The sequence below is a fragment of the Rana temporaria genome, chromosome 7 (assembly GCF_905171775.1).
Source record: "Rana temporaria chromosome 7, aRanTem1.1, whole genome shotgun sequence".
Lineage (NCBI taxonomy): Eukaryota > Metazoa > Chordata > Amphibia > Anura > Ranidae > Rana > Rana temporaria.
In genome coordinates, this window is record NC_053495.1 from 161,445,991 (window position 1) to 161,590,169 (window position 144,179).

Genomic DNA, 144,179 nt, shown 5'->3' on the forward strand with positions numbered 1-144,179 from the left:
GGACAATGACCCCAAACACACCTCCAGGCTGTGTAAGGGCTATTTGATCATGAAGGAGAGTGATGGGGTGCTGCGCCAGGTGACTACCTCTTGAAGCTCATCAAGAGAATGCCAAGCAGTAATCAAAGCAAAAGGTGGCTACTTTGAAGAACCTAGAATATGAAATATATTTTCAGTTGTTTCACACTTTTTTGTTATGTATAATTCCACATGTGTTCATTCATAGTTTTGAAGCCTTCAGTGTGAATCTACAATTTTCATAGTCATGAAAATAAAGAAAACTCTTTGAATGAGAAGGTGTGTCCAAACTTTTGGTCTGTACTGTGTGTGTGTGTGTGTGTATATACACATACACACACACACACACACACACACACACACACATATAATATATATATATATATATATACAGGGCTTTTTTTCAGGTGGAACTTGGGGGAACCCAGTTCCACCACCTTTGGCTCAGACCCTTTGGTGCCTGCTCACCACAATCACTTGTAAACACAGAAGTCTGAATTCTGTGTTTACAAGTGACAGCTCTGCACTCTGTGTGTAACCCCCCTGAACTCTGCACTCTGTATGTAATGAAATCCTGGTATTTAATGCCCCTTTAAGACCATTTAACTGTTTGTGAAATCTAAACGGGGTTGTGGTTGAGTTCCTGCACCTATTTTCTGAGAAAAAAAGCTCTGTGTGTGTGTGTGTGTGTATATGTATATGTGTGTGTGTGTGTGTGTGTATATATATATATATATATATATATATATATATATATATATATATTACACACACACACACACATATTTATATTCATTTTTAACCCACTGGTGCTGATATTTGGAAGAAATAAGCCTTCTTCCTCTTATCACACCAGCTTCTCTCCCAGATTCTCCACCTCTGAGCTGGTGATCCTGGAAGGGAGATATTTCAGGTGAAGAGCTGTGAAATCTTCAGATCTCGGTTTATTAAACTGGCCGTTTGACAAAACAGCCATGTGCTGTGATGAGAAGTGGAGAACATGTTCTCTGCTCCTTATCTCTGTTTATTAAACCGGCAATGCTCTGTGATGATCCGTGATCATCATGATCTCCGCTTATCACGGTTTATTAAACGTACACCTTAGAGTGAAATTTTTTCCTGTTCTTCTTTGCAAAATAGCTCAGTCTCTGTCAGATTGGAAGGCGAACCTCCGCCCCAGTCTCAAGTGTTTCAGCTAAGATTGCCCTGTATTTGGCTCCATCCATCTTCCGATCGACTCTGATCAGCTTCCCTGTCCCTGCTGAAGAAAAACATCTCCACAACATGATTCTGCCACCACCATGTGGGGATGCTTTGTTCAGGGTGATGTGCAGTGTTTAGTTTTCCACCTCACATAGTGTTTTGCTTTTAGGCTAAAAAGTTCAATTTTGGTCTCCTCCGAACAGAGCACCTTCTTCCACACATTTGCACAGGGCTTCTCGCAAACTGAAAATGGGACCTCTTATGGCTTTCTTTCAACAATGTACTCGATTAATAGTTGTCCTGTGGACAGATTCTCCCACCTGAGCTGTGGATCTCTGCAGCTCCTCCAGAGTTGCCATGGGCCTCTGGGCTGCTCCTCTGATTAATGCTCTCCTTACCCCACCTGTCAGTTTAGGTGGACAGCCATTCTTGGACCCGTGGTCCTTGCTATACTTACCTTCATGGGTGATGAGCTGTCAGTGCCCATGCAGCTGGTGTAGCTTGTCTGGAAATTTGGAATCCCTGCTCTTCTCCCTATTCTTTCTGTAGGGCTTCCCGGTACAAATCAAAGCAATTCTCTGTGCCAGCACTTACAATCAAAATTGCTCTAATCCATCCTGGAAGTTCTGCAGAAAGAATGGGGTGAAGAGTGCAGATTTTTTTTCATGGAAAGGAGAACTAACACTTTAAACGCTACATAAAGAATTGCATCTATTTACAACTACAGCATAAGAACACACGTAATACTGTACTGTATGTTTTTAAGTTTGATTTTTATAACTACAAAAAACAATACATACTACAATACAAATGGTTGGAAGAATAAGGAAAGTTGTAATAAGTGTTTGCAATGTGAACTTAAAATGTACTATATTTGCACTAAATGTGCCTCGGTTTATGAAGAAGACATGGATGTCATCCTACATATGGAAATTCTTTCCGGAACTTGAAGATGGAGCACCATTATGCTGTATATGGATACTTTGCATAGTTGGAATACGGCAGTTGCAGTGTGCACCAGCAGCTGCAGGAATTCATATACTGGACTTTTTGTTTACAAAGGCTGATGGGAAAATTCCAAACTTCTCGTGACATTCTCCTTCCCACCACTCTTCAGACACTGCAAGAGAAAGACAATACATTTTGTTTTTCTTGTGCCAATCTAACGTTCTATTGTTTTTAGTGTTGTAAATGGTTAGCTTTAATATTCACGAAGACAATAAAAAACACAAGTGGGAGCAGTGTGTAGTAACCCATGGCAACTAGCCAGTTTGCTATAGTTGGCATGATGGAAAAACTATTGCTATAGCTTACTGTGATTTGGCCTTTTGTCTTGGTATGTACCCTTATTCTTTCAGCTGCTCTGGGATTGTCTTCAAAGGCTAGATGCAGAAAGCCAAGGATGGTGGATAAATTGACTTTCCCTGGTATCTGCAACAAAAGCTGTCATAGGATGCCTATCGATGGCATGTTTTAAATTCCATCTTTTGTGCTTCTTAGGTCAGATGTTGTGCATAAAAATAATTACCGCGCTTAATCCTAAACACAAAATAATGGAATAAGCTACTACACAAGAATGTGACTAAAATTCTAAAGTGACTGGAAATAAAGGCGTGGCGCTAAATGAGAAAAAAAAATTGTGAAATGTCTATCACTAAGTGATGTATACCCAACAGGGTATAAAGTGAAAAAAAATTTATTGTTAAAGCGGGAGTTCACCCAAAAAACAATTTTTAACATTAGATTGAGGCTCATTTTGTGAAGGGGAATCGGGTGTTTTTTTTTTTTTTTTTTTTAAATCGAAGCAGTACTTACCGTTTTAGAGAGAGATCTTCTCCGCCGCTTCCGGGTATGGTCTTCGGGACTGGGCGTTCCTATTTGATTGACAGGCTTCCGACGGTCGCATACATCGCGGCACGAATAGCTGAAAGAAGCCGAACGTCGGTGCGGCTCTATACGGCGCCTGCGCACCGACGTTCGTCTACTTTCGGAAAATCGTGACGCGCTGTATGCGACCGTCGGAAGCCTGTCAATCAAATAAAAACGCCCAGTCCCGCAGACCATACCCGGAAGCGACGGAGAAGATCGATCTCTAAAACGGTAAGTACTGCTTCAATTTAAAAAAATACACCCGATTTCCCTTCACAAAATGATCTAATGTTAAAAATTGTGTTTTTGGGTGAACCTCCGCTTTAAAGTAATAAGTCCACAAAAACAATACATGTGAAAATGTCCATCACAATGAAGTGAAGACTAATGGTGAAGACTAATGGTGAAGATAACGTGTAGATCATCATATGGAAATTCCTTTCAGGTAGGTATAATAAGACTAAATACCCATACTGGAACCAGTGGATCCGACTGTCAAAGACAACGGATCAATCGAGCATGAATAATCCCATCGGCAAGTGGACTCGGCTTGTCTGAAGAATCTGGATGGATATCGGCCACGAACATAACCCATGGACCCAGCAGTCTACGGTTCGGGATCCCTATATAAATGGTATCCTGGACATGTAGAGGAGACCGAACTCCAAGGGATCTGCGCTGTTTTCAGATGGTATTAGGCAGATTCCAATGGGTGAACCCCTTGGGGGTGAATGGAAAGTACAATGGAGAAGCTCAAAAAAACGTAATCCACCAGAACATGGCAGGGAAAAAAACGATGCTCCAATGGTGCAGGTCAAAAATGTGGGTTTTAATTAACCACTTAAACCCCGGACCATATTGCTGCCCAAAGACCAGAGCACTTTTTGCGATTCGGGACTGCGTCGCTTTAACTGACAATTGCGCGGTCGTGCGATGTGGCTCCCAAACAAAATTGGCGTCCATTTTTTCCCCCACAAATAGAGCTTTCTTTTGGTGGTATTTGATCACCTCTGCGGTTTTTATTTTTTGCGCTATAAACAAAAATAGAGCGACAATTTTGAAAAAAATGAATATTTTTTTCCTCAGTTTAGGACGATACGTATTCTTCTACATATTTTTCGTAAAAAAAATCGCAATAAGCGTTTATTGATTGGTTTGCGCAAAAGTTATAGAGTTTACAAAATAGGGGTTATTTTTATGTCATTTTTATTAATATATATTTTTTTACTAGTAATGGCGGCGATCAGCGATTTTTTTTCGGTACTGCGACATTATGGCGGACACTTTGGACACCTTTGACACATTTTTGGGACCATTGGCATTTTTATAGCGATCAGTGCTATAAAAATGCATTGGATTACTATAAAAATGCCACTGGCAGTGAAGGGGTTAACACTAGGGGGCGGGGAAGGGGTTAAGTATGTTCCCTGGGTGTGTTCTTACTGTGGGGGGGGGGTGGCCTCACTAGGGGAAACACTGATCTTCTGTTCATACATTGTATGAACAGAAGATCAGCATTTCTCTCCCTGACAGGACCGGGAGCTGTGTGTTTACACACATAGCTCCCGTTCCCCGCTCTGTAACTAGCAATCGCGGGTGCCGGGCGGCGATCGCGCCCGCCGGGCACCTGCATGGGAGTCACGGACGAGCGGGGGCGCGCGCGCACGCGCCCCTAGTGGCCACTAAAAGCCGACGTATAGCTACGGGCTCTCGCCCAGGAGAGCCAACCTGCCGCCGTAGAATGACGATGGCTGGTCGGCAACTAGTTAATAAAAACCGACAAACATTAAAAGTGATCACAATTCAAAGATAAAAGCAATATGGGGAGTAGTGTACCAGGGCTGACGCGTTTCGTCCAACTGGGGCATTATGTTCATAGCTGATTATCCTCAAGATTCTTCAGACAAGCTGAGTCTACTTGCCGATGGAATTATTCATACTCGATTGATCCGTTATCTTTGACGGTAGGCCGGTTCCGGTAAGCGTAGTTAGTCTTATTATACCTACCTAAAAGGAATTTCCATGTGATGATCTACACGGCTATATGTTATCTTATATGTTAAAGTAATAAGTCCACAAAAACAATACATGTGAAAATGTCCATCACAATGAAGAGTAACCTCCATGGACATTTTCACATGTATTGTTTTTGTGGACTTATTACTTTAAAACTAATATTTTTTTCACTTTATACCCTGTTGGGTATACATCACTTAGTGATAGAGACATTTCACTATCATTTTTTTTCTCATTTAGGGCCACACCTTTAGGTCAGATGTTGTAGCCTGAACTTCTGGTCAAACTGCTCACTCCTGAACCATTCTCTAGCAATTCCCTGTGGTCACACTGTTGCATGTATGTGCAAAGTCCAGGAATCAATATAGGGAAAGGGATATCACCGCTCCAGGTAGGTCAAACAACAGCAAACCTCTCCTCCAGTTTAGAAGCCACAGATGCTGGCAATGCATATAGCAATGAGATAGTTAAAAAGTTCTGGACAGCCGCACTCCAAAAATTGCCTTTCAGCTATGATTAAGCACTGTTTGATAGTCCGAAACGTGTCAGTTCTTCTGTCCATTCTGCTGTGGCATGTATTTTTGATCCCATTTTTTGAATAAAAGACAAATTTTGGAGTGCGGCTGTCCAGAACGTCTTCCTATCTCGCACTGTTGCATGTGCCAGAATATGGGAACAGATCTGATTGTACGAAAGTGAGATGAGACTGTACTGGTAGCCGTGCATAATGGTGCCATTCAGTAATTCTGTAGTAACAGGCAGGAAATGTTGTTGAATTTTCTTTGTCAAGTACTTGCTTCAAAATGCCAATGGTCTTGAGGAGCAAGAGACTGAAAGGAGGTCTGATTCTTCCACGATGCATTGAAAGAGTATGTTTACCTTTGGAACATGTCCATGTTCCATGGCAGCGAGCAGGGGATCTTCTCCCTTCACCTGCTGTCAAAATTGTGAAACTGCGCAGCCATGCAGGCCACCGACCACATGGCCGCATCATTCATTCACAAGATCCTGTGAATGAATGCCTACAATATTGTCCGCCATTGCGGCTGATGGCTTGTACTTCTCAATGAACTGTGAGAGCGCTGGGGAGCATCCTCGTAGTTAATGTATCTTTCTCTCACGTAACTACCTGTCCTCATGATGTAGGGGCAGACCAATATCCTGAGAGTCTGCAGGAGCCTGAGATTGCACCCGCAATCTCCTGATCACAGGTGCAATGCTCTGAAGGCTCCTTAAAAAAAAAAAAAAAATTGCACATTCCCCGAAATAAATTTGCACGATAGCACCAACGGCACCAACAGGGAAATCCCTCCTGCTGAGACATTGTATTCTCTGGGGAAAGACAGTGATTATTGTGAAGTGGCTATAGTAGCTGCTAGCGATAATAGCAAGCAAAGTACATCAGACTGATTATACCCAAGTTGATCGATCAACTTGGTACATTCAGCCTGCCCATACGTAGTTTGAATCTAAGCCAGTTCCTGCTGTCTATGGCCAGCTTAACACTAGATTATTTTTGTTACCAACCAGGTTATAGACCATGTAGGGGTTCTCTAGTGTCAGAGAAATCAAGTATATAGCTGTCTATGGATTGTGTGGACCCTTGTAAATATCACTCACCTTTATTCAATACTTTTATCACATCTCCTTTTTTAAACGGTAAATCTTCTGCTTGGGAGGCCTCATAATCGAAGAGGGCTGTTACAGTCATTCCTGTCTTATCTTCTGACTGAACGGGATTTTCTGCATTCTCCATTGTTACCAGAGGCTCTTCTGCCTAGGTGTCAAACACAATCATTTCATCTACAGAAACTTGTCAGCAAGATGCACGCTCCAAACATTTAATTTTTACTCGCATACTTCTGTCCCAACAAATTATTCCTGTGTTTCAACCCAATATGTAGTAGAATTGGACAAAAAAATGAAATATACATAATGGCACAATTTAACCACTTCAGCCCTGGAAGGTTTTACCCCCTTCATGACCAGGCCATTTTTTGAGATACAGGACTGTGTTACTTTAACCACTTGAGACCCGCGCTATTGGCAAAAGACGTCAACAGCGCGGCTCTCAGGTGCCAACTGGACGTCTTTGGACGTCATTTAAAGTGCATTCCCCACGCGCGCCTCTGGGGGGCGCGCAGCGGGTAAACACTGTCCCGGCGCATAGCTGGGAAGCCGATGCGTGTACCTGGCGGCCGCCATGTCCGCCGGGTACACGCGACCGTTGGGAACACAGCAGGGACGTGGAGCTCTGTGTGTAAACACAGAGCTCCACGTGCTGGGAGAGGAGAGCGATCTGTGTCCCTTGTACATAGGGACACAGCATCGGTCACCTCCCCCAGTCACCCCCCTCCCCCCACACAGTTAGAACACACCCAGGATACACATTTAACCCCTTCCTCACCCCCTAGTGTTAACCCATTCACTGCCAGTCACATTTATACAGTAATTAGTGCATTTTTATAGCACTGATCGCTGTATAAATGTGAATGGTCCCAAATTTGTGTCAAAAGTGTCCGATACGTCCGTCGCAATATCACAGTCCCAATAAAAATCGCAGATCGCCGCCATTACTAGTAAAAAAATAAATTAAAAAAAATCATAATTCTGTCCCCTATTTTGTAGGCGCTATAACTTTTGCGCAAACCAGTCGCTTATTGCGACTTTTTTTTTTTACAAAAATACGTCGAAAAATACGTATCGGCCTTAACTGAGAAAAAAAATAGTTTTTTTTTTAAAAATTGGGATATTTATTATAGCAACAAGTAAAAAATATATATATATTTTTTTAAATTGTCGCTCTTTTTTTGTTTATAGCGCAAAAAATAAAAACCGCAGAGGTGATCAAATACCACCAAAATAAAGCTCTATTTGTGGGGGAAAAAGGATGTCAATTTTGTTTGGGAGCCACGTCGCACGACCGCGCAAATGTCAGTTAAAGCGACGCATTGCCGAAAGCTGAAATTTTCGCCTGGGAACGAAGGGGGTTTATGTGCCCAGTAAGCAAGTGGTTAACGGACAACTGCGCAGTCATGCTACACTGTGGTGGTATTTGATCACCTCTGCGGTTTTTATTTCTTGCGCTATAAACAAAAAAGTGACACCGTTTACTTTCTGCTATAATAAATATATAATAAAACAATTGTAAAAATCGAATTTATTCATCCATTTTAGACCAAATTTTTGCTACATATTTTTGGTAAAAAAATAAATCCCAGTGAGTGTATATTGTTTGGTTTGTGTAAAAGTTATAGCATCTACAAAATATGGGATATTTTTATGGGAATGGCAGCAATCTGCAATTTTTAGCGGGACTGTGACATTGTGGTGGACAAATCGGACACCTAACTGACACTTTTTTGGGAACCAGTGATACTAATGCAGTGATCAGGGCTAAAAATATGCTCTGTTACTGTACTAATGATACTGGCAGAAAAGGGGTTAACACCAGAGCGCGATCAAAGGGTTAAGTATGTCCCTAGGGGGTGCTTACTAACTCTCTGTGGGGATTACTCTGACTGGGAGAACACGGAGATCCATGTTCCTGTCAGAATGGCGATCTGCCTCTCTGGGGAGCGATCTCGGGTGGCAGACATCATGTGCACCGTCCCCACCGATTGGCTCCCCCTCTGGCCAATCAGTGCCATTTCAATCAGCGCGCACCCAGAGGCTACTGCACGAAGCAACGCACAGGTACATTGTTTCGCACAGCTGTGCCGCCTTGCCACAGTAAAGGTGCGGAAGGTGGCGTGGAAGCAGTCAAAGCCAGCCATGTATTGAAATTCTGCAGGGACTTGCTGAGATTCGATTCATGTATGGGAAGGCTGATTGTACCCAAATCGATACATTGATCTGCTGTCGCCACTAGCGGTAATTATGTTCAGCCAACTGGGAAGACTCCCTGCTGGCAGAACTCATGGTCTCTGTGGGAGGCATTGTACACTTTCCCCATCAACACAGTCAATGTTGACGGGGGAATTGAGCGATTTTCTAAATCGAGTCATCTATGGGCTGCCTGCTGCGATACGATTTTGCCACAATTTTCAGTACAATTACGTAGTGCAACTTTGATTCGACTTTACTGTGTTTTTGCATATTCTAAGTTAGTCGCAATGTAAATCGCTCTAAGGTAGCACAGGAACCTTTTCCAAAATAGCACCATACTGAGTCGCATTGATGAGAATGGACACCATTAATTGTATTGTAATTTCCCTCGCCATTCGATTCTGTGTTACCATCAAAAATTGTACTAGCGTGAACCATCACTTACGCCTGTATCTGGAACTTTGGGTAAGTGGAGGTTCACCCGGAAATGTAAATTTTTAACCTTAGATTGATGCTCATTTTGCCAAGGGGAATCGGGTAGTTTTTTTAAAAACGAAGCAGTACTTACCGTTTTAGAGAGCGATCTTCTCCGCCGCTTCCGGGTATGGGCTGCGGGACTGGGCGTTCCTATTTGATTGACAGTCTTCCGACGGTCGCATCTATCGCGTCACGATTTACCGAAAGTAGCCGAACGTCGGTGCGCAGGCGCCATATAGAGCCGCACCGATGTTCGGCTTCTTAGGGCTATTTGTGACGCGATGTATGCGACCGTCAGAAGCCTGTCAGAAGAATGTCAATCAAATGGGAACGCCCACTCCCGAAGACCATACCTGGAAGCGGTGGAGAAGATCGCTCTCTAAAACGGTAAGTACTGCTTAGTTTTTTTAAAAAACTACCCGATTCCCCTTGACAAAATGAGCATGAATCTAATGTTAAAAAAAAATTTTTTAGGGTGAACTCCCGCTTTAAGTAGAATATAGTACAGCGGAACCTTGGATTACGAGCATAATCCGTTCCAGGAGACTGCTCTTAATCCAAAGCACTTGCATATCAAAGCGAGTTTCCCCATAGAAGTGAATGGAAACTAAAATGATTTTTCCGCATTGACTTCTATGGCATGCAATACCGCATGTGGCCAGAGGTGGGGGGGGGGGGGCATCGGAGAGCCTCTGAAATGCTCGGGGACAGCTCTGCTGAACTGGGGAACGGAGTATTTCTGAATATTTTCAATCGGCTCCGGCGCCCCCGCACCTCAGGCCAAATGCGGTACTGCACACCACTGTGGCTTGAATCAAAAAGGTGTTTGTATTGAGAAATGCTCATTAACCGCTTTACTCTGAGGTTTCACTGTACTGTACATATTGTAATTTTAAAAATAAAATGTGCCAGTAAGAAATGTTTTTATGTTCTTGGTCTTTTCTTGCAGAACAGGAAATATAAATACCCAATCCTGCTACTTAATTTACTAGTAAATTAAAGTGAAATTCAAGGCTATAACTAACTAAGCTAAAAAAAAACAGTCCCACCCTTATACTAACTACACGGTATAAGGAAGATCCACATATTTACCAATTCTCAGGATGTTCCAGTCCAATCGTGTGATCAACTCCCACTGGGCGGCTTCAGGGGAGAGGAGGGACAGCCAGCAACAGATGCCCTATAGCATATTCCGGGCCACATCATCATCATCATCATTATTGTTGCCCTTAAATGGACTTGACTAGTTGTCCAGAGCACCCTAACCCTCCTTAAAGCAGCTGTCAGAGTCCCTCCACCATCAGAAGTTGAGTCCCCCATGCTCCCATACATTACAGTGTACCCCCCTATCTTGTGCTGCTGACAGGAAGAAGTTGGGGGTGGAGCTGGAAAGCAGAAAGTGCAGGGTCTGGAGGAGGGCTGGAGTCTGCTAAATACTGAGACCAGGGAAGGCGGAGATGAGGGAGTGCTGTGGCTGCACAGAGAAGTGCAGGATCTGTAGGAGTTCTGTCGTCCTCTCTGCTGCGACAGAATAGAGATGGAGGGGGTGCTGCAGCTGCAGGAGATGGGCAAGGGCCTGGTGGTCTGAATTCGGCCCACGGGCCTTGAAATTTACAGATGTGCCCTATAGCAAGCCTATGAGTGACGACACCGCCCAGGCATTCCTCCATCGTCTGCGATCTCTCCTTTTCCCTGAAGCCAGCGGCTAGGGAGATCACGTAACAAGAGCGCCCTGCGAATAGGTAAAGTATATGCATCTTCTGTTTACAGGGTAGTTAGCATAGCTGTTAGAAGGGGGGTTGGAGCAGCTCTTGAAGTCAACATGACCAAAAACACTTGTAATATTCCAGAAAGAAGCTCATGTACTTTTTTGGGCGACAGGCGTTTTGCTGCAGACGACAGAACGCTCAGATGTAAACAGGGGCCATTGAAATTAATAGGATTTGGCTCGTTGAGCATTTTAGGGCTACAAACTTCAAGCAGAAAATTGCTCGGGCGTGAACCTAAATCCTAGGTGTAGCAAATGACCACTAAACAAATGTCTCTCTTGGGAGCAGGCTACACGAATAGTATATAGTGAAAATAGTGAAATTCCGTGCCAAACAATCAAAATAAAATATCAATAATTAAATTAGAAAAAGCTGCTCCTCTTAAACAATACTGATTGCAATAGTTGAAGAAATAGGTAGAGGGAGCGCTAGACCACAAAGAATAGAAACAATCTATCGCCTATAATCGTGATCATAAATAGATATATAACAGTAATAAAGTCAACTAATACAGAATTAATAAATTGACAAATGTCTCTTGTGTCATAGGTAAACCCAATGACATGAAAGTCCCAATATTGTGCATAAGTAGGTATTAAAATCTTCTTATTTGCTGTGATCTTGCTTAAGTGAATAAAGTGCCACCACCACACTTGAATCTTCTTTACACCCAAAATGTGCTGAAGAAAATGGATGCGCTTACCAGAACGAGTTGACTACTTTAATGAAAAAGATAGTCACACAAGCTTGAGGAGGATTGTGCCTGCACACATGTTGACAGGAAAAAGATGTTTAATCTCGTCTCCAGGCGTTCCAACAAGGATATGTGAAAAAACCAGGAGAATCCAATAGCGTAATATTGCTTTTATTAAAACACTAATAAAACAAAGAAAAGCCAAATGGCCTCTTACTGTAAAGGTGCCTACCCGGCACTGGGGCTGCAGACGTTTCACCGCCAATCTGCGGTATGAATTTCGGTCATCGGGGATAGCCGCCACCGCCGTAGCGTCACCACGAGTTCCCAGCTGCTAGCTCCACAGGCCTGGAGGCGGTACCTGGTCACGTGACGTGCTCTTCGTCCTGTGGAGCTAGCAGCCGGGAACTCGTGGTGACGCTACGACGGTGGCGGCTATCCCCGACGACCGAAATTCATACCGCAGATTGGCGGTGGAACGTCTGCAGGCCCAGTGCCGGGTAGGCACTTTTACAGTAAGAGGCAATTTGGCTTTCCTTTGTTTTATTAGTGTTTTAATAAAAGCAATATTACGCTATTGGATTCTCCTGTTTTTTTCACATATCCTTGTTGGAACGCCTGGAGACGAGATTAACCACTTGCCGTCCGCCAATGACAAATTGACGTCGGCAAAGTGGTTGTAGAATCCTGACTGGACGTCATATGACGTCCTCAGGATTCTGAGCCGCTGCGCGCCCCCGGAGGCGCGCATCGCGGCGATCGTTGTTGCGGGGTGTCAGTCTGACACCCCGCAACACCGATCTTGGTAAAGAGTCTCTCACCGAGACTCTTTACCACGTGATCAGCCGTGTCCAACCACGGCTGATCACGATGTAAACAGGAAGAGCCGTTGACGGCTCTTCCTCACTCGCGTCTGACAGACGCGGGTAGAGGAGAGCCGATCGGCGGCTCTCCTGACAGGGGGGTTCGCGCTGATTGCAAATGGGCACTGACTGGCAACATAGGTGCCGCCCCACAGTGTCCATCAGTGCCACCCCACAGTGTCCATCAGTGCCACCCCACAGTTCATCAGTGCCACCCCACAGTGCCCATCCATGCCCAGTGCCCACCTATCAGTGCCCATCTGTGCCACCCATAAGTATCCATCAGTGCCACCCATAAGTGCCACCCATGAGTGCCCATCTGTGCCGCCTATGAGTGCCCATCAGTGCCGCCCATGAGTGCCCATCAGTGCCGCCTATGTGTGCCCATCAGTGCCGCATACCAGCGCCGCCAATCAGTGCCACCTTATCTGTGCCCGTCAGTACTACCTCATCGATGTCCATCAGTGCCATCTCATCAGTGCTGCCATATCAGTGCCCGTAATTGAAAGAGAAAACTTACTTATTTACAAAAAAATTAACAGAAAAAAATAAAAACGTAATTTTTTTTAAAAAATTTTCAGTCTTTTTTTAGTTGTTGCGCAAACAAAAAAAATTGCAGAGGTGATCAAATACCACCAAAAGAAAGCTCTATTTGTGGGGAAAAAAGGACGCCAATTTTGTTTGGGTACAGTGTAGCATGACCGCGCAATTGCCATTCAAAGTGCGACAGTGCTGAAAGCTGAAAATTGGCTTGGGCGGGAAGGTGCGTAAGTGCCCTGTATGGAAGTGGTTAAACATCTTTTTCCTGTCAACATGTGTGCAGGCACAATCCTGCTCAAGCTTGTGTGACTATCTTTTTCATTAAAGCGCATCCATTTTCTTCAGCACATTTTGGGTGTAAAGAAGATTCAAGTGTGGTGGTGGCACTTTATTTTTCACTTAAGCAAGATCACAGCAAATAAGAAGATTTTAATACCTACTTATGCACAATATTGGGACTTTCATGTCATTGGGTTTACCTATGACACAAGAGACATTTGTCAATTTATTAATTCTGTATTACTTTACTTTTTTACTGTTATATATCTATTTATGATCACGATTATAGGCGATAGATTGTTTCTATTCTTTGTGGTCTAGCGCTCCCTCTACCTATTTCTTCAACGATTAGTATATAGTAGTGATCATTCTCGCATCCTTCCTAATGTGCAAATGGTCGCCGCAGGATGCTACTACTGCATGTTACCCATGTACCCAACTCCACAAGTCATCCTTACATGTACATCTGTGCACTTGAGTTTTAGGCAATTGTCTGTGCTCAGCTTCCATGCTCTTTCCACATTATCTGTAGTTAGTGGTACGTCCGTTTCTCCATCTCTGAAACTAAACAGATGACAGCTTGGTTTACTAATCCTTTGCATCACAAATTACACATGAGTGGCTTTGGTGGAAGAAGTCGGTCATTAATTAAAGGATGTGCTTGGTAGTAAAATGAAAGACCAGCCATAATATGCAGCACAAGGCAAAAAGGTATTCTTCATTCTTGCTGCACAGCATAGAGAGTTATAGCATTTAGCTATCTGTACTGTCCAGCATGGAACCGGGTTATGTCTACCATACCACCCAGCATTTCAAATCTTAGGCTTTGTCAACATGACGGAATCTCTGCATATTACAGAAACCCAACTCTCCGTTTCTAAGCCCTGCTACTTTCAGGAGCTGACGCTCTGAACCCTCTTGTGATTATGGGAACTATGGGCCAGATTCAGGTACATTAGCGCCGGTGTAACGTAAGCTGTTTACGTTACACCGCCGCAAGTTTTCAGTTTTAGTGCCCGATCCACAAAGCACTTACCTGGAAACTTGCGGCGGTGTATCGTAAATACGTCCGGCGCAAGGCGGTCCAAATCGAATGGGCAGCTAACATTTAAATTAGGCGCGCTCCCGCGCCGGACCTACTGCGCATGCTCCGTTTCTTAACTTCCGCCGTGCTTTGCGCGAAGTGACGTAATTTTTTCGAACGGCGACGCGCGTAGTGTACTTCCGTATTCCCGGACGTGAAAAACGAAAACGACGTGAAATTTCAAATTTCGACGCGGGAACGACGGCCATACTTTAGACAGCAATATGATTGCTGACTAAAGTTAAGGCACCCAAAACGACGACTAACTTTGCGACGGGAAACTAGACTAGCTGCGACGTAGCGAACGCGAAAAACCGGCGTGGATCGCCGTAACTCCTAATTTGCATACCCGACTCTGGTTTACGACGCGAACTTCCCCCAGCGGCGGCCGTGGTACTGCATCCTAAGATCCGACAGTGTAAAACAATTACACCTGTTGGATCTTAGGGATATCTATGCGTAACTGATTCTATGAATCAGTCGCATAGATACTCTGAGAGATACGACGGAGTATCTGAGATACTCCGTCGTATCTCCTTTGTGAATCTGGGCCTATGCAACTACTATATCCTCCTCTATGTTTGTTGGAAAATTACACCGGTCTTGTAGGGTGTACAGTATTCTATAATAATGTGTTTGCCTTGTGCGCTTGTACCCTTACATCTACGACAATGTATAGAGCAGGGGTGCCCAACCTTTTGAAGAGCGAGGGCCACTTAAGCGGCTTGGCAACCAGTCGCGGGCCGCAATGAGTGGAGCGGGTGGATGACAAGCCCATGTCCACACTGCATATGCAAAGCAAACATGGACACAGCCCACTCTACTCTATGGACCATCCCATCTGCTCAGACGGGAAGGGGTCAGATACATCTGCCTCTCCGTAGAGGCAAATGGAGGGTCCGATTGGGTTGGACTGATCGTGTGGTCCCTTTCAGACTGTGGCCCCTTTCACACTGATGCTCTGTGGTTTACCCACACTGCGGTTGTAGCCCAGTGCACCTGTGGCTTTCATGCAGGTTAGCTGCACTTTGCCATAGACTTTTAGTATATCCTGCAGGTGAAGTGCACTTTCTGAAAGTGCACCAAATGTGCAGCTAATAACAGAAGTCTTTGGCACAGTGCAGGTAACCCACAGATATGTATAATACCCTGTTTCCCCAAAAATAAGACCTACCCTGAAAATAAGACCTAGTGCTATTTTCCAGGCAGGCTGCAATATATGCCCAACCCCGAAAATAAGCCCTAGTTAAAAATGCTTGTAAAATCCTATAATCCACTGTATTACAGTAGTTTATAATGTACAATGTGTGTGTTTCTGTAATATAATTGCGGGGAAGAGAGCTGCGGTGGGTAACGGAAGTGCAGAGCGGCGCTATAACAAATGTATTTGGCACAATTATATTACAGAAACGCACACATTGTACATTATATAATACTGTAATAGAGTGGATTATAGGATTGTACAAGCATTTTAACTCAGTTCACACTGGGGATTCCTGACAGGCAGGGAGAGAAAGGGGGAGAGAAGAAAGCACATTACATGGTAAGACCTACCCTGAAAATAAGCCCTACTGTGTCTTTTGTTGACATAATTAATATAAGACCCGGGCTTATTTTCGGGGAAACACGGTATATATATATATATATATATATATATATATATATATATATATATATATACACACACACACACACACACATTTACATTGTGATTTTAGTACTATACTTGCCTTCAATAACCGTCTTCCATTTTAGTATCACCGGCTGTTGCTGTCCCAGGCAGAGTGCATTTAGTATCACTCCACCTGTGGCAGGAGCCGGCGCTATACAGGAAGCAACAGCTTACTGTATGTGGCTCTGCTCCCCCCGCAGCCACTTGCTTCCTCTATCGGCAGCTTCATTCATAACACTGATGCTCTGGGATAGATAGTCAGCAACCCACGATCTGGGCTTGCCGACCCGCCATCCCAAAACAGGAGGTCGCGGGCCACATCAGAGGGCTCTGCGGGCCACATGTGGGCCACTGGTTGGGCACCCCTGGTATAGAGGGATGAGTATAGGATAAATGTGCCATCTCCCTCACGTGATACCACTTCAGAATAAAGGAGCAGTGAAAAAGCAAAATGCTTCTCAACCAATTTCTTATTTTTTTTATTTATTCATGACTCGCAAGTAAAACTTTCCAATAACTGAAGTCCAGTGATACTTTTGTTGGCTGGGTTCTTTTGAATGACTTATTGCAACTGTGATGAGGTCATGTCAGTAATATTTATGTTCGTATTAAAATGTTTGATGTCTGTCTTATAATGGACCTAAATCTGTTTTTATATATATATATATATATATATATATACAGTATCTCACAAAAGTGAGTACACCCCTCACATTTTTGTAAATATTTTATTATATCTTTTAATGTGACAACACTGAAGAAATTACACTTTGCTACAATGTAAAGTAGTGAGTGTACAGCTTGTATAACAGTGTAAATTTGCTGTCCCTCAAAATTACTCAACACACAGCCATTAATTTCTAAACCGCTGGCAACAAAAATGAGTACACCCCTAAGTGAAAATGTCCAAATTGGGGTCAAAGTGTCAATATTTTGTGTGGTCACCATTATTTTCCAGCACTGCCTTAAAGGGGTTGTAAAGGTAAAAAAAAAAAAAAAAAAATCCTAAATAGCTTTCTTTACCTTAGTGCAGTCCTCCTTCACTTACCTCATTCTTCGATTTTCTTTTAAATTTTCTTTTAAATGTCCTAATTTCTTCTGAGAAATCCTCACTTCCTGTTCTTCTGTCTGTAACTCCACACAGTAATAAAAGACTTTCTCCCTGGTGTGGAGTGTCGTGCTTGCCCCCTCCCTTGAGGGGGGAGGGGGCGAGCAGGAGAGTCAGGATGCTCTCTACGTTGCAGATAGAGAAAGGAGCTGTGTGTTAGTGGGCGTCCTGACTTTCCTGCTCGCCCCCTCAAGGGAGCGTGACACTCTAGCCTTGCATTACTGTGTGGAGTTACAGACAGAAGAACAGGAAGTGAGGATTTCTCAGAAGAAATAAGGACATTTAAAAGAAAAAAACAAGGATGAGGTAAGTGAAGGAGGACTGCACTAAGGTAAAGGAAGCTATTTAGGGGAATAAAATTGTACCTTTACAACCCCTTTAACCTTCTTGGGCATGGAGTTCACAAGAGCTTCACAGGTTGCCACTGGAGTCCTCTTCCACTCCTCCATGATGACATCACAGAGCTGGTGGATGTTGGAGACCTTGCGCTCCTCCACCTTCCAGACCATGACACTCCCACCACCATACTTGACTGTAGGCACACTTGTCTTTGTACTCCTCACCTGGTTGCCGCCACACACGCTTGACACCATCTGAAGCAAATAAGTTTATCTTGGTCTTATTAGACCACAGGACACGGTTCCAGTAATTCATGTCCTTAGTCTGCTTGTCTTCAGCAAACTGTTTGCAGGCTTACTTGTGCATCATCTTTCGAAGAGGCTTCCTTCTGGGATGACAGTAATGCAGTCCAATTTGATGCAGTGTGCAGCGTATGGTCTGAGCACTGACAGGCTGACCCCCCACCACCACCCCTTCAACCTCTGCAGCAATGCTGACAGCCCTCATACGTCTATTAAAGAAAACCTCTGGATATGACGCTGAGCACGTGCACTCAACTACTTTGGTCGACCATGGCGAGGCCTGTTCTGAGTGGAACCTGTCCTGTTAAACCGCTGTATGGTCTTGGCCACCGTGCTGCAGCTCAGTTTCAGAATCTTGGCAATCTTCTTATAGCCTAGGCGATCTTTATGCAGTAGAGCAACAATTCTTTTTTTTTTAGAACCTCAGAGTTCTTTGCCATGAGGTGGGATGTTGAACTTCCAGTGACCAGTATAAGAGAGTGAGAGCAATAACACCAAATTTAACACACCCGCTCCCCATTCACACCTGAGACCTTGTAACACTAACAAATCACATGACACCGGGGAGGGGAAAATGGCTAATTGGACTCAATGTGGACTTTTTCACTTAGGGGTGTACTCACTTTTGTTGCCAGCAGTTTAGACATTAATGGCTGTGTGAGTTATTTTGAGGGGACAGCAAATTTACATTGTTATACAAGCTGTACACTCCGTACTTTACATTGTAGCAAAGTGTCATTTCTTCAGTGTTGTCACATGAAAAGATATAATAAAATATTTTACAAAAATGTGAGGGGTGTACTCACTTTTATCTGATACTGTATATAATAATCTTCAGTTGGATCTTTTTACTATTCTGTAATAAGAACTTACCTGAGTATGATGGCACAAGGCGTCAACTTCAGTTTACTGCTGATGAGAATCAACAGATCTCCATAGGAAAGCTTGTGAGATACCTGTATGGCTACTGTGTACTTGTAATACACTTTGACAAGATATGATGGTGGTGTTGCAGCTTTTTCCTATAGACAAAAGCGTAAAGTTAGTTGAGAATCTGCAAAGACTTAGCCTAAGTTTAATCAAATAAATAAAAATAAGAACAATGGAAATGACTTGCCTGCAGTGATATGTGTCCCTTGTGGTGGTGCGTGTTCATTTAGCAAAAATCGTTCTCCCTTTCTGGGCCCCTTCCCACCTGCCGCCAAAATCTTCTGGTGTGTTGGGGGTTAATAGAACAAAGAAGTTGTCACAGACAATAATTAAGAGAGCCTGACTATGCTCGCCCTGTTCCACCCAGCTCCTCCATTCATAGAAGCTGTAGTACATGAATGGAGGACAGGAAGATGATTGAAAGGTCCTCCCCCTCCTTTCAAGATGACATTTTATTCATAGATGATGTCATAATGGCTTCTATGAATAGAGGACCTGGGTGGAAAGGGAAGGCAAAGTCAGGCACTCTTGGTAAGTGCCTGTGACAGCTTCCTTCGTTCTAATAACCCCAACCCCTGTAATCTTTGGGGGGGGGGAGATTTCTGCTTAATGAGGATACCAAACACTTATAATCTTGTTGTTACTGAAAATAACAATTATGCCTCATGCACACTGGACGTTAACCACTTAAGCCCCGGACCATTTTGTTGCTAAATGCCAGGCCAGGTTTTGCGATTCGGCACTGCGTCGCTTTAACAGACAATTGCGCGGTCGTGCGATGTGGCTCCCAAACAAAATTGGCATCCTTTTTTCCCCACAAATAGAGCTTTCTTTTGGTGGTATTTGATCACCTCTGCGGTTTTTATTTTTTGCGCTATAAACAAAAATAGAGCGACAATTTTAAAAAAAATGCAATATTTTTTACTTTTTGCTATAATAAATATCCCCCAAAAACATATATAAAAAAAAAAAATTTCCTCAGTTTAGGCCGATATGTATTCTTCTACCTATTTTTGGTCAAAAAAATCGCAATAAGCATTTATCGATTGGTTTGCGCAAAATGTATAGCGTTTACAAAATATGGGATAGTTTCATTGCATTTTTATTATTTTTTTTTTTACTACTAATGGCGGCTATCAGCGATTTTTTTCGTGACTGCGACATTATGGCGGACACTTCGGACAATTTTGACACATTTTTGGGACCATTGTCATTTTCACAGCAAAAAATGCATTTAAATTGCATTGTTTATTGTGAAAATGACAGTTGCAGTTTGGGAGTTAACCACAGGGGGCACTGTAGGAGTTAGGGTTCACCTAGTGTGTGTTTACAACTGTAGGGGGGTGTGGCTGTAGGTCTGACGTCATCGATAGAGTCTCCCTATAAAAGGGATGACTCGATCGATGCGCCGCCACAGTGAAGCACGGGGAAGCCGTGTTTACATACGGCTCTCCCCGTTCTTCAGCTCCGGGGAACGATCGCGACGGAGCGGCTATAAACGAATAGCCGCGCCGTCGTCCCGGATCGCTCCCCGCGGGAATCCGACCGCCGCATGTAGCGGGGGGGTCCCGATCGGACCCCCTACCCGCGGAAAGGCAGGGACGTACATGTACGCCCATATGCCTGTACGTGCCATTCTGTGGACGTACATATACATGCGGCGGTCGGCAAGTGGTTAATATAACGTTATAAAAACGCCAGTAGCTTTGCAGTGAGTTAATCAACTTTTTTTCAATAGTGTTTTTGAATTTTTTTATTTATTTATAAAAATGCTTATTGAGAGCGCAGTCATTACCCAAGGGCCTCGATGCGCTTTCTTTTTAAGAAAAATGAATAAATAAATACATTTCAAAATGCTGGTGAGTGACGTTTTTGAGCGTTTATCGGCGTTAGAGCGTTTTTACAGCTGAAAACGTCTCTCAGAACCCACTAGTGTTTTTTTTTGTTTTTTTTTTACTGCTCAAGAACGCCACTGGTGATAACAGCCTATGGGCTAGATTCACACAGCCCGCCCTAACTTTGCGGCGGCGTAGTGTATCGTGTTTACACTACGCCGCCATAAGTTAGCGAGGCAAGTACATGATTCACAAAGTACTTGCCTGCTAAGTTACGGCGGCGTAGCCTAAAGCGAGCGGGCGTAAGGGCGCCTAATTCAAAATAGGCTGAGGGGGCGTGTTCTATGTTAATTTGTGTTGACCTGACGTGATTGACGTTTTTTTGGAACGGCGCATGCGCCGTCCGCCTACATATCCCAGTGTGCATTGCGGCAAAGTACGCCGCACGGGCCTATGGTTTCGACGTGGACGTAAATGACGTAAATCCCTATTCACTGACGACTTACGCAAACGACGTAAAATTTCGAATTTCGACGCGGGAACGACGGCCATACTTTAACATTACTATTCCAACTATTTGATGGAATAACTTTAGGCCTGATAATGCGTTACGTAAACGGCGTATCTGTACTGCGTCGGCCGGGCGTACGTTCGTGAATAGGCGTATCTAGTGATTTACATATTCTACGCCGACCGCAATGGAAGTGCCACCTAGCAGCCAGCCTAAATATTGCACCCTAAGATAGGACGGCGCAAGCCGTCGTATCTTAGATAGGTTTAAGTGAATCTCTGTTTGAGAATACACTTAAACTTAGGTCGGCACAGATTCCGAGTTAGGTCGGCGTATCTACTGATACGCCGGCCTAACTCTTACTGAATCTAGCTATATGTGTGCATGGACACCTAGGATAACATGATGGAGAGTTTATTGACTGTAGAAAAAACATCTACTGCCAAAAAACAGCTGCTGTAAAAATGTCCAAAAACGTCCCATGTGCATGAGGCCTTAAGGTCACTATATTGTTTACCAGGTTGACAAGTTACCCTTTGAATTACATTTACCACAAAAAACTACCCTGTTAATATTTAAGACTCTTCTAATTACCATTATCAGATGCTCCTTGTATTTGTTTATGGCCAAATTGCATTCTTTATCACCATTAAATAAGTAATGAATGTACAGTGGAACCGCAGATTACGAGCATAATCCGTTCCAGGAGAATGCTCGTAATCCAAAGTACTCGCATATCAAAGCGAATTTCCCCATAGAAGTCAATGAAAACAAAAATAATTTGTTCCGCATTGACTTCAATGGCATGCAATACCGCATATGGACAGAGTTGGGGGGGGCGCCAGAGAGCCTCGGGAACACCCACAAAGGCCCGAGGACAGCTCGGCTGAACTCGGAAAGGCTCAGGAACGGAGTATTTCCAAGGTTTTCCGATCAGCTCCGGCGCCCCCCCCCCCCCCCCACCTCAGGCCAAAACCGGTACTGCACACCACTTTGGCTTGAATATGGCTCATTTTGCTAGACAACACTCGCAAAACGAGTCAAGATTTTTCAAAATACAGTGCTCATATTGCGAAACATTTATTAACCGTGTTACTCGCAATACGAGGTTCCACTGTTCCCTTTGAAATATTTATCATAAACATTTAACTCTCTCAATGAATCTTTAAGACCCCCGTGTCTAATTAGACAACCTGTATTTTACAACCCTTGAAGATTTGTAAATAACCCCCTTTGAAATAGAATTAGGAGACAGTCTGTATATTATTTAGTACTGGTTCTGAAGATCTCTCTTTTAATGGACTTGTCCTTTGTCTATGCATGTACATTCAGGAACATATATATATATATATATATATATATATGTGTGTGTGTGTGTGTGTGTGTGTGTGTGTGTGTGTGTGTGTGTGTGTGTATATATATATATATATATATATATATATATATATATAATCTAGGGTTGTCCCGATACCACTTTTTTAAGACCGAGTACAAGTACCGATACTTTTTTCAAGTACTCGCCGATACCAAATACCGATACTTTTTTTTTTTTATGTCATGTGTCAGTATTTCTTTTTTTTTTTTACAATGCTTTCTGGGGGGGGGGGGGGTGGATGTGTCAGTGTCAGTGTCTTTGGTGAGATATCAGGGGTCATAACAGACCCCTGACATCTCACCTTTGAGGGACTAAGGACACAGATTCCCCAGTCCCTTTCTCAGCTGCACTGGAAATGAATGGACAGGAGACAGAAGCTCCATTCATAAACTGAATCATCGTAAACACAGTTTACGATGCTCAGTCATATGAATGGACAGAGTTAGTGATCACTGACTCTGTTCATTCGGGAAAGGTAGGAGCCAGGTTTTGCGGCTACTACTGCCACTCCCCATCCTGACAGAGGGGGCGGAGGAGGACACGGAGGGGGGACACGGAGCATGGAGGGGGAGAGCAGAAGGGAGAACAGCAGTGGCACGGAGGGGGAGAGCAGAATGGCAGCGGCACAGAGGGGGGACACAGGAGCATGGAGGGAGAGAGCAGAACGGCAGCGGCATGGAGGGGGGACACAGGAGCATGGAGGGAGAGAGCAGAGCGGCAGAGGCACGGAGGGGGGACACGGAGCATGGAGGGAGAGAGCAGAGCGGCAGCGGCACGGAGGGGGGACAGGGAGCATGGAGGGAGAGAGCAGAACGGCAGCGGCATGGAGGGGGGACACAGGAGCATGGAGGGAGAGAGCAGAGCGGCAGAGGCACGGAGGGGGGACACGGAGCATGGAGGGAGAGAGCAGAGCGGCAGCGGCACGGAGGGGGGACAGGGAGCATGGAGGGAGAGAGCAGAACGGCAGCGGCACGGAGGGAGGATAGGGAGCATGGAGGGAGAGAGCAGAACGGCAGCGGCACAGAGGGGGGACACAGGAGCATGGAGGGAGAGAGCAGAACGGATGGGGGAACTGGAGGAGGATACAGGGAAAGTCAGGTATCGGTAAAGTATCGGAGCATTTTCCCCGAGTACAAGTACTCAGGGAAATGCTTGGTATCGGTACCGATACTAGTATCGGTATTGGGACAGCCCTAATATAATCTATCGCATACAATATACATATCCTACAATAATGGCAAGAAATTACAGTACCATGACTACATGTTTATATTGATTGTCAAAGAAGCTAGTCCGCCTGTCTATAATAAAAGGTCCATAGCAATCAACCAGACCTTGTCATGATCTCATACAATAGAAAATATAACTTGATTGATAAGAAACCATTTCTGTCCCTAAATATACAACTATATGGTATATTCCTTTTGAGTTTGTTACCAAAAGTTTAGTTTGTGGTTTTAAAACCGAATTAACCTCTTATGAACTTACAGCTGAGGATGAGTTCTCTCTGGCGTTAGATGGGGCTTGTTTATCTGGAAAGAAAGACATGGTCGTCAGCCGCAAACCTTGAGTATACAAATTAGGACTCGCACTATTCCATTGATTCATTACTTTTTATAAGCCTCCAGTTCCTGGTAAAATACTCTTTTTTTTTTCTCTGCCTTGGGCAATCCGTAGCTCTCCTCGCACAGTAAAAATTGGAGCTAATCCAAGAGTACCAGCCTGGTAATACATGTACAACTGTGCAACACTTGAGGTGAGCCAAATGAGCGTGTACCACCAGACTAGTGCAACAGTTCAGTTTTGCAACTAGAACATACACAAACTCTCCTTGTGCAAGGGGTTACAAAAATATACTACATATGGAAATTAGGATTATCTAAAAAAAAAGAAATAATTTGGATATAGACCTAAATTGTTTTCTAAAATGTTGCTAGATTCTATACACGATTTTATATATATAATTTCTCATATGTCATATAATAGTATGTAGTACTTGTTTTTGACCACAAGATGGAGCTGTTATGTTTTGTTGGTCTAGAATTCGAGCACATATGTATATTCGGCTTTTTATTTAGTTTTATTCTATTGTCATAAATATATAAAATTTCTTTGGGGTTAGGATGTGGGGGAACAGAAAATACAATTGATTATGGTGCGCTGTCAATATTCCCCATATATAACCAGGCCCGGATTCCCCACAAGGCCACCGAGGCCAGGCCTCGGGGCAGCAGTGGCATGGAGTCCCCCGACGGCCAGAACAAACAGTTAAGGGCGCTAAGTTGCTGTGTGGTAGAATTGTGTGGGGGAATCCGCTCGTTCGTTAAGTGATTGCGGCGATGTCTTTTTTCTGGACGTTTGGTTCCACCCTTTCAGGGATATATTTTTTCCATCACTTTATTTGGATGTTTATTCATTATAATTTTGTGTAAGTTATTGATGATTGATATTATTAATAGTCAATCATTTATTTTGGATCTCATTATTATCACGTGGTTCATCCCCCTCATCACTGCCATTGATGGTTGGTGGGGCACTTGGGAATAAGGAGTGAAACACGGTTTACAACTGGAATTATTTGTTAATATTTCACGTTTTGTGTATTTAAATCGAGAACTGGTTAGATACATATATTGCTTATTGGCAAGCGCCATTACACCCCCTCTTTTTTCCTGTAGGTGGTTGGTGTCTCTGGTCTCCAGCATCATGGCGGAGATGCCATTTTGCCGTGGATCATTGCAGCCAATGAAATTTCTGTGGATGTTCTAAGACTCCGGTGTTGGGGCGGTATTTTTTGCGCAATAACCTAATTCACCATTGACTCACTATTGTTGTTGTGTATACACTGCATAGTTGTTGCTGCAATTATTTATACTGTTTATTTTGGAAGACTTTACTCACTTAGTAGCACAGAAGCCTTTTCACATTGCTATCAACATCTGATGTAGCTGTGCATGGTAGCCAATCCACTTCCAACTTCAGCTTGTTCAATTAAAGTGATTGTAAAGTATTTGTTATACTTGCCTGCTCTGTTGTAGTGGATTTGCACAGAGCAGCCCAGATCCTCCTCTTCTCGGCTCCCTCTTCTGTGATCCTGGCCCCTTCATCCTGTTCAGTGCCCATAGCAAGCAGCTTTGTGGCCATAGCAGATGTGACCACGTATGAAGATTACACAAGAAAACATACCACTGAAAATACAATTTCTTGTGAACACAATAGGTTACTTGCTACTGGTTTCCTAAAAGACAATGGGGCAGATCCACAGAGCGAGTACGCCGGTGTATCTACTGATACGCCGGCGCACTTTCAAATTACCCGCGTCGTATCTTTGGTTTGAATCCTCAAACCAAGATACGACGGCATCTGGGTTAGATCCGACAGGTGTACGTCTTCGTACGCCTTCGGATCTAAGATGCAATACTTCGGCATCCGCTGGGTGGCGTTCACGTCGTTTTCCGCGTCGGGTATGCAAATTAGCTATTTCCGACGATCCACGAACGTACGAGCGGCCGGCGCATTCCTTTACGTCGTCTCTAGTCGGCTTTTTCCGGCGTATAGTTCAAGCTGGTATTTCGTTGCGTATAGTTAGACTTGCCATGTTAAGTATGGCCGTCGTTCCCGCGTTTAATTAGAATTTTTTTTTTTTCGTTTGCGTAAGTTGTCCGTGAATCGGAATGTACGTAAGTCGCGTCTAAGTAAAAAAAAATGACGTCCTAGCGACGTCATTTAGCGCAATGCACGGCGGGAAATTTAGGGACGGCGCATGCGCAGTTCATTCGGCGCGGGGACGCGCTTCATTTAAATGAAACACGCCCCCTAATCGCCAATTTGAATTCCGCCGCCAGAGATAGACTATGCTGCCGTAACTTACGGCGCAAAATCTTCCTGGATTCGAACTAAAGCCAGGTAAGGTACAGCGGCGTAGCGTATCTCTGCGCGGGTGCAGATCTCTGTGGATCTGCCCCAATAGGTTACCTGGTAATGGTTTCCCAAAACTGTCTCAGAATTTTTTCTTGTTATTTTAAAGCAGCATCTGCAGCCTTTCCCAAGCCCCACCCCTAGGACAGCAGGCCTGGGATCTTCTTCCGGAACCTGCTGTCACTATTTGAAAACTGTGCTGCTGTGCAGGGATCCACCCACACAGCCACATCATTTATTCAGTCTCCTGTGAATTAATGCCTACAAGTATCTTCAGACATTGTTTGTAGTTTTCACTGAGCTGCGAGGGAGCTGGTGAGCGGCCTTGTCATCCATTGATCTCCCTGCTCTCGGGTAACTGCCTGCCTGTGTGAGGAGACAACTATGCTGGGAGTCTGCAGGAGATCTGCTGTACGTGGGTGCAATGCTCTGCAGGCTTCTTAGGAAAAAAACATTTTTTTTACCTGCAACAAAATGTGCATTTATTATTTTTGTTTTTAAAGGGGTGAACTTTATTAAATAATGAGACCAGAAATCACTGAGAAAGTTTGAGTAGCCAAGCAACTTTCGTTGAGCCTTACCTTGGTGATTCCTAGTAATATTAGGGGCAGAAGTAGTTGGTGGTGCTGGAATTTCAGCCTCCTTTGTACCACCTTTGGCTGATCCTTCATCTTGTTTTAATTCTGCTGCCTGGAAAACAAGTTAACAATTGTAAAAACGTCTCATCGCCACCTTTCTTCTGCTCCATGTAGAAACTCACGAAGAGCAGTGCTTCCTTAAAAGCACAGGCCCATAGTCTGTAGGCAACCCTGCAGTCCCGTCCAAAAGCCACTGTCCTGGTTGTGTCTGTCACAATTACTATAAAATGCGTAAAATTTAAATCATAAGTTCTAGGATCCTTAAAGTTTTAGGGCCAGATTCAGAAACAACTTACGACGGCGTATCTCCAGATACGCCGTCGTAAGTCTGAGTGTGAGGCGTCGTATCTTGGCGCCTGATTCAAAGAATCATATACGCCTCACGGTTGCCAAGATACGAGCGGCATAAGTCTCCTATGCCATCGTATCTTGGGGTGCATATTTGCGCTGGCCGCTAGGTAGCGCTTCCGTTTATTTCCGCGTCGAATATGCAAATGACCTAGATACGCCGATTCACAAACGTAGTTCTGTCCGGCGCATCTATATATGCCATTTACGTAAGGCGTCGGTCCGGCGTAACTTTACCCCTCATAAAGCAGGGGTAAGTCATGTTAGGTATGGACGTCGGAACAGCGTCGTATTTTACGTCGTTTGCGTAAGTCGTCCGTGAATGGGGATGGGCGTAGGTTACGTTCACGTCGAATAAACATTGAGCCGGCGTAATTTACAGAGGAAATTCGATGTGATACTGAGCATGCGCCGTTCGTTAAGCGCGTCATTTACGTGGGGTCACGATTTATTAACATACAACACGCCCACTACCAGCCTAGTTTGAATTAGGCGGGCTTACGCCGGCCCATTTACACTACGCCGCCGTAACTTAGAGCGCAAGTTCTTTCTGAATGCAGGACCTGCCGCTCTATGTTACGTCCGCGTAGTGTATCTGAGATACGCTACGCCCGCCTAAAGATAGGCGATTCTTTCTGAATCTGGCCTTTAGTTTCTACTAAATAACATATGCTTACCTGAATTTGGGACTGGAATTTCAACTCAACTGGTTCCAGGTAATTGCATGGGACTATCCCTTTCTAAACACGAAATGAGAAGCACAGAAAAGAGACAAGAATAAAGTATTTTAATGATCAGAAGTAACATATCATTTTCTTCTGTAATGAAACACAAAAATGGTTCATGCTGAAATTCCCCTTATGTCTGCCCTTTCCTGATGCATGAGTAAAAATCTATGGATTTCTAATGTATACGGAATACAAGAGCCCATGGAGGAAATCTGTAATGAGAGATATAGGTGGTATGTGATTGCTGATCTTCTAAAAATTCTACTTGCCTGGCTGTCATGGTTATACAATGGCATCAATACTATTTGAGCCAAAGTCCTGAAGGTGTGCCTGTATATTCATAGTATATACAGTGATGTCATCAATCCGTATAGGGGTAGTTGTTTTAGGTCAGACTCAGAAAGCATAGGTTGAGGATGGACATCTGGGCAGTGGCGGCTGGTGCTCAACATTTTTGGGGGAGCGCAAACAAACTGAAAAATACTGGGGGGAAAAAATATTGATTGCAGCCATTGTGCCCATCATATGCAGCTACTTGTCCCCAACTTGTGCCCATCATATGCAGCCACTTGTGCCCAACTTGTGCCCATCATATGCAGCCACTTGCCCCTAACTTGTGCCAACCATATAAAACCATGTGTGCCCAACTTGTGCTCATCATAATCAGCCACTTGTCCCCAACTTGTGCCCATCATATGCAGCCACTTGTGCCTAACTTGTGCCCATCATATGCAGCCACTTGTGCCCAACTTGTGCCAATAATATGCAGCCACTTGTCCCCAACTTGTGCCCATCATATGCAGCCACTTGTGCCCAACTTGTGCCGATCATTTGCAGCCTTTTGTGCTCAACTTGTGCCCATCATATGCAGCCACTTGTGCCCATCATATGCAGCATATGCAGCCACTTGTGCCCAACTTGTGCCCATCATATGCAGCCACTTATGCCCATCATATGCAGCCACTTGTCCCCAACTTGTGCCCATCATATGCAGCCACGTGTGCCCAACTTGTGCCCATCATATGCAGCCACTTGTCCCCAACTTGTGCCAACCATATAAAACCATGTGTGCCCAACTTGTGCTCATCATAATCAGCCACTTGTCCCCAACTTGTGCCCTTCATATGCAGCCACTTGTGCCCATCATATGCAGCCACTTGTGCCCAACTTGTGCCAATAATATGCAGCCACTTGTCCCCAACTTGTGCCCATCATATGCAGCCACTTGTGCCGATCATTTGCAGCCTTTTGTGCTCAACTTGTGCCCATCATATGCAGCCCCCATTCAAACTTTAGATACTGCAGTAAATTTCTGAGACCTAAACAAAATAAGAGTACAGTCCATTTCCGTTCTTTGAAAAGAACCAGCACACCACTTCCCTTCTGGTCCCAACATGTTGCTGCAATATCTAAGGTCAGAGTGTGGGGATATTCTACAACATTGTAAGACATCACTGAATCACCAATGGTGGCCTGGCTTTGTAAAGAAGATCTGAACCTGCAATCTGCTGGGAACCTGTCATAATAACCACACACAGGTGTGGAGATCCAGAAACTCAAGTGCTTATATCTCACCAATCAGATCCCTACTTTGTTTGGCTGGACTGACCTTTTTAGGATTTATTGAGATGTTGACTTGAGGAAGAATGTAAATAGAATGCTAAACGTTTGTGCCAACACAATCAATTGTATTACAATGTAGTGGCCTTCTAAATGTATTGGAAACGTTAAAGTGGAGGTTTACCCAAAAAATCAATTTTTAACATTAGATTGAGGCTAATTACGGGAAGCAGAATCGGGTTTTTTTTTTTTAAATCAATGCAGTACTTACCGTTATAGTGATAGATCTTCTCCGTGGCTTCCGGGTATGGGCTGCAGGACTGGGCGTTCCTATTTAATTGACAGCCTTCCGACCGTCGCATACAGCGCGTCACGAGTTTCCGAAAGTAGCCGAACGTCGGTGCGCAGGTGCCGTATAGAGCCGCACCGACGTTCGGCAGCTCGTGACGCGCTGTATGCGACCGTCGGAAGCCTGTCAATCAAATAGGAACGCCCAATCCCGAAGACCATACCCGGAAGCGGCGGAGAACATCTATCTCTAAAACGGTAAGTACTGCATTGATTTAAAAAAAAACACCCGATTCTGCTTCCTGTAATTAGCCTCAATCTAATGTTAAAAAAAAAAATTCGGGTGAACCCCCGCTTTAATGTTTATTTAAAATATAATTTTTTTTTTTCATATCTTTTTATTCAACATTTAACAACTTGCTGACCTCCGCCTGTACATTTACGTCGGCAGAATGGCACGGCTGCGCAAAGGGACGTACCTGTACGTCCCTTTGAATCACTGTCGTATCACTCGCAGCGCAGCCCCCCCATAGTTAGAATCACTCCCTAGGACACACTTAACCCCTTCCTCGTCCCCCTAGTGGAAAACCCCTTCCCTGCCAGTGTCATTTATACAGTAACGGCAGAGGTGATCGAAGACCACCAAAAGAAAGCTCTATTTGTGGGAAAAAAAGGACGTCAATTTTGTTTGGGTGCAATGTCGCACGACCGCGCAATTGTCAGTTAACGCGATGCAGTGCCAAATTGCAAAAAATGGCCCGGTCATTGGGCAGCCAAATCCTCCAGGGATGAAGTGGTTAAGTAAAATGTATAGGTTATTGATAATTTTGTGTGATTTGAACCATCATTTAAATTAACACATAAAAATGATTTAAAAAAAAATATTCTTTATATACCGTACATTTATTCAATAAATGCTTTTGTACACAAAATACGTGAGATACAATAAATAAGGGGGGGGGGGGTGCTAAAAATATCCCCAACTATTCTAGACCAAGGATTGACCAATCTTGATATTAATGAATAAGTTGTTTTACTGTAAATATTTGTAAGCAATATATCATTAGATACATGCAGCATTGTTGGGGTGATATTATGTAATTTTGATCAGCATTGCAATTAACACTCAAAATTATTTTTTAGTTTAAAATTTTTTTTTTTTTTAAACAAAATTCATTCAATAAATTCTTTTGTATACAAAATAGGTGAGATACAAGGGGGAAATGCTGAAAATATGCTCAACTGATTTAGACTAGAGATTGACCAATCTTGATATTAACCACTTGAGACCCGCGCTATTGACAAAAGACGTCAACAGCGCGGCTCTCAGGTGCCAACTGGACGTAATTTAAAGTGCATTACCCGCGCGCCTCTGGGGGGCGCGCAGCGGGTAAACACTGTCCTGGCGCATCGCTGGGAAGCCGATGCGTGTACCTGGCGGCCGCGATGTCCGTCGGGTACACGCGATCGTCGGGAACACAGCAGGGACGTGGAGCTCTGTGTGTAAACACAGAGTTCCACGTGCTGTCAGAGGAGAGGAGACCGATCTGTTTCCCTTGTACATAGGGATCGGTCACCTCCCCCAGTCACCCCCCTCCCCCCACACAGTTAGAACACACCCAGGATACACATTTAACCCCTTCCTCACCCCTAGTGTTAACCCCTTCACTGCCAGTCACATTTATACAGTAATTAGTGCATTTTTATAGCACTGATCGCTGTATAAATGTGAATGGTCCCAAATTTGTGTCAAAAGTGTCCGATACGTCCGTCGCAATATCGCAGTCCCAATAAAAATCGCAGATCGCCGCCATCTGTAAAAAAATAGTAATTAGTAAAAAAAAATTTTTTAAAAAATCATAATTCTGTCCCCTATTTTGTAGGCGCTATAACTTTTGCGCAAACCAGTCGCTTATTGCGTTTTTTTTTTTTACAAAAATACATCGAAAAATACGTATCGGCCTTAACTGAGAAAAAAAATTGTTTTTTTAAAAAAAAAATTGTGATATTTATTATAGCAAAAAGTAAAAAAAATATATATTTTTTTCAAATTGTCGCTCTTTTTTTTGTTTATAGCGCAAAAATAAAAACCGCAGAGGTGATCAAATACCACCAAAATAAAGCTCTATTTGTGGGGAAAAAAGGACGTCAATTTTGTTTGGGAGCCACGTCGCACGACCGCGCAAATGTCAGTTAAAGCGACGCAGTGCCGGAAGCTGAAATTTCGCCTGGGCACGAAGGGGGTTTATGTGCCCTGTAAGTGTTTTTACTGTAAATATTTGTAAGCAAAATATCATTAGATACATACAACATTGTTGGTGTCTGTGAGTTCGTTTTTTTGCAAATCTTTTTTCGAATTACAAGCAAGAGGGTTGGCAATAGGCATTTATTGCCAAGGACCATGGTCATTAAATCGTTTGGGTGTGTTCATAACCTTAGACCTAGCCTGTTAATGATTTACTCTGCAAGTGAAAATGAGTGAAACATTTCATCAATATCTGATGTAAGATGGTTAGGATTGAAAAGCCAAATCAATAATAAAGAAATCTGTATTTGCATAGATTCATTATACAAATGCTTCTATTAATTTTTTGAGAAACAGATGTGGGCATTAGGTCCAATTTCACAAATATACACTGCTCAAAAAAATTAAAGGAACACTTTCGAATCAGAAATCCTGGGATATTGATCTGGTCATTTAAGTAGCAGAGGGGGAGGGGTGTATACAGAGGGGGTTATTATTGTTAATCATAAAAAAGAAAAAAACAGTGCAGCGCTAGTGAGTGATAATGTGCTCATATAAATTAATAATAAACAAAAAAAGTCATTCTGGAATAAACTGAAAATTTAGCCAGAATAGGAAAAAACATAAAAATGCAGATGGATATATGAAGAAAAAGTCTTAAAAAGCCACGAAACAAAGTTCATATGACTCTATCCAGTAATTTTCCTTGTGAAAGAGAAGTGGATTGTGCAGACAATGTGAAAGACTCTTGATTGATGTGAGGTAAGCTGTCACCAATACACCCGTGAGGAAGGATAAGATTGCCTGCTTACCAGATGAAAAGACTGTTTTGCATCAGTCTAATAGGGCCTGTGGGAAGTCTGGTCTCCCAATACCTTAGCCGTCAAGATAACCACGGTATAGCTCAGCATACAATCCGAAGAGTCATAAACCAAAAAAAAGAGAAGAAGGACCTCTCATAGCGTATAACGTTTAAAAATAGAAGAGGGTTTAATAAAAATTGCACTTACAATTAGGCAATATAAATACAGCATGGATAGCAAAACGTCTCCGATCTCTTGTTCCGATGCTTCTCGCTACTCGGTCAGGAAAACACAGCCGGCGTTCAGGACGGAACGCGATGACGTCACGGCACCCTACGATCGTTTCGTCGCTAATGGACTTCAACGGGGGAGTAAGCCGGATGTTGACGTCAGCGCGCTAGGTGTTTAAATACCCACGGGTTCCATGTTTGATACTGGAAAACTCGGGGAGAGTCCTCATAGTGACTGAGGGCAAAATAATTGAGTAGCGAGAAATGGAAAAGTGTTCTAATCATGTTGTACATAACGTATTATATTAGTACAGAACGCGGGGGTGTTTAATAACTGGTAGCGGAGCATCGAAAAATGAAAATAAGATCGGAGGTTAACAATATATGCAAAAGGATTGTATCATAAATTTGCATAATCATAAAAATCAATCTATATTTAATTAGAAAAGATCTATATCATAAAAATCATCTATATTTAATTAGAGAAGATCTATAAATTAATTTAAATTTTGATAATGATTATGATAATTAAAATTGGAATAAAAAAATTAATAAAAAAAAAAAAAAAAAATTTTATTATGAATTATTTAAAAAGCAGTTTATATCCCAATCTACGTTAAGTCCGAACGGAATAAAAGATTTCATAGAAAAAATCCAGCGAGTTTCGAGCCTAGATATGGCCCGAACCATATTAGTACCACGCCATGTACCATGAGGACGAATGTTATCTATGGCAAAAAAACTTGTCCCCTTTAATTGTCTCCCATGGAATTTATCGTAATGTTTCGAGAGGTTATGTTTAGGGAACCCGCTTTTGATCCTGCCCACATGCTCACTAAGACGTATATGCAGTTCTCTCTTAGTACGGCCGATATATTGCTTTGAGCATGGACATTGAATCATGTAAACAACGTATTTTGTTGAGCAAGTCATAAATGAATCTATGTCATAAATTGTACCAGTAGCTGTTGATTGAAAATTAGTACATTTCCGTTCCCTAAAGGAATTTACCTTGCAGATATTACATCTGCGACATGGGAAAAAACCTTTAAGGGACTGGAAAAATGACATAGTTCTTGGTGGATCTATAGCATTTGGTGCAATTTTTAGCCTTAAAGCAGGTGCCCCCTTAAAAATCACGATTGGATTATCAGGGATAAGTGATCCAATAATCTTATCACTTTTAAGAATGTCCCAATGCTTTTTTAAGATTTTTTTAATTGAAAAATGCTGATTTGAATATTTGGTAGTTAGGGACCAGCTAAATTTTTCTGAAGGAATAGGGTTCTTACTACTGTTTTTTACCAATAAGGATTCTCTATCCATCTGTTCCACCTTTCTCATGGTTTCGTTAATCAAAACTTCTTGATATCCTTTAGTCAAAAATCTTTGTTTCAGAACGTGTGCTTGTTCATGGTAGTCCTTAATATCAGTGCAGTTCCTCCTTATGCGTTGAAATTGACCTTTAGGTACTGCGGCTAACCATGAGCTATGATGACAGCTTGTGACAGGAATAAAAGCGTTCCTATCTGTCTCTTTGAAGAACGTGTTGGTAATCAGTTTATCTTCTTTTACATAAATGTTTAGATCCAAAAAATGGATGTGGGAGGTGCTAATATCATATTGAAGAGAAATACCCCTCGTATTGGAATTTAATTTAAAAAAGAATTCCTCAAGTGATGTTGTGTCTCCCTCCCATATGACTAACACGTCATCTATATAGCGTTTCCAAAGTCGTAATTGTGAGGGTGGTTGATCATCAATAGCTTCTCGTTCCCAATGAGCCATAAATAAATTGGCTAGGCTGGGGGCGAATTTAGCCCCCATCGCCACGCCACAGATCTGAAGAAAAAAGGTACCACCGAACCAAAAATAGTTATGTGTAGTTGCAAATCTTAACAACTCCAAAATAAACTCCTTCTGTAAGGGTGGTATATCAGATTCTTGCTGGAGGTAAAAGTCCACTGCCTGCAGACCATGTTGATGTGAGATAACCGTGTATAAAGAAGCCACATCAGCAGTGGCAAGGATATAGCCATCCTTCCATTGGACCTCTTTTAATAGATTCAAGACTTCAGTGGTGTCTCTAAGGAAAGCAGGAGTCGATTTCACTAAGGGTTGTAAAAAACTATCTACATATTTACCTATCCTGGCCGTGACGGAATCTATTCCGCTTATAATTGGACGGCCAGGGGGTTTAACTAAACTTTTATGAAGTTTAGGTAAATAGTATATCACCGGTACTCGCGGTGTGATGGGTATGAGATGGGCATGTTCTTTTTTGTTAAGAATCCCCTTATGTAGGCCTTGATCCACAAGATTGGATAACAACTTCCTATATTTTACTGTAGGATTCGAAGGTAGGGGGGTGTATGTTGAACTATCAGACAATTGTCGATTCATTTCTTCAACATACTGGGACTTGTCTAAAATGACAATCCCCCCCCCTTTGTCTGCAGGTCTAATTACTATCTCATTCCGCTGACAGATCTTCTTGATGTTAGTCTGAATAGGGAAAACACCTCTAGGTTTAGTAATTTTAAGAGACAGAAGATCTTTTGTAACCAGTTCTTTAAATACTTGTATCGCAGGAGCAACAAAGCCTGGTGGATTGAATAGTGATGCATTCCTCAGATTGCTATGTTGAATAGGAGCACAAATGGTAGGTGGAACGTCGTCTGAATTGACTCCAGATCGTCGAATAGAAGATGGGGGAATCCTATGGATAACCTGAGTGCCATTTCCAATTGGATTTAAAATGAAATGTCTTTTAATATTCATCTTGCGGATGAATTTTTTAACATCAATAAAGGTCTCAAATTTATTGAGTTGATGTGGGGGGGCATATTTAAGACCGTGACTCAAAACATTTTGCTCACCGACTGTTAATGAGGCTGAGCTAAGATTGAAAATACCAGCTAGGTCCGTGGTTTTCCTCTCTTTGGCCCGAATTCGCCTCCCCCCTCTGATGCCTCTCTGTCGTCGTACTCCTTTTTGCTCTGACTCCGTGTCATGGGAAAAAAACGAGGAGGACTAGTAATCCCATACTCCCGTGGAGATTCAATATAGTAATCTCTCTGAACTGGGAGGCTATTTTGATATTCCGGATGCTGAGTAATAACATAATTATCTTCATATGTATCCAATTGATGGTTGGAGAGCGCAGCAAAGCGGTTTTCGAGGGGAATGCATCCTGGAGTTTGATTTCTTCCTTCAGCTCTTTGATCCCTATATCCCTGTATTGCTGGTTTGAGGTTCCAGCGATCCCGTGGATCTGTATGATAGTCTCTGGAATCATTAACTGAATTGGTGGAATTATAGGGATGAGGTCTAAAATGCCAGGTGCCTCTAACTTCTCCCCTCTGTTCTGAAGAATTCAGATGTGGCTGAGATTCTCTAGGGACATAGTAGCCATTATGAACATTGTCTCTAAAGTTAGGATCTCTCCCTGTAGGAGGTCCCTTAGGGCGAGCCCCTTGAGGAGGGCCCTGTGGATAACCCTTTTTGGTTAGTTTAGGAGGTTTGGATGAAAAAGGAGCATTACCAGTCGTCTGATTTTTGTTATTTATTGGGCCCTGTGTTGGTCCACGGGGAGGGGGTCGGTTATCAATAGAGGAAGCAGGTTGCCGGGAAGAGGCTCCACTTTCAACTTTATTGATTTCTGCATTCTCCAAATTGGTCTGCCATTTTAAGACCACCTTGTTAGAATAATCCGACAGATCGCGGTTAAATTTCTTCTTTTTCTTATTTTTTTGGTCCAAACCTTCCTTCTCTATAATTTCTCTCAGTTGATCAGATTTGGATATATATAAATCCTGATCCTTGAATAGATTGAGTTTAGTTTTTATTCCCCCAATTTCTTCATTCAGGGATTTTATTTTATCTTGTTTCTTATCTAGAAGAAACTGGAGAAATTTAACCCCTATATCATTAAAATAGGTGTGCCAGCCCTCTAGGTCAGTCTCCCCTTTCTGAGGGGCTACTTCCCATCTGAGACTGCGGGGTACCATTTTTTATCAACATAATGCTCTAAATATGCGATATCCCAAATAGTGTGCAGTTCAGAGATCAAAAGATTTTTAAGTCTAAGGAACAGGCCACCAAGAGCATCATTATGCTCAATACTACCATCAAAAACTCCTTCTGTGTTAATATTATATAACACAGAAGGAGTTTTTGATGGTAGTATTGAGCATAATGATGCTCTTGGTGGCCTGTTCCTTAGACTTAAAAATCTTTTGATCTCTGAACTGCACACTATTTGGGATATCGCATATTTAGAGCATTATGTTGATAAAAAAATGGTACCCCGCAGTCTCAGATGGGAAGTAGCCCCTCAGAAAGGGGAGACTGACCTAGAGGGCTGGCACACCTATTTTAATGATATAGGGGTTAAATTTCTCCAGTTTCTTCTAGATAAGAAACAAGATAAAATAAAATCCCTGAATGAAGAAATTGGGGGAATAAAAACTAAACTCAATCTATTCAAGGATCAGGATTTATATATATCCAAATCTGATCAACTGAGAGAAATTATAGAGAAGGAAGGTTTGGACCAAAAAAATAAGAAAAAGAAGAAATTTAACCGCGATCTGTCGGATTATTCTAACAAGGTGGTCTTTAAATGGCAGACCAATTTGGAGAATGCAGAAATCAATAAAGTTGAAAGTGGAGCCTCTTCCCGGCAACCTGCTTCCTCTATTGATAACCGACCCCCTCCCCGTGGACCAACACAGGGCCCAATAAATAACAAAAATCAGACGACTGGTAATGCTCCTTTTTCATCCAAACCTCCTAAACTAACCAAAAAGGGTTATCCACAGGGCCCTCCTCAAGGGGCTCGCCCTAAGGGACCTCCTACAGGGAGAGATCCTAACTTTAGAGACAATGTTCATAATGGCTACTATGTCCCTAGAGAATCTCAGCCACATCTGAATTCTTCAGAACAGAGGGGAGAAGTTAGAGGCACCTGGCATTTTAGACCTCATCCCTATAATTCCACCAATTCAGTTAATGATTCCAGAGACTATCATACAGATCCACGGGATCGCTGGAACCTCAAACCAGCAATACAGGGATATAGGGATCAAAGAGCTGAAGGAAGAAATCAAACTCCAGGATGCATTCCCCTCGAAAACCGCTTTGCTGCGCTCTCCAACCATCAATTGGATACATATGAAGATAATTATGTTATTACTCAGCATCCGGAATATCAAAATAGCCTCCCAGTTCAGAGAGATTACTATATTGAATCTCCACGGGAGTATGGGATTACTAGTCCTCCTCGTTTTTTTCCCATGACACGGAGTCAGAGCAAAAAGGAGTACGACGACAGAGAGGCATCAGAGGGGGGAGGCGAATTCGGGCCAAAGAGAGGAAAACCACGGACCTAGCTGGTATTTTCAATCTTAGCTCAGCCTCATTAACAGTCGGCGAGCAAAATGTTTTGAGTCACGGTCTTAAATATGCCCCCCCACATCAACTCAATAAATTTGAGACCTTTATTGATGTTAACAAATTCATCCGCAAGATGAATATTAAAAGACATTTCATTTTAAATCCAATTGGAAATGGCACTCAGGTTATCCATACGATTCCCCCATCTTCTATTCGACGATCTGGAGTCAATTCAGACGACGTTCCACCTACCATTTGTGCTCCTATTCAACATAGCAATCTGAGGAATGCATCACTATTCAATCCACCAGGCTTTGTTGCTCCTGCGATACAAGTATTTAAAGAACTGGTTACAAAAGATCTTCTGTCTCTTAAAATTACTAAACCTAGAGGTGTTTTCCCTATTCAGACTAACATCAAGAAGATCTGTCAGCGGAATGAGATAGTAATTAGACCTGCAGACAAAGGGGGGGGGATTGTCATTTTAGACAAGTCCCAGTATGTTGAAGAAATGAATCGACAATTGTCTGATAGTTCAACATACACCCCCCTACCTTCGAATCCTACAGTAAAATATAGGAAGTTGTTATCCAATCTTGTGGATCAAGGCCTACATAAGGGGATTCTTAACAAAAAAGAACATGCCCATCTCATACCCATCACACCGCGAGTACCGGTGATATACTATTTACCTAAACTTCATAAAAGTTTAGTTAAACCCCCTGGCCGTCCAATTATAAGCGGAATAGATTCCGTCACGGCCAGGATAGGTAAATATGTAGATAGTTTTTTACAACCCTTAGTGAAATCGACTCCTGCTTTCCTTAGAGACACCACTGAAGTCTTGAATCTATTAAAAGAGGTCCAATGGAAGGATGGCTATATCCTTGCCACTGCTGATGTGGCTTCTTTATACACGGTTATCTCACATCAACATGGTCTGCAGGCAGTGGACTTTTACCTCCAGCAAGAATCTGATATACCACCCTTACAGAAGGAGTTTATTTTGGAGTTGTTAAGATTTGCAACTACACATAACTATTTTTGGTTCGGTGGTACCTTTTTTCTTCAGATCTGTGGCGTGGCGATGGGGGCTAAATTCGCCCCCAGCCTAGCCAATTTATTTATGGCTCATTGGGAACGAGAAGCTATTGATGATCAACCACCCTCACAATTACGACTTTGGAAACGCTATATAGATGACGTGTTAGTCATATGGGAGGGAGACACAACATCACTTGAGGAATTCTTTTTTAAATTAAATTCCAATACGAGGGGTATTTCTCTTCAATATGATATTAGCACCTCCCACATCCATTTTTTGGATCTAAACATGTATGTAAAAGAAGATAAACTGATTACCAACACGTTCTTCAAAGAGACAGATAGGAACGCTTTTATTCCTGTCACAAGCTGTCATCATAGCTCATGGTTAGCCGCAGTACCTAAAGGTCAATTTCAACGCATAAGGAGGAACTGCACTGATATTAAGGACTACCATGAACAAGCACACGTTCTGAAACAAAGATTTTTGACTAAAGGATATCAAGAAGTTTTGATTAACGAAACCATGAGAAAGGTGGAACAGATGGATAGAGAATCCTTATTGGTAAAAAACAGTAGTAAGAACCCTATTCCTTCAGAAAAATTTAGCTGGTCCCTAACTACCAAATATTCAAATCAGCATTTTTCAATTAAAAAAATCTTAAAAAAGCATTGGGACATTCTTAAAAGTGATAAGATTATTGGATCACTTATCCCTGATAATCCAATCGTGATTTTTAAGGGGGCACCTGCTTTAAGGCTAAAAATTGCACCAAATGCTATAGATCCACCAAGAACTATGTCATTTTTCCAGTCCCTTAAAGGTTTTTTCCCATGTCGCAGATGTAATATCTGCAAGGTAAATTCCTTTAGGGAACGGAAATGTACTAATTTTCAATCAACAGCTACTGGTACAATTTATGACATAGATTCATTTATGACTTGCTCAACAAAATACGTTGTTTACATGATTCAATGTCCATGCTCAAAGCAATATATCGGCCGTACTAAGAGAGAACTGCATATACGTCTTAGTGAGCATGTGGGCAGGATCAAAAGCGGGTTCCCTAAACATAACCTCTCGAAACATTACGATAAATTCCATGGGAGACAATTAAAGGGGACAAGTTTTTTTGCCATAGATAACATTCGTCCTCATTGGCGTGGTACTAATATGGTTCGGGCCATATCTAGGCTCGAAACTCGCTGGATTTTTTCTATGAAATCTTTTATTCCGTTCGGACTTAACGTAGATTGGGATATAAACTGCTTTTTAAATAATTCATAATAAAAATTTTTTTTTTTTTTTTTTTTTTATTAATTTTTTTATTCCAATTTTAATTATCATAATCATTATCAAAATTTAAATTAATTTATAGATCTTCTCTAATTAAATATAGATGATTTTTATGATATAGATCTTTTCTAATTAAATATAGATTGATTTTTATGATTATGCAAATTTATGATACAATCCTTTTGCATATATTGTTAACCTCCGATCTTATTTTCATTTTTCGATGCTCCGCTACCAGTTATTAAACACCCCCGCGTTCTGTACTAATATAATACGTTATGTACAACATGATTAGAACACTTTTCCATTTCTCGCTACTCAATTATTTTGCCCTCAGTCACTATGAGGACTCTCCCCGAGTTTTCCAGTATCAAACATGGAACCCGTGGGTATTTAAACACCTAGCGCGCTGACGTCAACATCCGGCTTACTCCCCCGTTGAAGTCCATTAGCGACGAAACGATCGTAGGGTGCCGTGACGTCATCGCGTTCCGTCCTGAACGCCGGCTGTGTTTTCCTGACCGAGTAGCGAGAAGCATCGGAACAAGAGATCGGAGACGTTTTGCTATCCATGCTGTATTTATATTGCCTAATTGTAAGTGCAATTTTTATTAAACCCTCTTCTATTTTTAAACGTTATACGCTATGAGAGGTCCTTCTTCTCTTTTTTTTGGTTTATGACTCTTCGGATTGTATGCTGAGCTATACCGTGGTTATCTTGACGGCTAAGGTATTGGGAGACCAGACTTCCCACAGGCCCTATTAGACTGATGCAAAACAGTCTTTTCATCTGGTAAGCAGGCAATCTTATCCTTCCTCACGGGTGTATTGGTGACAGCTTACCTCACATCAATCAAGAGTCTTTCACATTGTCTGCACAATCCACTTCTCTTTCACAAGGAAAATTACTGGATAGAGTCATATGAACTTTGTTTCGTGGCTTTTTAAGACTTTTTCTTCATATATCCATCTGCATTTTTATGTTTTTTCCTATTCTGGCTAAATTTTCAGTTTATTCCAGAATGACTTTTTTTGTTTATTATTAATTTATATGAGCACATTATCACTCACTAGCGCTGCACTGTTTTTTTCTTTTTTATGTTACCAAGTTGTTGTACACAATTTAGTGCTAGCAGCTATTTACATTTATAATTCAATATTTAATTTAGCGCAGCGTCAACCTTTTGGTTTTTGTTTATTTCTATTATTGTTAATCAGTTTCAGCTGCTTTGCTGTTAATTGAAATTAACAACAGGTGCACTCGATGGGCAACAATGAGACGACCTCCAAAACAGGAATGTTTTTTCAGGTTGAGGTGTCTGACATTTTTTTTCCCTACTCATCTTTTCTGACTATTTTTTACTAGTTTTGCATTTGGCTAGGGTCAGTGTCACTATTGGTAGCACAAGGCGATACTTGGACCCTATAAAGGTTGCACAGGCAGTCCAACTCCTCCAGGATGGCACATCAATACGTGTCATTGCCAGAAGGTTTGCTGTGTCTCCCAGCACAGTCTCGAGAGCATGGAGGAGATTCCAGGAGACAGGCAGTTCCTCTAGGAGAGCTGGACAGAGCCGTAGAAGGTCCTTAACCCATCAGCAGGACCGGTATCTGCTCCTTTGTGCAAGGAGGAACAGGATGAGCACTGCCAGAGCCCTACAAAATGACCTCCAGCAGGCCACTGGTGTGAATGTCTGACTAAAAAATCAGAAACAGACTTCATGGGGGTGGCCTGAGGGCCCGACATCCCCTATTGTGCTCTGTGCTCACTGCCGGACAGTGTGGAGCTCGATTGGCATTTTCCATTGAACACCAGAATTGGCAGGTCCGCCACTGGTGCCCCATGCGTTTCACAGATGAGAGCAGGTTCACTATGAGCATATGTGACAGACGTGAAAGGTTCTGGAGAAGCCGCAAAGAACTTTATGCTGCCTGTAACATCGTACAGCATGACCGGTTTGGTGGTGGGTCAGTAATGGTCTAGGGAGGCATATCCATGGAGGGATGCACAGACCTCTACAGGCTACACAATGGCACCCTGAGGTATCGGTATAAAATCCTTGGACCCATTGTCAGACCCTACGCTGGTGCAGTAGGTTCTGGGTTCCTCCTGGTGCATGACAATGCCGGGCCTCATGTGGTGAGAGCATGAAGAAATTGATACCATTGAATGGCCCCCATGCTCACCTGACCTAAATCCAAAAGAACACCTCTGGGACATTATGTTTCGGTCCATCTGTGAGTAAGCACTGATAATCATCATGATAACTATTCGTATAGTGTATGGCCAGCATAAGATTTGATTACCTTTCCATTAAACAAAACAGTAGCCCAGTTGTCATTCCCTTTTTTGAGCACAAAGACGATATTCCCTGGCATGACTCCCATCTCTTCTATGGTCTCTGGATTAAATTCAAATAGAACGCGATGAGGTTCCCCCTGCAGAGTCCTGAGAGACAAAAAACATCATCAAAACCATGAATACAATAGCAGGGCCATAGATATTTTTTTTACTGGGGAAGGGAAGAGGGGGATATTCAGCTTAGCCCTTAGATGGGAATAATCAGGGTGTGGCAAAGTTGTGCTAACTGTGGGAGGGGCATCTACTTACTGTGTACACTGTAACATAGTAGATGTACATAGCTACCTTGTATTTACAGAATAGTACAAAGTACAAACCTCAGCACAATTATGTAGAAACAAACTTTTTCATGACATATGTGTAGCCAGGTGTTGGGCTACAGCAATATGAAGAAGGAGACATTCCCTTTTTCTCTACTGAAATACTGATGTTAGGCTGCACAATTCTCCTCCAGCCAGCAGGGGGAGAGCTAAAGCGAAGCAAGCCCACAGACTTCTATGCAGAATGCTGAGAATCCTGGGAGTGGTAGTCTGGGAAGGTAGTGCCATATAATAGGATGAGTGGAGATTTAAGCCTGGGAGTGGGAGTGAGGACACCCAGGGACAGCTCAGCACTGCCCACAGCACCTGCACCACTGCAATAGGGAGATTGGAACATCCATTCACCCTCCGATTCCCACCACTGATCACCAGAGGCTTCCAGGTAGAGACCAAAGGGCCTTCTCTTTTTCAGCAAGAGGTCACCAGAGGTGACAGAAGAGGTTGCCAGGGACTGGTGAGAGGGCAATTCGTCCATTTCTGATACTGCTAGCAAGAACTGAGCCACTGAGAACAGGAAAGCAAGTTTACCCAATCCATACCGCACCAATGTGCTCTGGCAGTATCACCAACGGTTGTCACCCTCTCACCAAGCTTCTTATAGCCCATTCCAGTCTTGTGTAGGTCTACAATCTTGTCCCTGACATCCTTGGACAGCTCTTTGGTCTTGGCCATGGTGGAGAGATTGGAATCTGATTAATTGATTGCTTCTGTGGACAGGTGTCTTTTATACTGGAGAGTGCTCCTAATCTCAGCTTGTTGGGCCAAATCTTCAAAAAAGCTGCCTAACTTAACTTTCAGCAGTTAAGTTACACAGGCGTTAAATTTCTACCTAAGTGCCCGATCCACAAAGCACTTACCTAGAAATTACACGCCGTGTAACCTAAGTGCCTCCGTCGCAAGGCGGTCGTCTGCTTGAGGGGGCGATTCCTATTCAAATGAGGCACGCTCCCGCGCCGGACGTTCGGCGCATGCGTGTGACGTCATTTTTCCCGACGTGCATCGCGTGAACGTACTTTACGCCGGGCTTTGTGGATCGCGACGGGACAATAAAGTTGCGTCGGGTAAAAAAAAAAATACGTGCCGGGAATTTTTTTTCGCAATTTAAAAAAAAACGCGGCGATCGAAAAAAAGGTTTGTTTTTACAAGGTCTAAACAGTTTAGGCCTTGTAAAAGCATCCCTAATTTTACGTATGCAAAACGTAACTTACGCAGAAAACACAAAGCTAAAAAGCTTTGTGGATCTGCTTAAGTACTCATTTACATACGCAAAGCGGCATTTAGACTCGAAATGCCCCCAGCGGCGGATGCGGTACTGCATCCTAAGATCCGACAGTGTAAGTCTCTCAGGCCCCGTACACACGACAGAGTTTCTCGGCAGAATTCACCGAGAAACTCGGTCAAAACCCGGATTCTGCCGAGAAACTCTGTCGTCTGTACAGTTTTGGCTCGATGGAGCCGCCGAGGAGCTCGACGAGAAAATAGAGAACATGTTCTCTATTTTCTCGTTGTTCTATGGGAGAAGGCGGCCCGCCGAGCTCCTCGGCGGCTTCATCCCAGAACTCGACGAGGAACTCGACGTGCTTGGCACGTCGAGTTCCTCGGCCGTGTGTACGGGGCCTTACAGATGTCGGATCTTCTGACTATCTTTGGAAAAATCCTTCTGAGGATCGTTTCCAAAGATAGCCACAGGGATACGCAGGCTGAACAGCAGTTCCGCCTGCGTATCTCCTTTGAAGATTTGGCCCGTTATCTGTATAGAAGACACCTGGGAGCCAGAAATCTTGCTGATTGATAGGGGACCAAATACTTATCTCATTCATTAAAATGCAAATCAATTTATAACTTTTTTTAAATGCATTTTTCTGGATATTATTGTTTTTTCTGTCTCTCACTGTTAATAAAAAAAACTACCATTAAAATTATAGACTGATCCCGGGCTTGACAAAATTGCACCCGGTCGCAATTGCGACAAGAAATTGTGACCGGGTGCCCGGGGAAGCTTAGGCCTGCAGAAGGCCGCAAAGCCGCGGCCTCAATTACCGGCGGGCGCGGGCCCGCCACAATCGCGCAGCGGGGGAGGTGGGGGCGCACGGAGACACAGGATCCTGTGTCTCCGTGCGCCCCCAAGCCACGCAATCGCGGCGGGCTCGCGCCCACCGGTAATTGAGCCCGCGGCTTTGCGGCCTTCACAGAAGGAAGCTTAGGCCTGCAGAAGGCTGCAAAGCCGCGGCCTCAAATACCGGCCGGCGCCCGCCCGTAATTGAGGCCGCGGCTTTGCGGCCTTCCTGCAGGCCTAAGCTTCCTTCTGTGATCTGGCGCCTTCTTGTGGTGGCCTCTGGCATTACAAGTAAAACAGCAGTGCTAATGTGTTTTTCACTGCCATCTCCTTCCCTCTAATTAGAACCCCCAAACATTATATATATTTTTTATTCTAACACCCTAGAGAATAAAATGGCGGTCGTTGCAATACTTTCTGTCACACCGTATTTGCGCAGCGGTCTTACAAACGCACTTTTTTGGGGGAAAAATACACTTTTTTTAATTCAAGAATAAGACAACAGTAAACTTAGCCCAATTTTTTTTTATATTGTGAAAGATAATGTTACGCTGAGTAAATTGATACCCAACATGTCACTCTTCAAAATTGCGTCCGCTCGCGGAATGGCGAAAAACTTTTACCCTTTAAAATCTCTATAGGCGACATTGAAAAATTCTACAGGTTGAATGTTTTGAGTTACAGAGGAGGTCTAGGGCTAGAATTATTTCTCTCGCTCTACCAATCGTGGCCATACCTCACATGTGTGGTTTGAATACCGTTTACATATGCGGGCGCTGCTCACGTATGTGTTCGCTTCTGCGCGCGAGCTTGGCGGGACGGGGCGCGCTTTCTGGCTCCTAACTTTTTTAGATTTTCTAGATTCCAGGCAAATTTGTCAAAACCTGGACTGATCATTTCTTTGTCAGTGGGCAAACATACAAAATCAGCAGGGGATCAAGTTCCCTTTTCCCTCACTGTATAGAGGGAAAAATCTCAGTAAAAAAAAATCTCATACAGTCAGCAATAAAAATCTGATGGGGTTCTAACCCTTCCCTATTCAAAACAGAAAGAAAAACGTTGGCTATAGATATTATTTACTTAAGTATTTCAGGGGCCTTTTGTCGAACTGGTGGGTTGTCACTCTGTAAAATGAAAACACACAGCATTAAAAATATACCAAACACTTTTATAACATTTTGTACTAACTTTGATCACAAATAAATGACAAAATCATCCCTGCACTCCCATACATCAATTACAATACTTTTCTTTTAATCAGATCATTTTTATAACATTTCTCATATTGAACAGTAAAAAGAAAAAAGAGAACAATACATGGGATATGGCCTACACATGTGTTCAAAATTATTCATGCAATGTAATAAAGGTACAATATAAAACCAAGGAGTGGGACTGTTTCAGTCAAACAACCAAATAAACCACATGGAAGTAGGAGAGGGGATTTTCCCCTCCCTTCTTCCCCTTTTTTTGTTTTTTTCCCTGAATTTGTTTGTTGTTATTTAAGCTGGGGAAATAGGCCATGAGGGCCGCCACGCACGGGCGATTGATAGTCATGCACGGGCGATTAATAGTCAAACACGAGGCACAATGGCCGGGATTCACAAAGCACTTGCGCCGGCGTATCTCGAGATACGGCGCGTAAGTGCAAATATGCACCGTCGTATCTATGCGCCGGACTCAGAAACTAAGATACGCCTGAAAATAGGCTTCATCCGACTGACGTAACTTTCCTACGCTGGCGTAGAGTGGGCGCATATTTACGCTGGACGTATTTGGCGCACCCATTGATTTTCTATTCACATATGCAAATGAGGGAGATACGCCGATTCACGAACGTACGTCCGTCCGACGCAGTGCGCGTAAAGTCATACATCCGTCGTAAAGTTATGCCCCATAAAGGAGGTATAACTCAGCAGCATCCATGCAAATGGCTGCACCAGGGAACATAAGCCGACATATTTTACGTAGGACGTGAATATGACTAGGCGTAGGTTACGTTCACGCCGTAGGCAGTGATCCGGCGTATCTTAGGGAGTAGTTCCGACGTGATTCTGAGCATGCGCACTGGGATGCGTCCACGGGACGGCGCATGCACTGTTCATTATACGTATCTGTCTGAGACTCAGCCCATCATTTGCATAGGGTCACCCCTCATTTGTATGGCTCACGCCCACTTCCACATACGCCGGCTTACGCTTAGGAAACCCAGCGCAGATTTGGCAGCACTGGCTTTGTGAATCCAGTGCATGCCTCTCTGTGCTGCGTCGGCATAGCGTAAAGGAGATACGCTACGGCGGCATAAATATGCGCCGATGTATGTGAATCCGGGCCATATTATACAGTATAGCAAAATAAGTCATATCATTTTTTCACATGTTTTATTGTCCTTACTTACTAGTGTTAATGATATTTTCTATCCTGACTACATTTGTCACATTGTTCCTCTCAATAAAATAAGATTGAACAAAAAAAGTCATATATTTTTTTCAAGAAAAATTGAGTTTTCTGTTATTCATATGCCTAGTCACTATGAATCATAATCATTCCATAGCTGTCCTCTATATGATTCCTCATTAGGAAGTTTCAGCCGGCTGAGCTCCCATTCAGCATTTTATTTCTGGAGTTAGTTAATATTTTATGCTTCTAAGTTTAGTTGGCAAATTGCCACAACTCCAACGGAGGGTGGGTGGATGAATGTAGAAGAGGATCTGATATTTATCTGATCTATCTCATCTTATTCACACCTTATGAATCTCACCCATCCTCAGTACATACATACCATATCTATGACAAGTTGTCATGTTCCATCACCAGCACAGGCACCATTTCCAATATTCACTAAAATAAGAATAATTCAACTATACCTGAGGCTGCAGGGGTGCAAAACCGGAGAAACTGTCTTTGTCAACCACAGAGGACACAACCTATAATATAATGATATACAGCACTAAGTCCTCCATAGACACAGATCATTTATAAATAATGTACAGGTAAAAGCACCATTCATAAACAGAAAGTAGCACAACAGCACTATGGGACCAAACTAAAGGACATTCACCTGGACCATAGACCAGTAATATATTAAAATATCTCAATAACAGCAACAAATTATTAAAAAGAAAGGAGAACCTGTGAAGATTAAAATCAGGGCCGATCCTAGGCAGGGTGCACAGGGTGCTCCGCACCCAGGCGCCGGAGAAGTGGGGGCGCCGAAGCTCCAAGTGCTTCCCTCCCTCCTCCTTGTCTATGTCCAGAGGCGGAGCACATATAGCGGGTGCTGTGGTTCCCCATCCCACTTGCTCTCTCCGCTGGCAACTGACAAGAGCGCATACCTCCCACTGTCCTCAGAATCCGGGCTGGGTACCACAGCGTAGCTGTCCGGGGTGCATGGAGCAGTCTCCTGTCTGCCCCGCCCCCTCTGCGTGTGTTGGCTCTTTTCCCATAGGCGGTGTGATGAGAGGCTTCTGGGTTGGCCGGAGCTACTGCCAATCATCCCGTGCACTCCCAGAAATGCTCTCCGAGTGCCACCCTCCAAGTAACCAAAGATGCCACGTATGCCCCACAACCTGTAATGTGCTTCTGCTCCCAGCGTGCCCGAGATACATGGATCTATTGGACTGATCTATGGGCCCACCTGATGTGGGGGTTCTGATGGGGACACCTGATGTGGTGGGCTCTGATGGGGACACCTGATGTGGGGGGCTCTGATGGGGGACACCTGCTGTGGGTGGGCTCTGATGGGGGACACCTGCTGTGGATGGGGTTTTGATGGGGGACATCTGCTGGGGGGGCTCTGATGGGGGACACCTGCTGTGGGAGGGTCTGATGGGGGACACCTGCTGTGGGTGGGCTCTAATGGGGGACACCTGCTGTGGGGGGCTCTGATGGGAGATACCTGCTGTGGGAGGGTTTTGATGGGGGACATCTGATGGGGGGGCTCTGATGGGGGACACCTGCTGTGGGGGGCTCTGATGGGGGACACCTGCTGTGGGGGGCTCTGATGGGGGACACCTGCTGTGGGGGGCTCTGATGGGGGACACTAATGAAGACTTCTTAGGGGAGCATCTCTGTGTTTGAATTGTAGCCATAGAAACATTTGTAAAGGGGAGGAGTTAGTAAGATGACCATGCCCATGTGGGGGCGCCAGAAATATTTCTGCACCCAGGCGTCTGTGACCCTAGGATCGGCCCTGATTAAAATTTACATTAATTACATCATTTGAAAAGTGTGAAGGGTAATAAACATACCGTAGATTTACCCAAATAGTCCTTCTTCTCCAACTGTTCCACAAGCTTCTCATTAGGTTGAAATAGGCGACCTTTTGGCATTTCTGTTAGTGGAAAATCTTTTTGTTTCTGTGATATAAATGATAAATGGGTGGTAGAAAATAGTGTGCAGTTCACTGATAATGTTGCTATGCCAAATTGATCATGTATTTTATGCTGTTCTAAATACCCAGGCACCCTTCAAAGGTCTACAAAAGAGGCAGGTTCCAGAATCTAATATTCCCATGTAATACAAATAGACATTTTTAGATAAACCAAAGAGATTATAGAATATCGAGCAACAGAAAAAATATTGTGAAGGCTAGAGATGTATGTTTAAATCTCATGTAAATGACCAATTAAGATTTTACACTACTTAAAGCTAAATTAGAGGATGTAGGAGCATAATTGCATGCAAAACTGGGAGAGGAAGGGGACACTATGTAGTGACCCACAGGTCGGCCTTTAGAGGCACAATGAACAGTGAAATTTGTTTACCAAATCATTATAAAATGTATTTAAAATGTATACATGGTACATAAAAAATCATTTAGGAGTATTAAAAGAGAATTAAAAACACATATGGAGAATATATGACAAAGCGTGAGCTCCTGTGGGTCAACGTGTTTTGCCACTAGGCTTTGTCAGGACACATTCAGGGATCGTTGGAAAGATTGTACCTCTAAAGTCCGACCTGTGGGTCACCATATCCCCTTCCTCTCCCTTATCTAACCTTCTATGGATGTGGCCATATGAGTGCTTTCTCTCAATTTACACTATTCCACCTACATAAACATTACATGCTCACCTGCCTGTTTTTTTCTAATAATATAATTATGTGGTCTAAAATACATTAAACAACTAAAAAATGTCAATCACGTTCTTAAAGTGTTACTAAACCCAGGACCCTATATTCACTATATCTGGTCTCCCACAGTACAGGCAATTATTTTACTAAATATAAACTGCTAAATACCTTTTCTCATTAGCAGTATATAGCAGTCTTGTGACTATCAGTGTCTGGTTAAAGCTTGAAAGAGGAGATTTCATTCTACTCTGGCTGTCCTATGAAGCAGCAGTACCCCTGACCCTCTGGCTGGACAGTGCTGATTGGCCCTGTGCTGATCACATGCAGCCTCCCAAGAAAAAAAACTATTTTGCAATACACACCAAACAGAGCATATGTAAAGTGACTCCAAAGGCTCTGTCTTATCTGGAGATGTATTATGGACAGTGAAAGAAGGGGAGGATCAAAGAAGTCAGGAACAAACACAATGCAGAGGATTAACTCCTTAGGTCCCACAGTGAGTATAACAAGCATGCTTTACTGCATATACAGACTGATTTTCCTGTTGTGGGTTTAGTAACACTTTAACTCCTTCTACACAACCTTGGCCTGCGGTAAAAATAATACAGAGCCCATATATCACACAACTTTGTTGTGTGTCCCCACTCTGGGACTACATGTACAATTATTAGTGGGATGGTTAAAAACATTCTGACCACCTCTTACAATGCCCACAATGGATGCAGCTAGCATAAAATATGATAATAGTCAGGTTCCCAGCCCTCCTCTACACTCTGATCTATACCTACAGCATATCCCCTGCAAAATAATACATACCAGGATTTCTTGCATTGCTTTCTCTATCTTAGTGCCATGCCTTGGTTCTACCTTTTGACTGAGGGCCAGAATAAGATTCTCTTCTGCTTTTGCCCAGTTGCCCACTTTCGCATGTCCCAGTGCAACATTATATAATATCTGGAAGATACATATCAAAATTCATTGTAAATCTGAGAAAAGCAATAATACAAAAGTACTTTTCATTTATAATTTTATGTAAAAGGAGGGCACTAATTGGGGCCCACCTGCTTGAGAATGTGGCCAGTACACACCTGTAGTTATTAGTGCTAGCTAGGTCCGTTTAATTGTATATATGTACAGTTTTATGTTACAGGTGTGCTCGGTCCAATAGGATCTCAAGGAATGTACTGGAAGCCCCAGGTAGGCCTATAAAGATCCAGCTGCTATGGGGCTCATCCTCTTCCTCCCTGGACCAGATCAACAGGCGAAGTGCTGCCGGATTTTTCTACACCCTTCTTACCTGCATGATGGAATCCCTGATGAAGTTGTTCCTTAACAAAGCCAGTGAAGAAGGAGGTGAAGCCTGGTTACGTCGATGGCTGGAACCTGCCACCGGGAGCGAGGAGGACGAAGAAGCTGGGAGTTCCACCTCACAGAGGAGAAGCGCGGGTCAGTGGGTGGACGAGCCGCCGGTCGAGTGCCATCCACGGCGAAGCATGGCGACCAGGAGGACCAGCCCAGCTGCAGCACGGATGGAGGACGCGGCCGCGGAGGACAACATGGTGGCGGAAGATAGCGGGAGCCAGTCGGGCCGCGGCGGTGGGTCAGGCGTGAAGAGGGGGACCAGTTCGTGGTCACCAGCAAGCGGCAGATGCCGGGGCGGTCCGAAGAAGCCCGCGACACAGGCAGGAAACGGGGGGCCATCCCCTTCCAAAGCTTCCAAGCCTCTCAGCGCTACCAAGGATCAGGCGCAGCCAGCAGACGGCCAGGCTAAAAAGACACGAAGCTCTGAGGACACAGTACAGAGTGTGCTGCTGGATAGAGTGGCTCAGCAGGGAACAGGGCAACCCCCAGTGGCTGGTGAGTGTAATCAAACACAGGCATTACAGCTTATTATGGATTCCCTGTATTCCCTGGTGAAATCTCTCTCTCCTCCTGTTAACCCTGTCACTACTGCTCCCTCTACTGCTATAGTATCTGCTTCTCCTGCTAATGTCTCTGGCTTTTCTGAATCACTTGTGACACAGCCCGTTCCTACTGTTAATAGTGCAGGGATGACAATAATGAATCAGAGGCTTCCAGAAACTCATATGAAAGATGTAATGCCATGTGATGTTTCTCCCTTAGGCTATCACTTAAGTAGTCAGGTGAAAGAAAAAATCTGGAAAGGTGATTTCATAGACATTTTGTCCCTTCTTCCCATACACAAAGAGCTGGGTTTTAAAACTGACAGACAGGAAGAGAAACAAGAGGAGGATAGACGCAGGCAGGCACCTAGATTATTTCATAATTGGCTACAGGCATTTTTCATTTATTCAGGTGTGATGGCTGAGAAAAACCCAAATGTATGCATTTGGACCACATACTGGAGGCCTATAAAAATGTTGGGGGGTTAGGGTGGTTATTTTATGATGAAGCATTTCGGCAGAAATTGGCTGTCCACCCCTCACTTAAATGGGGCATGAAACATGTGGGCTTATGGCTCAACTTAATGGTATCCCAGAAACCGCCTGCTCCTAGGCAGGGCACTGACGTTCCACATATGTCAGCCAATTATAGGAAGAGTTGTTGTTTTGCCTTTAATGAACAACAATGTCGTTGGAACACCTCTTGTAAATAAAGGCACGAGTGTTTATTCTGTGCTGGTGCACATCCGGTGGCAAAATGTTTTAAAAAGAATGCCGCCGTATCCGCACCTGGACAGAGAGATATTTTTCCCAAAGGCCTGCACTCCAGTGAGGCTGGAAAAAATGCGCCCATGGTTGGACCTGTACCCAAACAGGGAGAAGGCTCATGCCCTCATTGAGGGTTTTTCCCAGGGTTTTCAATTACCTACCTTTACGGTGGTTGGGTGCAAGATGGTAAGCAACCTGAAATCAGTTTCAGATTATCCCCAGGTGGTAAGAGATAAGGTCTGGAAGGTAATTAGTGAGGGGCGGGTAGAAGGACGTTTTGGGCTTCCCCCTTTAAAAATTTCCGTTTGTCACCTCTAGGGGTGGTTCCTAAGAAAGAACTTAATTATTTTCGCTTAATCCATCACTTGTCATTCCCAAAAGGGCAATCTTTGAATGATGACATAGACATGTCTTTATGTTCAGTTTCATATGCTACATTTGAAGATGCAATTGAGAAAATCAGGTTGTGTGGTCCAGGGGCTCTGCTAGCTAAGGCAGATATAAAGTCAGCATTCCGTCTTTTGCCCATTTCCCCTGTGTGCTTATTTTGAGTTTTTCTCCACATTTCTGCAGTGGGTAGTTTGTTTTCAAGCAGGGGTGCACAGTGTGGTGCACTACCTGGATGATTTTTTATTTATTGGTCCAGCAGATGACACGCGTTGTGCGAACTTGTTGAGCACTTTTCAGTCCTTGGCGCAGGCCTTCGGCGTACCATTAGCGGAGGAAAAAACATGCGCACCAGTTTCCTCTTTGGAATTCTTGGGGATACATATTACATATTGACACAGTTAAAATTGAGTTTAGCCTGCCTGAGGCAAAAATTAAGTAATTGAGATTCTTGTTGGCGCATCTTATACAGAAGAAAAAGGTGCTGTTAAAAGAGCTACAGTCCTTAGATCCAAGCCTATCTCCGAAAGGTGAACCCCATCAGATCTGTGGAACCCGGGAACACCACCCTCCAGATCAACATGCCGATAAGATAAACCACCAATGGTGGGCATGTATTTCTCCATGGCCCTATTCACCCTTTTCCTCATCCGCTCCATCATCCTCCTCATGTCAGAGGAGAGCCATGCCAGGCGAGGAGCTATTTCTGTGAAAACTTTGACCGTATTTGGGGAGGTGGCATGAAATCTGTGCAGATCCCGTTTGATCAAACCCAAAAGGTCTAAAGTCCTGAGGTTCCTCAAATCATTTCCTCCTAAATGCAGCACCAATATAGAGGGAGGCAGCCAAACCTGAAATAAACATGATAAATGAAAATATACTGTGGTCATCAGGAAACAGACAACCAGGAAGTGTCCAGAACAGAGAAGAATTACAGCAACTTGAGAGCAAAAACGAACAATGAGAACATAAAACCAGGACTGCAGTAAGGTAAAGGAAGCTATTTAGCTAAAAAAATTCAGTGTGTAAAGTGACATGTGCTAATAAAGTGAACCAACATTATTATACAATGGTAATACAATTGAGATGGCTTGATGACTAGCAATTAATAGTCCATGAGAGTAAAATAAAGAAAAAATATAAAAATTAAAATAAATAAATCGATTGCAAGAAAAATCTAAAATAAACAGTAGTTAATATCTTTGAAAAAGGAAGTGATAAACCTTTGGAGAAAAATGCTATCTGATCGTACATTTCAATGTGTTACAATTAGGAAATATGATTTTTTTTTTTTTTTAAGTACATAAGAATGAAGGTATTTTACAATATACATGGGGGAGCAAGACAGTCCAATTCTCCAACATCTCAAAGAGATCATGTGAACATATGTCATTTTTTCAGGATAAATGTCTCAGCCCTTCAACTACTATCCACTCCAACCAGACCATTTGCAGTGCTTCAAATTTACAGTTGAGCATAGGTCTAAATTACAAGAATTCTAAATTACCCAGGTGAAACTTGCAAAAGGCAAGCATATGCCTCCTTACTGTACATGATAACCATACTGTAACTGTTGTAACAAACAATTCTGCAGTATTACTGTATCTCACCTCACAGCTGTAGAGTTTAAATGTCAAGCCCAGAATTTTGTAGTCAATCAATTGATTTCCTCTTAATTCAGTGAAGCAGCGAGCAAAGTCCTGAAGTGCTTCTTGATACCTGAATGCAAATATATTTGTAAAAGTGTTATATGAAAAAGGGGGTTAATTTTGGTACCTTCGTCCCGTCAAAATGTATAGGGAATTGGAGGGAGGCTAAAGTCGACTTTTATGGTACCATATATGTAACTGATTACCAGTCTAGGTTATAAAGTTAAAAAAGAGTTTTTATTACAAAAATTAAAATAAACAAAGTTAATTTACATATTCATAGAATAAATATATTATGTTGTGACAACCATGCAGTAACTTATATTTTACATTCTATTGTTGCCAATAAAGGGCCAGTTTCACAGAAGAAATAAGCCGGCGTATCTACTGATACGCCGGCGTATTTTCAAATTTGCCGTGTCGTATCTTTAGTTTGAATCCTCAAACCAAGATACGACGGCTTTTGGCATCGATCCGACAGGCGTACGGCTTGGAGTTCGTGTCGTTTTCCGCGTCGGGTATGCTAATTAGCTGTTTACGGCGATCCACGAAGGTACGCGCGTTCGTCGCATTCTCTTACGTCGTCACTAGTCGGCTTTTCCCGGCGTAAAGTTACAGCTGCTATTTCATGGCTTATATTTAGACTAGCCATGTTAAAGTATGGCCGTCGTTCCCGCGTCAAATTTTTTTTTTTTTTTTTTTGCGTAAGTCGTCCGGGAATAGGAAAGGACGTAACGCACGTCACCGTTCAAAAAATTACGTCGGTGCGACGTCATTTTGCGCAAAGCACGGCGGGAAATTTCAAAACGGAGCATGCGCAGTACGTTCGTAACGTGCCTAATTTAAATGATACACGCCCCATTTGAATTAGGTGGGCTTGCGCCGGACGGATTTACGCTACGCCGCCGCAAGTTTACAGGCAAGTGCTTTGTGAATCAAGCACTTGCCCGTAAAACTTGCGGCGGTGTAACGTAAATGCGATACGTTACGCCGCTGCAATTGTATGTGAATCTGGCCCTAAATGTCCAACCATCCACAGTATATTGTATAGAGGCTCTACATGTTTCGTGTTTTTTTCATCTGACAAATGTATACTTGTGTAAATCCCCTGAGGAAGCGGATATTCCGAAAAAAAGTATAAGTATTTTTTTTATAATCTGTAAGTAGAGATTTTTTTTCAACAATGCACACAACATTTGATATGCGCATATCTTTATTTTTGTGTTAAGTACTCTACAATTTTTTGGCAAGAAAGGCTCTTACATTTTTTTTTTCAACAATGCACACAACATGCCCAATTTGGACATTTTCACTTAGGGGTGTACTCACTTTTGTCGCCAGCGGTTTAAATATTAATGGCTGTGTGTTGAGTTATTTTCAGGGGACAGCAAATGTACACTGTTATACAAGCTGTACACACACTACTTTACATTGTAGCAAAGTGTAATTTCTTCAGTATTTATATGGTGTTCAGAATGCTGAAGGCTAGTAGAAATATGGCCTCACTTAAAGCGCAGTTCCACCCAAAAATTTAACTTCTGCTTATCCGGTTCCCCCCCCCCCCCTCCGGTGTCAAATTTGGAACCTTTCAGGGGGGAGCAGATACCTATTCGCAACAAATGTATCAAAAAACGAAAAAAAGGGGAAAGGGGGGAGCACTCACATTTGCCACATCCGTAAATTTAGAAGACAAAAAGAAGACAGTTACTCGAAAAAACGGTAATTGATGGTCAAAATTTAAAGGCAAGACGGGAATATATAAAAAATATAAATTTTATTACAAAGTTAGAAATTTAACAAAAAACAATAGAGATAATAAAACCATATAGGATATATAGTGTATATGGACAATATCAACGATGATGTACAGAGGATATTGTCCATGTACACTATGGCCCGGATTCAGAAAGGAGATACGACGGCGTATCTCCAGATACGCCGTCGTAACTCTGAGTTGTGTTGTCGTATCTATGCGACTGATTCAGAGAATCAGTTACGCATAGATTTCCCTAAGATCCGACCGGCGTAAGTGTCTTACACCGTCGTATCTTAGGCTGCATATTTATGCTTGCCGCTAGGTGGCGCTTCTGTATATTTACGCAATGAATATGCTAATTAGGTAGATACGCCGATTCAGAAACGTACGTTCGCCCGGCGCATTTTTTTACGTCGTTTACGTTCGGCTTTTTCCGGCGTAAAGTTACCCCTGCTATATGAGGTGTATCCTATGTTAAATATTGAGTTTTGAAAATTTTACGTCGTTTGCGTAAGTCGTTCGCGAATAGGGCTTGCGTAAGTTACGTTCACGTCTAAAGCAATGACGATTTGCGGCGTAATTTCGAGCATAAAAGTTGAATGAAGGATGGATGGCCGCACTCCAAAAACCGTACAGGTTGTCTTTTATTAAATGAACAGCAAATTCATCACCAAATCACAGCAACAGAAACAGGGGAACAGCCGACGTTTCGCACAAAATCAGTGCTTATTCATGGCTGATTTCGAGCATGCGCACTGTGATTCTTTCACGAACGGCTCATGCGCCGTTCGTAGAAAAAAAAACATACTTGGGGTCACCATTCATTTAAATAAAACACGCCCACATCATCCCCATTTGAATTAGGCGGGCTTACGCCGGACCACAGACGTTACGCCGCCGTAACTTAGGGCGCAAGTTCTTTCTGAATACGGAACTTGCGCCCTATTTTCCGGCGGCGTAACGTATCTGAGATACGTTACGCCCACCAATGTATCTGAATCCGGGCCTATATATCCTATATGGTTTTATTATCTCTATTGTTTTTTGTTAAATTTCTAACTTTGTAATAAAATTTATATTTTTCATATATTCCCGTCTTGCCTTTAAAATCCGACCATCAATTACCGTTTTTTCGAGTAACTGTTAATTTTTTGTCTCCTATTAGCAACAAAGAAGGATGGGATGATGCTATCTGTGGGACTTGTAAAGTTAGGCTTCTGGAGGTACATAACAGCATACGTATAGCAAAGGCATTATCCATCGTTAGTTAAAGCTGCACAGTTTGTGTTGATTGTCAGGGACCCCCTACCTGCATAGGCAATTTTATGGTAAAGGTAAACTAACCCTTTAAATGCTGGCAATAGTAACATAAACTCAAGCATGAATGCATCTGAAGAAATAGATCTTCTTGACCTACAGCAAGGTACTTTTGCCCTGGTTCACACTGGGTACGATTTGGAACGATTTGAGATGCGATTTGACATGTCAAATCGCATCTCAAATCGGCGGCATTTGCCGGCAATTGTCGGCAATGGCACTGTCCTAATCAGTGCGACGCCGCATCTGCGATTTCAAAAAGTAGTTCCTGTACTACTTTTTGCGATTTCGGGCCGCGATTTACATTAAATTGCGGCCGAAATCGCGGTCGCGAAATCGCGGCCGCGAAATCGCGGCCGCGAAATCGCGGTCGCGAAATCGCGGTAAAATCGCGCATTTTACTGCGATTTTGAATTCGCAGCAGTGTGAACCTAGGCTTTAGGGAATAAACCTATTGTAGCCTGTACTATTACTTACTTTCCCTCTTTGTAGAAGACGGAGCCACACTGGAAATACCCCACAGCCAAATGTTTGTCTTTTTCAATAGTGGATTTGAAGGCCTAAAAGACAGAAATGTTTGTGTTATAAAACAATTTAATTTCATGCTTTAAAGTTCAACCTTGTTGTTTTTTATACAAACCTAAAGTGGCCTTGCTCCCTCATCCTGTGCCTCACTATTGGCTAGTGAAGACTCCCAATAGTAAGGCTTAGGATTTGGCTTGACCAATCTGACTTAGGAAGTATCTGCAGATCAGTGCAAGCGGCTATTTGGGGGAGCGCCTCAGAATTACCAGGATTGGACCTGCTACTATTGCCAGGGTTAGGTATTCTACATTTCAGATTTGTTTTAGCTGTGACTGGATGAACCCAATTTACAAAAACTGCAGCAAAGTCAAGCAGCTGACTAAAAAACTAAATTGCAATCAATAAAACTATCTTATTTTTTGGTAACAGCTTCAATTGTTTTCTGTTTTTTTTTTTTCTAAATTAGTTTTATTATTTTATGGCATTCCGTGGAAAATACACTGTATGCATTGACGGTTTGTGTTTAACACTTGTAAAATATACTATACTGTGTGTGTGTGTATATATATATTAAAACTAGGGTTGTCCCGATACCACTTTTTTAGGACCGAGTACAAGTACCGATACTTTTTTTCATGTACTCGCCGATACCGAATACCGATACTTTTTTTTAAATGTGTCCCCAAATGCAGGCGTGTCCCCAAATGCAGCCATGTCCCCACAAATGCAGCCATGTCCCAACAAATGCAGCCGTGTCCCCCACAAATGCAGCCATGTCCCCAAAGAGAAAGCCAAGCCCCCCCCCCCCCCCCGCCGCCGCCGCCTAGTTGATCAGCGCAGGGAACAATACAGCTTTCATTTGAATAGCTGTGTGTTCCCCCGCCGCGCCTCGTCATATATAGCCCCTCCCCCTTGTCCAGGCACTTTGATAGACAGATCACCCATCCAATCCTGGGACGGGTGATCTGTCTATCAAAGTGCCCGGACAAGGGCACTGTATTGTTCCCCGCACTTATCAACTAGACGGCGGCGGGGGGAGGGGGGTTTGGCTTTCTCTTTGAGGACTGCACTGCTCCGCTCGCCGCTCCCTCTCCGCCCGCTCTCGCTCTGAAAAAAAAAAAGTATCGGGAGCATTTGCGCGAGTACAATTCAGTGCAGTTCAGTGGTCGAATAGGCCCCTGAAGTCTCAATAAGAAGAAACTGTCAACAAATTCGTATCACATAAGGAACTTTTGGTTTTCTATGTGATATAAATAAAGATTGCATTAAACATTACTGTATATATCACAATAATGTTAGGGCTAATATTCATGATCAACTTTAAACACGACTTGTAGGGGCTTTTAAATTGTTGCCTATAAAAATTTTAGAATTTTAAAAAGTTTGTTGTCTTTCATGAGCAAACCCAATTTTAAGGCTTTACGTGTTTGGAATCTATTTATTCTGTGCAACTTCATCTTTTCTATTTACAAAAAAAAAATAGGTAATATATTGCATTTGTCTGCTCTAAAATTGACTTTAGTGGGGTTTTTACAAACAATTTGCACTTGTACATTGTTGCACAAATATCATTTGACATAGAAAAATTGCAACTATCACCATTTTATTTTCCTCCGTCTCGGCTTTCAGAAAATTTATAATTTTGGGGGTTTTAACTAAATCTTTAGGCCTAAAACAATTTTGTATACCTGTGTGCAAAATATTCAAAAATGTCTCAGGCAGCAAAGGTTTCTCCATAGGTAAATGTATATAATTGGAGGTCTGTTCACCAATTTCCTCCATTCTATAAAAGGATAGAGAACATGAACTCTAAGGCCCCTTTCAAACTGACAGACCGTCAGTCTTTTAGGCAGACCTGATTGGACCATCCATTGCTCTCTATGGAGTGGATATGCTCTCTATGGAACGGACACCCGCCTGCATCCTATCCGATCCTGTGTGCTAAAAACAGATGGATGTGGGATTCATTCCCTATATGTCTGGCAGATTAGATTGAATGACAGTCAGATCGAAATGGACATCAGGTCCGTTTCCATCCGACTGCCCATAGAGGAAAGCTGCTGCTGTCTCCGTGTCTGCTCTGCATAAGCGGATACAGACCTGACATCCGCCTGCTCAGATCAGTGGACAAATTCTCAGCTGAGCAGGTGGATCCACTGGCAGAGTTCATCTGTCTACAAACTTTCTAAACAAAGAGCCAGTTTACTGTCCTTCAGAATTTAGGGGGCCGACTGAGTAGAGAATGTCCCAGTGTTAGTGGGAGTAAAGAAAGTTGGTGGTTAGCAATAGGAGGAATAGTGCCCCATCATCAGGGCCGATCCGCCCTATAGGCTTACTGCGGAGGGCCCCCCCAAATTACTAGAGGCCCCACTTGGTGAAAAGTAATTTTTGGCCCCTCACCCCGCTTCTCAACCTGCTGGCTGCATGGGAGAAGAGGTAAGAAGTCAGTACCCCCTGCTTCTCTCTTTAATGTAAGATGTCATTTACGACAGCAGAACACCCCCTCCTCCCGCTTCTCGACTTTAAGCTTTAATGTGACATGTCACATTCTGCAGCGTCCCGTCCCCCGCATCTCAACTTTAATGTCACATGTCATTTTCAGCAGCCCCCCCCCTTCTCAACTTTAATGTGACATGTCATTTTCAGCAGCCCCCCCCCCCTTCTCAACTTTAATGTGACATGTCATTTTGCTTAGGGCCCCAGGGAGGTCAGGATCGGCACTGCCCATCATTGATATTAGTGGGAGGAATAGTGCCCCATCATTGGTTTCCAAGGGAGAAATAGTGCCCCATCGTTGGTTTCAGTGGGAGGAATAGTGCCCCACTGTTGGTGTCAGTGGAAGGAATAGTTCCCTATATCAGTGGGAGGACCGAGCCCCAATGGCTGGATAAAGGCAAGAAAAGGGCCACAATTTGGAGACAATGTAAACCAATAGAGTGGTGTCACATAAAATGGCGGCCCGTACACTTCTGATCTCGTGGTGAATTGTAATTAGCTCCTCCCTACGCATTATGTCACCAAATCACTGATTTAGATCATGAAGATATCTGACTTTATAAATATATACCTCACTGCCTGTGTTATCCCACCTGCTTTAACCCTGTAAATGCCACGCCACTGCACCACAACCACATGTATTGCATAAGGTTGCAGGGAAGTTGTGGAGTGGCCCCATTTTCTTGGATTGGTCAATGGTACTGTCCCTGTCCACTGCCCTGGCATCTTAGAGTCTGGGGGTGTGCTCAACCACGTGTTTATACAGCCCCTTAGTCCGCGACCACAACATTGCCACCTTTTCTTTAAGTCAAACCCAAACACTTTAGCAGCGCAGGGCAATTTTTTTTTTTTTTTAGTAAAACTATACATGCGAAAAGTACTGGAGAGTAGCCCTGCCTAGCAGTACAGCCCAGCGCTTAGAAACTTACTACAAAGATCTCCAAGTCAAACAATCAGATGTGTATACCAAAATATAGCAGCTGCTTAAAAATGTAGAATATGAAAAAAAGCTGAAATATTATAACTCAAAGAAACAAAGCCCACAATAGCCCTGCAATCAAACTTTGTTTGATTCGTTTGTAAAAAGTTCATATGAATGACAGTTAGTGTAGATGACAGGGATGGCTGTGATTGGTCAATGGTCTTATCATAAGTGCTCCTTTCACCAAGAGATGTTCACCACGTGGGGGGATTGGTCCCCTTAAACCGGAAGTGATGTGTGCGCTCCATGGACGCAAACCAGGAAGACGCTGGAGGAACTTAGAAACAGCAGTCTTCAGGGTCAAGTTAGTCTGAGCAAACACACGATCTGTTTTGCCTGTATTCATTAGCTGTTTGGTACGCATATATGTACAAGGGGGTATTTTGGGTCATTAAAACTTTTAAACGGTACTGCTCTATATGGATTTTATTTTCCACATATATGATCACGGAACCAAACATCAAGTGTATCTAAGGTGGTGACCACAGACAGTGGAAGCGGATGTGTATGAAATGCTTTTTGTGATCTTACATTTGGTGAGTGCATCCCCTTAAGGGGACCAATCCCCCCCACGTGGTGAACATCCCTTGGTGAAAGGAGCACTTATGATAAGACCATTGACCAATCACAGCCATCCCTGTCATCTACACTAACTGTCATTCATATTAACTTTTTACAAACGCAAGTTTGATTGCAGTGCTGATGCAGGGCTATTGTGGACTCTTTGTCCCAGATTCACGTAGATGGGCGCAAAATTGTGCAGGCGTAATGTATCTCATTTACGTTACGCCGCCGCAAGTTTTTCAGGCAAGTGCTTTATTCACAAAGCACTTGCCTGTAAAGTTGCGGCGGCGTAGCGTAAATCACCCGGCGGAATTCAAATTCGGCGGGTAGGGGGCGTGTATCATTTAAATGATGCGCATCCCTGCGCCGAACGAACTGCGCATGCGCCATCCGTAAAATATCCCAGTGTGCATTGCTCCAAATTACGTTGCAAGGACGTCATTGGTTTCGACCTGAACGTAAATGACGTCCAGCCCCATTCACGGACGACTTACGCAAACGACGTAACTTTTTAAAATTTCGACGCGGGAACGACGGCCATACTTAACATTGGCTGCGCCTCATATAGCAGGGGCAACTTTACGCCGGGAAAAGCCTAACGTAAACGTCGTAACTTTACTGCGTCGGCCGCGCGTACGTTCAGGAATTCGCGTATCTAGCTAATTTGCATACTCGACGCGGAAATCGACGGAAGCGCCACCTAGCGGGCAAAAAAAAATTGCAGTTAAGATCCGACGGCGTAAGAGACTTACGCCTGTTGGATCCAATGGATATCTATGCGTAACTGATTCTAAGAATCAGTCGCATAGATACGACGGGCCAGATTAGGACTTACGACGGCGTACATGGCGCTGCGCCGTCGTAAGTCCTTTGAGAATCTGGGCCCCTGTTTCTTTGAGTTATAATATTTCTGCTTTTTTGCATAAACTATACATATATTTTGCTATTAAATAACATTTCTAATCGTATGAAGTTAATAACAAGAGTCCCCCTTTACATCAGAGTCCACAGAGTTCCCCTTTTACATCTGAACTCACAGGAAACACTGTGGAATCTGGTGTAAAGGGGAAATCTGATTTAAGGGGTGCTCTGAGAACCCTGATTTGCCTTAGTGTACTTAGAGGCAGGAGAGAGAAGGGGAAGACTTTAGTCACAGACAGGGATGGGTGGTGAGGTCACTTAGCAGTCAGCACCTCTCATCCAGATATATCTAAAGGCGGCTGGCCTTTAAATTTTCAGCCCTAACTTTCCCTTTCTTAGGCACTGCGCCGGGGATTGGAGTGTGGGAAAACAAAGTGGGGTGGGGGAAGAGGCTCTTCGATCGAGCCCTCTCTCCTCTCCCATCTGTGTGTGTGTTTGGGGGAGGGGAGTGTTAGTGCTGGCTTTGGGCAGTGTGAAAGAGTGTAACAGACATTCAGCTTAGACAACTGCAGCCAGCAACCCTGCTGGGAAGCCATAGTCCAGTCTGAATAATGTGTCCGGGTTTCAGGCAGTCTGAAACCCAGACATATAATTCCATACCCGAACTGTCCGGGTGAATCCCGGACAGGTGGCAACCCTAGACCACAATTATAAATTTGCCTTTTGTATCTCATTAAACCCCAGGCACATGAATGGTATTCCTCTTACAGCATTACTGACCTTTTCTGCCTCTTGTAAATTTCCCATCACAATATGACAACAGCCGATGTTGAAGCAGATCTTGGCTCTAGGCTCTGTGATGGTGGTGAACAATTTTAGGGCCCCTGCCCAGTCCCCTTTGTCTGCTGCAGCCACTCCTTCACTCCAAAGCGACATCATTTCCACAAGAGCCATTTCTGAGGTTGCCCTGATACCAGAGGTCCAAAAGTTTAATATGGCACACAAATGTTGGAGCCTTTTCAGCACCCACAGCTCTCGGTCATGTGTGATGTTGTCAGAATGTGTGGATGACACAAGAGGAAGCAAAGTAACTCTCTGTAGTTTCTGGAAAGAGATTCTGAAACTGCTTTTCTGGACTACGTAACAACTTCCCCTTTTAACTTTCTTCCTCAATTATCGCTCTTTAGAGCTAACCCTGTGTGTGTCAACGTGCTGCTCAGAATTCTATAGAACTAATAATAATCTGAAATGACTGTGAAGTAACAATTGAACAAACTTGTATGCTGAATGAATGCCAATAACAATGGCATGGGCACATTGGGGTTGATTTGCTAAAAGCAAATAGAATGAAGAATGAAGAGAATGGTTAAAAAAATTGTCAAACTTTTTACTTTCTGTAAAATGTTGGGGAGATGTTCCTTCACTTACTTTCCAAGAGACACAACAGTGAGGGAAAGTCCCATCATAGACCGTAGCAGGGGCAGACTGACCAGTGAGGCACTCGGGCACTGCCTGAGGGCCCCATGCCACTAGGGGGCCCCATCAGGGTTGCCAGGCTCAGTAAAACCAGGGACAGTATGTCAAAATCGGTGTTTTTTTTTTACATCTGTCCCTGATATGTCTGAAACCGACATGCTTTTGATATGAAAATCCTGAGATTTTAGCTGCCCCGCCTCTGCACTGCCTCCTGGCGTGGTGGCCATCTGTAAGCCCAGGGGCCCCATAATCTTCTATCGCCCAGGGGCCCCATGATTTGTCAGTCCGCCCCTGGACCGTAGTCATCAGAGCAGGTGTCCCCACTGGCAGAATTGATCTCTGTTCAAATTCCAGTGACAACTGTAAGACCCCTTTCACACTGGGGCCGCCCGTGTGTTAGCGGTAAAGCACCGCTGTGTAAGCTGCACTTTTCGTGTGCTAGCGGGATGCTTTTAACACCAAAGAAGGGGTTAAAAACGCCAGTGTTGCATCGCTTTCGAAACGCTTTAGAAGCGCTGCCCATTCATTGCAATGGGCAGGGACGTTTTAGGAGCACCGTGTACAGCGCTCCCAAACCGCATAAAGATGCTGCTTGCAGGACTTTTCCTAACGTTCCGCAAACGCGCTGCCCCAGTGTGAAAGCTCCCTGGCATTCACATTCGGCGGCATGGGAGGCAGTTTTCAGATACTTTACAGGCGCTATTTCTAGCGCTAAGGATGGGCACGTGTAAAGCACCTAAAAAAGCGCTTCTCATGCCTTCCCAGTGTGAAAGCCTGAGTGCTTTCACACTGGGTTAGTGCGCTTGCAGGACAGGAAAAAAAGTCCTGCAAGCAGCATCTTTGGGGCGGTGTGGGAGCGGTGTATACACCGCTCCCGCACCGCCCCTGCCCATTGAATTTAATGGGTACCACTTTCGCAGCACCTGAAAAGCGCATCACATGTGCTTTTAACCCATTTTTAAACCCTTCTTGGGGGTTGAAAGCTCCCTGCTACGATCAGCATTTTACCGCTAACGCTGGCACTGCCCCAGTGTGAAAGTATCCTTAGCGTGGTTGTAAACCCACTTTGTATTTTTCAGCCAATCCCCAGTGTTCCATAATGCTATGTGCCCAGTGTGTGTGCTTTATTAACCACTTAACCCCCGGACCATATTGCTGGTCAAAGACCAGAGCACTTTTTGCGATTCGGCACTGCGTCGCTTTAACTGACAATTCCCAAACAAAATTGGCGTCCTTTTTCCCCACAAGTAGAGCTTTCTTTTGGTGGTATTTGATCACCTGCGGTTTTTAGTTTTTGCGCTATAAACAAAAATAGAGCGACAATTTTGAAAAAAATTAATATTTTTTACTTTTTGCTATAATAAATATCCCCCAAAAATATATAAAAAAAACTTTTTTTTTCCTCAGTTTAGGCCGATACGTATTCTTCTACATATTTTTCGTAAAAAAAATCGCAATAAGCGTTTATTGATTGGTTTGCGCAAAAGTTATAGCGTTTACAAAATAGGGGGTAGTTTTATGGCATTTTTATAAAAAATATTTTTTTACTGGTAATGGCGGCGATCAGTGATTTTTTTTTTGGTACTGCGACATTATGGTGGACACTTCGGACACTTTTGACACATTTTTGGGACCATTGGCATTTTTATATCAGTGCTATAAAAATGCATTGGATTACTATAAAAATGCCACTGGCAGGGAAGGGGTTAACACTAGGGGGCGGGGAAGGGGTTTAAGTATGTTCCCCTGATAGGACCGGGAGCTGTGTGCTCTGTAACAAGCGATCGCATGTGCCAGGCACGCGCGCGTGCCCCTATTGGCTGCTGGGTGAGGTGACGTATAGCTACATGCTCTCGCCCAGCAGAGCCGACCTGCCGTCGTATAACTGCGGCGGCTGGTCGGCAAGCAGTTAAAAATGTGCCATTCTACACCTTATTTCTAAGCACCGCTTGGCTCTCAGGTGACCGCCCGCCATTCCCTCTCCTGATCTGACAGCTACAGCGGGTGGGGCTGAGAGTGGAGGAGCGAGGCCGGCGGTCACGTGAGCGCCGTTCGGCACTCTGAAATAAAGTATAGAATGGCATTTTTTTAAGCACACACACTGGGCACGTAGCATTATGGAACACTGGGGATTGTCTGAAAACTTCAAAGTTAGTTTAGCAGCAGTTGGGGAGGGGCGGGCACTGACACGAGCTGACAGCCATGATAAACGTGGTCAGTTTACAGAGGGGAGGGCAGCACCAGGCAGGATCATCCAGCTATTTTAGATGATACAAGGGGCCAAATTACACAGCCCAAGCACTGTGCTGTTATTCAAGCTTTAAAGGAACAGGATCAATGTTTATTTTTAGGGTAACACACGCTTTAATGGAATCCCTGGCAGACTTTCCTCTGTCAGGGTTTAAAGGCTTTAGTGAAGCAATTTTCTCCCACTTCCTGTTCTGTTTACCTCCAGCTAAAATCAATAAAAAAAAAAAAAGATCTAGTCAGGTAAAAAAAGTCAAAACTAATGATTGATGACTAATGGAGGTTGTGGGTGCAAAAGCACCAATTGCTAAATGTTAACTTCCTACTAACAAGAACCGACTTCCGTGCAACCAATTGTATGTCAAATATATAAAAAAGGACAATAACCCTTATGGGACACAATGCTAAAATGACAAATTCTTAAGCCTCATACATACGACAACTGCCATGACAGCTTTTGGCCGGGAAAACCGGCTGTGTGTATGCTCCATCGCAGTTTTGCTGATGAGAAAACTGCAGGGAAAAAAAGAGAACATGTTTTCTTTTTTTCCGCCGGGAATCACGGCGGACTTTTTACAGTCGGGAAAATCGGTCGTGTGTATGCTTTCCCGAGCATGCTCAGAATCAAGTATGAGACAGGCGCGCTTGTTCTGGTAAAACTAGCGTTCGGAATGGTATCTCCACCGCGCTGTAACGGACTGAAAAGCGCGAATCGTCTCTCACCAAACTTTTACTAACACGAGGATCAGCAAAAGCAGCCCAAAGGGTGGCGCCGTTTGAATGGAACTTCCCCTTTATAGTCCCGCCATACATGGTGTACGTCACAGCACTTTGGACAGGCGGTATTTGGCCTGAACGTGTGTATGCAAGGCAGGCTTGAGAGGAATTCCGTTGGGAAAATCAACTTTTTTTTCCTGCCGAGAAAAACGGTCGTGTGTACGAGGCATCATACAATACCGACAATGTTGTCAGGAGATTGGAGCGATATCTTCTCCTCTTACATGTTTGCCTTGCCTGCAATCATTACAGATTATTTCAATTATACATTATCGTCCCACATTATCAAAAATACTCATCCCCTATTCATCTGCGTAAAAAAAAAGTTTAATGGCCAATCCAAATTGTCTGCGATGTACGGTAGTTAATTCCAGGCAGAATTTATGCACCTTCCCTGAAATCGTCCAGTTATAGTTGAATTCTAGAAGCAGGTAGTCACAATGCTAACCACCATACTGCAACATTGTCCCCCTGTACACCCACCATTGGTCTATCTGGTATATTAAATAAAGGACTACAGCCACACCATGCTAAAAAAATTCCTGCGAGTGACACTGTATTTGTAAAGCAAGATTGTAACATAAAGCAGAATAGTATGCATAAAAACAGGTATATAAACCACAAATGATGCAATACCGGAAGTAGAGACAGAATTATGAATAAAATCATGACAAGTCTCTTGCTGTGGTTAGTCTGAGGTGGAAGAAAAAAAAGAAAAAAAAAAAAAAAAAAAAAAAAAAAAAAAAAAAAAAAATAAAGCGATCAAATGGATAAACCTGCTCCCCTTCTCCCCTCCATCATAGCCCAGTGGAAGTTACCATTCAACCATACAACCAAATCCTCCCCTGTGTAAAGGTCATGAATCGGAATAGAAATTGGCCTCTCAAAGTGGTACTAAATGTTACATCTTACACCTAACTAACCTTAAATCTGTTCCTTCCCCCTCATAAGACCTATGTTAAGATCTGTATACTTACCTATTTTCAGTCTGGAAGCCAGTCACATGACCAGGCTCAGCCAGCATACCGTGTTTCCCCGAAAATAAGCCCAGGTTTTATATTATTTTAGCAATAAAAGACACAGTAGGGCTTATTTTCGGGGTAGGTCTTAACATGTAATATGCTGTCTTCTCTCCCCCTCTCCCCCCCTGCCTGACAGGAATCCCCAGTGTGAGCTGAGTTGAAATGCTTGTAAAATCCTATAATCCACTCTATGGCCCCGTACACACGGGAGGATTTATCCGTGGATACGGTCCAGCGGACCGTTTCCACGGATAAATCCTCTCGAGGATTTGCGCGGATTTTGATGCGATGGGGTGTACTCACCATCGAATCGAAATCCGCGCCGAAATCCTCTGGCGGTGACGTGTCGCGCCGTCGCCGCGATGATGACGCGGCGACGTGCGCAACGCAGTCATATAAGGAATTCCACGCATACGTCGAATCATTACGACGCATGCGGGTGATCCCTTTGGACGGATTGATCCGGTGAGTCTGTACAGACCAGCGGATCAATCCGTTGGGATGGATTCCAGCGGATAGATTTGAAGACACGTCTTCAAATATTTATCTGCTGGAAATCCATCGCATGGGAGAAAAATCCGCGGAAACAGATCCGCTGGATTGTACACACCATAGAATCTATCCGCTGAAACCCATTCGCTGGGATTTTTCAGCGGATGGATTCTATCGTGTGTATGGGGCCTATTACAGTAGTATATAATGTGCAATGTGTGTGTTTCTGTAATATAATTGTGCCATTGTTATAGCGCCGCTCTGCGCTTTTGTGACCTGCCGGAGCTCTCTTCCCTGCAGTTATATCACAGAAACACACACATTGTACATTATATACTATTGTAATAGAGTGGATTATAGGATTTTACAAGCATTTTAAATTAGGGCTTATTTTTGGGGTAGGGCTTATATTGCAGCCCTCCTGGAAAATAATGCTAGGTCTTATTTTCGGTGTAGTCCTTATTTTCGGGGAAACACGGTAGCTGCAGGAGAGAGGAAGAAGCACAGACAACTTGTGGGCCATTAAAGTCTATGGGTGATGTCATCATTATAGGCCTTACTAGCTGTTATTGGAACACTCTCTCTTATCCCTGCAGCCATTGCTGGCTGACGCAGGAGCCAAAATGAGAGAACTGGAGAGGCCTGAAAACAGGTCGTCTTTTTAGCTTTGTGCAGTTTCTATTGCAGTGACGTCACTGGCCAGAGCTGATTTATTCATCACTGCAGCTCCAGAGGCAGGTTAAAGCTGAACTGAAGTTATCCCTAAAATGTATTCACCAAAATATTCTCCTGCTTAATAAGGCTTACCTGTAGGTAAAATAAATATCTCCTAAACATGCACCTTTTAGGAGATATTCACCTGCATGCAGCCGGTGACATCACTGGTTTATGCACTCTGAAGGTCCGGCATACCATGCCAGAACTTTAGAACTTTGTGCCAATATGCGCATGAGTGGGAGGGATGTCATTGCGGCTCCGGCCAATCACATAGCCGGAGCGTGTGAACCCGAATGAAAGACTGGGGGAACATGTCAGCCTTCTCAGGAAGGCTTTTTTCCAAGGTGAGTATTTCATAATGTATTAGTATGCGATGCATACTAGCATGGGCATCCGCAGAAATTTTTCAGGGGGGGGGGGGCAGCATAATTTTAAGGTTGGAGGCTGCGGAGTGCGGACATGGTACAAGAAGTGGTTAGAGGCTGCAGACAGGATACAGGAGGGGGTTGGAGGCTACGGACAAGATACAGGTGGTGGTTGGAGGCTGTGGACATGATACAGGAGGTGGTTGGAGGCTGCTGAGTGCGGCCATGGTACAAGAGGTGGTTAGAGGCTGCGGACATGATACAGGTGGTTGGAGGCTGCGGACATGATACAGGAGGTGGTTAGAGGCTGCGGAGTGCGGTCATGGTACAAGAGGTGGTTGTTGGCTACGAACATGATACAGGAGGTGGTTGGAGGATGAAGAAATCACATACTGTAGAAATAGCAGCCATGGATGGATGGTGCAGGGGTCCAGTCTCCAGAACTCAGTGTGGCTGTGCTCACAGTGGAGTGGTTATAGTCTCCCCCCAGCAGCCATGGATGAATCCATGGATGGTGCACAGCCACACTGGGTCTGGTCTCCATGTGGCCATGCTTACAGTGGTGTGGTGGTGGTGGGAGTCCCCACAGGCTCCGGCCGGGGTCCAGTCTTTGGGTCGGGAGGCATGTTCGCTGATATGGTCTGGTCTCCATGTGGCCATGCTTACAGTGGTGTGGTGGTGGTGGGAGTCCCCACAGGCTCCGGCCGGGGTCCAGTCTTTGGGTCGGGAGGCATGTTCGCTGATATGCGCTGCTCGCTCCAAGGCACCCGAGTGCAAACTGCTGTCCATTCAAAAATGGCGCCAGGCGGCACCATTACATCATTAACTCACAGCGCATGCGCCGCTCGGCTGAAAGTGGCCGAGCATGTATGAGCTTGCCCGAGCCCGACACATGCACAGTTCCAATGTCGGCCCGCAGCCACATATTTCACGTGCAGCCCCCGTCCGTAACAGGTATTTACGTGCAGCTCAAGAACAGATTGAACTTTACGGGCTGCCCGTAATTTATGGGCGGTTGGGCAACACTGCGGACACCTTGCTTGCCCCCACATGCGGACGCCCACATATACTAGCGCATTATGCCATTGCCTTGCAGGTTTTTTTTTAAACATTCGTGGTTTACTATCTTCAGTGTAAAACAACTTTGGCCCTAGGAGTGATGGTTTGACCCCCACAGAGCCCTGATCTCAACATCATCGAGTTTGTCTGGGATTACATAAAAAGAAGGATTTGAGGCAGCCGACATCCAAGAAGATCTGTGGTTAGTTTTCCAAGATGTTTGGAACAACCTACCTGCTGAGTTCCTTCAAAAACGATGTGCAAGTGTACCTAGAAGAATTGATGCTGTTTTGAAGGGTGGTCACACCAAATATTGATTTGATTTGGATTTCTCTTCATTTACTTTCCATTTTGTCAATTTGTAAAAAATAAACTATTAACACTTCTATTTCTGAAAGCATTCTTAACTTACAGCATTTTTCACACCTGTCTAATGCCCTGTCCACACGATCCGAATATAGTACGACAGATCGTACAACGTTTTCCGCTTAATAGTCGCAAGTAGAAATTAAATAGGTTATTAAACTCACAAAAATTCTCGTACGACAGAAAAAAAAAACGGAAGTGATGTCATGTGTTGTAATGTATTTGTATTGTATTTTCGGACGACAACTGTACTGACTAAATGAAAATCGTACGATCTGGTACCGTATGAGAAAAAATAATATCAGATGAACTGTCATGATCGGCTCTCGAAAGCTCTATACTAACGATCCGATTATCGTACGATTCATCCTCGGCAATGTTTTTCATACGATATTCGGATCGTGTGTATGGGCCATTCGACTTTTGGACAGTACTGTATATAAAACTCTGTATAATTCTTCTTCTAATATATAACAAGTTTTCTTACTTTTTAGGGTCTTCTCCCAATAGGATTTGTGCCTAATAAAAAGGAACACAGATGGTTTATTTGAAAGGTCATTAGCAATAAAACTCACAGTGAGGAAATCTTTCCTTCCCTTTTCATTATTGCAGCACTAAATGGAGAAATATTTATATTGCAGTACCACAGGACCTTGCATAATGGAAACAATGTAACTCTAAGTTTGAATTTTAAAAAATATCAAGAAGCTAAATACAATCCGGTTTATTCAGTAAGGCAGTAGAAAGAGCAAAGATAATGTTTGAATTAAGCAGAGATCAATATATTTCTAGTGTTCTGCTGTTGTACCAGAGAGTTAGGCCGGGTTCACACCTATGCAAATTGAGTGCAGCTTAAACCGCATCCAATTCGCAGAACATTTTTAAATACATTTAGGTAGGCTCAGGAACCTATGCCTAACTTTGCAGCGGCGTAGCTTAAGGCATTTAAGCTACGCCGCCGTAAGTTAGCTAGGCAAGTACATGATTCACAATGTACTTACCTGCTAAGTTTCGGTGGCGTAGCCTAAATCGGCGGGCGTAAGGGCGCCTAATTCAAATGTGTTTGAGGGGGGCGTGTTGTATGTTAATGGGGCTTGACCTTACGTTTTTCGCGAACTGCGCATGCGCCGGGCGCCTACATTTCCCAGTGTGCATTGCGGCTACGTACGCCGCACGGGCCTATTGATTTTGACGTGGACGTAAACAACGTAAATCCCGATTCACGGACGACTTACGCAAACAACGTAAAAATTTCGAATTTCGACGCGGGAACGGTGGGCATACTTGACATTACTATTCCAATAGGGCCTAGCTCTAACTTTACGTGGCCTATCTCTTACGTAAATGGCGTAAAAGTACTGCGTTGGCCGGGCGTACGTTCGTGAATCGGCGTATCTACTCATTTACATATTCTACGCCGACCGCAATGGAAGCGCCACCTAGCGGCCATCCAAAATATTGCAATCTAAGATAGGACGGCGCAAGCCGTCGTATCTTAGATATGTTTAAGCATATCTCTGTTTGAGCATACGCTTAAACATAAGTCGGCGTAGATTCTGAGTTAGGTCGGCTTATCTACTGATAAGCCGGCCTAACTCTTACTGAATCTACCTAATTGTTTTCAATGAGGCTGGTTCACATATGTGCGATGCATTCGCACTGCGCTTTGACGAAAAACGCGTGCGTTTTCTAGGCATTGCGGTGTGGCTCAGGTGCGAATTCAGGCCCATTATCTTCTATGGGAACGCATCTGGTTCGCAGATGTGTTAATTTCTCTTCAAGATTTCTCTTATTCTACTCAATACACTTCCCCCCTCCCCCTCCCCTCTCCCAGGTCTCCAAATTCGCAGCTAAAACGGAGCTGATCTGCTGAACAGTTCTCTTATCTCTCTGCAGATATAAGAGAGCTGAAATTCGCACCTCACAAGTGTGAATCCGGCCTCAGTCATGTTGTTTATGACTGGTTGACTTGGGTTTACTGCACTTTGCATATTATGCTGGTTTTACTTCAAATACATCTGCACATGTTCAAAGTTTGTACCAGTGGCAGAACTATCAAGGTCGCAGCAGTCGCACTTGCGACTGGCCCCTTGCGTTCTGCCGCTGTGGGGGGCTACACACCTCAGGCTGTCAATTTAGTATGCAGTGGGGGGAGTGGAAGGGGGCGATCGGTGCCCCTTGGTGCCCGTGAGCCACGGGATCTCCCCTGGGGCTAGTAGTTCTCTTCCTGACTGTATACAGTGGAGAGGGGAGGGGCCTCTGACCTGAGCATGTATCAGCGTCACTCAGTGTACAAGTGAGTCGGCTCTGCTTCTACAGTCTTGCTGATACTTGGTCAGGTCAGAGGCCCCTCCCATCCCGCGGCTCACAGGCACCCCACTGCATGGGGCTCAAATTTTGTAGCAAGCAATAAGGAAAAACAAAAGACAGAGGGGAGGGACCTTTGTTCTGTACTCCAAGATATTGTATTTACAGATAAGTCAACATTCCCATTATCTTAATTGTGCGTACAGGACACAGGACTTATATACATAGACTATGGGATGTCCCCAAACAATAAAAATTGATGGATAGGCAGCAACATAGCAAACAGCAGCTAAACGGGCCCACAAAAAACAAAGGTCAACAGATCCGATACGCTCATGCAACATCGTGAAGCACCTTGTGGCTAAAGCCAACATCAGCATAGGCCTTGAGTTCTACCCAGTAAAACTTTGAGAAGGTACAGTATAACAGAAGACCAGGTGGCAGCTTTGCAAACCAGGGATTGTTACATAGTTACATGGTTAGTCAGGTTGAAAAAAGACACAAGTCCATCCAGTTCAACCAAAAAAATTAAAATAAGATCCTATATACACAATCGTTCACCCACAGTTGATCCAGAAGATGGTGAAAAGCCCCAGCAGAGCATGATCCAATTTGCTACAGCAGGGGAAAAAATTCCTTCCTGATCCCCCGAGAGGCATTCGAATTTTCCCCCGAATCAACTTTACCCATAAATGTTAGTACCCAGTTATATTATGTACATTCGGGAAGAAACCAGGCCTTTTTAAAAGCAATCTATTGAGCAGAACCACCTCTGGAGGGAGTCTATTCCACATTTTCCGCATTTGGAGGTGAAATCTTTTTTCCTCTAGACGTAAAGAGTGCCCCCCTTATCCTCTGTGTTGACCTTAAAGTGAATAACTTAACACCAAGTTCACTATATGGACCCCTTATATATTTGTACATGTTGATCATATCCCTCCTTATTCTCCTCTTCTCAAAAGAGAATAAATTCAGTTCCTCTAATCTTTCCTCATAGCTGAGCTCCTCCATGCCTCTTATCAGTTTGGTTGCTCTTCTCTGCACTTTCTCCAGTTCTCCGATATCCTTTTTGAGAACTGGTGCCCAAAACTGAACTGCATATTCCAGATGAGATCTTACTAATGATTTGTACAGGGGCAAAATTATATCTCTGTCTCTGGAGTCCATACCTCTCTTAATACAAGAAAGGACTTTGCTCGCTTTGGAAACCGCAGCTTGGCATTGCATGCCATTATTGAGCTTATGATCTACCAAAACCCCCAGATCCTTCTCCACTATGTATTCCCCTAGTTGTACTCCCCCTAGCATGTATGATGCATGCATATTCTTAGCCCCCAAGTGCATAACTTTACATTTATCAACATTAAACCTCATTTGCCACTTAGTTGTCCAATTAGGTAGTGCATTGAGGTCGGCTTGTAAATTGGAGACATCCTGTAAGGACGTTATTCCACTGCATAGCTTGGTGTCATCTGCAAAGACAGAAATGTTACTTTTAATCCCAGACCCAATATTATTTATAAATATGTTACAAAGGTATTAAAAAGTAAGGGTCCCAACACTGAACCTTGGGGTATACCACTGATAACCTTAGACGATTCAGAGTAAGATCAATAACCACTACTCACTGAATTCAGTTTTTTTGTAGCCCGTTTTCTATCCATTTACAAATTGATCTTCCCAAGCCTGTAGACTTTACCTTACACATTAGCTGTATGTGGGGAACTGTGTCAAATGCTTTTTCAAAATCCAAGTATACCACGTCCACTGCCACTCCTCTGTCCAAGGTTTTACTTACCTGATTTCTTTTTATGAGGAGGTATGTTTGACAACTTCTGTCTTTCATGAATCCATGCTGTCTGTTGCTTAACCAGTTGCCTACCAGACCAGTTCTGACATTTCTCTCCTACATGTAAAAATCATAATTTGTCTGCTAGAAAATTACACAGAACCCCCAAACATTATATATGTTTTAGCAGAGATCCTAGAGAATAAAATGGCGGTCATTGCAACTTTTTATCTCACACCACTGAGAGGGGAAACGCCATCTACATGGATAGACCTATACACTGATATAGTTGTGAAGAGGATCCCAGCCGAAGACAGGAATTGTTCTGGAGCCATCCACTTACTTGGGTGCCACTGAAGGTCCCGTTTAGCTTCATACCTTGTCTGCTGTACCTATATTGTCCATGGTGGATCGTTGGTACTCGGCTGTTGCCGTCCACTGGTTAACTTCATTAATTATAGAGAATCTGGGGACCATCTGGCCCGCCAGAAATCTCTATGGTCAAAATCCCCCGGCGGTCGGTTCCTTCTCTGGTTTGTTTTGAATTTTTGCATCCTTGATTTCCTTTTTACATATTCTGTTATATTCTTTGTAACATTTAAACGACACTAGTGTTCCTTCATTTTTATAGTTTTTAAACGCACTATTCTTATTGTTTATACTTTTTTTTTAACTTTGACCGTGACCCACATAGGTTTAATTTTTAGCCTTTTAAGCTTATTGCCCATGGGAATATAATTTGCAGTGAGGTTCCAAACAGTCTTTTTGAAGAATTACTATTTCTGTTCTATGTTTATTGATGCCAATATTACCTCCCAGTCGAAGTCTTGGAGAGTAGCACTCATCCTTGGAAAATGTTCTCTCTTAAAGTTAAGTGTTTTAATCTTTCCCATATGTGTTTTTTGCTCACAGCTAACATTAAATGAAATCATGCTATGGTCACTGCTACCCAGGTGCGGACAAAACCCCTGTTTTTAACGCATACTGTTAGACAGGTTAATTTGGTTGTTCTGCAGGCTGGTCGGTAAGGAGGCTTGGTTTTTCCCTGGGCATTCCCCAGGTTTTGTTGTTATCTGTGTTAGCCTTCCTATGACACTACCTGCGATTGCCAGCAATAGATGGGGGCGGTGGACACGTTTTTGTTTCACCTGTGGTGTTTATATTGGTCCAGCAGTGCCACAACACCTTTGCAGCCATTGTGCTATATGCTGGGTGTTTGGTGTGCTCCTGTACCTTTAAGGAGGGGTGGCTCACCTTCAATCCACCTGCCCCCATCTATCCATTAGAATGCATGTGCCTCCACTGTGGGCACGCTTATTGTTTAGTGTTAGGACCACAGATTACAGGGTGCCTTGGCGCGGCTCTGTGGCTCACGCATGCTTTTGCAAATCCGTGCGGACAAAACCCCTGTTTTTAACGCATACTGTTAGACAGGTTAATTTGGTTGTTCTGCAGGCTGGTCGGTAAGGAGGCTTGGTTTTTCCCTGGGCATTCCCCAAGTTTTGTTGTTATTTGTTGTCCTTTTATATGAATATTGGTAATAAGCTCTGGATGGTTTGAGATTACCAGGTCCAGCAGAGCGTCATTCCTAGTCAGGGCCTCAATAAACTGGACCATAAAATTGTCTTGTAATAGGTTTATCAATTTTTGCTCTTTAACTGTCCCAGCAGTGCCATTACTCCAGTCAATTTCCAAGTAGCTAAAATTCCCCATTATTATCTCCCTTGCAGCCCTTTCCATCTGTGCAAGGAGCTGAGTCTCCACCTCCAGCTTGATGCTAAAAAGCTATAGAAACACAGACATGTTTGGTGGTATAAGCCTTGTTCATAGGTGTGCGCAAGGGGTGGGCACACCCTAATCCTGGAGTTGGAAAACTGTCATTCGTAGACAGGTACGCCACAATCCTTACTTGCAGACCCCCAGAACCTTGACAGGATAGGCGGCGGGGGGAGAATTTGTGAAACTGATCTGTATTTTCTTCTGCAGCAACTGAAAGTATGCTTCTCCTCCTCCCCCTCTTGCCGACATTCAGCTGCCACAGGAGGAAGATTAAGGGGGTCGGTACCAATATATGCCACACCTCTTGTTCCAGTTATTTCTGCTGCCCAGGTCCCCCTGTGTACCCCCCCTCCCATTGTTTCAGGATTACGAGCGCCGGTTAATAAGTCACAAACGCATGTGTTTGAGCTTTGAGGTGCACACATTAATGCAATAGGCTGCGCACACCTATGACCTTGTTAGTGAATGGAGGAAGCCTTTCCTTGAGGGCATACCAATTGTAATTTTGCCCTGCCACTCTTATGATTTACACTTCCCTGCTGCATTAAACAGCAAGGAAGACCTCTCTACTACTTTCCTGATCACCTCTTTGCTAAATCGATAAAAATCAACCTATTGATTCAATGTCCAATGAGCATGCGAGGGGTGGAGAGGAGACACAGAAAGCTGCATTGCCAATCAAGGAAGTAAGTGTGTCGCCTGCCTGAGTGTGCAGCATGCTAGAGGTGTATAAACTTCCAAAATTGTTGGTACAGACTTACAAACCCTTAACAGGAGAAACTGTATTTAATGGTTTGCCAGATGTGCCAATGCCTCATTCAGACAGGCATACTTAAGCAAATGCCGCACGAGGCATGCACCGGTGTTCCGTGCATCCCCATGCAGGCAGTCGAATTCTTGTCAATCGGGACACATCAGCTACGGAACACAGCTGCTGCTCCCAATTTGACATCCTTGTTGGTGCAGGTCCCTGGAAACAGCCTGTGTTTAGGAATCTCCGCACAGCCATGTAATAGACATAAATAGTACTGCCTGTGAGGGAATACACGGAAACCTGTGCATCCTCGTACCGGAATATGCTTAAAGTGGAGCTTTATCCCAAAAGAGAAGTTCCACTTTTTGTAATTCTCCCCCCATCCTCAAATGTTTTTGGCAGTTTTTTGGGGGGTGCAGGTTCCTATTTCTTGCAAGTGACTGCTCCCACTTCTGCTAAGATCGCCTAGGCCAGGCATGTCCAAACGGCCCGCCTGAAGATATATATCAGGCATCACTTAATGGTGGATCGCGGGCTGAATCCTGCCTGCCGCTAACATCATTTATTACATGGAAAGCGCGGCAGCCAGGTCTCTCCTTTACATTGCATCACTCCTTCCTCCCCTTGCCCACACACCTTATTCACACAAGCCTGGAAGCACTGCAGGTCTGGACAAATGACAGGACCTTTCAAGTTACAAAGCAGGTGATTGGTTGTTAGCAACCCATCACCCGCCTTTAACTTGAAAAGTCCCGCCCTTTGTCTGGACCTGCCATGCAATGCGTGCTTCCCGGCTTGTGTGATTAAGGTAGGGCAGTCAGTGTGGGGAGGGGGAATGCTGCATTGACGAAAGGGACAGTCTGTCTGTCTCTGTAATATCGAGGGAGGACTGTGATGAAGTGGGGTCTGATGGGGGGGAATCTGTGATGAAGTGGGTTCTGATGGGGGGGATCTGTGATGAAGTGGGGTCTGATGGGGGGATCTGTGATGAAGTGGGGTCTGATGGGGGGGAATCTGTGATGAAGTGGGTTCTGATGGGGGGGATCTGTGATGAAGTGGGGTCTGATGGGGGGGATCTGTGATGAAGTGGGGTCTGATGGGGGGATCTGTGATGAAGTGGGGTCTGATGGGGGGGAATCTGTGATGAAGTGGGGTCTGATGGGGGGGAATCTGTGATGAAGTGGGGTCTGATGGGGGGGAATCTGTGATGAAGTGGGGTCTGATGGGGGGGAATCTGTGATGAAGTGAGGTCTGATGGGGGGGAATCTGTGATGAAGTGGGGTCTGATGGGGGGGAATCTGTGATGAAGTGGGGTCTGATGGGGGGGGAATCTGTGATGAAGTGGGGTCTGATGGGGGGGGGAATCTGTGATGAAGTGGGGTCTGATGGGGGGGAATCTGTAATGAAGTGGGGTCTGATGGGGGGGAATCTGTGATGAAGTGGGGTCTGATGGGGGGGAATCTGTGATGAAGTGGGGTCTGATGGGGGGGAATCTGTGATGAAGTGGGGTCTGATGGGGGAGAATCTGTGATGAAGTGGGGTCTGATGGGGGGGGGATCTGTGATGAAGTGGGGTCTGATGGGGGGGGGGATCAGTGATGAAGTGGGGTCTGATATGGGGGGGGGGGATCTGTGATGAAGTGGGGTCTGATATGGGGGGGGGATCTGTGATGAAGTGGGGTCTGTAATGGGTGAGGGGGGGGTCTGTGATGGAGTGGGGTCTGTGATAAGAGTGAGGTCTGATGGGGGAGATCTGTGATAGAGTGGGGTCTGTAATGGGTGGATCTGTGATAGAGTGGGGATCTGCTTCCTGGACCTTTATTTAAAATTTACATTTCTTTTCCCTGAAACTTCCCTCTTAAAGTGAAGGTGCGTGTTATACACCAAAAAATATGGTATGTCCAAATAACACACAGAGCTCACCTCTTTACTCACACACAGCAACAAAGGCAAGATAATTCTTGTTGGGCAGTGTATTAGTGCTCGAACAAACACACTTAGACCAAATTTTTATGGTTCAAAGAATGTCAGGCAAAATGGTCGGCCCTCACGCATGTTCACTTCATCAAATCTGGCACTCTTTGGAAGAAAAAAAAAGTTTGGACACCCCTGGCCTAGGCAATTCCAGCAGGTCCCAGGAGGCTGCAGGTCCATGCACAAAATGCATAGGATGCATGAAGGTGAAAAAACATGAGGGTTTACAACCCCTTTAAACCTCATTTGCCATTTTGTCTGCCCACTCTTTTAGTATGTGCAGGTCAATCTGCAAAATTTCTATGTCCCGATGATCGTTTTTTTTTTTTTCAAAATTGTCAATTTTTTCATTTATAGCACAAAAAATAAAAACTGCAGCGGTGATCAAAAACCACCAAACGAAAAGCTTTATTTGTTAAAGAAAAAAAAAAAAAAGACAAGATCTGCAGTATGCTGGATTTTTTTTTTTTGTACTCATCATTTTAGCGGTCTTTCTTCTCCGGCACCGAGCAGCGTATCCTTCCGTATAGGCGTTCCTAAATCAAGCGCAGTTGATTGACGGGCTTGGATAGCGCGTCACGCCTTCCGAAAATAGCCGACGTGACTCTCGGCAATTTACGGCGCCTGCGCAGTCAGCTCTACACGGCAGGCGCCGTATAGCGCCGTAAGCAGCCGAGAGTCACGTCGGCTATTTCCGGGTGGCGTGACGCGCTATCCAAGCCCATCAATCAACTGCACTTGATTTAGGAACGCCTATTCCCCACTCGGAGCCGGAGAAGAAAGACCGCTAAAACGATATGTACAAAATAAAAAAATCCAGCATACTGCAGAGGTCAGCAGTATGCTGGATCTAGTGACAGAAAGTTGATTTTTGGGTGAACCTCCGCTTTAAATGGTTAATCAAAATAGGCATACCCCCATCGCCCCTACTATTACTTCCTCGTCACAACTGCCTTTGCTGCTACTGGATAAAATACATAGGGGGGAATTTACCAAAACTGGAGCAGGCACAATCTGGAGCAGATGTGCATAACAACCAACCAGCTTCCCTCTGTGGTGATTCAGGGTATTTAAGAGAATGTGACCTCCGCCTATAAACAATGCTTGGGCCTAGCAGCCAACTGCAAGGCTCAAGCACTGTTAAGCTGGTGGTAGTGGAAGCGTCAGGTAACAACCCAGATGACATGGATGATTTCAGTGCTTGTTACAGCTTAGGCAGGAACCTTTAGAGAGAGTTGGTATGGGGAGTATCAGTTTGTGGGGGGATTTTTGGCACCTTTCTAAACAGACCGTCACTTGAATGGTCAAAGGTAACCGCTGCTAGAGATTTTTTTTTTTCTCCTTTATGCACAGCAAAAGCAGAGAAGCTGTGCAATTAAAGCAGGGGTTCACCCTAAAAAAAAAATCTAACATTACATTGAGCTGACTTCTGACAGTATGCTGATTTTTTTTATATTTTTTTCGTACATACCGTTTTATCACTATTTTTCACCCCTGCTTCCAGGTAGTGAATCCCACGGGAGTGGGCGTTACTATTCACAGGCTAAGTGATTGACGTGAGGAGAAAAGCTTCCCACCGGCGCATACGGCCGCGTCACGAGTTGTCGAAAGAAGCCGGACTGCGAGTCGCCTGCGCACCAACGTTCGGCAACTCGTGGCGCGGCCGTATGCGCCGGTGGGAAGATTTTCTCATCACGTCAATCACTTAGCCTGTGAATAGGAATGCCCATTTCCACGGGATTCACTACCCGGAAGCAGGGGTGAAAAATAGTTATAAAACGGTATGTATGAAAAAAAAAAGATCAGCATACTGTCAGAAGTCAGCTCAATGTAATGTTAGAAACATTTTTTAGGGTGAACCCCCGCTTTAAATAGAGCCAGTTGCAATATTTTAAGTCACAAAATAATTGAATCACTTTTTAGCAAAATCTTTTCCATATAAAAAAATAAATAAAATTGAGTGCACATAAAAACTCAACAGAAATTTTGGCTGAAATGCCGTGAATGTACAAAATATGTAAAGTCATGTAATAAATAAATAAAATTATATATATATATATATAAAAGAGAGATTACGCCAAGAAAATGTATAGCATATATGTCAAGCCTCAAAATGAGCAACGCTTAAATAATCTGCAATACTTTCTTTACAGGAAAAATACATTTTGTGAAACATATACAATTTTGTATACGATCAATGAAAACACATGAACACAAAACATCCAAATCAATATTTAATTTGTAAAAAAAAAAAAAAGAAAAAGTATTGTTACATCAGTGCAAAGGGCCCAACCATGAAAGTGCCAACACTACAGGCCCCTGCAGCAAATATGGGAATAAGGCTTCAACCTCTGTGGGTATGTGGTTGCAATGTGCTTTCCGTCTAGTGATCACACTAAGCTACCCATGACAGTACTGCAGCAAGTCCATTTGTAAGCTCTGCTCTGCAGAATACGGGGCACCTGCATGACATTATCTGCTACATGGATTACTTTTCCAGCAATTTCCCCAACCTTTACAACCCTAAGCCCGTTGGAGGCAGAGGCCCTAACACCAACTCTGCACTTGGGAACTTTCAGATTGTCAAACCCACCAACATGTGAGGTTCCTAGGTAGAACATGTAGCGGACTATAGCAGCTGCTCCAGGGACTGCCATCCTTTAGCATTCATGCGAATGTACAGCATCACAGTTGTGACCCAGCAAGTATTTGTTGGTAAAGCATCCTGGGAAAACAGCAGATGGAGAATCCAAAAAAATACCCAGCCCCATAGCAGTATCTGGTACCTTAGTCTTATTTATTTCCTGTAAAAGAGAGCTTGGCCACATCTCTTCCTAGAGGTTTGAGGTCACCCCTTTCTTTCAGGACCCAGATCAACCAACATGGCTTCAGAATTGTGATGCCAAGATCGGCTTTTACAGGAAAAGTGGGCTTTTGCGTATATTTTATTTCCTCCCTAGTCCAGGTATATTCATTGTTCAGCCCAGCCTGGAACAGCAAAGCATTTGCTCAGAAAAGGTCTAAGCTGGGGGGCTCTTCTTATTGATTGTATGTATGCATGCATGTACCAGATATCCATCCCTCCCTCCGGCTAAACATTACAAATGTCAGCTTTTAGACAGACATTCAGGTGTATGGTTCATCCTTAAGCCTAGTACACACTAGCAGCATTTTTTTTTTTTTTCTCGTTCAACCCAGCAGGGTTGAATGAAGGAAAAAAAAAAACTGCCAGCTAAAAGCGGAGGTTCACCCAAACGTTTTCGGAACCCCCCCCCCCCCCTTCCAGTGTCATATTTGACACCTTTCAGGGGGAGGGGTTTCAGATACCTGTATAAAACAACAACAGGTATTTGCACCACTTCTGGGTATAGGCTCCACCGGCCCCTCCGCGTCACCCCCCCCCCCCCGTTGTGTTATGGGAAACACTCGGCTCCCAGAACACAGCGCGACTCGCGCATGTGCAGTGGGGGACCGGGCAGTGAAGCTGCAGCGCTTCACTTCCCAATTCCCTTACAGAGAATGTTGTCGGGGGAAGCCGAGAGCCGAGCTGCCGCTTGGCTTCGGCAGGTGACTTGGACAGGTAAGTGTCAATTTTTTTTAAAGTCAGCAGCTGCTGTATTTGTAGCTTCTGGCTTTTAAAAAAAAAACCCGCTTTAAGAGGAGCTGCTGTACTACCTATCCAATGTTAGTACAGCAATCTCCCCTGCTGTTCTATTGTGTTCTGACAGGGAGACTACCCACCCCCCACCAGGACACACTCCAGTCAGCACCATTGGCAGAGAGTACTGACCTGGAATCGATCGGCAGACCTTCTTGAACATGCCCCTTTGACAGGCCAGCTTCTGTTGGACCGAATCTAGTACACATGGGCCAAACGTGGGCCAGTTTCTGTTGAAACAACCGATGCCGCAGGACCGCGTGTACTAGGATTTGGAATGAATCAAGCCCCAGCATGTATGCACATTAGGAAGAAACAGTGTGGTGTGAACATTTTCTGAGCAAAAACTGTTGTCGGGCACAATGTACAGTGAATATCATAGAACGAGGAGGAAAGTAAGTATTTTAGTGGGCGGCTGCACTCAGGGGGAAATGGGGAATTTATTAGATGGACAAATGCATTGTTCTTTGAAACCCCAACCTCAGGCAGTCTAAAGCCTCGTACACACGATCGGACATCAAACAAACTTTCCCTTGGATTTTTGTCCAAAGGGAGTTGTCCGGTCACACCCATAGCATACACACGCGCGGACTTTTCTGCAAACTTTTCTAAAACTTTCCCAACATCACGTGGTTTTTCTGCTCTTTACCGCCACCCTTTGGTTAACTTCTGCTATTGTTGGTCGATTTTAACATTGGTTCTGAGTATGCGTATTTGCACTTTGTACAAAAGTCGGATGGCTTGCTGTACACACGGTCGGACAAGGCACCATCGGACTTTTGTTGTCGTTTACAGACCAAACTTTTTGTCCGATGAAACCCGAAAAAGTTGGTCCGATGGAGCGTACACACGATCAGACAAATTTGAAAACTTGCAGATTTTGAAGTTTGTTGGCAAAAAGTCCGACCGTGTGTACGGGCCTTAATAATCAAGTGCCTGAACAACCTTGACAACCATTTAGCTTCATCTTTTAATTTACTATTCAGACCTATAAAAAGTGAAAAAGGAGAAGCTGAGTGGATGCTTGGGGCTTCTGTCTTGCCTTTTTCCCACTGGAGCAGATAATGACCAAGGTCACAGGTGGAGGAGCAGTACACGTATATGCGGATACTTTTCTGCAATCTGAAATAGCCCAGTCTCATAAAAGTTTAGCATTTGATCTATAGTCTACCAAAATCTACAAGTGCAAACCATTTATTTATTTATTTTAAATTACACAGTACTGTCTCTTTAATGAAGACATATGTCCCCTACACACAGAGGTGGCGGCCATTTTGCAAGCAAGAGATACATGCATATATCCGGTTCAACAATGCATTACAAACCAGCAACACCACACTGCTATATTAACCCACAATGCTAGACTGTTATTGACCTGACCCACCAAACAGCTCCTCCGCTGTGTGTATGACTGGTGAACATGAAGTAGACAAGACCTCATTTTGTTGGTTAAAGAAAGGAACCCAAGATGTCACAGCAGCAGAGCGATTAGGTTTACTGCATAATTTATCCCTTTATACACCTAGGACCTGAGGGAGTTGGATACAATCCAGGTGCTGCCAAATAGGCATTGGGTGACCCTAGCTATGTCTCTGGAAGATGTTCCATGATATAAAATCCTTAGATTGCAAAATGCCACCCCTGAGAAAACTAGCCAAATGGTGTGGTGGCAGGGGGAGGTGTGGCAGCAGGGAGGCAAAGAAAGAGGGTTGCAGCTAGCTTTGGGGGCCAAGCTGTGGGGAATTAGCCCTGACGAGAATGAGGTTATAAGGCGCAATACAATTCACAGAGAAGCAGATATCACTGCAACCTGTACAAATAAGAAGGGTGATGGTTGTTCAATAGAGCCCAGCTCATTGAGGGCGTGTACTGATAACTTAACACTCATATCAACAAAGCACTGCACTCACAGCACACTCTCACAGGTACTGCAGACTTCAAAAGTGTATCAAAAATAAAAACCGGGCAAAGGAAAAAGAAAAAAAAAATATGGGCAGTGATAGAGAGGGATGGTCGGCCACAGCAGTTCAGGGTTTTGGTCTTGGCACCAGCTCTTCGATAGATCGTAACCAGCTGAACATTCAAACTGTCTTCCTGGCAGTCAGCACCCGGACTATAGAACCCACTCCACCAACGGCCAAAGCCTGCAATAAAAACAATTAGGAAATCAGACAAAAGTCTTTAACAAGGAAATCTATTTATATAATTTAAATTAGAAGTCAATACATGCAAGACATACGGTCATGTGAAAAATGTAGGCACATCGAATGACAATTGTTGACTTTTTTCACCATAAAAGTATTAAATATTTATTCATACTGCATCTACTGATAAAAATACACAAAAATTTGCCTTTTGAATAATTTTTTTTTGTGTAATAAATCATATGTAATGTTTACCTGTGGGAAAAGAAAGTACACCATTGGCATCAAAAGCAGATCTTAAAGTATAACTAAAGGCAAAACTTTTTTTTATTTTGGGATAGAGGGGAGAAGTATTAGAACTCCTATCGGGTTTTTATTGCCGTCTGTGTCCCTGTTAGGGAGATTCATCATCTCCATTTGTCCTTTTTACCGTTACGAAGAGGAAAAAAAAACAAAACACATTTTGGGTTGGCCCCAGAAAAGTAATGGAGGGGGAAATCTTCCAATGGTGGTACTAGTTCTGGTGACCTGGGGGTCTCCAAGAAATTCCCTAAATTTGCAGCGATTTCCTCTTGACTATGGGACAGGAAGCGAGGGGGAATCTCCACAATGGAACAAAAATAGTAAATATATCTTCCTTAGAGTCGGTTCACACCAGTGCGACACGACTTCCAGCGCGACTTTTAGAGGCGACTCCGACACGACTTGAGCATGAACCACAGGGCGATCTGGGGCGATTTACAACACGACTTGAAGTCGTCGACAGGAGACTTTCCAGTGGCCAAACAACAATCAGCTCTGGGGGAGGGAGAGGTTTGCCGGAGAAATGTATGTTATCTTCCTGGAAAGTCGCTTCAGTTAAGACAGTGATCAGACTTGGATCAGACTTGGAGGCGACTTCCATTGAAATCAATGGGTACAAATCGCCTACAAGTCGGATTGAAGTAGTACAGGAACTTCTTTTGAAGTCGGAGCGACTGGAGTCGTGTGTATTAACACCGCTCCCATTCACTTGCATTGTTTTTCTCGACAGCGCAACTTGAGGCGACCTCAAGTCGGATCCCAAGTCGCCCCAGTGCGAACCGCCTCTTACTCTATCCAACATGAAAAATAAAAAGCTTGTAGTAGTTCTTCAAGCAGAAATGACTTCTTGTAGGTACTTTGTAAAACTGCCAACCAGTCTCTGACATAACTCCTCCATGCAAAATTCTTTCAGTTTTAAGATATTTGGGGGCTTTTAGAGTACTTCAGATTATGCTGAAAGTCTAATTTCTGCTTCAACTTTTGAAGAAATGGCACGACATTCTCATTAAGTACCTGTTTGATAGGATGCAGAATGTACGAGTCAATGACTGCAAGCCGCCAGGCTCTGAAGCAGCTAAGCAACCCCAAACCATAAAAATGTACAGCACCTCCAAAATAAGCATGTTCCTGTATCAACTACACATAAAAGGCATTCACTAAAAAGGTGGCTTTTGGCAATCAGGATTACTTCCTAAAACTACAAATATTTTCTAAAAAGTAAACCTGTCAGCACCCGGAAGAAATGCAAGTAACACTTATCTTTGCATGGCAGGTACATACATATTATATACCGTATTTATCGGCGTATACCGCGCACTTTTTCCCCCTTAAAATCAGGGGGAAATCGTGGGTGCGCAATATACGCCAATAGTGCTGTTCCCGGGCGCCGCCAAAATAGACCGAGCCGAGTGTACTGCGCGCTCGGCCCGCAGCCTAGCGAGAGGACCCGAGACAAGCCGAACACACAGGAAATCCGGCTCCTCTTGGCTCGGCAAAGGCGCCAAATCCAAAAACGGACACTCACAACGCTGGACGGACCCTGCGAGGAAGCTGCAGACGGACGCCGGACAAGGCCACAGACGGACGCCGGACAAGGCCACAGACGGACGCCGGACAAGGCCACAGACGGACGCCGGACAAGGCCACAGACGGACGCCGGACAAGGCCACAGACGGACAAGGCCACAGACGGACGCAGGGCAAAAATGTAAGTTTTTATTTTTTTCCTTAAACTACCTTTCTAGGTTTGGGGTGCCTGTTATACGCCAGCGCGCGGTATACCCGGATAAATACGGTAAAAAAAATAAAAGTACAGCAAGGCGCCCTTATGAATTCACACTGGCCTGATGTACCCCCTGAAGTGAATATAAAATACTGTATAAGGCTGGGCACACCCCAAAACCCTTCCAACTTGATATTGCCTATCCATGGCAGCTCAAGCACCGAGTGGTGGAAGGTGGAGAACATTTTTCATTTTCTCTCTAAAGGGGCTCACCCTCATTCCCCTCCATCCATTCGCAAGGAGCACAGAAAATATGGGAGGTCATCACTACAGGAGCTGGTCACTTTTCCCATAACAGACCACCCAGCATAGGTTTCAGGCTACATTTACACTTGAACATAACGTATTTAGGTGATTTTAAAAGCTTTTTTTTGTACATTTCAGGAGTGATTTACTGTACAGGCACAGTACCCGAGTTACGAACGGGTTAGGGACTGTAGGTTTGTTCTTAAAGCGTTCACCCAAAAAAAAAAAATGTAACATTAGATTGATGCTCATTTTGTCTAGGGGAATCGGCTAGTTTTTTTTTAAAAAACGAAGCAGTACTTACCGTTTTAGAGAGCGATCTTCTCCGCCACTTCCGGGTATGGGTCTTCGGGACTGGGCATTCCTATTTGATTGACAGTCTTCCGAAAGGCTTCCGACGGTCACATACATTGCGTCACGAGTAGCCGAAGGAAGCTGAACGCCGGTGCGGCTCTATACAGCGCCTGCGCACCGACGTTCGGGTACTTTCGGAAAATCGTGACGTGATAGATGTGACCTTCGGAAGACAATCAAATAGGAACGCCCAGTCCCGCAGCCCATACCCGGAAGCGGCGGAGAAGATCGCTCTCTAAAACGGTAAGTACTGCTTCATTTTTTAAAAAACTACCCGATTCCCCTAGACAAAATGAGCATGAATCTAATGTTAAAAAAATTTACATTTCCGGGTGAACCTCCACTTTAAGTCGAATATGTTAGAACAGCATGTGAAGAAAGGTAAATACGGAATTTTCCTGTGTTCCGTCAAATAGCGACCGCGCATGCGCAGAACGGCAGATACATTTCTTTCCAATGTTCCGTCGAATGTGCCCGCCATTGAAAAGTGGCCACGCAGGATCCCGTTCGTAAGTAGGAGTCGTTTGCAAGTCAGATGTTCGGGACTTCCTGTACAGAAGAGTGTTGGGTGCAACATGCATTTTTTTCCAGGCATTCCCAGTGAAGTCTACGGGGTCAAAAACTCCAAAAATTTGCCTGAAGGAAGAACTTTTTGAGCAATAGGCATCTGGACTTCATATTGGGATACAGCTGCTATGTGCCAATAGACAACAATGAGGCTGCCAGCACAGGGATGCATGCAACACCTGTATACCCCATGTTGGCAAACCACAGCCCTGCACAGGGCATAAATGTAATCACCCCGTGTGAATAAGGCCTAAAATGAAAACGTCTGGGCAAACAGCAATCCAAAGCCAAAAATTCAAATTAGCACGCTGCTTCTAATTTTGAATACAGGCATACCCCACTTTTAAGTACACAACGGGACCAGAGCATGTATGTAAAACGAAAATGTACTTAAAGTGAAACAATACCTTTTTCATTTCTAGGGTGTAGTGGGGGGTCAGGGACTGTAGTGGGGGTGTCAAGAGCTGTAGTTGAGGTCTCAGGGGCTGTAGTGGGGGTATCAGGGGCACTCTGGAACAGGGCGGGCTATGCTCTCTGAGCTTCAGCTCCTTCTACTGTGGCTGCAAAATGTTCGTACAGTACTTGTAAGGCACTTTACATACACTCGCAGGTATGTCCTTACCTGCGAGTGTATGTAAAGTGAGTGTACTTAAAGCGGGGTATGCCTGTAGTTAGAACAACGAAAGATTGTTGCTGATCGATTGCTACTGTCATAGCACACAGCATACGGTTCTTTTATTGCTGGAGTCCCAGTCTAGATCCTCACCTTTTCATGCCATTGCAGTAGGACTGCACTGCTGTTGTCAGATGGGCTCTCAAAGCCCTTGTAGATGTATTTCATTAGCAGGTCCACATCATTCTTCTCTAGTGACTGGACTGCTTTTTCTATCTCATTTGTTTTGAACGAGATCAAAACTTTCAGCACAAGACTCTCCGCTCGATCCTGTCAAAGAAAAGCAACAGAAGTTAGAAAACAGAATGATCCAATCACTTGATGCTCAGGACACAGCAACTAGGTCTTTTTTTTTTTTTTAAACACACCCCTTCAGTATGCATTCTTAAAACATCACTAAACTATTTACATATTACATACACCTCCACTAATAAAAAGAGGAACTTCTTCTGCTCACATAATTTGTAATTAAAACATCTTTGCCATTCTGAAGCTTCCCTCCAGCCACTATGCATACTATTTTATATATACTTTGATTCTGTACTTGCCAAATATGCTGCAGAAATCTCCATCCACTGTGTCTGGCGTCAACCATTTTAACTGTGGGCATCTGAAGCTGCTGCCTGTTAACTTTCTCCAGCTCTCATTGGCCCTCTTATGACTCACCCCCCCCCTCCCTTCCTGTCAAACTCTCAGGAGGGAGAGAGAGCTCTGTGCATGTCATAAGCCTAGGCTAATGACCAGACAAGGCTGTATAAAAGGTATTTACTGGCAGAAAAAAAATTATTATTATTATTATTATTATTATTATTATTTATAATATAAAGTTTTACTATCCAAAGTTAAAACAAGGGAAGAAGATTTAAAAGGGTTGTAAAGGTTTGTTTTTTAATTTTCTAAAAAGGTTCCTTTAAGCTAGTGCATTGTTGGTTCACTTACCTTTTCCTTCTAAATGTTTTTTTCCCTTTGTCTGAATTTCTCACTTCCTGTTTTTCCTCAGTAAGCTTTCCCCCATCATCCGATGTGAGTTAGTCAGCCAGAACAGCTTACTGAGGAGGAACAGGAAGTGAGAAATTCAGACAAAAAAAGAACCCCCTTTAAAAGATGGAAAGTTGAAAAAAAAAAAAAAATACCGAAGGTCCGCTTTAAAGTTTAGTCCGCTTAGTTTTCAGGAAAGTCTGTCATAATGTGCTAGTATGCGCGATGCATACAAGCACATTATGACTTAAACTGCCCATTTTTTTTTTGTGCTGTGGTTTACTACCGCTTTAATGGCCCAGTAATATTTTTTCCATGAAATTCTTTGTGTTTTTCTGCCTCCTTGTAATGTCCTCTACGAGCTTCCAAACCTCTACTTTCCCTCTAATTTCTATTTGTTTGGAACAAGCAGCATACCTTAGTTGCAGTCATATGCACACTACAGTAGACATCTCATAGTCCCTAGACCAGCGGTTCTCAACCCGGGGGTCATTTGGCAATTTGCCGGGGGTCACGAATGCTAGTCCAAACTGTAACGCTGGCCGAGACGGACCCAAAATTACTGTTTACGCCTGAGTCTGTCCGTCTCGGCCAGCAAGACGTCACTTCCGGGAGAGGAGAACCGTGCGGAAGTGACGCCGCCGCCATCTTGGTACCCTCGTCCGCAGCAAGGCTAGTTAGAAGTCGGCAAACGGACATCTTTTTACACCCACCGAAGTCTTGCAGTTTACACGTATTTTTACCAGTAAACTGAGCTTATATACTATATAAGCTTTATATAGTATATAAGCTCAGTTTACTGGTAAAAATACATGTAAAATACTAGACTTTGGTGGGTGTAAAAAGATGTCCACTTGCCGACTTCTAACTGTAGCCTTGCTGCGGATGAGGGTACCAAGATGGCGGCGGCGTCACTTCCGGTTAATATAATAGACGGGTTGCTGATGCTGACGGAACACCTGAGGTACTTTGGCAAGCCAGGCACTAAATACCGGTAATTAAGGCATTTTTGTACTGTTTGTCACAGCAGTGTAATTAATACATCGATTTTGATTAAATAAGTCTGACATGACTGTGAAAAATATAATTGTGGTACAATACATATCATTTAAATATAAATGTCCCAGTTGGTTCCTCAAAAGTTGTTATTCCGTGTCAGTGCTAGATACATGCTTGGGTGCTATACACTTTGTAAATTTTACTGTTGGGGGTCCCCACAACTTGGGAAATTTCATCAAGGGGTCACGGCACTAGACAGGTTGAGAACCACTGCCCTAGACTATCTCGGAAGCAAGAGAGGGTGGTTATGTTCCTACATACAGTGGGACCATGGAGAATGAACATAACCATCCTCCAACAGCAAGTCGGATCACAGCACCAAAAAAAAAATTTGGGGAGGCAGCTGGGAGCATTAAAAAGTTATTTGTTTTTAAAGTTAAGACTTTAGTAGAATTTTCTTCTTTTAAACCAGCAGTTTAGCATCACTTGATGTCAAAGCATTGCAATTTAAGAAAACTAGCAACCTATTTTAAAATACAAAACTTTATGTAGAGTCCCATACTTCTTATAGTATAACGTGTGGATCGCTCTGCTCATTATCAGCTTGTCATGGGTGAACTGGTCTGATGAGAAAAAGGAGCATGCGTAGTTACCGTCTCTAGTGCCATGTAAGCAGAGCCATCAATTAGCAGCATATTGCAGTGGAGGAACAACTTTTTTCTCATGTCCTGCCCTGCAAACTAGCTGCTACATTTCTTTTCTATAAAAATATGCCTGTATCCTTACTCTATTTCAACGCAGGTACCTACACATTCTTCTAGTAACATTCTTACTTAGGCTGGGTGCCCAAAAATAACCGGCTGCTGAAATTGGCATGTATACTGGTAGCAGGTTGGGTTCAAATTATGGGGTGCCAGTCAGCATGTGACACTGGGTTGAGGTGTCGAAACTTGTTGGTTACAGCAATCTAGGATTTGGGGCTCATTGGGCTTGAGGAGTGTATTCAACAGTATGCACAAGCAGCAATCGGTGCTGGAGCCTGTCTGCACCATTTGGGCACTCATAGGAGAACTAGAAGGTTGAACTTTGGGGATTGGACAAAGTCTATCCTTGCAATGGAAGAGCAAGAAAATGCCACCAGCACACCAAGGATCTCCAGAGTGGGTCCAAAGCTTTAATCAGCGATCTCATCGTTACAGCAGATTGCACGTGTCGGAGCCACGAAGGACCCAATCATCAGGCATGTATCCTTGCAGTGGGGCTCTCAAACTTGCAAGGGTTAACTGCTTGTTTAGTATAGGGGGTTCAAGAATAAGGCAATTACTTATACCTTATCCCTCAATCCGGAAGGCTTTAGTGCAGTCCTCGAGTCCTGGGCTGTGTTCAGTCCCTCAGTGTCATCTCCGAGGGACAGAGAAAATGAGCAATACACTGCACCACTAGAGAAAATAAGTATTTAACCCTTGTAGGGAGGAGAGAACTACAAGGGTAGATTGTGTTTCATTCCCAGAGGTCAGCTTTAACCCAGAAAATACCCTTTAAATACACTACTACTGCTAGATATGGTATGCGCCTATAATGGTTGTCACAGCGTCCAGCTTCCCCCTCTGCTCCCCGCACATCTCAATGCTGCAAACCATATACGTGCGAGGTGCAGCCAACACCTGGCACACAGCTCCTGGCACTCCACACCTTCTTCGTGTGAGGCACCTGGCCATCAGATCCCATGTGTGCAAGAGGCATGTGGATTCCCTCATACTAGCTGCAGACTTCCTTCCCCTGGCCACCAGGATCTAGCTGGCATGGTGCGCTCCTCTTCCTGAACTGTGCCCTGCTGGAGAAGGGCTCGCCCCCAGCCTCATAGGAAGGAGGCAGAGCCAGTTGCCCAGGCAATCAGACCCCAGCTCAGGTAGATCTACCTAGGCTGGGAAAAAGCATTTAATTCTTCTATCAGTCACCTGAATGCTACATAGGCGTGTGAGGACCCCAGGTGGGCCTACAGGAGCTGCACCTGCCACCCTGTTATCCAGCCTCCTGTCCACCGACGCCCTCTGCTTTGCTTCTGATCTGTAGCCGTGGTGCCCAGCACACTTTTCCCTCTCTGAACCCAGCAGACACCAGGCCTGGGTCCTGCCTCCACAAACCCTCCTGTACCAGCCATCTGTCACCCAGACAGCCTCAGAAGCCTAGGACCATCCAGTGTCCTCCATGCGAGTCTCTGAACCCTCCTGTCTCTCCTCACTGTGCCAAACTACCGCCCCAAAGATTGTTTCCCCTTGCTGTGCCTTATTGTTGCCCCATGGACGGTTAACCCCCTGCTGTGCTTTGCTGCCTTGTGGAGAATTGCCCTTTTTTCTGTGCCATATTTCCACTCCATGGACTATTAATCCTCGCTGTGCCTTTCTTTTGCCCTGAGGATTACCACCTCTTGCTATGCCCCATTTCTACTCCACAAATTGTTACCCTTGCTGTGTCATACTACTGCCTTGAGGATCATCTCCCCTTGCTGTGCCTTATTTCCACTCCATGAACTGTTAATCCCCACGACGTGCCATTCTATTGCCCCGAGGATCATCTCCCCTTGCCGAGCCCTAGTTTCATGCTGGGAACTGTTAACCCTTGCAGTGCCATATTTTTATCCCATGGACAGTCTCTGTGCCGTGTCCCACTGCTACACATCGACTTCCGATGATTACCTAGATCTCTAGGTGACCTGAGAAGAAGTTCTCCTCCCCCCTCGCTGCCTGCAGCCATCTAGGGCACAGAACGCTGTGGGACCATTCACAAAGCGCATCGAAGCTCATGCATGCACAACGAGCATTCAACATTTTCTTCCTTTTCACGAGCATTGCCAAGTATTGCATTTCATATTTCCTTCTTTATCGTTTTAAATCAAAAACGCCAACTCTTTTTGCTTAAGCGTGTCCATTAAGTGTTTTTATTTTTTTCTTTCCTAAAAGAAGGGCTTCAGGTCGGATGTGTGAAAATTAAAAGTCAGCAGCTACAAAAACTGTAGCTGCTGACTTAATAACCAAGCACTGACCTGTCCAGGGATCCAGCACTGTCCTCGGCTAAGCCAGTTTCTTCACCAGTCTTTGGTTCCCGGCTCTGGCATGTTAATGGTGGACATCTGGCTGTGACGCCTTGTGGCTTCATAGCCAGATTCCCATAGTTTACATGCCAGAGCCGGGAACCAAAGATCTGTGAAGAAACCGGCTCAGATGAGGACATCGCTGGATCCCTGGACAGGTAAGTGCGTTTATTAAAAACAGTCAGCAGCTACAGTTTTTTGTTTCACCCCCCCCCTCCCTTGGCTGAAGCCCAACCTAAAGGAAATAAAAAACCTTTAATGAACACCGTTTAGCAAATACATTTTCACAGAGTTGAAATTTTGGTCTAGAAGTATGAAATGCAATACTTGGCAAAGCTTGTGAAAAGGAAGGAAATGTCCAGTAGTCTAACATGACTAAGCAGGATGCTCATTAGCCACAAACTGAACCGCTGTAAAAAAATGCTGCAGTCTGAAGGTAAGATAGACATTTTTTTTAACAGACTATCTAAAACAGGGTTCTTTAAAACTACGGCCCTCCAGCTGTTGCGGAACTACGCATTCCCATGAGGCATTGTAACACACTGACATTCACAGACATGACTAGGCATGATGGGAATTGTAGTTCCTGAACAACTGGAGGGCCGTAGTTTAAAGACCCATGATCTAAAAGAATATTCTGGAATGTCACACAACCAAACCCATACCCTCAATTCCCATCCTCATTTCTTTCTCCTTTCCTTCTTCCCAAACTGAACCTGGGTACCAAGCCCCAAGATGCTTCAATTCCTACAACCACCACACTTCTGGATGACAACCAAGTCACTGGATTTTACTTCCATTATGCCTTTAATGGATTCATTTCATTTGAGACTTGTTCGGTTACCGAAAAATTGCAACCGAACAAATGTTTGAGGCCCATTCACATCTGTGTGTTCAAAAATGCAACGTGCATTTTTCTTCAAAGCCACACTTCTAAAGCTTTTTAATGCATTTCACTAAATGTCAATGTATATTGGGTTTTCCTCTCTGTCACTTGGGGGTGGAACGCACTAACAAAAACGACGTTGCATCCATGCGATTATCACAAAATGCACAAAAGATCCAGCATCAGGAGTTTAAAAAGTGTAGCACATTGTATAAAAACGCACACAGATGTGAACCGTTACATAGCATTTAAAAGGGGGACTATTTTCCATGCAGCTATGACGCACTGAGCAGCTGTGTTTAGCTCGGCAAAAGCACACAGATGTGAACAGGCCCTAAAGTTCCGCTTCAAATGGCAATAGCAGATACAATCAAAAGGAACCATTTTTAATCCTTATGCTGCTAGTAAATGGATCTTGCTTTTATCTGGAGAAGGGGGTTCTCTCAGCTAAGCAAACCCTCCTGCCTGCATGCCTGAGCCAAGAGCAGATGTATTCCAGGAAGTAAATGCTACAGAAATCTGACCTTACTCAACATGGCCACAATCCAAAGATGCTGAAAAGGGGTGGGGGTGTTATAACCCGTCAGATTTGTTTTCACCATGTGTTCTATTTTGGAGATTTCCCTTCACTTCCTGTCCCACAGCCAAAGCGGGAAGAGAGAAAATCCCTGCAAATTAAGGGAATCCCTTGGGGACCCCCAAGTCACCAGAACTAGTTTCCCTTTGGAAGATTTCCCCTCAATTACTTTTCTGGGGACAACCCACAATTTGGGATTTTCTTTTTACTTTGGTAAACAGCACAAATAGAGAGGTAAATCTCCCTAGCGGGGGGGACAGACCGTAATAACAAAAAAAACACTGACTGGGGAGGGGTTCAAGCCAACAATGATGGAAGGAGTAGAGGAAAGTGCATATCTGACAAACCTCCCGTGAATGGATGCACGTGAAGCAGATCCAGTCCACAAACTGCAGCAAACACTAAGGCCGCGTACACACAGTCGGTCAAAACCGATGGAAACGGACTGAAGGTCAGTTTCATCGGTCCAAACCGACCGTGTGTGGGCCCTATCGGTCAGTTATCCTTCGGTCCAAAAATGTTGAACTTGCTTTAAAATTCAATCGATAGACGCCTAACCGATAGGTCAAAACCGATGGTTAGTACGCAAAAGCATTGGTTTAAAAACCTGCGCATGCTCAGAATCAAGTCGACGCATGCTCGGAAGCATTGAACTTCATTTTTCTCTACACGTTGTTTCGTTGTACGCCACCGCGTTGGACTCGATCAGTTTTTTAACTGATGGTGTGTAGGCACATCAGACCATCAGTCAGCTTCATCGGTTAACCGATGAGAACGGTCCGATGGACCGATTGTGTGTACAGGGCTTAACAGGCTTCTATAGGACAATCTCACTGGCAGAGGCTTCTGCTCTGAAGGAGTCTTTAGAAACCTAAACATGCACCCCCCCCCCGGTGAAACATGGGTCCGGCATTGCTGAACAAGCCAGGTGTATGCAAACACTAACCTGAAGAGAAGAAATGGGCTCATGCATGTTCGATACCCCCACACACCCAACAGAAACCAATTAGCTGCAGGTTTTATTACCAAACCTTAATTGAACAAACTAAAGTTAATAACCGATTGGCTACCATACACAACTGCACCAGATTATGTGTGCACCAGTTGTAGCAAACCTCCCACAGTGCGATTTGTGCGGATTTTGTGTGTACAATTGTGGGAGAGATCTTACCTTTGCAGTTTGATTCTTCGTATTAATAGGTGGATTCTTTAAAGCAGCATGAAGAGCTCCCACCATGTTTCCTGTGCACCGGAGTTAAGGAAATCAAAAAGGACAAAAACACAGTAAAGAGAGAGGGGAGAATCATTGGGTGTGCCTTCTATAATAATACACAACACTTTACTGTACTCTCCATACATTACAATTATTACTCATAATCCTTTTTGGTTATCTGCCTTGAATTCTGAATTATTCATGATTACTCTAGATTTGGAACCTGGAAGTTTGATTGACTGACCTTTAGCACGAGCCTCAGTACCAGTACTGGTAGCCATTGTATTTTTATTGGTAGACTGAACATCCACGTGTGCGTGGCTGAGCGGGTCTGCTGGAGGTGGGGGGGGGGGGGGGGGGGCTTATTGGAATATGGAAGCCCCCAGATTCCGGTCACCCAATTATTAGGGGTACCCCTACTCATTCACACAAAAAAAAAAAGTGTAAAAAATAAAACCAGTACACAGGTCCTTTAATAAAGTAGCTTCAACGTGTCTTTTCCCTCCGGTTATTCTCGCTGCACTGATGTCTTCTCCCTCCAGTTCTTCTGATGCTAGCTCCCGCTGTTGTGTTAGCTTTGGTGTGTGCCATTACTTATATAGCCATGGGGCGTGGTCATCTGGTGAAGTCATCCAGAGACCCCACCCCTTGTGACATCACCACCCAGGGCATGATGGGGAGGTGACATCACCAGACGGACGTGGTTATACAAGTTATGACCCATGCCAAAACTAAACAACAGCCAGAGCTAGTGTCAGGAGAAGAACCAGAAGAAGACCTCACCGGAGAGGAAAGAACCAAAAGAAGACCTCACCGGAGAGGAAAGAACCAAAAGAAGACCTCACCGGAGAGGAAAGAACCAAAAGAAGACCTCACCGGAGAGGAAAGAACCAAAAGAAGACCTCACCGGAGAGGAAAGAACCAAAAGAAGACCTCACCGGAGAGGAAAGAACCAAAAGAAGACCTCACCGGAGAGGAAAGAACCAAAAGAAGACCTCACCGGAGAGGAAAGAACCAAAAGAAGACCTCACCGGAGAGGAAAGAACCAAAAGAAGACCTCACCGGAGAGGAAAGAACCAAAAGAAGACCTCACCGGAGAGGAAAGAACCAAAAGAAGACCTCACCGGAGAGGAAAGAACCAAAAGAAGACCTCACCGGAGAGGAAAGAACCAAAAGAAGACCTCACCGGAGAGGAAAGAACCAGAAGAAGACCTCATCGGAGAGGACAAAAAAAATTAAAAAACACACACGTTGGATCTACTTTAATAGAGAACTTTTTCAAAAACTGTTTTTTTTTTTCCCTGACACTTTCTGGGTGAACAAGTAGGGGTACAATGTACCCCACACTCATTCACATAGGGTGGGGGCCAGGTGTCTGAGAAGCCCCCTGCCTCCACCCCAAAATGCTGCTGAAAATCAAATTTTCAGGGCCAATTCAAATTTCTGATATCAGTTGACCCCTAATGCCTTTCAAAGCTACAGGCCTCATACCTGCAAGTAAATGTGTGTCCTTACAGAAAATTACAGAGTACAAAAAGGTAGAACCGGGGGGGGGGGGGGCGAGGACTACTCTGGTTTCATTGTGCAAACTACCAAACAGAAGTATGAATGCATGTATACCAGAGTCCTCACTGGCCTAGACACCATGACAAATCAATCAGCACACAAAGTGTACACCAAGGTGATTGCAGCGAGTAGGGAGCCAAACCCAGACTATCCTCTTAGGAAATCACAACTATGCTCTAATCTGCAGCCTGGATACTTCACATTTGGTTCTCATTCCAAACAGATTACTTGAATGCCAGATTTTTATAATCACAGCAGCTGAACCTACACACGCTCCACAATGAACACGGTCCTTTCCTGTCCTATTTTTAGAAAATCACGCGTATAAGTGGAACTATTATTTTTGCCAGCAAACAGGGAAGGAGCCAACTTGAAAATGCTAATATGGCTAAATTTCCATCTTCCCGAAGTCCGATCACCCACTTCCTGCATTCCTAAACAGCGAGCAAGACACAGCATGCCTTCTTCAGTCGCTGGAACACCCTGTGCTCATCGATAAAACACACAACCCGGTCTCATCAAGGTGTGTAGAGAGGAGAAAAAAAAACACGTCATAGAGATCAAACATTCCACCTATTGTTCAATACTCTCCAGAAACAAGCACACACTACAAGTGTTGTATAAACTATACCAACACAAAGGTATATTGTGCATTCTATACTCTGAAGGTTGTAAACGTTCATTACAAGTTTGAAATACCAGAGATTTTTTTCCCCCTCCGGAACATGTAGAGAATTAAAGAAAGCAGAAGTGTGCGACAGACACACAAAGCTTCCTCTTTACGTTGTGCACGCAATTTCCCTTCAGAAGTGGCTCATAGATAACCTACGAAGCGCAGCAACCAATTGGATTGGAATTTTAAACGCGAAGCCCACCTTATAAAAAAAAAAAAAAAAAAACTATTTTTCCAGGAAAAAATAAATAAATAAATAAAAAAAAAACGTACCCACTGTCCCAACTGCATCCAAGTCACCCAACCAGAACACACCGATCAGCACTCACAGCCATCGGATACCGATCAGCTGCCGATTTTCCACTGTGCTTGTTCCGACAGAAGTCGGTCGTGATATCCGCTTCTTTCAGACAAGCAGCTGTACACACATGAGCGGAAATTCAGCTGGATTTGGACGATATTTGGCCCGTATGTACAGGGATTTAGAGCCAGTTCACCCCAGAACATTGCATTCCGTGCGCATTGCCCGCACTATGTTCAAAATGCACTGCAGTTGGTGTCAATGTTAAAGGGGTTGTAAAGGAATTTTTTTTTTTCATAATAAGCATCCTTTACATGCAGACATTCCTCTTTTCACTTCCTCATTGTTAATTTTTGCTCAGAAGTTGCTCTATTTCTTCTCTGTTCACTTCCTGCTTGTCTGATATTACTGACCACCGTGACGGGAGGGTTTACTGCGGTGGTCAGTAACGTGCTCACCCCCTCCTGGGAACTACATCTGTGCGGCCCGACGCTCTCTACGTGTTAGAGACTTCAAGGAGGTGTGAATTACTGGGCGTGCCGCAATGCATACTGGGAAATGTAGTTCTTATATGACCGAGCGATGCAAACCAGGAAGTGAATGAGAGAACAGAAACTAGAATGCCGGAGGTGATATAGATGAAGGAATTTAGGTATTTACTCGTTTAACAGAATCATTACACTATTCTGTCTGTCTACCTTCCAGACATTAATTTTAGGCAAAAAAATGTTTTCCTTTACAACTCCCTTAACCTCCAAATGCAGGTCACATTTTTTCTAAAGTGCCTATTCGAATGAATGGGCTAAGAATCACACGGAATTCCTGTGCAATTCATGGTGTGAACCGGCCTTTAAGACAGCCATTTGTGGACTGGTCAATTTTTAAACCGGGTGTATGGGCTAGCTGGTTGTACACAAGTCAATTGAAGGACTTGTGTACAACCAGCCTGTCAGTTCCCCCCCCAATGATCAGTGCCGCTGGCTCCTATATGGCTTCCCCTTAGTCTGATGTTCGTCACTCATTCACACAGTGGGACTTCCAACAGTGCCCACCTACAGAGTGCTGCCAACACACACACACACACACACACTGGGGAGGGAGATTTATTAAAAATAGCGAGAGCAAAATCTGGTGCAGCTATGCTCAAGTTTTAGTAAATCACGGTGTTGAGATCACATAGCACACCTATAGACCGTCCAGCACACACACCTATAGACTCAGCAAACACACACACACACCCCTATAGACTCATCACACACACACACTTATAGACTCATCAAATATCACTTACACACACCTATAGACTCATCACACACACACTCACACACCTAGACTCATCAAATATCACTCACACCTATAGTCTCATCTATCACACACACCTATAGACTCATCACACACACCTATAGTCTCATCAATCACACACACCTATAGACTCATCACACACACCTATAGTCTCATCAATCACACACACCTATAGACTCATCAATCACACACACCTATAGACTCATCAATCACACACACCTATAGTCTCATCAATCACACACACACCCCTATAGTCTCACACACACACCTATAGACTCATCAATCACACACACACCCCTATAGTCTCAATCACACACCTAGACTCAATCACACACACACACACACACACACACACACACACACCTATAGACTCATTAATCACACAGACACACACCACTAGAGACTCATCAATCACACACCTAGACTCAATCACACACACACACACACACCTATAGACTCATCAAATATCACTCACACACACACCCCTATAGACTCATCACACACACACACACCCCTATAGACTCATCACACACACACACACCCCTATAGACTCATCACACACACACACACCCCTATAGACTCATCACACACACACACACCCCTATAGACTCATCACACACACACACACCCCTATAGACTCATCACACACACACACCCCTATAGACTCATCACACACACACACCCCTATAGACTCATCACACACACACACCCCTATAGACTCATCACACACACCCCTATAGACTCATCACACACACCCCTCCCTATAGACTCATCACACACACACACCTATAGACTCCTCAATCACACACACACACACACACACACCTATAGACTCATTAATCACACAGACACACACCACTAGAGACTCATCAATCACACACCTAGACTCAATCACACACACACACACCCCTATAGACTCATCAAATATCACTCACACACACACACACCCCTATAGACTCATCACACACACACACCCCTATAGACTCATCACACACACACACCCCTATAGACTCATCACACACACACACACCCCTATAGACTCATCACACACACACACACCCCTATAGACTCATCACACACACACACACCCCTATAGACTCATCACACACACACACACCCCTATAGACTCATCACACACACACACACCCCTATAGACTCATCACACACACACACACCCCTATAGACTCATCACACACACACACCCCTCCCTATAGACTCATCACACACACACACCCCTCCCTATAGACTCATCACACACACACCTATAGACTCCTCAATCACACACACACACACACACACACCTATAGACTCATCAAATATCACACACACACACACCTATAGACTCATCAAATACACACACACCTATAGACTCATCAAATATCTCTCTCACACACACCTATAGACTCATCAAATATCTCACACACACCTATAGACTCATCAAATATCTCACACACACCTATAGACTCATCAAATATCTCACACACACCTATAGACTCATCAAATATCTCACACACACCTATAGACTCATCAAATATCTCACACACACCTATAGACTCATCAAATATCTCACACACACCTATAGACTCATCAAATATCACACACACACCTATAGACTCATCAAATATCACACACACACACACACACCCCTATAGTCTCAATCACACACCTAGACTCATCAATCAAACACACACACACCCCTATAGACTCATCAATCACACACCTAGACTCATCAATCACACACACCTATAGACTCATCAAATATCACACACACACCCCTATAGACTCATCAATCACACAGACACACACCACTAGAGACTCATCAATCACACACACCTATAGACCTCCCATCATATACACACACACTGCACACCTATACACCGTCCACCACACACAATGCACACCTATAGGCCGTCCATGCTCCCTGTACACTCCCGTGGGGCCTGCTGTCAGCTCTCAGCCCGCCCTCACCCAGGTAAAGCTCCTTCCTCATTACACAGAAGGATATCCCCGGATCGCTCCGTCCACCTCCCCCTCGTCTGGTCCTTGCTGCCCCTCTCCGGCCTCCTCCTCGTCCACAAACTTGTTCTCATCATACTCGTCCACGTCCACCCTCCGGAAGCGGTCAGACACCGTGTTCTTCGACATCTTTTACCGGGAGCGCTGTGCAGCAGGCAGGGAGCGGTCGGGCTCAGTGCGCATGCGCAGCGGCTTCCGCTCTCACTACCGGCTTCCTGTCCCTGGCTGAGTGTGATGTGTATGGGCTGACATCCGCCCACCGCCCCGCTCTGAGAGGGAGTGGGCGGGGACTCATAAAGGGGATCTCCGGACTCCTCTTATTAGAAGATTTAGTACAATTACACGAGCTGATTTCATGTATTCCACATCAGACCATTCCTTACAGTGTATAATCAGAGAAGAGTGTGGAGAGTTAGATGTATCCGGGCTCCATGAGAGATTTCTTCCCACTTCCTGTCCCAGTGACAATTGTTTTACCATTAACCACTCCCCCCCCCCCGGAAGGATTTGCCCCCTTAATGACCAGGCCATTTTTTACGATACGGTACTGCGTCGCTGTAACTGACAATTGCTTGCGCGGTCGTACGACGCTGTACCCAAATAAAATTGATGTCCCTTTTTTCCCCCGCAAAATAATATTTTTTATTTTCTTCTATATAAAAAAATATTTTTGGTAAAAAAAAATCCCAAAAAGCGTTTATTGATTGGTTTGCACAAAAGTTATAGCGTCTACAAAATAGGGGATAGATTTATGGCATTTTTATTATTATTTTTATTTTACTAGCTATGGTGGTGATCAGAGATTTTTAGCGGGCCTGCGACATTGCAGCAGACAGATCAGACACCTAAGACCCCTTTCACACTGACACGTTTTTCAGGCGGTTCTGCGCTAAAAATAGCGCTGCTATACCGCCTGAAAAAATCGTGCCCTGCAGGCTTCAATGTGAAAGCCCGAAGGCTTTCACACTGAAGCGGTGCGCTAGCAGGACCGCTCCAAAAGTCCTGCTAGCCGAATCTTTGGAGCGGTATAGGAGCGGGGTGTTTAACGGTCCTATACCGCTCCTTCCTATTGAAATCAATGGGAAACCGCGGTAATACCGCCCGCAATGCGCCTCAGAGGCGCATTGCGGGCAGTATTAACCCTTTTTCGGCTGCTAGCGGGGGTTAAAACCGCACCGATATCGGCCGAATATTGCGGTAAATACGACGATATAGCGGCGCTAAAAATTGTGCCGCTATACCGTCACCGCACCTCCACTGCCCCGCATGAAAGGGGCCTAACTGACATTTTTTTTACACTTTTTTGGAAACCAGTGACATTATTACAGTAATCAGGGCTGAAAATATGCACTGACATTGTACTAATGACACTGGCAGGGGAGGGGTTAACATCAGGGACAATTAAAGGGTTACCTGTGTTCCCTGGGTGTTTTTCTAACTGTGTGGGGGATGGGCTGCCTGGGACAACACACAGATCCGTCTTCCAGCATAGCAGAAAGATAGGATCTCTGTGTGACCCCCCTGTCACAACGTTTGATGGAGTTAATAAAATTATTATTTTGTGTTTATGTTATTTTTCTCCTAAACCACTCAAATATTGGTTTCCTTTCTTATATTGTTTTATTTCTTGATCTATATATATATATATATATATATATATATGTGTGTATTGCAATACTGTTATTTTCCTTAAAGCGGAGCTCCACCCTAAAGTGGAACTCCCGCTGATCGGAACCCTCCCCCTCTGGTGTCACATTTGACACCTTTCAGGGGGAGGGGGGTGCAGATACCGGTATTTGCACCCACTTCCGGCCACACAGTCTCAGGCAGACTGCAGGCATGACGTCACCTCCTGTCACCCCCCCCCCCCTCCCCGTTGTGTTCTGGGAACACTCGGCTCCCAGTGCACAGCGGGAGCCAATTGGCAGGCGTAGCACGACTCGCGCATGCGCCGTAGGGAACCGGGCAGTGATGCCGGAGCGCTTCACTTCCTGGTTCCCTCACCGAGGATGGCGGGGGCAGCAGAGTGACAAGCACAAAAACACAGACACCGTTGGGAAAGTCCTTTATTAAAAATAAAAAAAAGATTCCAGCGGTGGTAATCCACTCTCGGTCTTTGCTCCAACGCTGTCCGTATCCTGCAATGGGCGATCTCCTCTCCGGGGTCCAGCGATGAGAAGATCTCCTCTTCATCCAGGTCCAGGATCCATCCATGAGGTGTGTGCAGCGCATCACCTGTCTCCACCGGAGACACCCCGGGAATGACGCGGCTTCAGTCAGTGACAGCTCTTATGTAGGTGAGGGTGGGGGCCACCCGTCACGTGACCCCGTTCCCCTCTGACGCAAGGGAAAACCTAGGCTTTCCCAGTGACGTGACGATCCCTCTGATGTAACGGCAAACCTGCGTCGTTTTAAATGACTTTTTTTCCTTCAGAAATGACACTTTGTGCAGGGACAGTTTTAACCACTTCAGCCCCGGACCATATTGCTGGTCAAAGACCAGGCCACTTTTTGCGATTCGGCACTGCGTCGCTTTATCTGACAATTGCGCGGTCGTGCGACGTGGCTCCCAAACAAAATTGGCGCCCTTTTTTCCCCACAAATAGAGCTTTCTTTTGGTGGTATTTGATCACCTCTGCGGTTTTTAGTTTGTGCGCTATAAACAAAAATAGAGCGACAATTTTGAAAAAAAATTATATTTTTTACTTTTTGCTGTAATAAATATCCCCAAAAATATATAAAAAAAACAATTTTTTTTCCTCAGTTTAGGCCGATACGTATTCTTCTACATATTTTTTGTTAAAAAAAATATCGCAATAAGAGTTTATTGATTGGTTTGCGCAAAAGTTATAGCGTTTACTAAATAGGGAATAGTTTTATGGCATTTTTATTAATATTTTTTTTTACTAGTAATGGCGGCGATTAGCGATTTTTATCTGTACTGAGACATTATGGCGGACACTTCGGACACTTTTGACACATTTTTGGGACCATTGGCATTTTTATAGCGATCAGTGCTATAAAAATGCATTGGTTACTATAAAAATGCCACTGGCAGGGAAGGGGTTAACACTAGGGGCTAGGAAGGGGTTAATTATGTTCCCTGGGTGTGTTCTAACTGAAGGGGGGGTGGACTGACTAGGGGAAATGACTGATCGCTGTTCATACATTGTATGAACAGACGGTCAGGCATTTCTCCCCCTGACAGGACCGGGAGCTGTGTGTTTAGACACACAGCTCCCGGTTCTCGCTCTGTAACGAGCAATCGCCGGGCTCGGCGTCAGGGGCGAGCGGGGGGCGCGCGCGCCCCTATTGGCTGCTCGGTGAGATGACGTATAGCTACGTGATCTCGCCCATCAGAGCCGACCTGCCGCCGTATAACTACGGCGGCTTGTCGGCAAGCAGTTAAGCACGGGAAACAAGCGCTGCTTTACAGGCATACTATACACACCCCCCTAGGTACTAAATTTAAAGGAATATTTCATTTTTATTGTTTCACTTTAAGCATTATTAAATTCACTGCTCATGAAAAAAACTGTTGTTTTTAAAACTTTTTTTGCATTAATACATGTCCCCTGGGGCAGGACCCAGGTCCCCAAACACTTTTTACGACAATAACTTGCATATAAGCCTTTAAAATTAGCACTTTAGATTTCTCCCATAGTCTTTTACAGGGTGTTTTCCGCGGCTTTTCGAATTTGCCGCGAACACCCCAAATTGGGGTGAAACGGGCGAACAGGCAATGTTTGAGTCGAAACATGAGTTTGACTCGAACTCGAAGCTCATCCCTACTAAGGATAGGATTTTTGATAGTGTAGGTAAATTCAGGTTTGGCTGGCAGCCAAGCCTGTGTGTTTTTCTGGGTCAGGGTTTGAGTGACTCAGGTAGGCTGGATGACTCAGCAGCAGCATCTTTGGTGACTCCTCCCTGCTTGCTGGAAACTTGGAGAAAATTCTAGAAGCAGTTGGGAGGGGTCTAGGAGGAGCTGGCTGGAGTATTCTGAGGGGCCCTGACCAATCCCCAACATAAGGGTTGGCAGGGGGCAGGCCTCCTCAAATACTCAGGTGCAGCCCAGCTCGGGCAGTGGAGTTTGGGTGGAAGATGGAGTGTTAGGCTGTTGAAGGCCTTTGAGAGTAGTCCCCAGTCTGGGGGATGAGTGAACTCAGGCCTGGGCTTGGCTGCGGAAGGGACCCCTCTTCATGACACACAGTGAGACCCTGACCTGGAGGCACAGGAGCAAGTAGAGGACAGCAGGAGAACACTGTTGGGCAAATCTCCAGGGAGATAGACACTCAGGAGGGCTGGAGAGTGTTGCAGTCAGAGGACTGAGAGGCATGCCTGAAGGGACTGGATGCACGCAGTCTGACATGGATGCAGAGTCAGTCTGGGAAGACTGTGGAAAAGTAGCCAGGAGGGCTAGTGAAAGAGGCAGCTGCAGCCAGGCAGGCTGGTAGTGCCTGAAGAGGTAGTACTGGGAGAAGTAGCCACAGGAGAGGACAGCTAGCACCAAAGACCTCTATTTTTGCTACACTACTAAAGGGGCCCGCGGTCCCTGCCTGTAAAGGGCATTTGCTATGGTCTGATTATGCTCTTGTCAGACCATCCTGTCAGTGCTAGCTGGTCCTGGGAGATGTAGTTCTACAAGCAAGTCTGTGCTGTAGGTAGAAGAGGAGAAGTGTATATACTGGATGTATATAGTCCCTGAAGAGTTTCTTTGCTGATCAAAAGGGCATCCTATAAGAACCCTTCCCCATTCCAAGTTTTTTTTTTACAAGAAAAGTTTCCCCATTCAAGTTTAATACCCTAAATAAAAAAACAAAACAAAGCTGTGAGTGGAAAATTCATGTGCCTGGCTGAAAGTTAGTCGTCGTTTTAGCTGCCCTAACTTTACACAGCCCATGTTAAAGTATGGCCGTCGTTCCCGCGTCGAAATTCAAAAAAAAAATTTCTTGCAGAAGACGTCAGGGAATACGAAAGTACGCTACGCACGTCGCCGTTCGGAAAAATGACGTCACTTCGTGCAAAGCACGGCGGGAAATTCAAAAGTGAGCATGAGCAGTAGGTCCGGCGCGGGAGCGCGCCTAATTTAAATGGCACACGCCCCTTTGAATTATGCGGGCTTACGCCGGAGGCCGCCGGCGTAGGTTTTCATTGCAAGTGCTTTGTGAATCAGGCACTTGCGATGAAAACTTGCGGCGGTGTAACGTATCTACGATACGTTACGCCGCCGCACTTCTACGTTAATCTGGCCCTCTATTACTAAAAGTATTGGGACGCCTGCCTTTACACACGCATGAACTTTAATGGCCTCCCAGTCTTAGTCCGTAGGGTTCAATATTGAGTTGGCCCACCCTTTGCAGCTATAACAGCTTCAACTCTTCTGGGAAGGCTATCCACAAGATTTAGGAGTGTGTCAATGGGATTGTTTCGATCATTCTTTAGAAAACGCATTTGTGAGGCACTGATGTTGGATGAGAAGGCCTGGCTCGCAGTCTCCACTCTAATCTAATGTCTGCAGAAGCAGTGCGATTGCCCCCCAGCCCAGTAAGCCCCTGACCTTTTTTGGCCATATAACCATATTAGGTCAATAATGTCACAAGCATCCATGTCATTGTGGGGGAAGTTTACTAAAACTGGAGAGGCTTTATTGTCAAAGCTTAAAGTGGAGTTCCACCCATAAATATAACATTACATAATTTTTTTAAAAAAAATGTCATTAGTCCTTTAAGAAATTTTTTTTTTTTTAGATGCCTTCAAAGTGTTGTTGCTAGGCAGAATAGTTAATCTTCCCTCTTCCTGCACCTAGGTGCTTAAGCTTCCTAACCTACACCGCACAGACTCCTGGGAATGTAGTGGGTGTAACTTTCCAGGAGTCTGTGCACTCCCCAGTCTCGAAGAATCATGTGACTTGGACAGTACAGGTGCTGAAACCTGATCTGAAACCTATTACACTGCTTGTGCAGCACTGAGCATGTGCGAGATCTACAAGGCTGAAATCCAGGAAGTCATACAGTCTGGCTTCATGATGCCCACACTTAAGATGGCCCCAGTCAATTTCTATTTTATAAAGTGTCTAAATGCTGTAACAACAACCTAACAAAACGGACCTTAGTTTACAGACTAACTTTACTAGAATACATTAAGCTTGTGTATTACAGGGGTATTTATATTTAAAAAGTTAAATTGTGGCCGGAACTCCGCTTTAAATTGAACAAGCTGAAGATAGAAGCTGATTGGCTACCATGGACAGCTGCACAAGATTCTGAGTGCTCTAGTTTTAGTAAATCTCCCCCAAAGGCCCCTTTCACACGGGCGCCTCCGTTTTGTGGGGTCCACTTGGGGACCCCACGTCTGTTTTCATTCGATCCTGAGAGACGGATGAAAATTAAGACCTTCATCCGGATTTTGCGGACAGGATCGGATCGGATAACGGTGGATGTCAGTGAACATGTGGCTACTGAAATACACTGCTCCATAGGATTGAATGGAAGGTCCGATCAGCCCATGTGAAAGGGCCCAAAGTGTGCAACTGCAATGCCCTGTACACACAACTGGTTTTCCTGACATGCTAAAACCCGATGTTTTTCCCGACAGGATTCCTCTCAAGCCTGCCTTGCATACACACGTTCAATCAAAAACCGCTCGACCAAAGCGCGGTGACGTCCAACACGTACAACGGCACTATAAAGGGGACAGTCCATTCAAATGGCGCCACCCTTTGGGCTGCTTTTGCTGATCCTCGTTTTAGTAAAAGTTTGGTGAAAGACGATTTGCGCTTTTCAGTCATCGTGCTTTTCAGTTCGTAATGCCGCGTACACACGGTCGTTTTTTGTGATGAAATAAAACGACGCTTTTCATCATGAAAAAAAACAAAGTTTTTCTAACTTCATCATAAAAAACGACGTTGCCCACACACCATCGTTTTTCTGAAAATGCTCTAGCAAAGCGCGGTTACGTACAACACGCACAACGGCACTCTGTTCCATTCAAGCTCCCGTCTCATAACTTGCTTCTGAGCATGCGCAGGTTTAAAACGTCGTTTTAGCCCACACACGATCATTTTTTATGAAACAAAAAACGACATTTTGAAAAAAAAAATTGAAGCATGTTCAAAAAAAAAAAAATTTTGGTCGTTTTTTTGAAGACAAAAAAAGATGTGAAGCCCACACACGATCATTTTAAATGACGTTTTTAAAAACGTTGTTTTATTTCATCACAAAAAACGACCGTGTGTACGCGGCATTACAGCGTGACGAATGTGCTATCTCCATTACAAACGCTAGTTTTACCAGAACGAGCGCTCCAGTCTCATACTTGATTCTGAGCATGCACGTTTTCTTCCCCCCTCGGAAAAGTATACACAGGAGCGGTTTTCGCGACGAGAAAAGGACTGAAGGGAAACACGGCGGGATAAAAAAGAGCAGGTTCGATTTTTTTTCTCGTCTGGAAAACTGCTATGGAGCATACACACGACCAGTTTTCCCGACCAATCTAAAAAATGGGTTTTCTCGTCGGGAAAACCGGTCGTGTGTACGAGGCATAAGGCAGCCAATGCCCCAGGTGCTGCTGAATGGGTCAGCAAGAACATGATTATGGGATAGCTTCCAAGGGGTTCTGTTGAACTGGGTGTGGACCGAGTTCAGACCAATCTCAGCTTATTCCTAGCTTTGGGCTGTACTGGACATTGTTGCCGTATGCAGTTCCAATGCAAAAGCAAAGGAATTTGTCAACAACTTATTGAACAGCATTAGGCAAGCAATAACATGCATGCTGTGGTGTGAACAAGCCCCCTACATGGACCGTCATGCATACCTCACAACTCTTTGAGATGGGAACAAGGCACACCTATTAGCAAAAGTATGCAGGCATAGGACACACCCCTTGCTACGCCCCCTTAAAGGAGAATTATGCAAAAAAATATTAGTAAAACCTTTAAGTTCTTCCTTTTTTTTTTTACCACTACTATTCCTTTATACTGGCTTCTGAAATTTACAAATGCCGCAATTTAGAAATTGGATGAAAGGTTTAGCGCTGTGAAACTTTAGAAAGTGTGCATTTTATATTTAACTATATAGATCAGACCAAAATGAGGGACAAATGAGGAGGAATGAGGGACAGAATGACTTTGTTGCAAATCAGGGACAGTCCCTCCAAATCAGGGACAGTTGCGTCATAGCTTGATCTTTGCAGATGGTGCAATTTACCTAATTTCCGAGGTTGAAAAATTGGCCCTATGTAATTTAGTTTGTTTTATATTGATATGATTATCAAATGATTAGAATCAGAGCCGGTTCACACTGGGGCAACACGACTTTCAGCATGACTTTGTGAGGCAACTTCAACACGACCTGAGTATGAATCACAACGTGACCACAACACGACTCGAGGTCGCCTCCAGGAGGGGGGAACTCCATGCCAAATTTTAAATAAAAAAACGGCATGGGTTCCCTCTCTGGTATGAATTTCAAGGGGAACACCCTACGCCGAAAAACGGCGTGGGGGTTCCTCCCAAATCCATAGCAGACCCTTATCCGGCTGTGCCGGTGAGGAAAGGGGGTGGGGATGGGCGAGCGGCCCACCCCCTTTTGAGCCGTAGCAGGCGGCATGCCCTCAACATGGGGGGGGTGCTTTGGGGCAGGGGGGCGCCCTGTGGCCCCCCACCCAAAAGCACCATGTTGATGGGGACAAGGGCCTCTTCCCAACCCTGGCCATTGGTTGTCGGGGGCAGGGGGGTTATCGGAATCTGGGAGCCCCCTTTTATAAGGGGGCCCCCCAGATGCCGGCCCCCCACCCTATGTGAATGAGTATGGGGTACAACGTACCCCTACCCATTCACCTGGTGGTAGAAAAATGTCAACAAAAAAAAAAAAAAAGACCTAAGGGCCTGGTATGCTCCTAGAGGGGGAACCCATGCCGGTTTTATATTTAAAATTTGGTGTGGAGTTCCCCTGTGGGAGGGAGGAGCTTGCCTTAGAACAGGTTCACACTGGGGCGACGTCCTGTAAAGTTGCCTGACTGTGAACGGGGATCCGACTTGGAGGCGACTTCCATTGACATCAATGGGTACAGGTAGCCTAAAAGTCGGATTGAAGTAGTACAGGAACCTTTTCTGAAGTCGGAGTGACCTCAGTAGTGAAATTAAGACGGCTCCCATTCACTTTCATTCATTTTCTCGACCGCGCGACTTGGGGCAACTTGGGGCGTCTTGAAGTCGAATCCCAGGTCGCCCCAGTGTGAACCGGCTCTAAAGTGTATTTTGGCACCTAAACATTTTTATCCTGCATTTACATATTTACATTTTTATGTGCTACAAATACCATGGCCTAGGTTCACGTACGGCCGATCTACGTTGCGCGGGCGTAGCGTACCGTATTTACGCTACGCCGCCGCAACTTAGAGAGGCAAGTGCTGTATTTACAAAGCACTTGCCTCCTAATTTACGGCGGCGTAGTGTAAATGGGCCGGCGTAAGCGTGCGTAATTCAAAGTAGGCTGTAGGGGGCGTGTTGTATTTAAATGAGGCTTGACCCCATGTAGATGCATGGCCGAACGAACGGCGCATGCGCGCACATGCTCAGTATCACGTCTTATTTATGCCCAAAGATACGTCGGCTCAATGCCTGTGACATGAACGTAATTTACGCACAGCCCTATTCGCGTACGACTTACGCAAACGACGTAAAAAGATACGCTTTTTCCGACGTCTATACTTTGCATGGGATGCGCCACCTAGAGACCAGCTTTACCTTTACGCCGGCGTATCTCTAACGTAAACGGCGTAACTAATTGCGACGGGTGCACGTACGTTCGTGAATCGGCGTATCTAGTCATTTGCATATTCTACACCGAACTCAACGGAAGCGCCACCTAGCGGCCAGCGTAAATATGCACCCTAAGATACAACGGCGTAGGAGACTTGCGCCGCTTGTATCTTAGCCTAATTTAAGCGTATCTGGTTTCCAGAATACGCTTAAATTTACGACGGCGTAAATTCAGAGTTACGACGGCGTATCTACTGATACGCCGGCGTTACTGTACCTGAATCCACCTACTTGTGTGTAATCACTAATGGCTGAACTACAAGTTCTAATCCCAGGTTGGCTATGCCAGAAATGTTTGCAGGCTCTATCTACATTATACCGATTTGGAAGGAACAGCCTATAGTTATCAGCAGCCTGCAGATTTATTCCTCCCACTCATGTACAAGGCTTTACATTTGACCCAGTAGGTTAATCACTTACAATGTGGGCAATCGTTTGGTACACACCAGGGTAGGAAAATGCTTTGTGCTTCTTTTGATCAATCAGTGGCTTCTTAATAAAAATAGATTTTTAATGTTTGCATTAAAAAGTACCTATTACCTATGCACAGAGCAGTAGCTATTATGTGATATTATATAAGATGGCCTTGACACCAAGCTGCTCATACTGTAATGATGTCTATGATTTTGAAGACTGCCCTAAATAAATGCCACCAGTGAATATGGTGATCAGTATACTTTATTATGTATATAGAAAAATTCCTCCCTAAATGGCCTTTCCTGGGGACAGAAATCCGCAGTCACCTGTAGCACCACCTATTGTTGAATGCTGGTACTGCTGCATGACATGAAATTACAATTCTCTCTATAACCACTGGGAAATAATTTCAATGGGTTGCCCCTAATGCAGCACGCAATATCATGTGACATAATGGATATTAACCACTTCCTGACCAGCTGCCACCGTTATACTGCGGAAGGTTGGCACAGCTGTGCGAGCCGTCATAGCTGTAAGTTGGCTCTTCAAGATGCTATAGCAGGCACGCGCACGTGCCCGCAGTGTGTCCCAGGAGCCGATGTGCGTGCCTGGTGGGCGCGATGACCACCGGGCACCCGCGATCGTTTATGATAGAGCGAGAACGTCCTGTCAGGGCAGGAGACTGATCGGTGTTCCTATATACTCGGAACACTTGATCAGTCTGCTCCCCTGACAGGATGTGGATCACTTGCCTGCTAGATCGTCTGATCGGTGATTTGCGCAGCCGTGCCAACCTGCTGCAGTATTTAGCGGCTGGTAGTTAAAGAGGAACTGCAGTCCGCTCACATATTTTGTAATAAAAACATCTTTACCATTCTGAAGCTTCTCTCCAACCACTTTGCATATACTTTTATATATACACTGTGATTCTGTACTTGCCAAATATGCTGCAGAAATCACCCTCCACTGAGTCTGGCTGCAACTGTGGGCAGCTGAAGCTTCACTTCCTGGATTTACACACAGAGGCACACCTCCAGCTCTGTAGCCCTGCAGCTCTTATTGACCCTCTTATGACTCCTCATCTCTCCCTTCCTGGCAAACTCTCAGGCGAGTGAGAGAGAGAGAGAGAGAGAAAGAGAGCTGTGCATGATGTCACAAGCCTAGGCTTTTTACCAAACAAGAAACGGGAAGTGGGCTGTATAAGGTATTTACTGTCAGAAAAAAAAATGTTTTACTATCCAAAGTTATAACAAGGACAGCAGATTTAATAGATAGAAAGTTGAAAAAATTACTGAATGACAAAAAAAAATGTGAACCTTTACAACCCCTTTAAGGGGGGCCGGACTGTGGCCATTGGGAGTAGAAAAGGCCCCGATGTCAGTGGAAATAAACAATGCCCCATCTTTGATGTCAGTAGGAGGAATAGCGTCCCATCATTGTTGCCATGGGGTAATTGTGCCCCATCGTTGGTGTCATTGGGAGAAATTGTGCCTCATCATTGGTGTCATTGGGCCCTATTGTTGGTGTCATTGGGAGGAATTGTGCCCCATCTTTGGTGTTATTGGGAAGAATCGTGCCTCCTTATCTGTGTCAGTGGGGGGGGGAATTATGTCCCATTGTTGGTATCAGTGGATGAAAATAGTGCACAAAGGGCCAGATAAAAGCAAGCAAAGGGCTGCATCCGACCCCCGGGCCGCAGATTGGATACCCCTGCTTTAAAGCAATCGTCTTCTATCAGAGAAAGGCTGGACTAGATTTAATAATTCTCCTAATGACCACTAGGTGGTGCAACATGTCCAGAATATGGGCCTGTGCAGTATTTGTTAAACAATCCAGAATTATCTGATTTATAATATTTGCAAGTACTAATATCATATCAACATTAAGGGCTCTGTTTTACATTTAAGCCATCATTTAAAAAAAGTTACTCAAGATTCACACATTTTTCACATAATTTAGTTGAAAGGGTTATGCATTTTGAATAAAAATGTTGATAAATAGACCCCAAAATGTATTTGGGTCTTGGATAGAGTTGGTAAGGTTTAGAACTCTTTTGCTCTCTGTTTCCCCGTTAGGGATATTCACACTGTATTTGACAAAGTGACCACTAATACTGGGACTGAAGGCGAGATGAATTTTTTTTTTTAGAGATTTCACCCAAACAAGAATAGAGGGGAAGTATTCCAAAGAAGACACTTGTAGTGACAGATGTCTAAAAATGGAAAATTGTATCAAATGCTTTCCGTAATTTTCCTTTCCTGATGCCAAGACATGGCAGCATTACATATGATATAGCCCCGCCCTTATATCCACCCACAGGACTCGTTTAACTCTCTATAAATGTCTGACTGAGAGCAACCTCCACATTCTCCGTATAAAGTACAAAGATTAGAGGGAGGGTTCGTATGCTGCCATGTCTCGGCATCAGGAAAGGAAAATTACGGTAAGTATTTGATACAATTTTCCATTTTCCTGACGCCAGACATGGCAGCATTACATACAGGGGTCAAGTCCTGGGGAAAAAAGTGTGGGAACTCCCACCCAAGATCCACTCCCCCACCAAAAAAAAAATGATACACTCATATACATAATTACTAAACCGCATGTTATTTCTAAATCCCGCGATAACTCGCGGCAGACCTCTGCAATGTCTCCTGGGAACAATGAAAAAAGCTCCCAGGAGACATTGCGGCATCGAGGAAGTGACGGAATACCCGCACACTACCTGATGAATCCATATGCAGGAAGCGGCCAGTAACATAAAGGATTACTAAGGTTCGCCTGCCCCTGACTCGAGCTGGGCATCGCCGCTTAGTGAAGGATTGGCTCGGGCGGCTCGGCTGCTCTTGGCTGCTCTAGTTTTGCAAAGGGAACTGAGTTCCTGCTGTGAAAAAAGTGCAGGAACTCCGTTCCCATGCGTTCCCGCAGGACTTGAGCCCTGATTACATATGATAAATGATGAGCTTTTTAGAGGGAGGGTTTAATGCTGTAACTTAATCTTTATTCAACAAAAAGACATAGAAGCTTGGATAAACTTCCTCCCAAACTCTACTGTAGTAAGAGCTGCTGGATCCACCCTGTAGAGTTTTAAGAACATATAATGTGGTGACCAGCTAGCCTCTTTGCAGACTGTCTCCAGAGACAACCCTGCCTGTGCCTTCCAAGAAGATGACATCACCCTGAATAAGTGATGAGCTCTAACCACCTCTGGAGGATCCTTCCTGGCTCTGAAAATGTTCACTATTCGGGCTGAGATGGTTCTGGCCGAAGCCCCTTACTCTTTAAATCTTCATGATTCTGAATGTAGAAGTAGCCCGAGATAGGCTTTGAGGACTTTTGGAATGTCCAATTTGTGCAGATCAGCATCTGATTCCGCTGGGAAGGCTGGAAGCACCCATTCACTGGAAAGATGAAATATGGATGCCACTCTTAGGAACGAAATGATCCAATGGTCTCAGCACAACCCTGTGTGGGAAGAACACGGAATAAGGTTCTGCCGCCACAAATTTATGGAGTCGACACACTTTCCCATAAAATCATGGTAGCCTGGTTGAATCACCTGGATTTATGGTATGAAGAGACTCCATCTTGAGTCTATTATTATAAATTGATTCAGCCTCTTGAGGTAGTTCTGGAGGCTGCCGTTTGAACAACCAATAATGGCAATGCTATTGGTAATGATTAAACACAAAATGAATGTGTGAAATGCGTCTATGTGACCTTGTGTTGGTATCTTTGGTGTTATCACTTTGAACAAAAAAAGGCAATCGGAATTCCTAGATATACAGCCATTTCTTTTCTTACATGGTCTTGCGCCACTGTGGACTGAAACCACCATTTTTCGACAGTGATCTTGCCGGAACTGGGTCACTTTGAGCCACCTGGCTCCAACTGCCTCCCGGGCAGGCCTGGCGTTAAAAGGGCTGCTGGGTATCCTGGGGAGCTGCAAGGGTCTTGGCTCCCTGCGATCTTACGATGGTTGACTGTGTACTCCTCCAACGCCTTCTGAAGCCCTTGGATGGGCGAAAGCCTCCGAAATCCCAGTACCTGTTTGGCGCTCCTCTAGATGGTTGCCCCCTCTGGCTCTTCGATCTTGGAGCAGAAGACCTGATTTTCCTCCTATAACCCTGGAGATGATAGTTTCCAGTTCTTTTGGCAAAACAGCCTTAATCTCAGTATAAATACTGCTGTTCTGTGAACCCCTTAGAGGTTTGTTAGAGAACCTTAGTGAACCAACAGCATCATGAAGGCCAAGGAACACACCAGACAGGTCAGGGAATAATTTGTGCAGAAGTTTAACCAGTTCCCGCCCAGGCGGTGATTGCGTTATCCTTACTGGATGTCGTATGACGCTGTGACAGACGTGAGTAGAGGAGAGCCGATCGGCTGCTCTCCTGACAGGGGGGGTCTGTGCTGATTGTTTATCAGCGCAGCCCCCCCTCTAATCCCGCACAGGACCAGCAGTATGCCATCCAGGACCACCAGGATGGCCATCCACACTGGACCACCAGGTATGCCACCCCGAGAACACCATGGAAATGCAAATCTGTGCCCAGGCAACTGCCAATCAATGCCCAGGCAGCTGCCAATCAGTGCCCACTCACAATGTCTTCCACTGCCAGTTTCACCAGGGATGACTATCAGTGCTGCATATCAGTGCCACGTCTAAATGCCCAGCAGTGCCCAGCAGTGCCGCTTATCAGTGCCCACCAGTCCCGCCTATCAGTGCCACCCATAAGTACCCATCTTTGCAGCCTTTCAGTGACCACCAGTGTCGCCTATAAGTGCCCATCAGTGCCCACCAGTGCCACCCATGAGTGCCCATCAGTCACGCCTTTCAATGCCCATCAGTGTGGCATATCAGTGCCACCCATAAATGCCGCCCATCAGTGCTGCATATCAGTGCTTATCATCGGTGCCCATCAGTGCCTGCTCATTGGTGCCACCTCATCAGTGCCGACTTGTCAGTGCTGCCTTATCAGTGCCCATCAGTGAAGGAGAAAACATACTTATTTACAAAATTTTATAACAGAAACAAAAGAAAAACTGTTTTTTTTTTTCAATTTTTTTTTTCAAACCCGCAGAGGTGATCAAATACCACCAAAATAATGCTCTAATTGTGGGAACAAAATTATAAAAATTCTGTTTGGGTACAGTGTAGCAGGACCGCGCAATTGTCATTTAATAAGCGACAGCGCAGAAAGCTGAAAATTGGCTTGGGCAGGAAGGGGGGAAAGTGCCCAGTATTGACGTGGTTAATCAGAGAAACAGCCAAGAGACCCATGGTAACTCTGAAGGAGCAGCAGAGATCCACAGATCAGGTGGGAGAATCTGTCCATAGGACAACTATTATGCCTTATACACACGGTCGGACTTTTGACCATGCAAAAGTCCGCTGTGAGTCCGTCGGATGTCCGATGGAAAGAAAGAGAACAGGTTCTCTATCTAAGGCCTGTTGGACTTCCAACAAAAAGTCAGATGGAGGCTACACATGGCCAGACTTTCCGAGAAAAAAAGCCTGTCTGACTTTTTTTCTTGGAAAGTCCGGCCGTGTGTACGAGGCATTAGAGTCTGCAAAAGACTTGAAACTGAGGCGAAGGTTCACCTTCCAGCAGAACAACGACCCTAAACATACAGCCAGAGATACAATAAAATGGTTTAGATCAAAGCATATTCATGTGTTAGAATGGACCAGTCAAAGTCTAGACCCAAATACAATTGAGAGTCTGTGGTAAGACTTATAAAGTTACTGTTCACAGACTCTCTCCATCCAATCTGACAGAGCTTGAGCTATTTTGCAACGAATAATGGGCAAAAATGTCACTCTCTCTAGATGTGCAAAGCTGGTAGAGACATCCCCAAAAAGACTTGCAGCTGTACAAAGTATTGACTCAGGGGGGCTGAAAAAATGCACACCACACTTTGATATTTATTTGTAAAAAAATGTGAAAACCATTTATCATTTTCCTTCCACTTCACAATTATGTGCCACTTAGTGTTGGTCGATTACATAAAATCCCAATAAAATACATTTACGTTTTTGGTTGTAACATGAAATACTTTTGGCAATAGTGGGCCAGATTCTCAAAAGACTTACGACGGCGAATCTCCAGATACGCCGTCGGAAGTCCGAATGGCCGCCGTCGTATCTATGCGCCTGATTCATAGAATCAGTTACGCATAGATTTGGCCAAGATACGATGCGGCGTAAGTCTCCTACGCCGTCGTATCTTGGGGTGCATGTTTACGCTGGCCGCTAGGTGGCGCTTCAGTTGATTTCCGCGTCGAATATGTAAATGAGCAAGATACGCCGATTCACGAACGTACGTACGTACGTACGTACGTACGTACGTACGTACGCCCGTCGCAATTAGTTATGCCGTTTACGTAAGACATACGCCGGTGTAAAGATAAAGCTGGTCTCTAGGTGGCGCAGCCCATGCAAGGTATGGACGTCGGAACAGGCGTATCTTTTTACGTTGTTTACTTAAGTCGTACGCGAATAGGGCTGTGCGTAAGTTACGTTCACGTCGTAGGCAGTGTTCGACATATCTTAGCTTTCTATCCGGCACATGCGCACTGGGAAAGGTCCACGGACGGTGCATACGCCGTTCGTTCAAAGCGTCATTTACGTGGGGTCATGCTTAATTTACATAAAACACGCCCACCTCTTCCACATTTGAATTACGCGTGCTTACGCCGGCCGATTTACGCTACGCCGCCGTAACTTAGGACGCAAGTGCATTGTGAATACAGCACTTGCCTCTCTAAGTAGCGGCGGCGTAGCGTAAATAAGATACGCTACGCCCGCACAACGTAATGCTGCCCTACGTGAATCTAGGCCATAGTGTTGATCGTATCCTTGTGCCCAATGAAACCTTGGCAAAAAGTTTGTCAGTTTCTTGGACTATACAGACATATAGAAGATCATAGATTGGAGCATAAAACAGATATGTTACATGAAAAACTCTAAACATAGGAGCTAGGCATGGGATTGGGGCATACATCCTGAGACATACCTGAAAACCCCAAATGTGTGGATAATATCAGGTTTTAGATATGCTCCCACAATGTTAATTTTTTTCAATGTAACCTGCCACCTGCAACTTGCCTATTTACTCGGCATAAGTTCACAATTTCACACTGGCTGCCCGGTTGCCATCATCGCTTCTTGCATCAGATTAGACTGTAAACGTGTTGCATAATACCTGATATTTGCCCATAAAATCTGGAATTGGCAGTACTCTGCATGTGTCAAAATCATGCACATGTTTCATGCTGGGGTTACTGTGCAACAGGTAAGTGGGTAAATCTGCAGCCAGACAGGGTCATGTCAATAATTGGTACTATACTAAGTGGGTGAAAGATCAAGGTGCTGCAAAAAAAAAAAAAAAACAGCAGGTTTAGCTTAATGGTTAAGGAAAGACTGAGGTTCCATGTTTATCTTATGTTAAGTTAAAACCTAATTTAATTTTAATGTCCCTTTAAATAATTTATTTAGGCCAAGCCGGCCCAAATGAACATATTTGCTGCACTAACAGGTGTGCTTTCTGGGCAGATTGGCCCAGATTCACAAAGCACTTACGCCGACGTATAACAAGTTACGCCGACGTAAGTGCAAATGTGTGCCATCGTATCTGTGCGCCAGACCCACAAACAGATATGCGCCTAAAACCAGGCTACACTCTGCAGACGTATCTTGCTTATGCCGACGTAGGGTGGGCGTACATTTAGGCTGGGAGCATGGTGCCGCTCCCATTGATTATCCATTCAAACATGCAAATGAGGGAAATACGGCGATTCACAAACCTGCGTGCGCCCGACGCAGGCTACGCGAGGTGCGCGTACGTTGTACGTCCGGCGTAGTTATTCCCCATAAAGGAGGTGCAACCCAGCAGCAGACATGCAAAGGTCTGCACCAGGGAACACAAGCCGGCGTATTTTACGTTGGACGTGTGTCTGGCTGGGCGTAGGTTACGTTCCCGCCGTACGCAGTGATCCGGCGTAGTTGTGAGCAGGCGCAGGGGGATGCGTCCACGTCATGGCGCATGTGCAGTTCGTGATACGTATCTTTCTGCCGCTCGGCCCATCATTTGCATGGGGTCACACCTCATTTGCATGGGTCACGCCCACTTCCACCTAAGCCGGCCTGCGCCCTCGAAACCTACGCCACGCTGACGCAGCGTTGGGAGCAATAGCTTGCTGAATGCAATGCTTGCCTCTCTGCGCTGCGTTGGCATAGCGTACATTGGTTACTCTACGGCGGCGTAATGTGCGCCCGCTCTCTGTGAATCTGGGCCATTGTATAAATTGTATGCAGCCTCAGTTACATAGTTGTAGGCGGGGCAACTCGCCCTGGCACATGGGGTACCTTTAACATGTGTTACGTACGCATCGATGCCCAGGACCAGGTGGGGGGCACGTTCATGTGAAAATCAAACATTATGGCGGTTCCCCGAGTAATGCCCCGTACGGTCCGTACCCACGATCGGATTTTCCGATCGTGTGTAGCCCCATCTGAGTTTTTTATCGGAAATTCTAATAAATTACAACAGAGTTTAGATATAGAACACATTCTATTTTTTTCTGATGGAATTCTGTCGGAATTCCGATGTGATTTGGCCGGGCAAAAGCCAGATTGTGTGTACACGGCATTAGAGATGAGCCTTGTACAACGTGCAGTGGAAAATGTACAGAGTTCTTTTGTGAAGTGACTTTGTCCATGTCACTTTTAGCTAGATGTATATTGCATTTAGGAGGGACACCACTAAGCCTATGCCCCCTCTACCAGTCCAACATACCTCGGTCACCTCACTCCCACTGATAGAATGGGGTCCCAATGTGCACATAGCGCGGACCCAATGTGTGCACTTGTTAACTTCCTTCTTCCTGTATGATGTGGTTGCTTTGGGAAACCGGCCACTGTGGGGGAGCCAAATCACTGACCTGCCACCTATACCAGATACCACACTTTACGACTGGCTGCAATGTACCTTGCACTATTTCTGGTTACCCATAGCAGTTACATTACTCCTCCTGCTTGTCTTGGCAAGTACGCCTTAAGTAGTGGCTTTGCTTCTTACCCCACATGTGCTTTACTGACCCTAGTTCTTTCATACTCCGGGAACCTCCATGCACCCCCTTTAAAGACTTCAGACCAGGCTTAATACAGTTGATGTAACTTTACTTTAACTACATTCTGAGACACAGTCCAACATGAACAGTTCAATTCAACATTCCCTAACTGACTCACTGGGGTTGACCAGGCATACCTCAGCAAGGAGATCAATGGTGTTTTTCCAAGGCTTGGCGGTTGTATTTTTCCAAGGTTTGGCGATGAATACTAGCACATTATGCCGTCTTCCTACAGGTTTTTTTTTCTTCAACGGATTACAACCGTGTTAAAAGAGAAGTATGGGTTAAATTTTTATTTTATATTTTCATTCTTACCTCGATGGATGGAGCATTAGACCGATGCTCCATCTGTCTCCCGCCGTTTCTTCACTCAGCACTGAGCCACTGAACATCGCTCGGTTCTCACAGATCCCTGAGAGGAAAGAGGCTGACTGTCAGTCAGCCTCTTTCCTCTCTGCTTCTCCACACTAATTGGAGTGCTGAGCCGTGGAGGGGCGGGGAGAGGCTGTCTCAGCAGCTCGCTGATAAGCTGAGACTGCCATCAATCAGGGCAGCTTGCGGATCCCGACTTCAATGTCGTGATGATGCGCTGCTCCGACTGATGGCAGTGACGTCAGCGGAGAGTGGACTTCAGACCGCTCTCCGCTGAAAACGGGTCACAGCAGTGGAAAACGAATTGCACTCCTGTGACCCTTAGGAGAAGCCCAGCCTAAAAAGCTCAGGCTGGACTTCTCCTTTAAAGCAATGCACTAGCATTGCGGAATTCTGAAATAAACCATAACCAGAGTTCTGTGCCATCTGGATGGCTGTCTGGGTGGATGTGTGTTGTAATGCCATAAGCCTTGGGCCTAGCCTGGGGGACATCTGGCCGCTAGGCTGTCTGAGGCCTATCCAGAAGCAAGAGAGCAGCGTAGGGTTGGGACTGCGGCTTGCAGTCCAACCAAAAGAAACGGTTCCACAGGCTGGGGAACCAGTCATGGTCAAAGGTAGAGGGGAAGCCACTAAGGGACCATCCACCTCGCCACCGGAGACCACTGTAAGTAAGGCCAGTACTAGAGCAGACTTTTCGCCAGTCAGGGACGGTAAAGAAGTGGGAAAACTTCAGCAAGTGCCAAGTCAGGGACCCAGCGGGACAGCAGAGGTGACGCTTGTGGAGTGTCAAGCCAGGGACCTAACATGTCAGCAAGGGTGAAGCTTTAGGAGTTTCTGTGAGAGCCAAGCCAGGGACCCAGTGGTCAAGCGGGCGTGACACTTGAGGAAGATACTGAGTGCTAAATTGAAAGAGCTCAGGGGATCCATTGGCAGTGCTTTCACACCGAGGCCACGGTGGCGTCGGCGGTAAAGTGGCGCTATTTTTAGTGACGCTTTATCATCGTTTTCGTTTTTTCGGAGGTTTTTAGCTGCAGCGGGGCGCTTTTAGCCCCCGCTAGTGGCCGAAAAAGGGTTGAAAGTGCCCACAAAGCGCCACTGCTGCCGTGCTTTGCTTGGGCTGCCCATTCATTTTAAAGCAGGGGTTCACCCTATATAAAAAAAAAAAATTTTTTTAATTTTTTTTCCCCTGTACTCACTGTTATAGCGTACATAGAAGATTCCGGGGAATGGGCGTTCCTATGGACAGGGAAGGTGATTGACGGCCGGCCGTGGCACGTCACGCTTCTCCGGAAATAGCCGAAATAGGCTTGGCTCTTCACGGCGCCTGCGCATAGCCTGTGCGCAGGCGCCGTGAAGAGCCGAGACCTACTCCGGCTGTCTTCGGGGAGCGTGACGTGCCAGAGCCGGCCGTCAATCACCCTCCCTCTTGCTAGGAACGCCCATTCCCCGCGGCAGACGGAATCGTCAATGCACGATATAACCGTGAGTACCGGGATAAAAAAATTAAGACCGGCATAGTGTAGCTCGCGCTACTATGCCAGATTTTATGCTGCATTGTTCTTAAGGAGGGTGAACTACCGCTTTAATGAGCAGGAGCTCCAAAGATACTGCTTGCAGGAGTCTTTTTAACATCCTTCCAGCGCATCGTCTCAGTGTGAAAGCACTCGGGCTTTCACACTGAGACTGCAAGGGGAGCTGTTTTTCAGGCGCTTTACAGGTTCTATTTTTAGCCCAAAAGCACCTGAAAAATGCCTCAGTGTGAAAGGGGTCTTAAGCCTCGTACACATGACCGGTGTTCCTGCCAGGAAAACTGCCAGGAGAGCTTTTGGCCGGGAAAACCGGCCGTGTGTATGCTTCCTCGCAGTTTTCCCGGCAGGAAAATAGAGAGTAGATCCCAAAACAAACCAGCGGCTCCTGAGGGGGTAGCACTACATGTGGGGGCTCGTCTGGGATTCTACTTCTCAAACTATCAAATATCCCCTATAACTGAACTCCGCCCTACCAGGATCAGCCATGGATGCAGCCGCTGTAGCTAAATGGTGCATAGAAGAGGATGTTCCACTAGACAAAGGCCTAGTGGTAGAAGTACGGGGAGAAACTTGGAGTGAAGGGGAAGTACTCTCAATCCTGAAAGCTTTGTCCTCAGATCAGAGAGTCTGGGCGACTAACTCAAAAGTGGACAGTGAAGACCCACACACCTATGTTCTATGCAAATGGAAATATAGAGTTCTGGACTGTTTCAAAGGGCCTAGCATAGAGACCATGGATGGCACAAAACTTTTCCTGTTACTACCTGAACCAGAGTCAGCCATTCCTTCTTCCTCTAGTGTAACCCCTTCTACTTCTTCTAGTCCCCCAGCACCTGTTGGGGCTTCAGGAAAAACTGTGAAGGGGCCTGTCAAAGCACCAGAAGCGAGCACGCATTCAGGTCCCGCCCACATATGTAAACGCCGTTAAAACCCCACATGTGAGGTATCGTTGCGTGCGTTAGAGAGTGTGCAACAATAGAAGGGGTATACCAGAATAGTGAACTTTAGCCAGGCCAGGGTCATACACAGGGAATCAGCAGATGGGGGAAGGGACAGGATAGGAGAGGGAGAAGGTGGACGGATCAGGATACAGAGCAGGGATGCAAGGGAACAGGAACCAGGACTAGTCCAGGCTAGGCTCAGGATCAGGCTAACAGGCTCACAGGTCAGGGCACAAGGACGATACCAAGGGAACTTGTGTGTGTGAGTTGCCGGGTTTTATACACATCTCCTGCAATCAGGCCCAGGTGACGCCTGATTGCAGGAGATAATGTTGGCTCCGCACTTCCGGAAATCACTCAATAGTGGACACCGGTACTACGACCCACGGATCCAACAGTGCCACCAGCAGGCGAAACCCTTTACTACAGGTCCTGGCTGTTAGAAGACACCCGCTGGTGGACACCGGTACTACGATCCATAGAACCAACAGCGCGACCAACAGGTGAACCCTTTCTTGACATTGTGCGAATAGTCATGCATATGCGTTCGTGCATTTTCACATGCATACACGCAAGCTTTTTCTAGCGTTCACATTATGTTAATGGCCATTTGCGCACAAATGTGTGCATTATGAGGTGTGAATTACTGACCAAATATGCAGATGTTTCAATTTTTTTTTTACTGAAGAATACATAGCTCTTGTTTACGCACCTGTTTGCATAGGCACGTTACAATTAATCGATTGTATTTTAGCTCAGTAAAAAAAGTAAGAAAAATAAGCTGTACTGAGCTTTTTCAAGCGTGGGTTTAACCAATTCTTTTTTTGTGCATTCATTATTCATGCTCTGTGTCTGGTGGTGTGTCCCTTGTCTACGGTGTCCCTCTTTGCTATCTCAGAAAGTTGGATGGTCTGGTATTGGCAGGAGAATGGTAGGAAGGAACTTTGAACATAACGGCCCGGATTCAGGTAACACTTACGCTGACGTATCTTTAGATACGCCGCGTAAGTGCACAGATGCGCCGTCGTATCTATGCGCCTGATTCTTAATGCAAGATACGCCTGAAATGTGGCTTCATCCGTCCGACGTAAGTTTCCTACGCCGTCGGAGCCTGGGCGCATATTTACGCTGGCCGCAAGGGGCGCTTCCATTGATTTACGCGTTGAATGTGCAAATGACCGAGATACGCCGATTCACGAACGTACTTGCGCCCGTCGCAGTAATATATGCCGTTTACGTAAGGCGTACGTCCAGCGTAAAATTATTCCACCTATAGGAGGCGCATCCCATGCAAAGGTATGGACGACGGAACAGCCGTTGTATTTTACCTCGTTTACGTAGTAGTACGTGAATGGGGCTGGGCGTAGGTTACGGTCACGTCATAGGCATTGAGCCGTCGTATCTTAGGGAGTATGTTCGACGTGATTCTGAGCATGCGCGTGCATGCACCGTTCGTTCGGACCATCATTTGCATGGGGTTACGGTTCATTTACATGGATCACGCCCACTGTCCACCTACTTTGAATTAGGCGGGCTTACGCCAAATTATTTAAGTTACGCTGGCGCAAAGTAAGGAGCGAGTGCTTTGTGAATACTCTGCTTGCCTCTCTGGGATACTTCGGCGTAGCGCATATGAGATGCGCTACGCCGCCACAAAGATGCGCCGATCTACCTGAATCTGGCCCAACATGTTGGTTAACGGACAGCAGGATGACGTTCAGCGGACCATACTAGATGTTTCATATAAATACCTTAAACATACATTTTAAAGAAGCTAGGCATTACATAGGGGCATTATCCCTGAGATATACCTAAAAACCCAAGCACCAAGGCCAGACCCGAAAAAAAAATCCTAGATCAGCTCTGTACAATTATGCCCTGTACACATGATCACTTTTTGTGATGAAATAAAATGACATTTTTAAAAATGTCATTTAAAATGATCGTGTGTGGGCAAAATTTCATTTTATGTCTTCTGAAAAATGACAAAAAAAAAATTCGAACATGCTTGAATTTTTTATGTCATTTTTTTAAATGTCATTTTTTGTGCCATAAAAAATGATCGTGTGTGGGCAAAAATGACGTTTTAAACCCGCACATGCCCAGAAGCAAGTTATGAGATGGGAGGTAAAACTACCATTCATAATGGAGTAAGTACATTCATCACGCTGTAACAGACAAAAAAGCACGATTCGTCTTTTACTAAAAAGTAACCAGCTAAAAGCAGCCTCAAGGCGAATAGAACTTCCCCTTTAGAGTGCCGTCGCTTTGTTCATCATTTTTCAAAAACGATGGTGTGTGGGCAACATAATTTTTAATGATGAAGTTGGAAAAATTTCTTTTTTTTTCATGATAAAAAAATGACATTTTTTTTCATCACAAAAAGTGATCGTGTGTACGCAGCATGATGCCGCGTACACACCATCACTTTATGTGATGGAAAAAAAACGACATTTTCTGTGAAGTAAAAAACGACGTTTTTGAAACTTCAATTTTCAAAGACGAAGTTGCCTACACACCATCGTTTTTTCACAATGCTCTAGCAAAGCGAGGTTACGTTCACCACATTTTTCCATTGAAGCTCGCTTCATAACTAGCTTCTGGGCATGCGTGGGTGTAAAAACGTAGTTTTAAACGTCATTTTTTGCTACACGCGGTCAATTTCTGTGAAGTAAAAAACGACGTTTTGAAAAACGACACATAAAATTGAAGCATGCTTCAATTTTTTTTGTCGTTTTTTACAAGACATAAAACGACGTTTTCCCCCACACATGGTCATTTAAAGTGACGTTTTTAAAAACGTTGTTTTTTTTCATCACATAAAGTGATGGTGTGTACGCGGCATGAGAGTTAAAATGTAACCTGCCATGTCAGACACTGCTTGCTGTCTGGTATTTCATCTCTTCTTGCATCAGATTACACTGTACACCTTTTGCGCAATACAGTAATCTTACCTTTGAAATCACTTGGATGTTTGTTGGTTTAAAAAAAAAAAAAAAAGGACTGTGCTGGTTGTGTAAAATCATGCATATTCTTCATGCTGGGGTTACTGTGCAACAGGTAAGTGGGTGAATCTGCAGCCAGACAGGGGTCATGTCAATAGTCGGTACTGTCCTATGGAGGTCAAAGATCAAGGTGCTGCAACATAGCAGTCGTGGTAACATGCATGAGGTGATCTGAGGACCTGAACAGATAGACAAGAGTACATGTGGCCATACATGGACTGTTTTATTGTAGTAATGTGGCTGTTTAGAACATCAGTAGTATTAATAGGGCATTATCAAGAAGTTAAATTAGTGGTCTGTGATTTTTTTTGGGCACCAATAATACAAACAACTGAATTAAAATTCAGAGATAATAGTCTACAACATATTAAAAGGCAACAAAAGTAAATGTACATAGATTCAAAACCATATTCAGTATCTCGCAAAAGTGAGCACACTCCTCACATTTTTGTAAATATTTTTTATTCTATCTTTTCATGTGACAACACTGAAGAAATAATGACACTTTGCTACAATGTAAAGTAGTGAGTGTACAGCTTGTATAACAGTGTAAATTTGCTGTCCCCCTCAAAATAACTCAACATACATTAATGTCTAAACCGCTGGCAACAAAAGTGATTACACCCTTAAGTGAAAATGTCAAAATTGGGCCCGATTAGCCATTTTCCCTCCCCTGTGTCATGTGACTCGTTAGGTGTGAATGGGGAGCAGGTGTGTTAAATTTGGTGTTATCACTCTCACTCTCTCCTACTGGTTACTGGAAGTTCAACATGGCACCTCATGGCAAAGAACTCTCTGAGGATCTGAAAAAAAGAATTGTTGCTCTACATAAAGATGGCCTAGGCTATAAGAAGATTGCCAAGACCCTGAAACTGAGCTGCAGCATGGTGGCCAAGACCATACAGTGTTTTAATAGGACAGGTTCCACTCAGAACAGGCCTCACCATGGTCGACCAAAGAAGTTGAGTGCACGTGCTCAGTGTCATATCCAGAGGTTGTCTTTGGGAAATAGAAGTATAAGGGGCTGCCAGCATTGCTGCAGAGGTTGAAGGGGTGGGGGGGTCAGCTTGTCAGTGCTCAGACCCTACGCCGTACATTGCATCAAATTGGTCTGAATGGCTGTTGTCCCAGAGGGAAGCCTCTTCTAAAGATGATGCACAAGAAAGTCTGCAAACAGTTTGCTGAAGACAAGCAGACTAAGGACATGAATTACTGGAACCATGTCCTGTGGTCCGATGAGACCAAGATAAACGTAATTGGTTCAGATGGTGTCAAGCGTGTGTGGCGGCAACCATGTGAGGAGTACAAAGACAAGTGTGTCTTGCCTACAGTCAATCATGGTGGTGGGAGTGTCATGGTCTGGGGCTGCATGAGTGCCGCCGGCACTGGGGAGCTACAGTTCATTGAGGGAACCATGAATGCCAACATGTACTGTGGCATACTGAAGCCTTTGGAGACTGGGCCACAGGGCAATATTCCAACATAATAACGACCCCAAACACACCTCCAAGACAACCACTGCCTTGCTAAAGAAGCTGAGGGTAAAGGTGATGTACTGGCCAAGCATGTCCTAAATTCTATTGAGCATCTGTGGGTCATCCTCAAACAGAAGGTGGAGGAGCGCCAGCTCCGTGATGTCGTCATGGAGGAGTGGAAGAGGACTCCAGTGGCAACCTGTGAAGCTCTGGTGAACTCCATGCCAAGAGGGTTAAGGCAGTGCTGGAAAATAATGGTGGACACACAAAATATTGACACTTTGGGCCCAATTTGCACATTTTCACTTAGGGGTGTACTCACTTTTGTTGTCAGTGGTTTAGACATTAATGGCTGTGTGTTGAGTTATTTTGAGGGAACAGCAAATTGACACTGTTATATAAGCTGTACACTCTACATTACATTGTAGAAAAGTGTAATTTCTTCAGTGTTGTCACATAAAAAGATAGAATAAAATATTTACAAAAATGTGAGGGGTGTACACACTTTTGTGAGATACCTTTTGACAGGCATCACCAAATGGCAGACTGCCGTCTGGATCCGGATCAAGCTGCTGTCCCATCTGGAGTTCTGGAGCCCTGGTTGTGCCATTTAGGAGCCTTCCTTCCCCTTAGCATTTGCCACTGTCATTCTCAAGGCAGTGCAGAGAGCCCCTTTACATCACCCCTCCACCACACATAGCACTGCCCCCTGCAAATCTACCTCCCCACCAGCATTTGACCCCCTTCACATCACCCCCCAAAGCACTGCCCCCTTTACATACCCCCCCCCCCCCCCCACTTGACCCCATTACCGTCCCACCACAGCACTGCTCCCGTTTCACATCACCCTCCCCCTTCCTGTCACAATAATGTGATCCGCCCCTTCACATCTGCCACCCCCTTCAAATTAGCCCCCACACACACAACACTGCCATCTTCACGTCAACCTCTGCCTCTCCACTCCCCCTTCACAGCCATGTCCTCTTGTCTACCTTACACAGAGCAGAGGAGCAGCCAGGAGGCACAGGAGCACAGGGTGGAGGGTGGGAGCAGGGGGCTGCCAAGGGAAACTTTTCCTTGGTTACAACCACTTTAAAATTTACAAAGAATCCCAACGTGTTTCAACCCAAAAGTTGTAAGTCTTCTTCAGGGGTTGGTATAGTGGTATGAGCTGTAACATGAACACATGTGAATAAACTGAACCAAAAGTACAAAACATAATAAAAAATAGAGATTTACAGTGTATATACTGTATATATCAGGGATAAGCAATCAGCGGACCTCCAGCTGTTGCAGAACTACAAGTCCCATGAGGCATAGCGAGACTCTGACAGACACAAGCATGACACCCAGAGGCAGAGGCATTATGGGACTTGTAGTTTTGCAACATCTGGAGGTCCGCTAATTGCATATCCCTGGTATATATGTATGTATGGTAGCTTACACATAAAATTACTTAGCATAACATGATGTAGGATGAATGCCCTTACCAAGAGCGGTCACATGACAACCTCCAATATATAACACAAAGGATCCAATAAACTCCACACAGTGATTTCTAAGCAAAATAAAGCATTGAGACGCAGATGGATGGGGGAGTTTGCTTTGAATATTAAAAATGAATTAAATGGTGCTTTTGGTTTGTGGTGCTCAGATGCAGTGTAAATCCACTTTAATAACAAGGCATTGTGGGAGTTACAGAGGAATACTTAATATAGGACACATTTATTAAAATAAAAATGTAACATTCACTATATTGCCAAAAGTATTGGGACACCTGCCTTTACACGCACATGAACTTTAATGGCATCTGAGTCTTACTATGTAGGCAGGGCCGGTGCAAGGATTTTTGCCAACTCAGGCGAAGGTGCATTTTGCCGCCCCCCCCCCCCCCCGTCACGCACGCGCGCTCACGCAGCAGTCGTCAATAAATGATTTCCCTCCACAGGTTTTCAGTGAATCGAATCCCCTGTATATCCACTTTGTTCTGCACTGTCTCCAGCTCTGGGGATTTAAATGGTTAAGAGCTCTGATCTCAATGGGAAATAGGAGTGGGGAAAAAAAAAAGAAACTCTCAGACTGAGAAAATACATTTTTTTTGTGGGACCTCACTGCCTGATTTGAGCAGCTCTGTGACATGTAGACCCCCACAGTACAGACACCCCCTCAGTACAGACCCCCACCCTCCCACAGTACAGACACCCCTATAGTGCAGACCCCCCCCTACAGTGCAGACACCCCCACAGTACAGACACCCCTATAGTGCAGACCCCCACCCCCCCCCACAGTACAGACACCCCTATAGTGCAAACCCCCCCCCCCTCACAGTACAGACACCCCTATAGTGCAGACCCCCACACCCCCCCCCCCACAGTACAGACACCCCTTTAGTGCAGACCCCCACCCCACAGTACAGACACCCCAATAGTACAGAGACACCTCTACAGTGCAGACCCCCACCCCACAGTACATACCCATAATAATGTATCTCAGTCAGATGATAAGCACGGCACATGTATAGATCAACTGGTCAGGTGACGGATCCCCTCCCCCTGTGTAGGGAGGGGGAGGCGGCTTCACGCTGCATGGCCGAGACTGAACAGAGGCGCGGCCATGAGAGAAGGAGATTGCTGCGGGTCCCAGGTGTCACTCGGTTCGCAGCCCCACCTCCCCCTCCTCCTCCTCCTTGCAAAGCCACTACAGGACTGTACGCAGATGTTGTTCCTGTCAGCGCCGGTGCCTTCAGATGTCGCTCGCAGCGGCAGCCTTGAGCCCAGCCCACCACAGACACACACATTATGATCGGGCGACTGTCCTGGCGGTAACCCGCTCAGTTTTCCGCCCTGTCCCCCTGGCGGCGCTGGCGCCGTAAGGCAAGTGCCCAACTTGCCTTGCGCTAGCGCCGGCCCTGTATGTAGGGTTCAATATTGAGTTGGCCCACCCTTTGCAGGTATAACAGCTTCAACTCTTCTGGGAAGGCCGTCCACAAGGTTTAGGAGTGTGTCTATGGGAATGTTTGATCATTCTTCCAGAAGCACATTTGTGAGGTCAAGTACTGATCTGGACGAGAAGACCTGGCTTGCAGTCTCCGATCTAATTCATCCCAAAGGTGTTCTATCGGGTTGAGGTCAGGATTCTGTGCAGAACAGTCAAGTTCATCCACCCTAAAGTCACTCATCCATGTCTTTATGGACCTTGCTTTGTGCACTGGTGTGCAGTCATGTTGGAACAAGAAGGGACCATCCCCAAACCGTTCCCACAAAGTTGGGAGCATGAAATTGTCTAGAATGACTTGGTATGCTGACGCCTTAAGAGTTCCCTTCACTAGAACTAAGGGGGCAAGCCCAACCCCTGAAAAACAACCCCACACCATAATCCCTTTTTTTGGTCCGTACTGGATTTAGATTGCATGGGTGTTCACACTTATGCGATCCGATTCCTGTACCATTTCACAGTTTGCATTGTGATCTGCTGACAAATTTGGGGGTGCCATTAACTTTACATTGACACACGCAGCGGTTCGCAGAACTCAGTGGGAACCACTATGCGATTCAGGTGCGATGCGGAAACCCACACTAGATTCGCAGGGTACTCGCATCGCACTAGTGTGAAGCAGGGTTACAATAAAGCTAGGTTCAAACTTATGCAATGCTGGAAACGCAGCGAATCCTATGTGTTTCCTGCATCACATTGTAATCGCACGGCGTCCATGCGATCTGCAGCAGTGTCAATATTAACAACACCCCGAAACAGATTGCAAACTGCAGTGTGATTGCCAGAATCGCACCTTTTGGTGTCAATGCGATGAGATTTTAGCCATGCAAACTGTATGGCTAAAAACGCACCTCACAGACATCGCATGTGATGTGCACAGGAATGTGGTGCGATTCCTGTGCGAATCATATGTCATGTCTGCACCGCACTCAGTTTAATAAATACATTTTTATAGTGGTCAGTACATCAGATCATGAAGGTTAATAGATTAGGAGGAAAGGAGGACAGATGGATCTGGCTCCAGCAGAGCTAGGGGTTCAGGGGATTAGGGATTGTATGATTTCTATGGAAATACACCACATACCAAAAAGTGGCATTTGGCAGACTGCAGTCCTAGGCAGTAATACCTCAAAGCGGACACTAGGTGGCGGATGGGGTTACAGGACGTGCACAGGAAGCTCTCAGGCCGCCATCTTTGTAGAGGGCTCCCGGCTCTGTGGAGAGAGGGCGCTCTGGGTATTCTTCGCTAATGACAGGGGGCGCTCTGGGCGGCTGCTGTCGCTTCTCGCTGGTTAATATGGCGGCGGCCTGGGCTGCGGCGGAGTCGCGGAGTCGCGGAGTCAGAGCCCGTGAATTAGGGATCTGAGGACCGCCGCCCGGCTGTCATCGTGAAGTGAGACCGGGAAGGGGGAAACGGGTCCTGCCAGGGGTGAGCCGTCCATAGAGCCGCCGGCCGCCGAGAGGATCATGTGACCGGCTCACCTGGGGCCATCCCGGTGGCTGTTGCTGCAAAGGCGGAGAAGCGGCTCAAGAAAGGCCGGGGATGGGCCAGCAGGTAGGCCGGGAGCCCCCCGGGGCACCGCCACCACCCAGAGGGAACCGGAGTACCGGGAGCAGACCGAGCCACCAACCGGGGACCACTGGGAGCCGCAGGAGAGAGCCGACCGGGAAGAGCAATCCTGACAACGCCGGCTTCAATATCTTCACCCAGCACGGTGAGTGTCACCGACACTGAGGGGTTCACCTCAGGGATAGACCGAGGGGTTCAAGTCAGGGACAGACCGAGGGGTTCAAGTCAGGGACAGACCGAGGGGTTCAAGTCAGGGACAGACCGAGGGGTTCAAGTCAGGGACAGACCGAGGGGTTTGCTTTAGCGACAGACCCGAGGGGTTCAGGTCAGCGACAGACCCGAGGGGTTCAGGTCAGCGACAGACCGAGGGGTTCACCTCAGGGACAGACCGAGGGGTTCACCTCAGGGACAGACCAAGGGGTTTGCTTTAGCGACAGACCCGAGGGGTTCAGGTCAGCGACAGACCCGAGGGGTTCAGGTCAGGGACAGACCCGAGGGGTTCAGGTCAGGGACAGACCGAGGGGTTCAGGTCAGGGACAGACCGAGGGGTTCAAGTCAGGGACAGACCGAGGGGTTCAAGTCAGGGACAGACCGAGGGGTTTGCTTTAGCGACAGACCCGAGGGGTTCAGGTCAGCGACAGACCCGAGGGGTTCAGGTCAGCGACAGACCGAGGGGTTCACCTCAGGGACAGACCGAGGGGTTCACCTCAGGGACAGACCAAGGGGTTTGCTTTAGCGACAGACCCGAGGGGTTCAGGTCAGCGACAGACCCGAGGGGTTCAGGTCAGGGACAGACCCGAGGGGTTCAGGTCAGGGACAGACCGAGGGGTTCAGGTCAGGGACAGACCGAGGGGTTCAAGTCAGGGACAGACCGAGGGGTTCAGGTCAGCGAGGGGTTCAGGTCAGCGAGGGGTTCAGGTCAGGGACGGACCCGAGGGGTTCAGGTCAGGGACGGACCCGAGGGGTTCAGGTCAGGGACGGACCCGAGGGGTTCAGGTCAGGGACGGACCCGAGGGGTTCAGGTCAGGGACGGACCCGAGGGGTTCAGGTCAGGGACGGACCCGAGGGGTTCAGGTCAGGGACGGACCCGAGGGGTTCAGGTCAGGGACGGACCCGAGGGTTGGCGCCAGGGAACGACTCGAGGGGTGGGCGCCAGGGAACGACTCGAGGGGTTGGCGCCAGGGAACGACTCGAGGGGTTGGCGTCAGAAACAATATATAGATCATATATATCATCTATTCTATAGACCAGTGACGGCGAACCTTGGCACCCCAGATGTTTTGTAACTACATTACCCATGATGCTCATCTACACTGCAGAGCATCATGGGAAATGTAATTCCAAAACATCTGGGGTGCCAAGGTTCGCCGTCACTGGTCTAATCCATGTATCCTATAATACAAATCACCAATACTATGATACAGGTCAGAAATACTAATTGCCAATACTTTAAACCTAGGTTCACTGATATGCGATGCGGGAATCGGAGCGAGTTCAGCGCCGGTTCCCGCATCTCGCCTGCAGGCAGTTCACACTGCTCTCTGCGGACCGCTGCGGGTGTCAATACAATGTTACTGTCACCCCCTGATCAGTTCACAGATCGCAGTGCCAACTGGGGATTCGGACAGGAATCGGATCACATGGGTGAGAACACCTGTGCAAGCCGATTCCAGTGCAGGGGGAATCCAATGCAACTGTATAGCTGAACTCGCACTTCAGACATGGCATGTGATGGGCACCTGTGTGGTCTGAGATTACACAAGTGTGACCCTGGGCTCATACTAATCGGCAATTCTATATTACATATCGGCAATCCTATAATACTTATTGCCAATGCAGTAATAAATCTCACCAATCACTGATGAGGATGTGTACTACTTATCACTTATATTAAATTACATGTCATTCATCATATACTAAATATCACCCATCAATGACTGGATGTAGCAGTCCTAGTTCAGTCACCAGGTCACCATGGCAACTGTAAAATTGTCTGGCAACCAGGCCATTGAATGCTATTGACATCTGTCCCTCTGATCGTTGCACTGGCCGCTCTGTCATCACTTCCTCCATCTGTTGTCACAATGTTCCCTCCTTCTATGCCAGGTCATTAGTGTCAGTCTGTTTCCTTACTCCTCCCCTTTTCCTTCCCCCTCCCCCTTGGAGGGTATCCAAAATAAACCTACTTACCTGCCCAGCAAACCTAGTATTGTCCAGATGCGATCCACCACACCCTGCCCGGGGTCCTCCAGCCAATGAGTGTCCCTGCACCCTCCTGAGATATGACAGGGATACTCAAGGAGTCTGCAGAGCAGGGACACATAGAGACAGGCTGGACTAGAATAGCAATGAGAATGTAAATAAAATAATATAAGCCCTGGTTCACACCAGTGTGACTTGCCATTCGATTTGACAGCATAAGATTAGTCGCACTCCATTTGTAACAATGGAATTTTAAAGTCTTTGAAAAACGTTCCTGCGCTATTTCTGTGCAATTTCACTGCGACTTGCATTGACATCTGAAGTCGCACTGATGGTCAGCTTTGAAGTCGTGCTGAAGTAGCGCAACTGCAAAGCCATACTGGTGTGAACCAAGGTTTACACACATCACGACATCATTATGTACTACATACAGTAAAACCTTGGTTTGAGAGTAACTTGGTTTGAGAACATTTTGCAAGACGAGCAAAACATTTTAATACATTTTGACTTGATATACAAGCAATGTCTTGATATAAGAGTAACGTCACGTCACAACTGAGTATATAAAAGAGAAGAGAGGAGACTCTAAGGCTGCATTCACACCTTAGCGTAGGTGATTTGCCGCGTATTGCGGCGACTTCATCAAATAGGCGTTTTGTCCCGCGATTTGCGACGACAAAACGCGACGTTTTAAACATTGTTTTTTGCTGGAGGGGTGATTTTTTACATGGTCGGCTATGCCCCGAACGCCGAAGCCGCCCAAAAAAAAGGGGTCCGGGACTTGTTTTGAGCTTCAGGCGTTTCGGCGTTCGGCGTGGACCATCTCCATAGCCGACCATGTAAAATCACCCCTCCAGCGTATTAGGGGCTGCTGCGGCGTCGCGCTTCAGGTGTATATACGCCTAGGTGTGAATGGAGCCTAAGTGTAGCAATATGGTTACATTTAATGACGGTACAACATTTAGCAACATATTGCTACACTTTAGAGGCGCCTCTCTTCTCTTTTATACTCTGTAGCTCCTGCTTTATTTTGCTTCTAATCCTTTTGTGGAGGCTTCAGTTTGTGGATGGACAGGTTATGTAATCATAAAATATCGCATTGCTATAATCTTTCTATATGGACTATAAACTGAAGTACCTATGAATAAATGGTTGTGGAACAAATCATTTGACTTTCCATTATTTCTTATGGGGAAGTTCGCTTTGATATACAAGTGCTTTGGATTATGGAACCAATTATGCTTGCAATCCAAGGTTTTACTGTATTCCTAATACTATGATACATGTCACCCATCATATAGTACAGCCCTCAAAATTTACACTCGCATTTTGCGAGTAAATTTTGAGGGCTGGCGAGTGTGGGCTGCCTGGGAGCAGGGGGGGGCGAGCAAGGAGAGGAGAGCAGAGTCGTCGCTGCAGCTGCTGTCGCCGCCGTGTTGTTCAAACCGCGGGGAACATTACAGCTTTCAATTCAATAGCTGTGTTCCCCGCTGCGTGGGTCATATACAGCCCCTCTCCCTTGTCCGGGCACCTTGATTGACAGATCACGCATCCCAGGATTGGATGGGTGATCTGTCTATCAAAGTTTCCCGAACAAGGGGGAGGGGCTGTATATGACCCACGCGGCAGGGAACACAGCTATTGAATTGAAAGCTGTAATGTTCCCCGCGGTTTGAACAACGCGGCGGCAGCTCCGGCTCCTCTCCTCTCCTACCCAGCACAGGTAGGCTGTAGGGGGAACTCTGGCTGCAGTGTGGTGGGGGGGAACTCTGGCTGCAAAATGGGGACATTTTGCTGCATTGGTAGACATGGGCAGGCTGCATTTTTGGGCATGGATAAAGTTGTTGTTAATATTTTTATAACTTAATTCTGCATAAAACATTTAAGTGTAATTTCATGAGATTTATGAGGGCGTGTCTAGGGGCGGCATTAGGGGCGGGGCATGGTAGCGGTTGGGCGGGGCAACTGGTGGCGAGTACGCCTTGAGGCCTGGCTAGTAGCTCAGGACTTGAAATTTTGAGCCCTGATATAGTACACATCACAATGACAGGATGTATATACTCCTATAGTAATATATTGGCAGTGACAATGTAAACAAAGATACTAGAATACTTCTCACCATTACTTTAATACATATCCTCCTGAAAATACCAGTTCCCTGACTGTGGTGACGATCCATGGGGCAGGGTACCCCAGTGTGGCACCTAGCTCTGGGTGAGATTTGTCCAGGCTTGTCCTATAGTACATATCCCCTATCACTGTGAGGATATACACAGAACAGCCATAACATTATGGCCACTGACAGGCAAATTGAGTAACGTTGACTATCTTGTTGCAATGGCACCTAAAAATCAGTGAGCTATATAAGGCAATAGGTGAACATGTTGTCTCTGAAGTTATGTGTTGAAAACAAACATGAACAAGCGTAAGGATTTAAGCAACTTTGACAACAGTCAAAGCCAAGAACGCCTTCATTGGACACTTGAGCATCATAACTGGACCACAGAGCAATGGAAGAAGGTGGCCTGGTCTGATGAATTTAAAGCGGAGGTCTGCAGCTGCTGACTTTGAATAAATGGACACCTACCTGTCCAGGGTGCCCGCAATGTCGGCAGCCTAAGCCGATCAATCTCTCGGCTGCCCCCGCTGACATCCTCGGTGAGGGAGTCAGGAAGTGAAGCGTTGCTGCTTCACTTCCCGGATCCCTACTGCGCATGCGCTGCACGTCCTTACTGGTCCCCGCTGTCTCCTGGGACCAGTGTGTTTCCCAGAAGACAGCGGGGGGGGGGGGGGCAAGTCTATGAGTCTATGCCCGGAAGTGGGTGCAAATACCTGTATTATACAGGTATCTGCACCCCCTCCCCCCTCAAAGGTGCTAAATGTGACACCGGAAGGGGGGGGGGCGGGGTTCCGAAAAGCAGAGGTTCACTTTTTGTGTGGACCTCCGTTTTAAGAATGTTTTGAGGTGTTGGCATCCAAATTCTCCAGACCTCAATCCAATAGAGCATCTATGGGATGTGTTGGAAAAACAGGTCCAATCCACGGAGCCCACACCTTGCAACTCACAGGAGTTAAAGGATCTGCTACTGATGGCTTGGTGCCAGATATCACTGCAAACCTTCATAGGTCTAGTGGAGTCCATGCCTCAATGGGTTCTCATGGGTAGTCCTAGTGTTACTGTATGGCTGATCAGTGTATTTACTCCTAGTACATATCCCCAATACTGTGAGGATGTACAGTGGGGAAAATAATAATTTCATCCCTTGCAGATTTTGTAAAATTGCCCACTTACAAAAAAATGAAGGGTCTATAATTTTTATCACCGGTGTATTTTAACCACTTAAGCCCCGGACCAAAATGCAGCTAAAGGCCCAGGCCAGGTTTTGCGATTCGGCACTGCGTCGCTTTAACGGACAATTGCGCGGTCGTGCGATGTGGCTCCCAAACAAAATTGGCGTTCTTTTTTTCCCACAAATAGAGCTTTCTTTTGGTGGCATTTGATCACCTCTGCGGTTTCTATTTTTTGCACTATAAACAAAAATAGAGCGACAGTTTTGAAAATATGCAATATTTTTTACTTTTTTCTATAATAAATATCCCCCAAAAAATATATATATATTAAAAAAAAAAAAAAAAAAAATCCTCAGTTTAGGCCGATACGTATTCTTCTACCTATTTTTGGTAAAAAAAAATAGCAATAAGCGTTTATCGGTTGGTTTGCGCAAAATGTATAGCGTTTACAAAATAGGGGATAGTTTTATTGCATTTTTATCATTTTTGTTTTTATTTTTTTACTACTAATGGCGACGATCAGCGTTTTTTTTTCCCCGTGACTGCGACATTATGGGTGACACTTCGGACATTTTTGACACATTTTTGGGACCATTGTCATTTTCACAGTAAAAAATGCATTTAAATTGCATTGTTTATTGTGAAAATGACAGTTGCAGTTTGGGAGTTAACCACAGGGGGCGCTGAAGGGGTTATGTTTCACCTAGTGTGTGTTTACAACTGTAGGGGGGTGTGGCTATAGGAGTGACATCATCGATTGTGTCCCCCTATAAAGGGGATGACACGATCGATGCAGCCGCCACAGTGAAGCACAGGGAAGCCGTGTTTACACGCGGCTCTCCCTGTTCTTCAGTTCCGGGGACCGATCGCCCGCGACCCACGGCTGGGTAGATGTACAGGACGTGCTGGTACGACCATCTGCCCAGCCGTGCCATTCTGTGGACGTATATATACAGTGGGCGGTCCTTAAGTGGTTAAATAAGACAGAAAATCAACCAAAATCCAGAAAAAAACAAATGATACAAGCTTTATAAATTGAGTTGCAGTTCAGTGAGTAAAATTATTATTTGATCCACAAGCAAAACACGACTTGGTACTTGGTGGAGAAGGTTTGCACACATCTCAGGAGGGATTTTGGTCCACTCTTCTTTAGAAATGTTCTCTAAATCCTTAAGGTTTCTTGGCTGTCACTTGGCACCTCGAAGTTTCAGCTCCCTCCATAAAATTTCTATAAGATTTAGGTCTGGAGACTGGCTAGGCTAATTCATGACCTTAATATGCTTCTTCTTGAGGCACTCCTTCATTGCTTTGGTGGTATGTTTTGGATCATTGTCATGCTGGAAGACCCATCTTCAGTGTTCTGGCTAAGGGAAGATTATTCTCATCCAAGATTTTACAATATATGGCCCCTCAATGTGGCAAAGTCGGCCTGTACTTTTAGCAGAGAAACGGCCCCAAAGCATAATGTTTCCACCTCTGTGCTTGACTGTAGGGATGGTGATCTTAGGGTCGTAGTCAGCATTTTTCTTCCTCCAAACAGGGCGAGTCCAGTTAATGCCAAAGAGCTCAATTTTGGTCTCATCTGACCACAGCACTTTCTCCCAATCCTTCTATGAATCATTTAGGTCAGGGATATGCAATTAGCGGACCTCCAGCTGTTGCAAAACTACAAGTCCCATCATGCTTCTGACTCTGGTGTCATGCTTGTGGCTGAGTCTTGCTATGCCTCATGGGAATTGTAGTTCTGCAACAGCTGGAGGTCCGCTAATTGCATATCCCCGATTTAGGTGTTTATTGGCAAACTTCAGATGGCCTGTTCATGTGCCTTCTTGAGGAGGGGGACCTTGCGGGTGATCCAGGGTTTGACAAATGTGCTTGGAATCTAGGAGCCAGCTAAAAGTTAGGAGCTAAAAAACGCACCCCGTCCCGCCAATCTCGCGAGCAGAAGCGAACGCATATGTAAACCGTATTCAAACCACACATGTGAGGTATCGCCGGCGATTGGTAGAGCGAGAGCAATAATTCTAGCCCTAGACCTCCTCTGTAACTGTACAATTTTTTAAACGTCGCCTATGGAGATTTTAAAGGGTAAAAGTTTGTCGCCATTCCACGAGCAGGCGCAATTTTGAAGCGTGACATGTTGGGTATCAATTTACTTGGCGTAACATTATCTTTCACAATATAAAAAAAAATTGGGCTTACTTTACTGTTTTTAATTAAAAAAAGTGTATTTTTTTCCCCCAAAAAAAGTGCGCTTGTAAGACCGCTGCGCAAATACGGTGTGACAGAAAGTATTGCAACAACCGCCATTTTATTCTCTAGGGTGTAAGAATAAAAAAAATATATATAATGTTTGGGGGCTCTAATTAGAGGGAAGGAGATGAAAAACACATTAGAACTGCTGTTTTGCTACATGTAATGTAACTACTTGTAATGCCAACGGCCACCACAAGATGGCGCCAGTTTACAGAAGGAAGCTTAGGCCTGCAGAAGGCGGCAAAGCTGCGGCCTTAATTTCCGACCCGCGCAGCTGGTAATTAAAGCTGCGGCCTTCTGCAGGCCTAAGCTTCCTTCCGTGAAGGCCGCGGCTTCAATTACCGGCTGGCCCGCGTCGGCCGGTAATTGAGGCCGCGGCCTTCTGCAGGCCTAAGCTTCCCCAGGCGCCAGGTCACAATTTCTTGTCGCAATTGCGACCAGGCGCCTGGATTTTGACGAGCCCTGGGGTGATCCATAATGACGTTTTGT

The 144,179-nt window shown here is 44.8% G+C and overlaps 3 protein-coding genes across 4 annotated transcripts in view; 1 reads left to right on the plus strand and 2 right to left on the minus strand.

The window, feature by feature from the left end:
* Positions 1-2,035: 2,035 nt before the first annotated feature.
* NCF2 (neutrophil cytosolic factor 2) lies at positions 2,036-65,317 on the minus strand. Its single transcript, XM_040360331.1, has 15 exons — positions 65,012-65,317; positions 59,281-59,363; positions 55,692-55,800; positions 51,839-51,976; positions 50,197-50,304; positions 48,814-48,873; positions 47,027-47,070; positions 43,516-43,657; positions 28,294-28,356; positions 27,212-27,320; positions 24,201-24,244; positions 18,935-19,083; positions 14,015-14,120; positions 6,727-6,883; positions 2,036-2,341 (listed from the first exon to the last, which is right to left on the minus strand). The coding sequence occupies exons 1-15, from the start codon at positions 65,183-65,185 to the stop codon at positions 2,256-2,258; spliced, it is 1,572 nt and encodes a 523-aa protein (XP_040216265.1). The 5' UTR covers positions 65,186-65,317; the 3' UTR covers positions 2,036-2,255.
* Positions 65,318-86,190: 20,873 nt separating this feature from the next.
* On the minus strand, positions 86,191-104,914 carry ARPC5 (actin related protein 2/3 complex subunit 5). Its single transcript, XM_040360332.1, has 4 exons — positions 104,673-104,914; positions 98,784-98,856; positions 91,175-91,351; positions 86,191-87,156 (listed from the first exon to the last, which is right to left on the minus strand). Exons 1-4 carry the CDS (start codon positions 104,810-104,812, stop codon positions 87,094-87,096), a joined length of 453 nt encoding a protein of 150 aa, XP_040216266.1. The 5' UTR covers positions 104,813-104,914; the 3' UTR covers positions 86,191-87,093.
* A 30,658-nt stretch (positions 104,915-135,572) lies between these two features.
* Positions 135,573-144,179, plus strand: part of ABL2 (ABL proto-oncogene 2, non-receptor tyrosine kinase) — a 92,692-nt gene continuing 84,085 nt past the window's right edge. For both annotated transcript variants that reach the window (XM_040360333.1, XM_040360334.1), the window contains exon 1: positions 135,573-136,086. In XM_040360333.1, coding sequence (XP_040216267.1) covers positions 135,915-136,086 — 172 coding nt within the window. In that variant the 5' untranslated portion in view covers positions 135,573-135,914. The remainder of the gene's footprint in view (positions 136,087-144,179) is intronic.

Coding starts and splice junctions, on each gene's coding strand:
- NCF2 (XM_040360331.1), bottom strand. CDS start 65,185: ATGGCTCTTGTGGAAATGATGTCGCTTTGGAGTGAAGGAGTGGCTGCA. Junction 14,121..18,934: donor CCTTGTGCCATCATACTCAG/GTAAGTTCTTAT, acceptor TCATCTGTTTAG/TTTCAGAGATGGAGAAACGG. Junction 2,342..6,726: donor GATAAAAGTATTGAATAAAG/GTGAGTGATATT, acceptor TTTCTCTTGCAG/TGTCTGAAGAGTGGTGGGAA.
- ARPC5 (XM_040360332.1), bottom strand. CDS start 104,812: ATGTCGAAGAACACGGTGTCTGACCGCTTCCGGAGGGTGGACGTGGAC. Junction 91,352..98,783: donor CGAAGAATCAAACTGCAAAG/GTAAGATCTCTC, acceptor TTTCTTTGACAG/GATCGAGCGGAGAGTCTTGT. Junction 87,157..91,174: donor TACTGCAATGGCATGAAAAG/GTGAGGATCTAG, acceptor TTTTTATTGCAG/GCTTTGGCCGTTGGTGGAGT.